General features: G+C 48.3%; 5 protein-coding genes across 7 annotated transcripts in view; 2 read left to right on the top strand and 3 right to left on the bottom strand.

Moving 5' to 3' along the window:
• The window catches only part of LOC119449386 (uncharacterized), a 104,808-nt gene extending 92,432 nt beyond the window's left edge, over positions 1–12,376 (top strand). Inside the window, exon 6 of the mRNA XM_037712556.2 lies at positions 8,272–12,376. The gene's annotated coding sequence lies outside the window, so the exon portion shown is untranslated. The remainder of the gene's footprint in view (positions 1–8,271) is intronic.
• Positions 12,377–41,852: 29,476 nt separating this feature from the next.
• LOC119449385 (major facilitator superfamily domain-containing protein 6) lies at positions 41,853–97,386 on the bottom strand. The gene is made up of 4 exons (XM_037712555.2): positions 97,069–97,386; positions 66,295–67,800; positions 44,213–44,392; positions 41,853–43,021 (listed from the first exon to the last, which is right to left on the bottom strand). The coding sequence occupies exons 1-4, from the start codon at positions 97,154–97,156 to the stop codon at positions 42,873–42,875; spliced, it is 1,923 nt and encodes a 640-aa protein (XP_037568483.1). The 5' UTR covers positions 97,157–97,386; the 3' UTR covers positions 41,853–42,872.
• Positions 97,387–117,921: 20,535 nt separating this feature from the next.
• Positions 117,922–124,601, bottom strand: LOC119448031 (uncharacterized). Its single transcript, XM_037711533.2, has 3 exons — positions 124,587–124,601; positions 123,229–123,419; positions 117,922–118,380 (listed from the first exon to the last, which is right to left on the bottom strand). The coding sequence occupies exons 1-3, from the start codon at positions 124,599–124,601 to the stop codon at positions 118,113–118,115; spliced, it is 474 nt and encodes a 157-aa protein (XP_037567461.1). The 3' UTR covers positions 117,922–118,112.
• Positions 124,602–136,279: 11,678 nt separating this feature from the next.
• Positions 136,280–139,423, top strand: LOC119449384 (RING-box protein 1A). 3 transcript variants are annotated; one of them, XM_049666755.1, is made up of 7 exons: positions 136,283–136,404; positions 136,467–136,581; positions 136,672–136,699; positions 136,773–136,823; positions 136,898–136,968; positions 137,065–137,150; positions 139,277–139,423. In XM_049666755.1, exons 2-7 carry the CDS (start codon positions 136,480–136,482, stop codon positions 139,287–139,289), a joined length of 351 nt encoding a protein of 116 aa, XP_049522712.1. In that variant the 5' UTR covers positions 136,283–136,404; positions 136,467–136,479; the 3' UTR covers positions 139,290–139,423. The 3 variants fall into 3 exon arrangements, with proteins under 3 accessions (XP_049522711.1, XP_049522712.1, XP_037568481.1); XM_049666754.1 differs by having other exon boundaries at positions 136,280–136,404; positions 136,467–136,699; XM_037712553.2 differs by having other exon boundaries at positions 136,320–136,699.
• Positions 139,424–139,543: 120 nt separating this feature from the next.
• LOC119448065 (ankyrin repeat domain-containing protein 50-like) overlaps positions 139,544–144,179 on the bottom strand; it is a 78,299-nt gene continuing 73,663 nt past the window's right edge. The window contains exon 9 of the mRNA XM_049665128.1: positions 139,544–143,391. Within this exon, the coding sequence (XP_049521085.1) occupies positions 142,575–143,391 (817 nt within the window). The 3' untranslated portion in view covers positions 139,544–142,574. The remainder of the gene's footprint in view (positions 143,392–144,179) is intronic.

Here is a 144,179-nt window from a genome sequence, read left to right as displayed (position 1 = left end):
TGCTCTAATTCAAGATAGACGCCTGCCTTCGTCCCGCCTAGTAAATTCCCATTTGAAAGAGTTTTTACATAGCTGATGTGCATTCTCATCTTAAGTTCTAGGCATGAACAGCCACTTTGCTCTAGTGCATTGCATATCGCAACCTTGCGCCGTTTCATTTCTTAATTTATATCGCGGCCACATTGAATTCGCGAAACGATGATTGAACGGTTTTCTGAGTGAACGGAAGCAGCGATAAGCATGAAATACATTTTCTGGTGCAGTCACTATTTTCTTCTGATCGAGGGGTAGCACGTGGGCTAACACTTTCGTTTTTTTTTTTTTTTACGCTTGGATGAACCGCTAGACCGGACGAAACAAATTGCGCGCGCGAGGGTAACTTCAGAGGGCTTTGAGTGCTGCCCGATTGATCCGTGTTGACGTCATCCACGCCCTGCACAAGGAACCTTCATGTTAGCGAAACCTGGTACACTTATCACTTTAATGTGAAATAACGATTTTTTTTCGCGCTTTGAGATTTACGCACACTACGAACGAAAATTTAGCGGAGGCAGAGGAATGCCAAGCCGCCGGCGCCGCTAAGCTGGGACCGCTGGCCGCGGCGCCCTTTAACTGCTCGCAGCAGAGCTACTCGGTGCGCCCGCGCGCGGCCGAACATAATCTGGACGCTCGCTCGCGCGCAGTGTCAACACCTAAATATTCTTCCACCGTGGTGCTGACGGACGCCGACGCTAACGACGCCGCGGGACAGGCCGCCGCTATAAGATGCTCCGCATCTAAAAAAGAGCAGAATTACGTGACCGTTGGTGGGATCGGCCCCCCAGCAGAGTAGCCTGATGCTTTAACCAGTAGGCCACAATCGCTCGTCTATACTTCTACCGTGCCAACGCCAACCAGCTACGAGTCTTTGAGATGATCGCTGCGTGTGTCACATTGCGTAGCTCGGGCGTGCGAGAGCACATGCACGCGGGCCTTTATACCAAAGACGCAAAAATGGAGTGGCGCAGCCAACACCGGGCACGTCCCCAGATCCCCTTTCCCCTGCCTTCCCTTCACCATCCCTGGTCAAGGTGCGTGCCAGCCCCCACCCGCGTTTTGTAATCTAGACTGTGCATATTGTCACGTAGTAGTGACGCTGAAGAAAACAGTCGTAAAACTGTGTACTACGAAACTGGTTGTTTATTGGGCGAACCTGTGCCCACAAAAGCAAGGTACACTCAAAGCACAACGATAGCGGCGAACACAGTCGGCGATCGTCGAAAATCTGATCAGCGGCAAAACGCGTCGGCTTTTATACCTGAGTCATCGAAGGTTCCAGAATAATCCCTGGTACGCGCGTGTCTTCCAGAAAGTTCTAGAGAATTCGCGTCGCTCATACATTCAGATAACACAAGCGTCGGTGAAAACAGGCAACGGAAAGAAGCATCGATAACGTTCTAGAAACTTCTGATACAGGCGCGTCCTGCGCCGAGCGATAACGTTTAACATTTGTTAGCCGGTGGAAAGCGGCCATCGGCGAAAGATAAACATGTATACGTGTCAATACCCTCCCCTTAAAAAGCATCGTCCCGATGCTACAAACAAACGCCAAAGCGAAAACAAAACGACGCGTAATAAAGAAAGAAAATAACAAAGTAACAAAGTACCTATAAGCTCGTCAGCGGGCGTAGAAAGGCTTAAGACGCACCACGTGGATGACTTCAGGTCGTGCCCGGCGCCGCTGTGATTGCGAAATGCCGTCTGGAACGACCTCATAGTCCAGTGCGCCAATACGTCGGATTATCTTATATGGTCCGAAATAGCGGCGCAACAGTTTCTCGCTAAGTCCTCGTCGGCGTATCGGAGTCCAGACCCAAACACGGTCGCCGGGCTGGTACTCGACGTAGCGTCGTCGTAGATTGTAGTGTCGGCTGTCGGTCCTCTGCTGGTTCTTGATGCGCAGGCGGGCGAGCTGTCGACCTTCTTCGGCACGCTGCAAATAGGTGGCAACGTCGAGATTTTCTTCGTCAGCGACGTCTGGTAGCATGGCGTCAAGCGTCGTTGCCGGGTTCCTTCCGTAGACCAGGTTGAACGGCGCCATGTGCGTCGTTTCTTGCACGGCCGTGTTGTATGCGAAGGTCACGTACGGAAGGATGGCATCCCACGTCTTGTGTTCGACGTCGACGTACATTGCCAGCATGTCGGCGATGGTCTTATTTAGGCGCTCGGTGAGGCCATTCGTCTGCGGGTGGTAGGCGGTGGTGCGGCGATGGCTTGTCTGGCTGTACCGCAGGATGGCTTGAGTTAGTTCTGCCGTAAAGGCCGTGCCTCTGTCGGTGATGAGGACTTCTGGGGCACCGTGACGCAGGAGGATGTTCTCAACGAAGAATCGGGCTACCTCGGCGGCACTGCCTTTGGGCAAGGCTTTTGTTTCGGCGTAGCGGGTGAGGTAGTCCGTAGCGACGACGATCCATTTATTCCCGGACGTCGACGTCGGAAAAGGCCCCAGTAAATCCATCCCGATCTGCTGGAATGGTCGGCGAGGTGGCTCGATTGGCTGTAGAAGTCCGGCTGGTCTTGTCGGCGGTGTTTTGCGTCGCTGGCAGTCTCGGCATGTCCTTACGTAATGGGCGACGTCGGCAGAGAGGCGAGGCCAGTAGTATTTTTCTTGTATCCTCGCGAGAGTGCGGGAAAAACCGAGATGTCCAGCCGTTGGGTCGTCATGGAGTGCTTGCAGAACCTCTGGACGCAATGCTGAGGGTACCACGAGGAGGTAGTTGGCTCGGAGAGGCGAGAAGTTCTTCTTTAGGAGAATGTCGTTTTGCAAGAAGAACGACGCCAATCCTCGCCTGAACACCTTCGGCACAATGACGGTCTTGCCTTCCAGGTAGTCTACAAGGCTCCTTAGTTCAGGGTCGGCTCGCTGTTGTTCGGCGAATTCGTCGGCACTGATGGGTCCCAAGAAAGTGTCGTCATCCTGGTCGTCTTGTGGCGGCGGTTCGACGGGGGCGCGAGACAAACAATCGGCGTCAGCGTGCGTTCGCCCGGATTTGTAAACGACGGTGATGTCGAATGCTTGAAGTCTCAGGCTCCATCGTGCGAGGCGACCTGAAGGATCCTTCAAGTTAGCTAGCCAACACAAGGCGTGGTGGTCGCTCACAACTTTAAAGGGCCTGCCATAGAGGTAGGGGCGAAACTTTGATGTAGCCCAGATGATGGCGAGACACTCCTTTTCTGTAGTGGAATAATTTGCTTCCGCCTTCGATAGCGACCGACTAGCGTAACTTACAACCCTTTCTAGTCCGTCAGTCCTCTGCACAAGCACGGCGCCGAGTCCTACGCTGCTTGCGTCGGTGTGGACTTCGGTATCGGCATTTTCGTCGAAATGCGCAAGTATTGGCGGCGATTGCAGGCGTCGTTTCAGTTCTTCAAATGCTTCGACTTGCGGCGTCTCCCACTTGAACTCGACGTCGGCCTTCGTGAGATACGTCAGTGGCTCAGCGATCCGTGAAAAATTCTTGACGAAGCGCCTGTAATAGGCGCACAGTCCAAGAAATCTACGCACTGCCTTCTTGTCAGCAGGCGGAGGAAAGTTGGAGATGGCCGCAGTTTTCAGAGGGTCGGGGCGCACTCCAGACTTGTTGATGACGTGGCCCAAAAACAAGAGCTCCTCATATGCGAAGCGGCACTTTTCTGGCTTCAACGTGAGTCCGGAGGTCTTGATTGCTTGAAGAACTGTTTCAAGGCGCCGCAGGTGTTCTTCGAAGCTTGAGGCAAACACGACGACGTCGTCCAAATAGACGAGGCAAGTCTGCCACTTCAAGCCTGCCAGTACTGTATCCATGACACGTTGGAAAGTGGCAGGCGCCGAGCAAAGACCAAACGGCATGACCTTGAACTCGAAGAGTCCGTCTGGTGTTATAAAGGCCGTCTTCTCCCGGTCCCTCTCGTCGACTTCGATTTGCCAGTAGCCGGTTTTGAGGTCCATCGATGAAAAATACTTTGCGTTGTAGAGTCGATCCAAGGCGTCGTCAATCCGTGGGAGGGGGTATACGTCCTTCTTCGTGATTTTGTTGAGGCGACGATAATCGACGCAGAAACGTAGGGTTCCATCCTTCTTCTTCACTAACACAACGGGGGACGCCCACGGACTCTTGGACGGCTGGATGATGTCGTCGCGTAGCATTTCGTCGACTTGTTGCCTTATGGCCTCGCGTTCGCGCGCCGAAACTCGGTACGGGCTCTGACGGAGTGGCCGGACATTTTCGTCGGTTATGATGCGGTGCTTGGCGACAGGGGTTTGTCGAACTTTTGATGACGACGAGAAGCAGTCCTCGTATTGCAGGAGCAGAGCCTTTAGTTGTTCTTTCTTATGCCTGGGAAGGTTCTGATTGACGTCGAAAGTTGGTTCAGGTACTATAGTCGGCGTTGTAGGTGCACTGGAATCCGTGAAGGCGAAAGCACTGCTGGCTTGTACTATTTCGTCGATGTAGGCGACCGTGGTGCCTTTGTTAATGTGCTTGTATTCGGGGCTGAAGTTCGTGAGCATCACCCTTGCTTTCCCTGCACGTAGCTCTGCTATGCCTCTAGCGACGCAAATTTCTCGGTCGAGCAGTAAATGATGATCGCCCTCAATGACGCCCTCCATGTCTGCAGGCACTTCGGTGCCGACGGAAATCATTACGCTGGAGCGAGGGGGAACGGTGACTTGTTCTTCAAGCACATTCAAGGCATGGTAACTTATGCTTGTATGCGGTGGTATCGCGTTGTGCGTTGAAAGCGTTATCGACTTGGACCTTAAGTCGATGACTGCACCGTGTTGATTTAGAAAGTCCATGCCTAGGATGACATCCCTGGAGCAGTGCTGCAGGATTACGAAGCTCGCCGGGTAAGTGCGGTTGTTTACCGTGACTCGCGCTGTGCAGATTCCAGTCGGCGTTATTAGGTGGCCTCCCGCTGTCCGGATATCGGGTCCTTGCCAGGCTGTTTTCACCTTCTTCAACTTGGCGGCGAACGCGCCACTGAAGACGGAATAGTCGGCGCCAGTGTCGACGAGAGCGGTGACGTTATGACCATCGATGAGCACGTCTAGATCGGTAGACCGGCGTCTGGCGTTGCGGTTAATTCGTGGCGTCGGATCACGGCTGCGTCGGCTTGCTCTGCTGCTGCTACGTTGCGTCGGAAGGTCTTCTTTCGGCGGCGAAGTGCTGTCACGGCTGTTGCTAGGCGGCGTGCTGATATCTCGTCGTGATGAATCGCGAATCGTCGTCGTCGGCGGCGTCGGAGGATCTTCGGCATTGCGTCGTACAGCAACCGCACCTCCATCGGTTGCTGCCTTTAGTTTCCCGGGTAAGGGCTGGGAGATCGGCCCCGGGTGGGACCGTTGTACTGACGGCGATGCGGCGAGATGTAGCGGCCTGGTGACGGCGAGCGTGAGGATGGTCGTGGTTGCCACTGGGCTCCGGCAAGGTAGTCGGCGATGTCACGTGGTCGCTCGCCAAGCTGTGGACGTGGCGCGTTGACGGCGAACCCTCGTAGGCCCATCTCGCGGTATGGGCATCGGCGGTAGACATGGCCAGCTTCCCCGCAGTGATAGCAGAGCGGGCGGTGGTCGGGGGCGCGCCAAATGTCCGTCTTCCGCTGGTAGCTGCGCTGGGCGACGGGCGGGCGTGCTGGCGGCGGCGGCGGTGGACGACGGAACTGCGGCGTTGCGGGGCCCTGGCGCGAGCGCGGAGGGGGGCCTTGACGGGCGACAGCGGCGTAGGTCATCGCTTGCGGCTGTGGTTGAGGCGATGCCGGAACTTCTGGCACTTCCAGTGATCGCTGAACCTCTTCTTTAACTATGTCAGCGATTGTAGCCACCTGAGGCTGCGATCTTGGGAATAATTTCTGTAGTTCTTCCCGTACAACCGCTCTGATCGCCTCGTGCAGGTCGTCGGCGCCTAGAGCTTGAACTTCGGCGTAGTTTGTCAGCGCACGGCGGTTGTATTGCCTGGCTCGCATTTCAAGCGTCTTCTCGATCGTTGTCGCCTCCGAAACAAATTCTGCCACAGTCTTGGGCGGGTTGCGCATCAATCCGGTGAATAGATGCTCCTTGACGCCCCGCATCAAGAACCTAACTTTCTTTTCTTCAGACATGTCGGGGTCGGCGTGGCGGAAGAGGCGAGTCATCTCCTCCGTGAAGATCGCGATGCTCTCGTTCGGCAATTGAACTCTGGTTTCCAGGAGAACTTCAGCCCTTTCTTTCCGTACGACACTCGTGAAGGTCCTCACGAAGTTCTCGCGAAATAGGTCCCAAGTCACCAGGGTGGTCTCTCTGTTCTCAAACCATGTCCGAGCAGCGTCATCCAACGAAAAATAGACATGGCGCAGCTTGTCATCGTCGCTCCATTTGTTGAATGTCGCGGTCCTCTCGTACGTCTCCAGCCATGTTTCAGGGTCTTCAGCTGATGATCCACGGAAGGTCGGTGGCTCCCGAGGTTGCTGCAGCAGGATGGGGGACGCTGGGGCTGCCATTGTGGTCGTTGACTTGGCCTTGATCGCTGTGGTCTTCTCGGGAAGAAGTCCGTATTCTGGCAAAAGTCCTTGCTGCCTGCGGCTAGCTCGCTGGTCCTTGGCGACGTTGGTCTCGTCCTCCGGTTTCGGGCTTGGGTCGCGGCTTTGCGGGGGCGTCCGCTGCATGGACACAAAAGCACCTCCACCAGATGTCACGTAGTAGTGACGCTGAAGAAAACAGTCGTAAAACTGTGTACTACGAAACTGGTTGTTTATTGGGCGAACCTGTGCCCACAAAAGCAAGGTACACTCAAAGCACAACGATAGCGGCGAACACAGTCGGCGATCGTCGAAAATCTGATCAGCGGCAAAACGCGTCGGCTTTTATACCTGAGTCATCGAAGGTTCCAGAATAATCCCTGGTACGCGCGTGTCTTCCAGAAAGTTCTAGAGAATTCGCGTCGCTCATACATTCAGATAACACAAGCGTCGGTGAAAACAGGCAACGGAAAGAAGCATCGATAACGTTCTAGAAACTTCTGATACAGGCGCGTCCTGCGCCGAGCGATAACGTTTAACATTTGTTAGCCGGTGGAAAGCGGCCATCGGCGAAAGATAAACATGTATACGTGTCAATATATCTCTGGCAGGGCGTGTGTCCACCTAAATGGAACACAGCGCATGATTCAACCACTGGCGCCGCCACAATGTACCGCGACAGCAGACGTCCGAGCTGGGAATTATAGCGTGCACAGCTGTAATTGCTGGCATCGGACATTCAGCGCAAATAATGATAGAAAAATAATGGGAAATGAAATGGAGCGTTGCAAAATACGGTCCACGTTGTTGGTAGGTTCCAAAAGAAGGTTTACCGGAATGTTGCGCTGACTTCGCAAGCAACATTGCTCGCGAGTGCCCGCAAATACAAGGGGCGACGTTGCTGACGTCGTCGCGTAGTGACGGGGCAACACAAAGGCGCATGTGCGCTAGGATGGTGAATTGGTGGAAGTAATTGGCTGGTGCATGTAATGCTTTCGAGGTGCGTTTGGCGCTGCGTCGTTCACCAGTCATCTGCGGGCAGCATGGCGGTGCTAGCATCACGTGGCCACGACGGATAGCGGGGATTGCCAATCTTATTGTCATCACTGGTGGTGCACTTGTCGGCGGCTGGGCTGTTCACTTTTGAGGCATATACTTCAATCTTTTGCGTGGCGTAGTGTCTAAACGCGACGCCGCTTTGAAGTGGTGGACGCTGGCTTTGAGCCCCTTATCCCACAGTGTTCGCGGAAAGTGATATCGCCGAGAGTCACTGATCCGGGTTGGGCGTGAAAGAGGCGATACTCCGCTGTGTGCACTGTGGGGAGATAGTGATACCTTCGCTAAAGGTGCCAAATAATTCCATGCAACCCACATGGAAGTACGTTTATTACATTTTTTGTTGTTGTTGTTTTATTGTATCACCTGACGTCGCATTGTGACTTTTACCTGAACAGTTTCATGCTTCGGTTTTCACGGGTGCTGCAGCGTCTCCTGGCAGCAGGAGCCATATTATGACCCATTTCTTTTTCTGTTCTTTCCGTCTCTTTGGCTCGGGTGTAGCCGCGCCGCCATCACCGCCGTCGGAATCAGCCATTTGACGCGACGGAATGATGCGGAAGATTAAAAAAAAAATGAAATGTATCGTGACTAAATAGGGCCCTGTGCATTGATACCTTCCTTACGCCGCTGGGAGTATGCCCACAGAGCTGACCAAATGGCGTCTGCTGACTTCTACCTCTGTTCTCGTTTTCCTTCCAGAGTTCCGGTTAGGCGAAGCCTCAAGAGTCCTATGGAAAAGATAGTCGATCGGCCCTCGAGAAGAGGGGCCACTTCACCGCGGGACATACCTGTTGTGGGGCCCCGTTGCAGAACTGTAGCGCATTTTTCCAGCGCTGTGAGAACAAATTCAGTTTTGGAGCTGCTCGAAAGGCGGCGATTCTGCGGCAGTCGTGATAGCTAGCGGCGCTGCAGTCTCTCGAGGAGCATTCAAGAAAACACAGTGGCCACCGACATTCTTGCTGGCTGCTGTGGTGGGCGAGTTGGTGCGAGTTGAACACGTTAGCTTCAGCACAACATAGACGAATGCACAGCGGACTGCGTTGTCATCGTCTTTGTATTCATCCGTGTTTCGTTGAAGCTAACGTGTACTAGCTAAAGGCGAGGAAGGCTATAATTGTTTGCAACGTTATGTGCGTTAGGATGTATGAACACGGAGGCGTATGTAGGTACCGTTGACCAGAGTGACGCCTTGACCGGACTGCAGCGCCGGCAGTTCTCAACACCGCTTCTGGACGATGGCTTAGACTGCTGTGGTAAGGACATGTGGTTATATGGTTGTGTGTTTCTTTGAACGAAGCGTAGTTTCTGAGCGCCCGAGTGCTTGTCTTACCGGAGTGTCTTGTGTCCTTTCCGTGCTCTGCTTGTACATAGATTCCCACTGAATGTGCAGCGACACGAATATTGCTCCATTTGTTTGATGTATTGTTTAAGTAGCGACTCACTACACAGGGACACAGGACGAGCGTTATCCTGAGCTTTGTGAAAGAAGTTTGTGAGCCGATTGCGCGGTGAGGAAGGGGAAAGTAACGGTGGTAGCAGCACGATATGAGTCACCATTACTGGGCTATGCGTGCTGCGTACGGAGTAACTTGGAAAATTTCACCCTGATAAACAAGTGCCTGTCGATGAACACTATGGTCCTTGCGCTGCCAGAACTTTGTCTGCTAGTTGCGTTTGGTTCCCGTCGGTGCAGCGACGTTGATCGAAGTGCAGAATACGACGTGTTCAAACCGGGTCCGGATAAGTGTCGCAACGTCAGCAATGCGGTCGAAGCATGTCCAAGTACGTGCGCACAAATCGTACTGGGCTGAGAGGCTTAAATGTTGTAGCAAGAACGTGTTCAACCCCCACCCGCCTTCCTTCCCCTGCCACCCTGTGGCATTTATTTCTAGGAAGCTGGATGCTTTGTGTTATTGAGGCTCAATGTCTCAAGTATTTTATGCGGCTTTTGTTAATAGCTAGCTTTTCGTCTGGCGCCCACGCAACTGTGTCAAATGTGACTGAAAAAGTTTACCTAATTACTCATGAATATGTGAATATGTGCTGCTGCTTCGTTCCAGTATCGAAGGAAGATTTCAGCCCAAAGCGCATAATTTCGCGCTGATCACCAGTAGATAAAAGAAAAGGGCTCTTCTTTTTTTGTTTTCGCGTCTGTTAAACACGGCAAATTGATGAGCAGGCGCATCACAAGCGATCAACTTAAGTTGCAAAGAGCCAGACTACTGTTGTGTGCCCTAAACGCTTGCGTAATATCAAATCACATCAGCCTGATTTGGCTTGTTTTCAATGAATGGTGCATTAGAGCACTTGAAAAGCAAATATCGTGTCTTGTGAGCTTTGCGTGCAGTATACAAGTCCTTCCTCGTGTTTTGTGTTAATGGCATTCTTTCGAACTCTACAAATGGTATAGCAAAGTGCCAGGAAAATATTACCGGTATGCGAATATAAATTCGGCACGCATACCGACAATAGCACTTGAGTTGAAGCATTTGACATTTGTCGTACTTGTTACAACGCTCTCCGACAGCTACAAAGCCAGAACTTCGAAGCCTGCTCTACAAACAACCATTCCTGCCTACTGAAGTAGTTTATTTTTCCTAGAGAGATAGAGTTTCAAACGAAACATATCACATTTAGACTAATATATGTACATTTTTTAATGTATTGTCTTACGCTGAGGTGTATATAGGTTTTTTTTTTTTTTGGTCCTTGTTCGTTTATTCTTTACTGTTATCTTCTCCCCATTCATCTTTCCATCTCAGAGAAGTCAGTAAAATGCACTCAACTGCGTTGAAATATCTTTGTATGCAGCTTCTGACCTGAGTGGGCACCGGCCTACTGAAACGTGCTAAGCACTCCTCACAACCCGCATGGACATGTACAGAGCTCGGCTGTACGCATGGGGCTGTGGGAAACGTTGATAAAGGCGCGCGTATGTTAGCGTTAGAGATTCTCGTGGCCTCCCTCTCAGATGGCGACAGAATATATTTTCGCTGCGCACTAGAAGTGACGTAGCACCTACTGACCAGCGCTGGTTCGGCCCGTAGAGGTCTTTTTCTTGCTATGCCCTAAGGCATAGTAAAAGCAGGAAAAGCAAACATAAAAATGAATGTAACCCCGCATCGTAGTAAGGCTCTGTATATATGACTGTCATCTTGAAGCCACGTGCAGAAGTGCCGCGGTCACGGCGAAAGCCAGACCTCCCGAGCCCCGGATATGTGCACAGCAGGCGTCAGCGTCTTGTGTCGTACAGTTGGGGCGGGTGGCGTCGTCGTTCTTGATGCAGTCGTCCCACTTGCAGGTAAAGCGACGCACATGCTCCCCTCACGGCCCCGCAACCTCACAAGGTTGGAACAAGTTTCCCCGAGAAGGATCCGGGCTGGGTACGTGGAGTTCCATGGTCTATGCAGTCGGCCTGTCCACGTTCAGTTTAACGTTCATCGTGTAGTGGTGGGAGTTGAAGCTCCTTGGTAGCCTACGCACTGATGGCGCCAAGTGGGGTCTTTCCGTGAGCAGCGCACAGGGGATCTCGGGCAACGGTGCCACTGATCTCAAGCCAGGATAGCATTCGCCAGGAAGCACTTTCAGAATTGTGGCTGAGTTATGCTGAAAGCACCTTCGCATTCGCACACTCCGCTACGTTCTTCGAGCATGGTACTGCAATCTCCCACGCCTTCCTAGATGAACCAACTTTGGCAGCCGCTCCTTATTGCGCGACATCCCGCACGCGTTTAGGGTGAATGAAACGTCACACGCGTGCATCTATGTGATGTTGCCGTGAGGTTCCGAAGCCCGCTGCACCACTGCCCTCCGTGATCGCTTTGCGGCCTACTGTGTTTGAAGCTCCACGTGCAAAATTTATCTTATACAAAGGCACACGAAGAAAAAACAAAACAAGAACAGGTTCATAAAAGTAATGACATGAACGCCCGCGCATTTTTTTCTGCTTGGGCTTTCTTTGCCTCAGTTAACGAGCTATTTCAGCTTTACACTATTCGAATCGGCGCAATCGCTGGCGAAAAGTCCACGCTTCTAATAAACAAACTTTAATCAGTTATAACGAACGCATAATCTGAAATTACAATCCGGCAGTCCCACTCTTTTATACTTAGTATCTATAAAGTTGAAAGCTTATTAAGTTTAATAAACAAGTGAGCCACACAAAATGCGTCTTCCAAAAATGTGTTACGCTCCTAGGTGAACATTTTTTACGCGGTAATAAAAAATTATACAAGTGCATAACCAACAAATATTTATATGCTGATTGCTGTAGAAGAATTGCACTAACTAAACTTGCCTTAGGATACGGCTGTCTCCGAATTTTCCACACAAATGTACACTCTAGCCAAAACAAGTTGACATAAAATTTTGTAATCTTTCCGACAGCAACTTACCGTGTACCGCGTGTCATCCTCAAAGGTGCATCTATGGAAGACGTTGCTAGCGCATTAAATAAAATTAGTTCAAGTATGAAGGTATGGTTATCACTCGCCCTTATGTATATATGCAAAAGGGGTCCATCACGATAAACCTTCACTGTAACGTCATCGCCTCAACCATCCATCACTGCGTATCCTGGCCCATCATATTGTTACGGGAACGAGGCTTGTGTACAAGTTACGGCTCATTCCGAACACTTTGCTGAACGACGTGTCGCAGCTGCGCTGCCGCACCATTCCCTGCACGCTGAGTGTTGTTAATCCTGAGTGTTCATCACGGTTCCAGTGTGCGCCCGATTATAGACTAGTGCGAACAAGCCGTGTTGTGAGTGGTGTTGTAAATAAAGTATACGTTCATCACTGAATGCTTCGACATCGTCATTATTGAGGTTTTTAGTGCTGGGAGGCTTTTTACTGCACTAAGCACATCTCTGCAACATCACGGCTCCTTGTAGCATCACTATCGAAGCCTAGGAAACAAAAATAAAGACAGTAATCAATATTCACGAATTTACGCGCGTTCGAACCGAAAACCCCACCACTACTCCACAGCCACGCTTTTTTTTTTTTTTTTTTTTATGGGGAAGCAGAGCAGAAGCCCTTACATGGGCTTAAAATACCGCATAAGTCATTGGTGGGGCAAATATAATCGCTAATCAAACCTATGATAAAATCCGGCAGATTCACGACGAATGTCGGCGTTAGTGCGATTGACACGCCGTTGCGGTGTGTGCGCAGCCTCTCGCGTTTAGGGTTCCTCGATGCGTGCGCCCCCCTCCGCCGCCGTGGAGGGTGGAGTCATTCTGTGAAGGGGTGAATGCCGCCTTTCGACCAGCGGCCGCCATTGCGCTCCCCACGCATCGTCGCGGCTGGTTGAGTGAGACACGTGTGCGGCGTCTTCTAGGGCAAAATGCCCAGGTGTTGCGTACCACAGTGCACAAACCATTCGCGAAATGGCTGGAAGATGTTCCGAAAGATCCGAAGAGGCGACTCCTGTGGCTGGTAAAGATCCGGCGCGACAAGTGGCAACCCACGGACCGTTCCTGTTTGTGCAGCGTATACGTTATTGCCTTTCTGTGTTTGGGGAGTTGAAGCTGTGTGACACTGGCACTTTTGATCGGGATCGAGCCTTATCCGGATCGAATTTCTCGATCGTCATCAGCTCCCTTGCCCAAGCTGCAGAAGGAACCCGATCATTGTTGAGAAATCAGATCCCGATCGGGCTTAATCGTAATCACCAGTGCACCGTGTGTAATAGTTCATTTGCACGCTATTTCCCGTAGCGTTTGTCCGTCTTGTAGTCTTGATATCTGGCATGTAAACGTGCCTGTTTAACTCGTTCGTTTCTGGATAGCACAAAATGCGCTGTTCTTAAACACTTGTTGTGCATGAGCTGCAAGTGCGTAAGGATCTGCGCCTACGTTGTGCGCTTTTAAATGCGAAGCATTTCTTAGCGCAATTCGGCGACATTGAGCATATCTATTTATCTATCTATCTATCTATCTATCTATCTATCTATCTATCTATCTATCTATCTATCTATCTATCTATCTATCTATCTATCTATCTATCTATCTATCTATCTATCTATCTATCTATCTATCTATCTATCTATCTATCTATCTATCTATCTATCTAGCCGCCTACGACTTTGGGCTCTCCTGGCCGTTTCGTTAACGGGATGTATACGAAAATTGGTATGCCACAACATGACTGCATGACGAACATAAATGACAGGTCATAACATGAAAATCAAAGCATGAATGTCATGAGCGGCATGATTTACGTGCGACGGTCTTGGTGCTCTCCTAGCCCTTTCGTTAATGGGATGTATGCTAAAACTGGTATGGCGCAACATGACTGCATGACGAACATAAATGACAGGTCATAGCATGAAAATCATGACATGCATGTCATGAGCGGCATGATTTACGTGTCACGGTCTTGGTGCTTCCCTGGCCGTTTCGTTAATGGGATGAATACGAAAATTGGTATGCCACAAGATGACTGCATGACGAACATAAATGACAGGTTATAACATGAAAATCAAAGCATGAATGTCATGAGCGGCATGATTTGCGTGCCACGGTCTTGGTACTCTTGCGGACGTTTCGTTAACTTGATATATACCAAAATTGGTATGACGAGACAACAATGTCTGACGACCATGGGTGACACGTTCTAATAACATGAAAATCGTGACATGCATGTCGCGCCAGCTCGAAGCCACGAGAATCAGTGGGAGTGGAAGCAAGACATGCGCTGCAGTTAATTTGCAGTGAGTTGTAGCGCTTGTTCTTGAAAAAATTCTCAACCAAATAAACAATCTACGACATGAGAAATTGCTATGTATTGAATGCATTTTGTTTCCTCTACGTTGAGAAGCCGTGTGGCCGCTTTATTTTAAAGATATCGATGACCGACTGCTTTATAACAGTTACCGGTTTAAGCTATATTGCTGCGGAAAACATGCTCAACAAGGTTTCATAGTCAATGCCTGCATGAGAGCCATGATTTAATGCCACAAAAGCCATATGTAGAGCACCAAATCATCTGACATGTATTCAACAATTTTTACCCATCTGCACATTTACAGGACGGTAAACGAAATAAAAAAATTCAGAATACCCTGCGTTGCAGCATGCAGTCCATAAATGGGGTAGCTAATGACTGATTTGAAAACACGAATGTTTTTTACAATTTTGTTGAAGGCACAAAACACACACAACGAAATGCGATGGGAATCGCGCGCGCGCGCGCGCGCGCGTGTGTGTGTGTGTGTGTGTGTGTGTGTGTGTGTGTGTGTGTGTGTGTGTGTGTGTGTGTGTGTGTGTGTGTGTGTGTGTGTGTGTGTGTGTTTTGCACGTTTAACCAATATATAGCCCAACAAGACGCTATCTTAAGGTGTTTACGCAGCTGGCGTGTATGGTAGCCTTCCGCTGCCAGCGAGACCGGCTGCAAATTCCGCTCTAAAAATAAAGATTACAGAACGTAAATAGGAGACCTTCACGCTGCCGATGCGAAAACTTTGTGTTCTCGTCATATCGTTAAAGTACCACACGTTTTACATAACGAAGTCTACGTGCAGCTGCGCAAAGTACCGCTTGCTGCCTATCCTGGCTATAGGCTGCCTGTGGAGAGGGCATCATAATGGCGGACGCCGTAGCAGACGACGCGGTTGTCTCCACCCTACACGGCGGCGGAGGGGGGCGCACGCATCGAGGAACCCTACTCGCGTTTGACATGCTGCACCATCTGGTGGCGCCGCGGGGAAGTATGTGAACTCAGAGAAGATTGTCTGAATACAGGGTGACAAACCTGGCCACATAAGTTATCTGCATAGGTGAACTTCACCTACCTCCCAGCGCCTAAATGTAAGAAAACCGTAAAACCTCATTTTTATCACCCTGTATTTAGACAATAGGCTTTAGGAGCACACAATACTTTTGACGAACTGAGGCAGGCCACTCTGATGCGACAGAGGGAGCGCCGCAGCTTCACAAAAACTGGTAGGGCAATATTGGCACGACTTAATATTCCAGCATACCCGATTTATCTCACCGAACAGGCCGTACCTCTCCATCCTTCGGCGAGATCCAAAATTACAGTAGCTCCAATTCCCCCGAACATGCATCCCGAGTACAACAAGGAAAGGCGCAAAGCACGCGCACAACTTATTCAATCGATGTACTCCAATAACGGTAGGTACAATACCTACTACACGGACGCAGCTGCGTATGCAGAGGCTACCGGGCAGCGCTACCAAAGGAGGTACACCCTGGCAGTCGTGAACGCGATCAGCCAGCAGCAAATTACCGCGTCGGCCATGGCGGGCTCCCCCACCTCGACCGAAATGTTAGCAGTGGCGATCGCACTCTCTCACGCGGAGCGTTCGGAAAGGGACTCGGTCGTGGTCACTTACTCCCGGGAAACATGTTGCATGTTTCTCAAGGGGCACGTGACTGCGGCTAGCCTCGCGATAATCCCCAAATCGTTCAACCACCGCCATCGCCTACACTGGTGCCTGGGGCACGCGGGGATACAGGGCAACGAACATTCTAACGCGTTAGCTCGAGCGTCTACTGACCGAGCGATGGCGTGCGTCCTCTTCGAACCACAACCCCGCACACTATCCCTCACACAATCCCATCAATTTAAATGTCAAAGACATCCTTGCTCATCAGCGAGGAGTCCGCAGTAAATACCCGCCGCATCACCCACAACTTAGCGGGGAAGAGGCCGCCGATTGGCGCAAAATACAGACCGGGGTATTCCCCCATCTAAAGCTGCTAAATGACATGTATCCCACCCGCTATAGGGCCACATGCCCTTGGTGCGGTGGCATACCTACGCTAATACATGTAACCTGGGGGTGTACTAAGCACCCTCATAGGCCAACTAATAATATCACAATGGAGCAGTGGGAGGCACAGCTCGCCCGTTCCGACTTGGCACGATAAAAGTCCTTAATTAGCCAGGTCAGGCAGTGTATATATATATATATATATATATATATATATATATATATATATATATATATATATGGGCCGGGGACACAAAGTGAGATGATAATTATCGCTGTCTGCCGGTCAATTAACTAAATTTCAATAATTAACTTTTGACTGGCCGCAGTAAGCGGGCAAGTTTGTATTGAAAAGTTAGAGGCAGTCGTGATCCTACACATTATCAGTTGGAAGAATTCTTCTAGCGTGTATGTGCTCCGAGATATCAGTCTCTAAGTTTTAATTGTCGTTCGCATCACTACGCATGCAAGAGAGTTAGGATCGGCTGGCGAAATCAAGATATGACAGCGCGAACGCCGTACGCAACAGCAGCGTCACAAAAGGGGGACCTTTCCGCCGGTCCTCACTGTCTTGCCTGCGTAATCTTGCGAACGGCAATTAAAACTTCGCAGTTCGATATCTCAAAGCACGGATACGCTAGAAGAATTCTGCCGAGTGGAACTCTGTAGAAACACGACCGCCTCTAACTTTTCATACAAACGTGCCTGCTCAAAACGTGCAGCCACTCAAAAGTTAATTATTCGATTTTTATTGCGATAGCAATTATATGGACACTTCAAACGGATTTCTGCCGTCGGCGTCGCCGTCTCCGTGAGGTTCCGTGTAGATTCCAAGGGCGATAAAGCCGTCGCCGTTTTCCGTATGCGCGAGTGAAAGCGCTCGGGGGACGCGCTCTATCACGGAGAGCGAACGCACGGCGGAAAGCAAACGCGACCGTCGCGCGAAAGGCCGTGGGGGTATGGGAGGGAGGGAGGCGGGGCGACGCTGTACTGCTTCACCAAATTCTTATCTTGCAACCGGGCGCAAGGGGAACTGGCCACTCAATCTCCCACGCGAAAGCAAGAAAGCGGGAAGGCAGCGCGGGAGGGAGGCGGGGGCAGCTTCTCTTCTGCCAACAACTCCTCTGCACTTTGCCCGGCGCTGGCGGTCGCCCGCACCGTCTCTTATCTCCACATGGCTCTGACCTTTGTATGCGCTGTGCATTCGCCGCTCAGTTTCCGTTGAATCGATTGACCGCGCGAACAATTCGCCCGCTGCGGCGGCTGCGCTTGCTGCCAGCGTTTTGACAGCCGTTGTCTGCGGTCATTTGGTGTGATCTATTCTTGTTCGCTTGTGCGCGCTGACACCACGCTTGTTAATTCAGTTAGTCCAAATGTGTCCAAGTTTATGCAGCCCATAAAACTACTATCCATACTCCGAATAGCTCTCTACTAATTTGATATCGCAATTTCGGGCGAAACTGCGACATTTTTTAATTGCACTGCTAACTGCGATGAGTATCATCTCACTTTGTGTCCCTCTCGCCACATAACCTTACTATAGATGTGGTCTTCACGTACCTCTCAGCGCCTAATTAAAGAAAGAATCACCGCCCAAGCACTCCGTACAGATGGTTAACCAGCGAAGCTGAAACGTGCGGCCACGGTGTTTAGCAGTGGGTTAATCCCGACGCTGTATTGAAGCGTTTCTCAATTATTATTGCGATAGCAGTTATATGGACACTCCAAAGCGGATTTCTGCTGTCGGCGTCGCCGTGAGGTTCCGTATGACGTCAAAGGCGATGAAATCGTCGCCGTGCTTCGGAGGCTGTATGTGCGAGTGAAAGGACGCGAGAGACGCGCGCTTTCACGGGGAGCGAACGCACGTCGGAGAGCAAACGCGCGTTCTGCGCCATGCTCCCTGAAGGGCTGCAGAATTAAGCGTCTCTTTCCTCCTTTAGAGAGCAAACGCGACTTCTTCTATCGCGCGAAACGCCGTGGGGGGACGGAAGGGAGGGAGGGGAGGTGACGTTTAGCTGCGGCACCAAATGCGTATCTATATAAAAAAATCACAGCATATCCACGGGGTGAATGATGATGAGTGGGCGAAGCTCCGGAGGGAATCATCGGATCTCCCGCTTAAGGGGACGCTAGCACAAACGCGTTAGAAACGTGCAGTACTCTCTAGTAAGGGGGAGCGGCCACAGCGTCTTACGCAGCCATTTACACATGCCGGAACGTGCACCGCCTTTGCCGACGCCATCACATGACTGCTGAGAGAGTATACCCCCTGTATTCATAAACGCTCCTCGACTTGAACTTGACCAATTGCCACCGCTTTGGGCAGCGCGTTCGAAACGCGTTGAAGGTAAGGCGGAGAGGCCACAGCGTCTTACACCAGCTTCTTACACGGGCCGTAACGCGCTAGCACAAACGCGTTAGAAACGCGCTAGAAACGCGGCCTTTCGTTAATGTTGGGTATTTATTGCCATCGTGGTGCGTGTGTCCATGTCCGCTTCGTGGCGTAGTGGGCTAACGCCGCGCGCTCGGAAGCGAGGGGTCCCTGGTTCGATTCCGCGCTACGGACACAACTTCGGAATTTTTGTAGCGTTAGCTACACTGTCCTACCCAAGCCCGTTTCGCGCGGCACATCAAGAGCCGTGCTGCGCATGCGCAAGGATCAGTGATGTCACACGGCTTGCGCACTCCGCCGCCGCCGCGCGCGACTCACCGCCGCCTGTCTGCGCATTCCAGAGGAGTGACGTCGTAGCCGTGGTAGACGCACTGGCGCCGGCGCGCGCTCGCTGCGCAGTCGTCGTCTGACACTGCGCTGGAGCCGCTGCGCTTCTGACTGGCGTTTGCCAGTGTGGTATAGCCATGGAGAAGGAGCGCGCAAATGCTGCTCAACAGCGCAGAAGAACGGAGAAGCTAGACCCATCGGATCCCGAAGTAGTTGCCTGGCAATTAGCGGTTGAGCGTAGGAGTAATGAATACATGTGCCACATAATACGTATACCGCGTGTGTGTCATTGGAGCAGCAGTAAGCATGACAATCAAGCTAATCCTTGACAATCTAGACAACCAGGAAAGCTAAGAATAATCAGCTGAACCTTTGCTAACGCTACGTATATCCTGGCATAGCCGAGCTAAGCCACTGCAACCTTTTTTCTCGTTTTTCTCAGACTGGTTGCACACTACTACTACGACGACGGGGACGAACGGGTGCCGCTATAAGGAGCTTCGCCCCTAAAACGTTGCGAGGCGAGAAGGTGGGTAAAATTTTCGGCGCTGCTCGACGAGCGTCTCATTCTGATCTCGTCGAAAACCTCCGAGCCGCCCCCAGAGGCACCGGCAACAGTCACCAACGCCGCGCGCGTTCGGTGCGAACGCGGGCAAAACACCGACGGCGTCGACAACAGTTCTGCGCGTTGCTGGTGCTGCTGCATGTAGTTTATACAGCTGATAAAGCCACTATCCTTACTCCGTATAGCTCTCTACTAATTTGCTATCGCAATTGATGCTTCGCCTTTCGGGTGAAACTGCGACATTTTTATTGGTTACCTATTTGTGTTTCTAGTGGAACGCAAGCGCCAATGGCGGGCGGATGCTGCTAACCACGACGCCGAGCTTACTCGAAATATCGAACGTATACGACAACGGCGAGCTGAGGAGGCGGCGTTGCGGGCAGAGCAGCATCAACGTGGCAATGGCGGGAACGCGTTCTCCGGGGCCAACGCCCGTTTTCGGCGGGAGTTTCTCGAGCGGCACTTTGGCTTTGGCTGCGACGAAACGTCCGCATTGAAATCGCGAAGATCGAGGAACGCAAGCGCCAATGGCGGGCGAATGCTGCTAACCACGACGCCGAGCTAACTCGAGATATTGAATGCATGGCACAACGCCGAGCCGAGGAGGCGGCGTTGCGGGCAGAGCAGCAACGGCGTCACTATAACGGCGCTGTCAATGGCGCGCGCGCTTGGGTGCGACGTAGAGAACGACGTAACTAATTGCGCAGCCAATGGGGACCTTTATCGAAACATTTGGCGAACGGTTTTATTGCGATAGCAATTATATACACACTTCAACCGGATTTCTGCCGTCGTCGTCGCCGTCGCCTTGAGGTTCCGTAAGATTCCAAGGGCGATAAAATCGTCGCCGCGCGCCGCGAGGGACGCGTGCTATCACGGAGAGCGAACGCACGGCGGAAAGCAAACGCGATCGTCGCACGAAAGGCCGTGGGGGTATGGGAGGGAGGGAGGCGGGGCGACGCTGTGCTCCTCCACCAAAGGAATATCTTGCAACCGGGCGTAAGGGGAACTGGCCACTCAATCTCCCACGCGAAAGCGGGAAGGCGGCGCGGCAGGGAGGGGGGGGGGGGAGGCGCAGCTTCTACTCTGCCAACAACTGCGTTCGTACTTTGCCCGGCTGTGGCCGTCGCCCGCACCGTCTCTTATCTCCACACGGCTCTGACTTTCGTATGCGCTGTGCATCCGCCGCTCAGTTTCCTTTCAAGCGATAGACCGCACGAACCTTGCCTTGCAAGAAAGAAATTGGGATAATAATGATTGCTCAAGGCAAAGTTCTTTAAAAATGATGAGCCATTCCACTCTGTGAAGGTGGATGAGCAGCGTAGCTGTTTAGCACCCGACACAGAGGTGACACAGAATTTTGAACAAAGGTACGAACAAATTTATTGTCATGATCGATCGTCGCCGGCGGGCGGCAAACGCCACTGAAGAAGATCGTGCACAAAACGCCAAGCGCTTGCGGGACGTCGCTCTTCGTAGGCGCGTTGCTCCTCGGGAGTCCGGACTATACGACGACAGAAGAGAGTAGTAGTAGTAGTAGTAGAGGTTGAGGAAAAGAGAAAAGATGCATGTTTCTGCAGCCCTTATAGGGAGCACGGCTCAGAGAAGTGAAATAAAAAATGGAGAACGGCAACTTGTCTTTCTGGTTTTTACAGCGAAGCTGTTAAGGGCTCACTCTTCGATGGTCGCGTCCAGATGTGGAAAAAAACTCTCATTGGCCGTATGCTGTATGTGCGAGTGAAAGTGCTCGAGCCGCGGTAGAAACACACGTTCTCTGCTTCTCGCTTTTTCCCGTCATTCAGAAGACACAGCTGTTGGCGACTGCTCCACCAAATCTAGAGAGCAAAGGGCTGAAACGGGAAGATGTTTGCTTTCCGCGTCCTTTAGCGCACTCGAAGTCTGCTAAACGACCTTTTCTTTTTTGCGTGTTACTAAACGTTGCGTCCACCGCTGCCACGGCCGTGCCTTAGCTTTCTGTCATAACTAAGGTGACCGATGTCTCGGGGCTAGTGTCCGTTACACAAATTTTAGGATAAAGACGCCGTATATCACTGCAATCACCCTATATCTACACCCATCTGCCATTGAACGTCTTTTTGTGAGATAAATTATAGCAGAGTCGACACGCAAGGCGTGTCGACTCTACTACCACGCCATCGTGCGTGGTAGTTTGTGGTACTACCACGCAATCGTGCGCACACTCATTGTAATCGCAAACTCTTATTTCTTTCTGCTGAAATATTATAGTGAGCGGGCTGACAGTGCATCGCTCTTTGTCCAAGAAACCTGAAAAAAAAAGAAGAAAGAGAAGTTAATGCAAGCGCGCCCTGCATACGTTATCACCCCTCCTTATGCCACGTCCGATGCAAACGTCATAGTCAGCACAGCTGAGCTTGAGTCCGAGTGACTGATTTCGCGAGTCTAAGGTAGAGCGACAAAATCTGCGTCCGCAAACCCCTGAGTTTGAGTGATCCATGATTAGTTCGATATTAGTATACGTCCGAGTGAGTCCAGCTGGATTAAATTCAATTAAATTTTGGCAATTTACGTTCCAAAACCGCCATTTGAGGCACGCCGCAGTTTATTCTGACCGCCTCGGGGTCGTCATTGGACACCAAAAATGCGGCACACAAGCGTTCTTGGGAATCCAACCCGCGACCTCCTTGCATCGACACAATGCAACCACGGCAAGCAACTTGGATCACTGGGCGTGTGCCGCTCTTCGGTGACAGAGGAAAATATAAAACGTTCGTGTATACATTGCTGGGCGGAACCGAACATAGGCTCCGCGCGCGGACTTCACGGCGCCGATACAAATAGGTCGCTAAGCTTCAGAACGAATTGTCACCGACGTCAGCAAGGGTGGTTTGGGGAGCAGCGATTGAACCGCGACTATGTTTAGAGGGAACAAACATTGGGAAAGAAAAAAAAGCGTTTTTTAATTAAAGCGAGACACAGATAGATTCATTGAATGAAAATAAAATTCCTAATCAATTGTATATACGCATGGCGAGAAAAGAAGAGAACTCTATTTTACTTGGTCATTATCAATAAATACTGTGGGGTCTCACACGTGCTCTTGTGACAAAGGAAGGACAACACAGTAGTGCAAACAATCAAAATGGCATTTATAGCACCTTTCATACACTAATACACGCTATCCGAATTACTACGCATAGAACATTCACGTGGGCCTACGACAAATCAAGGAAGTCCGACTCACCGCGACCGGATAGCGAGCGAATATGTTCGCCCGCATGCTAGACACCAATCGCCTAGTCGTTCACGTGTACGGTCAGGCGAACGGTGGCGGGTTCGAACGATCCGTGTTCGTCCATTCCGGAGTCATGCTCCTAGCCTCGCGTAACGGCCTCGCGTATCTCCCGTAATACACCGCAACCACACCGACCGCCGTAAAGCCACGCGGCGAAGCCGGATTACAGGAGACTGGAGCCATGCGGGGAAAACATCAGGGGACGCGTGACAGTCGCGCGTCCCCACAATACCTTTTTCAGCGGACACCGTTAACAGCGCCACCGATAGCGGCGGGCGTTGACGCCGCTATCACTTGCAATGCAATGCAGCTCTTGAAGTGTGCAGAAAGGCGTGCTCGTAAAGTTGACACGTTACAATACGCTCCCCTTACATGTCGCGTTGTTTTGCTTGTCGGCAGCATTACGGTGTGTCGCTACATTGCTTCAATGCTAATCGTATCAATTTCGGCATTCATCATCAGATAGGTTCTGCGGGAATATTTTATTATAAGATAGCATTAGAAATGAAGGTCAGTTTGCTACGTTCGTTTTTCTTAAATATATATCATGAATATGGCCCTTGGTATGTACGTGAGCTTTTCCCCCAATTATCCGAATTCGAAAAAAAGATTGTCGAAAATATGAATTTCAGCTAATTTAAATGTTTAACAAGTGATAAGTTAAAGATGGATGGGATGGGATGGGAAAGTTAGACAACTCAAAAGAAACCTCAATTGTGGGAAGCAAAAGCTTCGCAATGACAAATTAGGGAGGGAGGGATGGATGGAAAAGAAAACTTTATTCAGGTCCTGTACAGGGTGTTGCCACCTGCCTGGCTAGTCCCACGTTGCGACCGGGAGGTCAAGCCTCCTAGCGCCAGAACGGGCGTACTGGACAGCCAGGACTTGAGGGATCGTGGGATTTAATCATTCCTGAAAACCGATCCCGGGAAATGCCAGGGCCGAGCGAACCACACTCCCAGAGCATATGCTCAAGTGTGCATATTTCCTTTTTGCATGCTTTGCATATAATATTAATGTCTTCAATGTTATACCATGCCTTCATTTGTGCAGGTGAATAATATGACTGTGTTTATGCCTCAGTGTAACTGCTTGTGCTCTATTTAGTCTAATGTGAGGGGGTGCAAACTCCCTCCTTCCCATGTTGTAATGATTTGTAACTTCATTGTATGTCATGAGCGTATCTCTCTGTCGGTTCTCCATTCCAGCAGAATCAAAGTCATATGTATATAAGCGGCCCGGTCTGTAAGTTCGCGGGCGACGCTGTTGGCCGATTCATTTGGATTGAGGGGAAGGTCGTCAAGTGAACCAAGGTTCGCCGGGAACCAATAAATGTAATGTGTATCATTTGTTTGTCTTGTGTTAACTATCTTCGCAGCCTGTGGGGCAATATTGCCCCTGCTGAAAGCTCTGATTGCCGTTTTCGAGTCACTATATATTTCTGGGTATCTAATGGCGACAAACACAAAACTGAAGAGCGGTGGGACGCCGCTCTACGCAGTCTCACATTAGATGAACAGCTATGGGCAGTCCAACGGGCCCGCGAAGCGGCCGATAAGCTAGGCCTTTCGGTCCAAACGCAGGAGCGGCCCGCTTCGGGCTAGGAAACTATAGCGTGACCCAATGGACCATAATAAAGTTTTCCATCCATTCATCGTCTGTTAGTGCCAATGCAACGGCAACTTGTTCGGCGACTTCAGGTTTGGTAGTGTAAACCGCGGCGCAGTTGATGCATTTGCTTTGGGGATCTACTACCGCCGCCGCGGACTTAGTTCGATCCTTGTAGGCAGCCGAATCAACAAAGCAGGCTCCTCTGACCCATTTATCCATTTTCTTGACTAACGCCCTGGCTCGTGCAACCCTCCTGTTGATGTAATTTATTGGGTGCATATTCCTGGGTAGTGGTGCGACAATTATGTTGCCTGCGAAGTCTTGATGAATTTTAGTGTACTTCTCTTGATCCGTAGTGGGGTTGATCACGATCTTGTCTAGGATTGATCTTCCAGTGCTGGTTGTAGATAGGCTCACTATTTGTGACCTTCGCGATCTTCATGGTCGTGTTCTGTACTCCAAACTTGAGCAATTTTTCAGTGCTGGTTTGAATTAGGAGCCAAAATGCACGTTTAACGCGATAGCGTTAAGGGCCCCGTGTCGCAGAACAACCGGCGTCGGCGTGGATGTCGGCGTCCGTGGCCTAGAAAATAATCCCCAACCAATTAACCTGACCCCTGTTGTGTCTGGCGGTCCCTCGGGACAAAGGAGGCCGGCGCCGACTCAGACGCGCCAACCTGGCGCCCTTTCTCGCGGCCGAGAATTGTCACCTGCTACTGAGGGATTAGCAGTTGGTCCCCGGGCTACCTCATGCGTGGCTAAACGGCAGCGTCGCCCCTTGGTGCGGTCCCGTGAATTACCAGCGCCGCGCGAACCACGACGACGCTACGCCGACTGCTGCCTTTTGAGACAGCCACCGCCCTACCTGGTTCCGCGAACTGACCGCTATGGAGAGGCGAATCTTGAAAGGGGCCCGTGTCTGGCAATCCCGGGGGAACGACATCAACGTTCGGTTCCCAAGGTGTCAACCGCTGCCTGTGTTCGGGGGCGACCTAACAAGATTGGAGGCGGAGCCCGGCGGGAAACGACGACACATCACGTGCGGGATATGGCCACCTGATCCAAGATGCTGATTGGCTAAAAGAACTACAGTGTGTTCCCTCGTCGAGTGAAAGAGGGAAACGAAAGGGATAAAACAGGGGACTTGAGTGTGACGCTTGAGGCTTGACCATGTAGAGCACGCTTGACGATGTAGAGCACGCTCGACCATGGAGAACGCTCGGAGATGTAAACGCTACTACATGCAAAGATGTTAGAACGTAGACGGCTCCAATATCATGGAGCCCATCTTGTAATATACCATGTACAGTGTATATAAAACAGTTTTCTAATCTCCCTGGATAACTCCTCCTCTTGGCACCTGGCACGGCACCATACATGAAACCTTCGTGGCCGCTCGGACCGTCGACATTCACAACACCCCCGACCGCACAGGCCTTCCGCGTGGTGCAAGGTGTTAATGAAGGAGAAAATCATCCCTAACCACCCCGACCGCGCAGGCCCTCCGCGTGGCGCAAGGTGTTAGTGAACGAAAATTGAATTTCTCACAGTGAAATCCGTCAGAAAAATGGTAAAGTACAACTTAACCACAAGCTACAGACATGGTGGCGTCGGATTGTAATTTGAATGTACGAGAAAATATAATTCTGTTGCGAGGAAACTCAAACACAAACCCCTTTTCCAGCATTTCTAGCTTGCCAACAGCGGCGCGCTCGGATAGGTTGGTTGCGAAATTCATATCCAGATGGCGCTCGCATCCTCGGCAGGTCAAATTGGGACCTCGCTTGCCTAATGCGTTTTAGACACGCGCGCGCGTCGGGGAAATAGCAAACAATTAATAAAATAATAAAAAAGGTGAGAGCCTTCACATTTTAATATTAGACGACTTATATTGCCCTTAAAAAACGTCTTCCCAGCAATGCATTTTTGTTTAACAGTGAAGCCGACTTTAAGGGGATTGGTGTAAGCTTGGTCTTTGTGAGCTGGCTTTCCCACGTTCGGTGTTGCAGTGAAACCTACTCAAAGAAAAATGCGATGCGAACGGGGCCCGATAACGCTATCGCGTTCCCTTCTTAAACGCGAAGCTTAAGCGTCCTCTAAATTTTAACAACCTTCTTTATCGCCGCGTCAAGCTTCTTTAGTTGAACTTGCGTCCAGTTGTACATGGCAGCGGCGTATGAGATATGACAGAGTACGAAAGATATCATAAGAAGCCAACAAACATTGACACCAAGAACAACATAGGGGAAATTACTTGCACACACTAATTGAATTAAAGAAATGATAAATTAATGGAAATGAAAACGGATGAAAAAACAACTGTCCGCAGGTGGGGAACGAACCCACGTCTTCGCATTACGCGTGCGATGCTCTCACCATTGAGCTACCGCGGAACCGTTTTCCCATCCGCTTTCTGGGGTATTTATGTTTTTACAACTAGAACTAACTCTGGGAGTGTTAGCCAGCGCCACCACTCACAAGCCTAGGGGCGGATGTGGAACATCCGCCCCTAGGCTTGTGAGTGGTGGCGAAAGAGTTGATTAACTTGATGAGGTTATGTTCTTTCATGCAGCTGTGTCTTCCTGTCAGGCGTCTGATCACCCTGTAGGTGTTCTCCGTTTTAAGGGTGATTTTCTTGAGCTCCTTATGGTTTCCACCGTTTGCATCAACGAAAAAACCTAGTACCCTGATCACGCTGACTCTGGGTATATTGACACCATTTTCTGTAAATAGGTGTATATCGATTTCCGATAGAGGTTTCCAGCCCTTAGGCCTGCCCCCTTTTTCACGTCTATAAAGTAACAGTTCCGATTTATGTGGGGAGCACCTGAGTCCAGTGGGTCTCAGGTATTCTTCCACCGTCCGGATCGCTTCAGTGTGTCCATCTCTGCCACCAGCACACCATATAGTGAGGGCATCAGCATATATGGTATGGTCAATGTCCTTGATGTTGTCAAGCTTTCTGGACAGACCAATCATGCACAGGTTGAAGAGGGCGGGCGAGATCACCGATCCTTGGGGGTTCCTAGATCTCCGAGCTGAACCACTTCCGAGATTGTGTCTTCGACTTTTACCCTCGCTGTGCGTGCTTATAGAAAGGATTTGATGTAGTTATACATCCTCAACCATAGTCCAATGTCTTCTATCGTTTTGAGGATGTACTCATGCTTAATGTTGTCGAACGCCTTTTCCAAGTCTAATCTGAATACGGCCTTAGTATCTCTAGAATATCCGCCAAGTATGTCGTGTTTGATTTGTTTCATTGCATCCAACGTGGATAGTGCAGACCTAAAACCCAGCATGTGTGTATATGTGTATTGTGTATATGTTATTGTCCTCTAAGTGGTCCTTTAACTTATTAAGGATTGCGTGTTCAGCAACCTTTCCCACACGTGATATAAGTGACATTGACCCGTAAGGTCTCCAAGCTGGGGGATTTACCCGGTTTCGGTATCAGTATAACTTGTGAGGTTTTCCATTCTTCTGGGACTTTGCCTGAGCTGCATGCTTCATTGATGAAGTCTGTTAGTGATTCAATGGACGGCTCGTCGAGATTGCTGATTGATCTGTTCGTAACTCCATCCGGACCAGGAGCTGACTTTCGATTTAGTTCACTCAACACCCTTCGGATTTCAAATGAGGCAAAGGGTTTGTCGAGTTCAGGCTGAGGGGCTCCCCTGTATTCTGATGGAAGTCTTTGGCCTTGCTCATCTCTAACTGGTAGGCATTTGTCAATTAGTTGTTTGGTGACTTTTTCGGTGGTGTGATCCTTAAGGGCTATGTGTATGGCTCGGGCAAGGCTGTGTATCTGGCTGTCCTCAGTGCCTTCTTCATCCAGCACATGCTTGAGGAGTTTCCACGCCTTGCCGTTCCTTATTTGCCGATCGATTGACTCACAAAACTCATCCCACTGTTGCTTGCAGAGTGTTACAGTGTTGTCCGATTTTTTTGTTAGGTTCTGCGATTCTTTTTCTCAGCCTACAATTGAGCCTTTGGGCCCGCCACTTTTGGGTTATGGCTTCCTTTTCCTATATTAAGTGTGCTAGTTTAGAGTCAATTGCCTCCACATTAGTGTCTGTAGAAAACCTTTTGGACGCTGTTCTGATGTCCCTTCTGATGCCCTCACACCAGTCTCTGAGGTTGAGTTTGGTGGTTTATTTTCCGCTTTGGGGATCTTAACTTACGAAAAAGGTCCCAATCTACAACCTCAAATTCTCTAGTTCTGCCTCTCTCAACTTATAGTTTGACTTCTATTGCGTAATAATCGCTGCCGAAATTCATGTATGTGTTAGCCCATGAAACATTCTCTGTGTTCTTAATGAACATAAGGTCAGGTGTGGTGTCTCTGCAGACAAAATTGCCGACCCTTGTAGGATGTGTCTTGGTTATGGCATTGCCAGGGAACAGGAGAGGGGAAGTGCCTGGTCGCATTTACCTTCACTTACCCGCAAGGCTAAATTAGCTTAAGCGTTCTATGCTGTGAAGCTGAGAGATTTTAGAACACGAGGAATCACATGGCGGAAGGCAAACATGTCTAGTCGTTGGGCATGTCTTTTCAGAGAACATGGGCATTAAGGAAGGAAGGAAGGAAAGAGTGAAGAAGGAAAGCCAGGGAGGTGTTCAGCACAACCGGTTTGCTGCCCTACACATGGGAGCGGGATGAGGGGGAACGAAAGATGGGGACGAGAGAGAGAGAGAGAGCGCATAGCACAGCAGACACATCGTCAGTCACAGTCCGTCACTCTTGCGTAGTACATGACATCACTGTCACAGCCGCTTGTCCAAGCCCGTTTCTTTTAAAAATATAAGTAGTCCCTTCGTCGCCTTCAGATGCGATGTCTTCTGTCGACGACACGTGAGAATCGTTTCAATTGACATTGGTCTATTGTCAAGGTGCGCTATAACGGACGCCAGGGACTGTCTCGGAACATATATATTCAGGACAGTCGCATAAAATGTGTTCTAGCGTCTCCTCGCAAAGACAGGCATTACAAAAAGCGTTGTCGGCCATTCTAATGAGAAATGAATAAGATGGTATATAACAATAGTCGGCTGGTGACTGGCTCATGCAATGTCACAGGAAGCACAAACGTATCATTAGTGAGGAGTGAGCGCGCGATAACTGCCATGGGGAGCACCAGAAGCAGGCAGGAGCAAACGTCTCGCGCAATGGTTGGGAGGGAGAATGGGGCGGAATCTACCGCGTCAACCTTCGCGTGAGGGGAGTAGGAAGATTGTCGGACTGCTTAGATTTTTTTTTTATTGCACTCTCTTCGGAATCGACCCACTTCTTTAAATTGCACATACCCACTGGAACGACTTTATACTGCACTACCTTCTGGATCGGCCCAAATTTTAAGACTCCACGTACCCACGGGAACGGGTCATGAAAGAGGCTAGAAACACAAACACGCCCGATACAGGAAAGTGGGGGTAACTCGTTAATAAGCACATCATCTTTATAATTCCCGGCAGCACCAACCTTCGGTTGATATCTTTGTAAGCGATCGACAGCTTGATTTGTTGTACCGCTCGTGACCGCACATTTACCATATGTATATCATTTTATTTAGTAACGCACGCGCACGTCGATCGACAATGAGCGCAATTTGCTTCGTCTTGTTCTCGAGTGGCGGCATATCGAACGTCTCCGCACGGCGCCGTTGATGCTCCATTGGACGACCCACAGGAGAGGACAGAAAGAACTGCGACACGGCGCCCATCTTGTGCACCCTATAAGGCGCGTCTCATTGGTGGTATAATGTGAGCGAAGCGTTTCGCGTCGCGTCTTTGATGAGCCAGCAAGGCAACAATGGCGGATTACCACAAGGAACACGCTGCAGATTTCAGTCACGAACGCGTCCCTCAGCCTTGCGGAGAAAGCGGTAATTTTATTCAGCATTAAAACGTGTTGAATCACAATACATGATGGGCTTGACCTTGTAGTAAATGTAATAACGGGTCACTGTACTATGAGAAACGCGCAGCGGGTTTCGACGACGAACGCGTATTTAAGCTAGAAGATGCGCGCGCTCACTTCCGACATCATGTGTCGGAAGCTGGGTACTTAGTAGAGGCACATAAATTGTGGTAATACATGACAAAACTAGCTCAACAATTCGGAAGGAAAATTAATTGGGAAGAAATCATCGGCGATGATGATCAATGTAAGCGAATAGCCGAACGCTTCGAGAGAGCTATTCACTTTATTAAAGGAATGATTTACTGGAAGACTTGTTGCAGTGAGTACGTTTAAATAGCGTTTGTTGTTTTACTGCGTAATTCCGTAGCGAACAGAACCATTCAGCAATACATTAGTAGTGGGCCGGCCTCCACAGGGAAAGAAGGCGGCGGGAGAAGCGAAATCCTTCCCGAGCGCTACAACCACAGCACTCCTCAAAGCACAGCGCGTGCCGAGAGGTGGCTGTTTGCGTACATGTACAACGGTGCGAAGAAGGCACGTCTTCAATGGAGCCACGTTCTAGCTCCGCGTTGTCGCTCCATTTCCTGTCGTCGCAACCTTCGCTTATCCCTTCTCCCTTCACCTATACTCCATCCTCACAAGCTGGCTGTAGCACTGTGGAAGCTACACGATTTCTTAGCCAACAGGAAGGCCGAATGCCCGTGTGCTCATTCGCGCCGCGTCGTCTGCTCAGCGTCTGCTTGCCATCCTGTTGCATATGCTCCATGGTTGGTGGATTGACGCAAAAAATATTTTGATGCCGTAACCATCAGCTGCATTTACATGCATGTGGCAGCAGGGCTTCGCTTTAGCTGTACGCTTTCCCTGCAGTTACCTTGCAGCCTCCTTAGCAAGTAGTACGGGCGAATGCCTTTACAAATGTTCACCTGCGCCACAGCGTCTGCTCGGCGTCTACTTGGCGTTTGTTCGCTACCGTCATCGCGTACCATGTAGGGCGGGGTAGTAAATTAATGATGCAGTGACCGATTAGACTTTTATAGCGTTCCGCATCGTCAACGCATCACCAATGCTAATGCTACGGCGCCATCTGCTAACTAGAAATCAAACCAGTTTTACGCCTCGGTGCCGTGTCTGTAGTCCTAGCAGCGTGAAAACAAACAGCCGATCTCAATAATTCCATCCATAGATCCATCCTTTTACACCGACCCAGTGGCCCAAGTTGTCTACTGCTTGGGCCACTATATGTTTCAGGCCTAATGCCGTCGTGGGCGTTTCATTGTCGTCATTCCAGCTTCGTGATCTGACCATGTCTTCACGCCTTCTACTCCGACCTAGTGGTCCAGGTTATCGAATAGCTTGGGCCACTAAGTATGTGTACGGGACCCTGATACCATCGTGGTCGTAGCATCGTCGTTATTACAGCTTTGTCTTCCAACTCATATCATGCCGTCGTCCTCACACTGTCGTTTTATCGTTGTCATAACATCAGTAACGTCATCTCATTGTCGTCATACCGCCTTCGTCGATCCATCGACGTCATTCCTTGTTCGTCATTCTACCGTGATCATGCTGCCGTCATTCAATCGTGATTGTGCCACCCTTGTCACGCGTCGCAATGGCGTCGTAGTCGTGTCATCATCGTCACTCCGGCTTCGTCATCTTTCTCTCGTCATACCATCATCGTCACGCCATCGTTTCCACACAGGTTTCGTGATACAGTCATCGTCACGCCATTGTCATTCACTCGTCGTCATCCTGTTGTCCTAACACCTATTCACATTACCGTCGACAGTCATCATGAGATTATTTCCGCCGTATTTTTTTTTCTGTGTGAGTCATTCGCTAAAAATGTGATTGGTAAGTTTTTGCCTCTCTCAGGCATGCAATGCAACTTCAAGCAACGCAACTTAGTTGAGAAGACAGTTAAAACGACACAATCTGCTCGAACAACCAGCAAAACATCATGGTGATCAGCACGCCCAGCACGCAAAATGTGGACCGGGATGTTAGAATCAAGTCCATCCAAGTCAACGAGGTAACCCACGAGGTCAGCGCGTACGAAGCCGCCCCAGATAATACTACCAAAGGAGTCACCAGAGGCATCCCTCTCACCGATAATGCCAGACAAATCGATGCTAACATCGTAAATGATCATAATCTTCTAGCTCTGGCCGCCAAGCGAATTGGTTCGACCACGACCATCGTCATTACCTTCGACGGACCTGACGTACCATGCATGGTTCGGTATGGCGCAACAATAGTCCCATGCTCCTTGTACCGCAAGCAGATGGATATGTTACCACTGCAGCCGTCTCGGGCACCGCATGGACGTTTGCCCGTTCCCTAATAACAAGATCTGCCGGGGCTGCGAAGCTCGCAACACCGATCAAGATCATCAGTGTACCCCCAAGTGCATGCTGTGTGGTGTACCGCACCCCGCAGCGGACAAATCTTGTACTGCCAGATACAAAATGCCGTGCGCTATACGAAGACACCTCGGAGAACGCCGAGCAGCACAGCAATCAGCCCTTCAATCAGAAGATTTCCCGCCCATGGAGACCAAGCACCGGTCCCGGTCCCGCTCTCTCTCCAGACCGAGGACGGGCCGTTCAAGATCAAGATCCGCGTTGACTCCAAGAGCCAGACATACCTCAGAAAAGGTGAGCTTCGCAAAGGCCCTCACGGGCGTCTCGCGAGAGGGTCACGTAAAATCCCCCCCCCCCCCCTCTGTCTAAACCCAACACACACAACACAGACATCGAACACCTTAATAAAGAGAACACAATTATGCGGGATTTAATCTGAAAGCTTACCCAGGAGGTTCACAGCCTCAAACTACCCAAAACCCAACCCACACCCAAACCCACACCCAAAAGGCCAAAACCAGCAAGCAACAGCCAACCCGAAGAACTCTCAAGATCAGCGCCAAAAAAGTGCGCCCTCCAAGAAGGAGCTCCGGGGCAAGTACGCTCTGAAGTCAAGGACATGCTCGTAACACTCCGAAGCACGGTAGAAACTTTACACAATTATCTAATCGCCCTTATGCACAGAGTCACCGCCATGGAAGCTAAAATTCAAACCCTTTTCACACAAACCGCTTCCACCGCTTCCACCATTGATACCGCTTCCACCATGGACACCGCTGCCACCATGGACACCGCTGCCACCATGGACACCGCTTCCACCAAGGACACAACAGGAAACGTCGCCGCCACCCTTCCACCTGTGGCACCCCTATCCTTCATCATGGCCCACACTAACACTGACTTAATGTTTTGGCAGTGGAACTGCCGAGGCTACCTCCGCAAACAACCCGTTCTCCATTAACACCTCCGTACTACTTCATGTCAACCCGATGTAATCTTACTCCAGGAAACGCACGACACTCCGGTCACCCTTCTCGGATATCAACCTTTCACCGCGACCAACGCTCCACACGGAGTCTCCACACTCGTTCGAAAAAGAATTACCGCAATCGAACACGATCTCCACGATCGGCGAATCGAACACCTCTTTATTGAGCTCACCCCGCACAGAAAACGAAAGGAAGAAATCTTTATCCTCAACATCTACAATACCCCATCTTCAAGAAGGCCCTGAGCATCGCAGGCAGCAGACCCCTCATTATAGGAGGCGACTTTAATCTCCAACACACAGGATGGGGTTACAGACACAGCTCTGCTGCAGGTCGTAACTTATGGCAAGACTCCCATGATCTCGGGCTTACACTCATTACTGGCCCAGCTTTCCCCACTCGCCTTGGCACTTCCACTGAACGAGACACGACACCAGACCTCACTTTCACCAAAAACGCAGACAGCGCCCAATGGCGCAACACCCAACACGACCTCGGGAGTGATCACTCTATCATCGAAATTACTTTCCCACACCTAACAGCCGTTACGATAAGAACAAGGGACTTCACTTCGACGGACTGGGATGCCTTCCGTAAACGCCGTGTAACAGCAACAACGGACACTTACAACGGACATTTACAGAAGCAACGACGGACATTTACAGAAAGCAAGAAGCATGGCCAGGACCATGTTAAGAATACCTTGTGTCAAAAGTACATCCCATCTGGGCCCACTGAACCTCGCGGGCCATACGCGGGGATCTCCAACCCTACCCTTGATGAGGATTTTAGCGTGGCAGAGATTCATGCTGCGCTGCGCAAGCTGAACAGCCGTTTGGCCACAGGCTCAGATGGTGTTACGAATAAAACACTAAGTGGACGCCCCCCACGGGGCTCCACGAATAAACGCCATTACGAGGAGATCCAGCTGCACCTGAGGGATGGCAGACCCATACCCGTGGTCCCTAGCATACGCGTTCTTGGTATGACCATAGAAGCCAACGGCGCCAACTCTACGGCTATCTCCAAGATCCTTCGAGAGACGGCTAATACATCCAGACTGCTGAAACGAGTAACCAACCGACGAAGGGGTATGAAGGAAGAAAGCCTTATCCGCCTTGTCCAATCTTTTATCATTTGTCACATTCCTTACGTTACGCCCTCTCTCAACTGGTACAAATCTGAAAATACTAAACTGGACGTCATCATCAGAGGAGCCTATAAGCAAGTCTTAGGACTACCCAACCACACCAGCACGGAACTTCTACTACAATTAGGTATCCACAACGCTATAGACGAGTTAATTGAAGCGCCACGTCGATCGTAGCTGGAGCGGCTTACGCTCACGGAAACAGGCCGCAGCATTCTAACCAAGCTCAATTGATATCACCTACCATCGCCAACATGAAGACAAACACCCAATACCACGCGACATTCAGCAATGGATGCACGCAGACCCTATTCCCAAAAACATGCACCCAGACCACAACAAAGAACGCAGGAAGGCACGAGCTACCTCCCTCATCAAAGCTTATGCCAACACCGCGGGCGTCACCTTCGTTGACGCAGCTGAATACCAAGATGAACGTCGCTTTGTGGCGGTTACCACAGAAGGCGGCTTGCTCCAACATGCTGCCACCATCGTTACCCAAAATGCCGAGACGGCCGAGGAAGTGGCCATCGCCCTGGCCACTCTTGACCCAGCCTGTCACACCATAGTGAGCGATTCTCGCACGACAGTCAACATATACATCAAGGGTCGTAGTTCTCAACAATCACTCCGTATCTTACATCAAGCCCCGAATTCATCTGAAAATCAAATCACCCTCGTCTGGATCCCAGCACACACCGGCGATGTCCACCCGCACCTCACCAACCTCAACGAGGTTACATACTCCGTAGCACGAGAACTAGTCAACCGTGCCGGAGATGGTGCATGTGCACCCGCAGGACGCGACCGCCTTAAAAGATACAACGACCTTGTGAAGTCATTTTACCTCGCAAGAAGAATCTTTCCCACCCCTCACCGCAAGTTAAACAGAGAACAACAGAGTTAAACAGGCTGGTTCTCAATAAAGTTCACTCTATCTCTCTCTCTCTCTCTCTCTCTCTCAGGCATGGAACATAGCTTATGGCTTCGAAGCTCGGCAACGAAGGTCCAGCCAGCCGCTTAGGCAGCTGTCACAGCGGGTAGGTGCAGTCAAGATCCACCGAAGCAACGCGCAAAAGACGGGAGGCAGATAAGTAAAGAAGAGGTTTTACCATATACAGCTCCAGTGTACTTGTTGTGTCTAGAGGCTTTAATATGTACGGATCCAGTGTACTCGAGTTCTCTATTGCGTTTACTAAATATTTGCTCAGATCTGGAACATTTACTAAGTTCTTTTGATTGTGCTGATGGTGGTACAACAGACGGGGTTAACCTGGCATGTTTGGCCGGTGATTGTTCCATCTGAGCATCTCTTTCGCTCTTAGCTTGGGGACCTCACCAAACGTCCATAACTCAGTGCTTCGAGAAGAGGCAATCGCAAGCGTATAACTTTTTTCATTATTGCTGCGGGCCCTTCGGGGAATAGTACATCTTAATAGCCCCCGTGTAGAAGACCTTGCTTTTGTAGCCCGTGAAGTAACGCTTTTTACAGCGACGCTGTTAAGGGCTTAGTCTACGGTGGTCGTGTCCGCGTATAGAAAAAAACTCTCATTGGCCGTATGCTGTATGTGCGAGTGAAAGCGCGCGAGGGACGCGCGCTTTCACGGTGAGCGAACGCACGGCGGAGAGCAAACGCGACTTCTTCCGTCGCGCGAAAGGCCTTGGGGGAACGGGAGGGAAGGCAGGCGACGTTTAGCTGCGGCACCAAATGCGTATCTTAATTGCGACCGGGCGCAAGGGGAACTGGCGACTCAATCGCAGACTCAGTCTGAGAAGATTTAACATAAGAGGCACGCGCTGCCGCTATTTTGTTTCATGACATTTGTTTATGGGCTCTCATTCTCAAAATTGTGAGGAGCTGTATAAACTTGGACTTGTAGCAGCACCAGCAACGCGCAGAACAGTTATCGACGGCGGCAGCGTTTTGCCCGCGTTCGCACCGAACGCGCGCGGCGTTGGTGACGTGTTTACGAAGAACGTGCCAACCTTTGCCATACACCCTATGGCGGTATACCGTAGCGACCATAAGGCCATGGTCCCTGTGGTGACTACATAAATGAAAATCACCAGATCAGCTTCGTGCGTGGCTTCAGAAGACAGGCACTTTAACATCCTCGTACCTTCGGGAACAATGACTTCAATTATCATGTGAAACGTGTGCTGTGGTGGCAATTACCAGGAAATAAATATCCGTCGACAGACAGCTGAACTGATACAGCAAAAGTGAGATATTTGAGGTTGGTTATTGAGAGAACTCTCTCCTGGACCCCTCATGTGAATTACGTGAAAAAACGACTGACCGGAATTTGCCATATGTATAGGTTCCTAGCAGGAAAGATCTGGGGAGTGTCAATACACTCTATGCTGCAACTGCACAGGGTCTTGTTGGATTCTTGCGGTACAGCTTAACGCTCATCTCTAACACCTGCAGAACTAACCTGAACACAATCCAGGGTATCTAAGCCTAATGCCTCATGATATGCCTTGGTCTACCGCGGAGAGCGTCAACGACGTTATTAACAGCGAAGCTATTCTTAGTCGAGCGTGTGCCGTCGATGACGTCCGCCGTCACGCAGGAGCAGAGCCAGAGAGCTCACGTGACCAGGAGAGGATGAGAGCCGCGCCGGGGAAGGGCAGGTCCCCTGACCAGCAGAGGAGGAGAGGCGCGCAGGAGGCGTCCACCGTCGACGGCGTTCCTTGCGCGTTGATGGGGATGGGACGCGTCGGCTTCCATGGGCGACGGCGTTCCTAGCGCGTTGCGGGGGATGGGACGCGTTGGATCCTTACTGACCGTCTACGAAAGCGATCACAAGGGCGTGTTTGTAAAGGGCAAAAAAAAAAAACACCCGACGTGACACCTGCGACAACCCAAGCAATGGGAGGGATTAAAGAGTGAATAAAAGCGTCCTCCCCCCCCCCCCCCTACCGTTCCTTGATGTTCACGTCTCACTAATAAAATACAGCCAGTCCCACGAAGTGAAATCTGTCGAAACAACGGCGATGTGGTCGTTCCTTCGGTCTAAAACGAAGACTACCACAGCGAAAAAAAATTGGAGGACGCTTAAGCTTCGCCTTTAAGAGTAGAACGCGATAGTGTTATCGGCACCCGTTCGCATCGCATCGCTCGCATACAGCAAGTAGGCTTTATTCACTGCAATACTGAACGTGGGAAAGCCAGCTTACAAAGACCAAGTTTACACCGATCCCCTTAAAGTTGGCTTCACTTTTAAACATAAATGCATTGCTGAAAAGACGTTTTTCCAGGGGCAATATAAGTGGTCTTATATTAAAATGTGAAGGCCCTAGCACTTTTTTATTATTTTAATAATTATTTGCTATTGCCCCGACGAGCGTGCGTGTCCAAAACGAATTAGCAGGCGAAGTACCAATTTGGCCTGCCTAGGATGCAAGCGCCATCTGGATATCATTTTCGCAAGTACCCGAACGCGCGGCTGTAGTTTTGGTAGAAATGCTGGAAAATGGGTTTGTGCTTGAGTTTCCTCGTAGCAGAATTAGGTTTTCTCGTACATTCAAATTACAATCCGTCGCCGATTGGTAAACGATCCGACGCCAAATCCGACGCCGAATGGTAAAGTCGTACTTTACAATTTTTTCTGACGGATTTCACTGTGAGCAATTCAATTTTTGTTCACCAAAACCTTGCACCACGTGGAGGGCCTGCGCGGTCGAGGTGGTTGGGGTAGTTGGTGATGATTTTCTCCGCCACCGAGCCGACATCGCATGCCGACATCACATACGCGACAATCGCAGAAACAGAATTACCACACCTACACTGTTTCGACAGATTTCACTTCGTGGAACTGGCAGCATTTTTTTTACAATCGCTCAAGATTACACTATCAGAACGCATATTACAATTGAAACAATGCCTGGGCACATAAGACACTTCGCCCGGACCCCTACCACCATCTTGCAAGTCTCCCTGTGGAAAGGCCCTACACGACATTCAGTGCAACTGTCTTCGCGCACCGTGCCTCTTTTCCGTCAGGGAACGCACCTGCGGCAAGGCCTTCGATCCCTCCATGGTGTGTGAGCCGTACTCAAGTAATCCTCACAATCCGAGGACTTCAGAAAAAGTCGACTTACCGTCATCTGCACTCAAACAACTTAGTTTACTCATCTTGTACGAGAAATACCGCCGCGACTGCACACATGTCTATTACTTATGGCTAAACTACATCAAATAGTTCCGGTGGCGCTGTAGTTATACCCACAAGAGGAATAGCCCAACGGTTCAAGACTTTTCATATCGCTACGTCTACAGGCGCAGAGCTCGCAGCTCTCCGCGGTGCGCTTCATGTGATCAATACAGAGAGTCCTGGAAAATGGGCCGTCTTCTGCGATTCAAGGCCGGCCTTACAATGCATAGAGTCGTTTCTCCGACATGGAACTCACGATCAACTGACCTGCGAAATCGTGGTACTTATCCATCACTTGAGAGGAAAAGGCCATGATATCTCTTTTCAATGGATGCCAGGCCATTGCGGTATCGCTGGAAATGATGACACAGATAAGGCAACTCGGTTGTCAAACCAAGAAGACCGCCGCGTCCCCATTTTTCTCTCAAGGACAGACGCTGCGAGACAGCTTCGCATTCTTGCACACACACTCTCGTCAGCGCAGTGTAATACCGCCCATACAAGTTGCACCAGACTGCATAGAGTGAACCCTTCGCTGCAACTCGGACCTGCGGCCGGAATGCAACGACGCGAAGCGTCTCTTCTGTGTCGGTTGTGGCTGGGACTTGCCTTCACGAAAGCTTATTCAGCAGTAATTGGAATGGCTGACAGTCCCGCATGCGATTTCTGTGACTGCGAGGAGAACATTTACTCCTATTGTTCCCCTGTCCTCAGCTTGACGAACAACGACAATCTATGTAGAACACATTCAGGAAACTAGATCTCTGTGTTCTGAGTGAACGGACAGTACTAGAACACCGTCCCCCACCGATCATCGGCTCAGAAGGCAGGGAAGGCACTTTTGTGCTTTCTGAGAACATCTGGCTTGTGCGAGCGCCTTTGATTCTGTAGTGCTGTCTGTGCACGTGTATCTATCCCTGTCTCTCTTCTTTGTATTACCCTTCTCTCATCCCCCAGCGTTGGCTAGCCAACCGGACTCCGGACTGGTTAACATCCCTGCCTTCCTTTTATATCTCTATCTTGTATCCTTGCCTATATTGCCCACATGTGGACGCCCATAAAAGCGTCTGCGCGCTTGTATCTCGGTTTACTCTGACGGACACCTTGCCACGGCCGAAAAGCAAGCAAATAAACTTACCTTTTTCGTATGTGGGCTCCTTCTTTCTAAACTTGGTGCATACAGGACCTACAGAGCGTTCTGTTTGAAAGTGTATATTTATACTTAAATTAATAGTGCAACTGATGGTGGTCTGCTCCGTCAGTCGCACTTCGATCCTGAGGCAGGAAGTGTGTCGAGTGAGCTCCTGAACAACATTTTGCAATGTAGTAAACGCGCTTTAAATGTATGGATCCGGGACATCAAAGAGGTGCGACGTAAAGGTAAGGTATTTCTCTCGTATGTACTGCTAAATAACCACCGAGTTTCTTTTCCTCTTCAAACTGCGGGCACAACCAATTTCGCCCCATAAAGCAGAAAGCGGTGAAATGGGTTGTCCAGTCTTAAATAACCATATCTGAATATGTTGCTGGGCTCGTTGGTTCATTCTTGCGTGAAATAACAAGCGCAAAGTATAGATGGTACAGTGTCCCTTGTCTCTCTCACTGTCGTATCTAAAGTTTGCGCTTATTATAATAATCATGCATGGATGTGTGGGTGGAGTCGTTCTAACTCGTTACAGGATGATGATGATGATGATGATGATGATGATGATGATGATGATGATGATGATGATGATGATGATGAAAACAATGTGCCGCAACCGACACAACAGCCGTATTCCAGAGTAGCCTCTTGGTGAGTAAGTCCTTTGACTACACTGGTTAATGTGGACTTTTATGCAGCGTCCGCGATCAGCAATCATTTTCAGGTTCTCTTTAGTTAGCGTATGTAGTTATTTTGCGTTTAGCTTTTCTTTGTACTGTTCTATTTGCTAGTGTCGTAAGTTGGCTTATGCTTGCTCCTGTCATTTGCGCCTAGAGCGATAGATCGCTATATTGCTGAAGGAATAAACGCATTTTAGAGGGCAGAAGTAAGGTTTGAGAGATATTGCTAGAGCTCAGGGAAAGCCGCATGAATCTCGTGATGTACCTCAAACTTGGAGAATACTGATAGATTATATGCTTTCTTTTCTCTGTACCACAAGGCTACAGCGCTCTAGACAGCTGTGACGATTGTCACACTGAGCAACAACATGACCAGCACTGCCTGGAAACTATTGTCGGCGGCCTTTTTGCACAGCGGCAACATTGGTTAGGTTACATGTTCCCATCATGTACCGAATTTTTTTATACGTCAGCATTAGGACGCTAGCTCATGCGAACGAAAACCCGGCGACGCCCGTCTGTTACCTTCTGTTGTGGCAGAGGAGGAAAGAGTGTAAAGGATGACGGAAGTGTGTGACGTCTCCAGTGAAGAGGTGGAACAAAGGAGGGAGATGTCCGCGGGCAATGTTGCCCGACGTATTGTCTAATTTCATAGGGAGCTTAGTGGGATTAGTAAAGAGCAAGATCCAGCTGAATGTCTGCAAGGGGCCATAAAAATACTGAAACATCCAGAGATCTACGTCTTCGATCGCAGACCTAACGTTGTCTCAACTAACTGTTAGTGGACTCTGTTTTGTGTTTCCTATGTATAATTGATTGTGGCGGGAAATACATTTCGGGAAGAGGGGACAGAAAAGACAATGCAGTGAAGCGCGTTTGTGTGTGTCACATTTTGCCACTTCGTGAACGTTTTGAACGAGCGGTGTATGAATTGAAAGAAACATTTTTACGTGCGCATAGAAGTCACCATTTACTGGATATCCTGTGTGTCCTTACCTGAACGCAATCGAAATGCCATTATCACAAGCTACTCGCCGTGAGTGCTTTAACCCACAAATCGGCACATCCGTCTTTGGTCACATCTAGCTTCGTTAGTAGCACACACGGTCGCTGCAACGCCATGGTGGCAAGAGAGCTCGTCTTCAGAACAATGGTGCTCCCCATTCTCGTGCGCAGTGCATTCTCACAATCCTTAACGAAATACGAGTTGCTCGGGCACGATGGCGCGATCTTACACAGTTCAGTGCGCTTCATTCAATATCTCTCGAGAAACTCGGGAACTACCTGAAGATGCTGAATGCGAACAAGCAAAGCATGAACCTTTCTTGTCCTTTGTCTAAGACAACGCGATGTTCAGGCTCGGCGGCATCTTGGCTTCTGATTCTCATACCAAACGTCACGGATACTGCAAGTAGCATTCCTGCGTGCATATACGCACCTGAGCAATGAGTGTCTGTGAAAGCGCGCAATTTGCACGGCACGCACTTGGCTTAAGAGCACGTCCTCCTGAGAGGACAGGCATTTGGAATCGCGGAAGTCCACTTAGGCCGGTAACGCTGCTGGTTCACGAGGGAATTTGAGTGACAGTTTGCTTGCTATCATTGGACGATCACGAAACGGTGGACGTGGCCAATCGAAGCGTCGTGAGGAGCAGAAGCGAGTTAGTCTCTGCTCTCTCCGGAAACTGTCAGTTTAGTCTTGCTCTTGTCATACACGGCATTGGCCACTGCCGAGGGAATCCCATTAGACTCGTTTCTGCTTATGAGGAGCCAAAGATAGCGCCATTGGTGTTTGCCATCTTGAGGGCCTCAAATGCACTTGACGTCACGTGCCTTTTCAAATGTCCTAATTTGCACAACCGGGAAGGACGTGCGAACAGTTGCTTGCCCGGTCGGAGCCATCGTCCGCCGAATGATGCCTTGTCGGAGCGCTCCTCAAGAGCAGCGACAGACTCGTAAAACACAGTGACGTTCCTGGTTACGAGCCTTCGGGCTCCAACCGGCCCTCGCCCGGTGCCTTGGACTCGGCGGTTCCGTCGGCGTCCACGGCGACCTCGTTCCTCGCTGGGCCGTTGGTCGCCGAGGATGCGGGTGTGTTCTCAGTGACCGGCGCAGATATCTTGTCTCCTGTGCGAACGAAAAAGGAAAATTTCAACAAATTGACCAAAGTGAAAACAAGAGCACTTAAACATCGCTGGCGCGATATTGACCTCTGTCGCTGTTACTATTTCCGCTCGTGATTCCCGAGTGCTAACTTACAGCGACCATCTGTTGCTCCCCGTCGCGATGAGAATCTATTTTTGGTGCTTAGTACCGCGAGAATCATAGGAAAACGCTGCACGTTATTTGTGGTAGAGGGTAGAAACAACGCATAAAACCACGACGACAGAAGAAACGAGAACGCACACCACGAAGCGCTTATCCAACTAGCCCAGTGATGCACGCTTCCAGGTTATTCAATTGGCGGTGCTTTTGGATACGCAGCAATCGCAAGCCCTGTAGGTATTGATAGAAACCGCTGTTCGCACCGTCACATCAGCGGGAAATTTGAGAACGAAGATGGCATTTGTGTCCCACGGTCACAAATCAAGCGATTCTCAGTATGCAGAGCACGGCATGCAATTAGTGCGACCGTTGTCAGCAAGCAGCCACGTTCACTCCTCAATAGGCATCCTGAAGATACGCCCGTGTGTCAAGGGTTCTCGGCCGCAAGCACGCGCGGTGATGTTGAGCGCTCAAGGCTGTGCAACGGCGTCTCGCCCAGCCATCGATCGAAAGTTAGGCGAGAGATCACTGCAATACTAAACAGGGATGTGACCCATGAAAACTGCAGTAAATAGCGGGTGTCATGTATAAACTATTCCCTTTAAGGGCAGAAAGATTACAAATATTTTTAGGTACATTTCGTTGTGGGGCCCTGTTATCGATATATTTTGGTTTTACTTGGACTTGTCCGAATAATGTATCGATAAACGTTGTGGGGTGGGTTGCTCTCGCAAGGTGATTCCGATCGACAAATTACTCACCTGTAAAAGTTTCTCTCAAGAGCCTCATTCATGACAGCTCGCGCGCCCTCGCCGTTGTTGTAAACAAGAAAGCCACATGAACTTATGGGAACGGTACTGCGCATCCACTATATATATATATATATCATTTCACTCATGGCGTCCGGGTAGGTGTCATTTTTTGCCAGTTCTGATGATAAATAGGTGTGGGTGGCAAGACAATGTGTCAGGTAAATTTCATCACCGCCACTTGAAGCACGTGCGTCAAGCAAGGGGCAAGCGCTCGTCCTGCGAAAAGACAAGAGACTGGTACCGGCGTTTCCTCGCGTCTGCATCGCCGCCGCCGGTGCCCGGGTAGCGGATCGTTGCAAGCAGCAAAAGCAGCCGTACGAGGCCGAGGCCAGCGCGGCCACGCCACCCATGATGCGGAAGGCAGTCTCGGCACCCAGGAAGTACATGGCGGTGCCGCCCACCAGGCTGCCCGTGCTGCGACCTGAGGGCAAAAAATGTGCGGCACAGCAAGGAACAGCGTCAGCATTGCAGGGCAGCGCCTCCTAAAAAAAGAAAGCCGCGAAGATATGGCGCAGACTGTGCTACGGGGCCTTGGGCCCGCAAGAAGGTCTCGCGTATAGACAGCCTCTTTTATTTTATGTTTGTTAACGAACCAAAGCAAGCCATCAGATGCGCCGCCGTGCGAGGCTCTGGATAAATTACACTTCCTGGGGTCCTTTAACGGGCATCCACAGCACGGTACACGAGACTATTCGGTTCCCTTGAGAATGCGCCAGCCGAGGGTTGAACCCGCGACTTAGCTACTGAGCTAACGGGGCGGGTGGAACAGTGTTGCAAGCAGACTGCTTCGTTTCAATTGTGCCTATGTTGGAAGTTGGCTAGTTGAAGTCACGCTAAAGATGAAAATAAAGAAGGCAAGCTTGCCATGACAATCATTACTGAGGCGCGAAGGACATTAGTACGAATCGTTAAGCGATATCCAGCCTTCACACCAGTGGCACGAGCGCAAGGACACCAGGCATAATTCATTGCGGTATACTACCCTGTCGTTATCCAAGTAAACAGCATCGTGAACAAAGACGTGCGCACATGGCATCAATTTAACGTCAGCCTTAAATTATGCAATGAAAATTTCATTGCGTAACTTTCGATTTTCGTTTATTTTTTTTCTCCTTTTTTTGCATGAAGCAAATGCTTGCTGCTAAAGCGCTTCTTGTTTGTTGTTGTCGTTGTCGTTGTTGTTGTTCAGTAGGGTAGAAACTTGGACCGGTTGGCGTAGCACAGAGTCGAATTAGCGTTCAGACGAAGTACACAGAAAAGAGCGAGTATGTGTTGCAATGTGTTGTCATACGTCGTCGTCACTTCCGCCATCGTGGTTGAAAACCAATTCTTGTGGTTTAGAGGAAACTAGGAACACCGGGAGATGGAGTTGTGGCCTGTTCTACATATTGGCTGTTTTACTAAGCATCCACAAAAGAGCATGGATCCCTTGGCTTAGCGTCATCACAGCATGCTCTTCCGTGCGATAGATTTTGTCACCACACTGTTCTTACATCTTGCGCGTGCACAAACGCATCCAGGAGATCTTGTTAACAACTGCTAGCGTATAAGAAATGCATTAAACAAACTGTTATTTGCGCTTACAATGGCGGAATACCACCGACAAGCATTTCAGTATTAACGCCCCTAATTAGTACATCCGCAATCCAAGCTTTGCATAAAAACTATACAGAACTAATAATATTCGAGCTGAAATTAGGAGAAAGAGCGGGATCTGGGGATGCCATGTAATTCGTAGAACAGGTCACCGAGGACTCGTTACAATTACAATATGCATAAGCGAATTCGTGTACAGCGAAGCTGTTAATGCAAGTAGAAGCGTCAGTGGGCATGGAAACAGTGGTCCTTGTGCCGCTATAAGACACCACTTCTTCACCATGCAGGCCCTGCTTGCGATTGCCCTGCCGTGGTTATCGCCGTCCACAGCTGGCTTGGCGCATGTCAGTGCATCGCTGCCAACAACGAGCCTCGTCAGTGCACTCGATCAACACACGCCGAGAAATGACGCCCCCTGGGTACTCTTCGAAAATCGACCAGGCCCATCGTCACCAATAGCAACTTCCGCCAACAGTTTTAACCACGAACGCCTGGACATCGGATTCAGTGGGCATGGGAACAGTGGTCCTTGTACCGCTATAAGACACTACTTCTTCACCATGCAGGTGTGTATACAACCTTCACTATATGCTAAAAAATTTAACAACCACTGTCTACTGCTGTTCCCGTGCCCACGGGTGCTGTGCGATATTTTGAGCGAATGTTTTTCAATGGCATATCTATTGCTGTGTTCCGTTGACATTGAAACTAACCCTGGACCTACCACCCGTACCACAGTGCCACAAGCATTGAATGACTTACCCGAAAATCCCGCAGAACAAATGAACGTATTATTCAACATGTTGAAAGACGTACACTCTCGCTCCTTACAGATCTCTAAATGTCAGTCTGACCTTGCCGCTGATGTTAAATCAATTAAAACCGGGCAAGAAAGCATTCACACGGAAATTACTGGCATCCGGAAGCGGCTTGACGAATTAGAAGAAAAATCTAAAGAGCTAGATCACATGACAGAAGAACTAACAAATATTCAAAAATCCGTGGAAGAACTAACCGATGAGAATAATCAGGTGCAATCCAGATTAACTGATCTAGAGGACAGATCGCGACAGGACAACTTAATATTTCACGGAGTTCCAGATTCGAAAGAAACCTGGCAGGAAACTGAAGTAAAATTAACAAATTTCATTGCTACCGTTTTTGACAGATTTCCCAGTGAATCATTTCAAAGGGCGCACCGTTTAGGTAACTTTTCACCTTCTAAGTGTCGCCCCATTGTTGCTAAGCTTACTGATTTCAAAATAAAAGAGAAAGTACTGTCACTACGTAATCAACTCAAGGATACGAACATCACAGTGAGCGAAGACTTCAATCGCAACACGACAGGCTCGTAAAAAACTCATTGACTTTGGGAAAGCTCAGCCCGGTTCACCACAATTTAAGTTACGTTACACCAAATTGCTCACTAATAAAAAATGCTACATGTATTTTCCAGACTGTGATCAGGTTCTAGAGGTTAATAAACGCATCGATCATGCCAGTCATGTCCTTACTTATTCGGCTAGCACGTCTACAAAGGGACGCGTGAGGGGAGTTGGCCGCGAATCACGTCCTCAGGTATCAGTTCTTTTTTTTTCTAACGTTAGAAGTGTACTAAACAAGTATAATTCTTTAATAAATTGGTTAATGGACCTAAATATTAAAAAGTGCAAAGTCATGCGTGTATCTAGAACTTCCACTAGCTCACCTCTTTATTATCTTAATAACATTCCTTTGAATTCTGTTAACTATTACAAGTACCTAGGAGTTCACATCACGACTAATATAACTTGGTCGCTACATATTGAGTAAATTATTAACAATGCTAACCGCATGCTTGGCTATTTACGTCATAACTTTTCTACTGCTCCATGTGGTTTAAAGTTGCAGCTTTATAAGACACTAATACGCCCTAAACTGGAATATGCTACAGCCGTGTGGGACCGAAGCTATGACAATCTAGTAACTTCCATTGAACTTGTCCAGAATAACTCCGTTCGTTTTATATTATCTAATTATGACAGAACTGCGAGAATCTCCGCCATGAAAACTTCCCTAGCACTTCCTTCTTTAGCATCTCGCAGAAATGTTTCTCGTTTAACACCGTTTCACAAGTTGTATCACCATTCTTTCCTACATGACCAACTACTCCTTCGCCCACAGTACATATTCCGCCGCATCGACCATCATCTCAAAATAGGTATTCCATTATGCAACACAAAGACCTTCTTGAACTCATTTTTGCCTCGTACGTCAAAAGAGTGCAACAAACTTCCCGTTGACATTGTTAGTATTAACGATAATCACATGTTTCATTATGCATTAGCTAACATTGTATAACTGCGAGCTTTATTTGTACGAACTGTACTGATTGATTTTTTTTGTTCAATTATTTCTTTGTGCATCGTGTAATTACGAGCTTCATTTGTATGAATTAACTGTACTGACTGTTTTTTGTTCAACAATTTTTTTTTGTTTGTATAACAACCCACTCCCCTCTGTAATGCCAATTGGCCCTGATGGCAAAATAAATAAATAAAAATAAATAAAAAAACGTTATATGCCAGTTTTCACGTTTTCTTATTAAAACTAGATGACTCGTGAAGCTTATATTTTGAGGGTGAACGTGTCCTCGGTGAACCACGGTGAACTAAATGTGTCCTCGGTGAACTAAATAAGGCACCTTGTATATATTTGGTGAAAGTAAGGGGCACGTTAAGGGTAACGTGCAGGCAAATTTCAATATGTGCTGGCTTATTGTGGCCTTTGCAATAAATTACGTACGCAAATGCTCCGGAGCGTTAGGACTGTGTTTCACGTACGGCGCGTAATCTAAACTGCTGCCCCGCCATAACCATGCCAGCAGTATCAAACTTGACGAAAATGAAGGGGAGGGGACGCTATGCAAAATTTGTGTACGTAGTTAAATACAATATGTGGATCAAATACAACCTTTGCGAGAAATTCCTTCGGCAAGTGCATTAAAGTGTTATACGGCTATATTACGCCATGTTTCCCTGTGTGCCGACAGACCTTGATATTTAGTAGAAATCACAAGGAAAATGTGTTGCAAATGTTCAACGTTTCTGGCTTAATTAGGGGCATTAAAATAGTTATTTAATCCTCGCTTGTTCGGTATTTCTATGCTTTATACAAGGTTCTCCCGGTGTCCTTGGTGAAGTAAATGAGACACCTTCTTTATGTTTGATGAAAGGAATTAAGGGCCAGGTAGAAAGTGATGTGTAGGCAAAGTTTAAATTGTATTGGTAATTGTGGCTTTTGTATTAATTTGCGCATGCAAGTGCTTCGGAGCCTTTTGAGTGGGCTTTACTAGTGGCGCAGAATTTAATCTGTTGCCCCGGCACATTTACAAATGCCAGCGAGGTCAACTTTAGCGGAAATGGGGGGAACCCTGTGGCAAATCCGTATGCGAAGTTAAACACGTGTGGATGAAATAAAGCCTTTGCAACACATTTTTGACAAGTGTTCGCAAGTGTCATACCGCCGTTATCAGCGCTGCTTAACAATGTTCCCAGATAACTCTACGTTACAGCTAGCTTATTTAGTGGAAATGGAGGTCATGAGGTCATATTAAGCGCAATGCGTAGCGATACCTAGAATTGCCGCTAATAATTACTGAACCCTCGTTTTTCCTCTTCTTTCATGTGTCATACGAGGCTTGTAGGCGGTTTTCACACACGCACACACGCACGCACGCACGCACGCACGCACGCACGCACACGCACACACGCACACACACCCGTTCATTTGGTATATACATGGAGCGAATATGCTGCGAATGCAATTGACCAGGTAGCAGTTCCAAGTCTCAGGGGATGAACATTATTTTGCAGCGGTGGTTTCACCGCGATATTAGTATTACTGCGGCAAAGCCCATTGTCAGGCAGCTAAGCGAAAGGTGTGTCTTGGAACTGAGCAGGCTTTATGAGAAAAAAAAAATACACCAGCAGATGACAACGAAGGAAGCGGGATGGTTAAAGAACTAAAATACACAAATTGTTTGTGTGCTTGTAGCACAGGCAACACCAGAACAAGTTGATGAGAACACCAAAAGCCTGATTCATTGGCTGAATAGCCAATGAATCGAAGTTCTATTTAAAGAAGAAAGAAATAGAACGCAGTGAGCACGTCCTCCGATGTTACCGCAACGTCACGAAGACAAAGGTTAAATTATTACCGTGTATAGCTTCCCCACAGCTGTAATGCGGTCGATATAATTTTTATTATGCTGCGGCGGCGTTCACCGACATTTTCAAGCGTTTAATCAAACTCGTGCGTTCGCGCATAAACATTTGACCTTTAAAACAACGGTTTCACTTCAGTGCTCATATATATTAGCATTACACGCAGCGTGTAACAATAGTTAAAGTGCGTATTGTCGAGACGGTTTGATATCCGTCGGAAGCGCTTGCCTCCGTCTGCGCGATCACGTGCTAATGCGTGCTAAACACACATCAAGTTACAGGTCCTCATTTGATGTAACACACCTGAGTATCGAGACAGATGATTAACGGCAAACTTAAAGGTCTAGCTAAAGAGATGGGAAAGAAAAGTTGGGATATTTGTGCAAACCTTTACTAGTGCATGCACGCACTAAGAACCGCTGAGAGAAAACCCTCGCTGCTCTATACCTACGCTCAGTGAGACTTGGCTACTACGGGGTTAGAAAGGTCGTGCACGCACTATTTAAGCCCTATTTACAGGAAGTTCATTCGGCTTCTGCCAAGGTTCAACTCGGTCCATCCTCTCGCCTGGTGGAAGTGGCGCTGAAACCTCTGCCGCACTTTCGCAGTGGCAAACTTTACCACGAAGTCTATCTCGGGTGGTGCGATTGACATCTCGTGACCCGCCGCTGTATACCATATTAGCTTTGGCGTTGCCCTGCTAAGACCGAAGTTGCGGGACCCTGTGCATTGGGTGCACGAGAACCTCAGGTGATCGAAATTATTCCAGAGTACCCCACTACGGCGTGCCTCATAATCACACGGTGTTTTTGGCACGTAAAACCCCAGAATTTGTTTTAATTATTTACCTTTAGCACATGCAATGTAGCAGGTGCGACATATTATCCATGGATCCTTTCGCGCGTGATAATTTTTAATGTTGGGAGTTGGTGGACTTCTCTGCGTAATCACTTGTTGAACGTGAACCGATAAGGATGCCAAGGGTGTCGTGTATATGTCTCACTCCATTAATTGTTCAGACATGAAAATGTATCAGTTCCACGGCTGTTTTGTGGAACCATGCAGTTGGCGCGCAAATGTGAAAATCTCAGTCACCAGTGTTTTTGTATGTAATACGATGGCAAACTAGGAGAGTTGGTTATTCTGGTGGACAAAAGGGAAGGCGGAAGCATTTGTACCGTCTGTGTCACTTGTGGCATTGCTTTCCACCATGTTGTGCATTGTGAATGTGTGAATGCAGTAGTAATGATCGCAGCCCCGAAAAACTGGGCAGAGAAAAAAAAGTTGTCGCAGTTTCACCTGAAAGGTGAAGCATCAATTGCGATAGCAAATTTTTAGAGAGCTATACGGAGTAATGATAGTAGCTTTATCAGCTGTATAAACTTGGACATGCAGCAGCACCGGCAACACGCAGAACTGTTGTCGACGCCGTCGGCGTTTTGCCCGCGTTCGCTCAAAATGCGTGCGGCGTTGGTGACCGTTGCCGGAGCCTCTGATTTAAATAGGCACTTGGTGCCGCAGCTAAACGTCGCCTCACTTCCCTCCCCCTCCCCCACGGCCTCTCGCGCGTCGGAAGAAGGCGCGTTTGCTCTACATATATGGTGATTGTAAAGGAGGAAACAGACGCCTACTCCTGCAGGCCTTAAGCGAGCACGGCGCAGAACGCGCGTTTGTTCTCCGCCGTGCGTTCACTCCCCGTGAAACCGCGCGCCCCTCGCGCCCTTTCACTCGCACATACAGGGGCCGTATTCTGAAACGTTCGCCTAGGCGAAATTTCTTTTTTTCGCTTTCAGGCGTGCGCCGATTGGCTGTTTTAGCAAAATTGGATGAGCTGATTGGGTGGTTGAGCCCGACGTCATTCAATTTGTTCAACCAGCCAATCAGCGCGCATGCTGATTTCGCCTAGGCGAAATTTCGCCTAGGCGAACGTTTCAGAATACGGCCCCAGCGTTCGGCGCGCGGCGACGATTTCATCTCCATTGACGTCATACGGAACCTCACGGCGACGGCGACGCCGACGCCGACGGCAGAAATCTGCTTTTGAGTGTCCATATAATTGCTATCGCAATAATAATTCCAAGTGAAATGCTTACTCGACAGTTTCCTTGAAACAGACTTGTTACAGAAAAAGAGTAATTAATTACAATTACTTTTACTACCCTAAAAGACATATTGCTTATAGTAGTCGATAACACGGCCGAACAATTTAATTGAAGAATAATTAAAAGGAATAGATTACTTTTAGGTTACTCTCCTCCCAGCTTCTATCAGCGCAGCACAAATATAGTAAATATAATGATTTGGCCTGGTCGTTTCGCTGCGCCCTCTGCAGCCATTTACACGTTGTTTATCTCGATTGATAGTTCCTTTTCAAAATTTTAGTCGGTTATCTTCCCTAGTTTCTTTGTGAAGACATCAGCCGCGACAAGGAAAGCTCGCTCAATGTGCGCGCAAGAGGGGAGGGCAGTGTTGTGACGCACGAACACCTCGCGCTTTAAGATTGGGGTTACAATGCCGCGATGCTCGCATCTGGGTCCTCTATGAAACGTAGCGCTTTACTGTTGCTACGTCTCGGGGAAGACCCTCCCGGTATGGTCAATGAAGAGCTGAGGAAGTTGTGCGTAAGTGAGTTCCTAGCACCAACGTCTGAATGGCCCATGGCTGTCGAGTCGTATAGCAGTACCAGTTCATTTAGGAGGTCAACATCTGGTGGAGCGTTAACACCAGGAAACAAATTACACTGAGCACCCGGATTTGTCTGTCTGAACATCCGCGAGGCTTCTTCGAGGCACGACCCCAGGCGTTCTACTGCATCATCATCATCATCATCATCATCATCATCATCATCATCATCATCATCATCATCCCATTTTTATGTTCACTGCAGGACGAAGGCCTCTCCCTGCGATCTCCTGTTACCCCTGTCTTGCGCTAGCTGATTCCCAATTTCTACCTGCAAATTTCTTAATTTCATCATCCCATCAATTTTCTGCCGTCCTCGACTGCGCTTCCTTTCTCTTGGCACCTATTTTGTAACTCTAATGGTCCACCGGTTATCTACCCTACGTATTACATGGCCTGCCCAGCTCCATTTTTATCTCTTAATGTCAGTTAGAATGGCGGCTAGCTCTGTTTGCTCTCTGATCCACACCGCTCACTTCCTGTCTCTTAACGTTACGCCTAACATTTTTCGTTCCATCGCTCTTTGTGTGGTCCTTAACTTGCTCTTGAGCTTCTTTCTTAACTTCCAAGTTTCTTCCCCATACGTTAGCACATGTAGAATGCAGTGATTGTACACTTTTCTTTTCAACGACAGTGGTAATCACCCAGTCAGCATTTGGTAATGCCTGCCGTATGCACTCAAGCCCAATTTTATTCTTCTATAAAGTTCTTTCTCATGATCAGGGTCGCCTGTGAGTAATTGACCTAGATAAACGTACTGCTTTACAGACTCGAGAGACTGACTTGCTTCCTTGCCAAGCTATTGAACATTATCTTTGTCTTCTGCATATTAATCTTCAACCCCACTCTTACACTTTTTCGGTTAATGTCCTCAATAAACTGTACAGTTGCCACCAAACCCAAGCGCTTAAATCTGCGTTGTCTGTCAAAAGCTTCTCGTCAATGAACTAACTCGTTCCATGTGTGTTGATTACTGAAAAATGTAATTGAATTACAGTGAGCGTTACGGAGTAAAAGAAAAAAAGAAATCTATTAATTTTAATACTACCAAAAGTGTTTTTGAGTACAAGTTTTAATTGCATGTGATTCGTTAAGTAGAAGTCTGCCTAGAAGAACGTTCAGTTTGCAGAAACATCCCCTATATTAATCATCTCCGTGTGTATTAAAACGGAAACTCGTGCATACAACGTTATTCATGGAATGAAAGGCGAGTTACACGCAACCTATCGCCGTGTTTTAAGGGCGAAACTATCGGTAAAAAGAGCTCAAAAGCGTTGCAAAGCGCAGTTTGTTCTGGCATTCACTCTGGCTGCGTATGTAGTAGATTTCAGAATGCCCCGGAAAAGGTCGCACACGTGACCGCCAACGAGAGCGCGCGTACAACAGTCGCGTGCTCGAAGTTCCTGACCGCTGAGCACGCGGCAAACACTGTTGGGAAACACTGTACAAAGCTGGCGGTTTCCAAAACAAACAGATTACCGACGCTTAAGTATGCGGCGACATGAGGTGCTCGTGAAGCGTTGAAAAAAAAAATTAAAAATAAAGGAAAATAAAGGGACGCACATGGAAGCGGGTTCTTCTTCGGGCGCGCCACACTTATCGTCCCGAACAGTACAAGGCCGTTAACACCGGCCCGGCACGCCGCTCAAGTTTCGCAGCTATAGCGCATACCTGTCGGCGAAGGCGGGCCGATAGCGCAGCACCTCACCGCGACAGACAACGAGGCGCGTTCGTTCGCTCCTGCGTTGAAAACAGCCGGGTCGGAGTCCGCCGCGAGCCCAGTTATCGGTCACGTCCACCAAGACAAAAACGCGCGCCCGTGATGTTGGCCTGCCGAGTTGCGCGCCGTATCTGCCGCTCACGCGAGAGACTCGCGGCTGCGGACGCGCGGGTCGAACGCTTCGCTGCGAGCGACTCTCCTGTGGCGGTCTCCCGACTCGCCCCGCACGTCCGAAGCTTCAGTACTCCGCGTTGAAGTGCTAGAGCACGGAAATGCTAGAACACGGAAATGCTAGAACACGGAAATGCTAGAACACGGAAATGCATCCCGTGCATTTGCCATCTCGCTGCCTGCGCAATCTAGCGCTTTGATCGACACTGGATGCACGCGCAAAAAGCCACAGAGAAAGCGGTCGTTCTTTTTTAAAGGACCATCTCGCAAACTCTTCCGATGTCTTTCCAACTCTCGTGGAACAAAGCAGCGAAACAGCTGCATAATGAAAACAACGCAGATGATACGACATTTATCCGCGTCTTATGCGCTCTTTATCGCTGCGCAACCTACATATGACCAACCGGTCCAAATCGGCACCTCACTAACGCGGCCCAATAAAATGTCATTGTAGAAGAACACACACGGGGAAAATATCACCGATGGCTAGAAGATGACACGCGACAAAAAACACACATTTGTATACCGGACTTGCTCGACATGGCGACCAACTAACTTCCATGGCTTCATTTGCTCGCAGCTCGAGTGGGAGTCCGTATCGTCCAAAGCACCTTTAAATTTAAGGAGGCCTTCCTAAAGCCCATGAAATTTCGCAAAGTAGCCACACTCTCATTCTCCTCGTTTCACCTCTCTTTCGCGCTCCCTGCTCAACCGTGGCGCCGCCTACAACGCTTGAGCGTAGCAGACGACTTTTCGCAGAGCGCGCATAACAAGGCGGTGCGCTTTAAGCGTTCGCGTTGGGTTTCTAGCTCCGAGTAACTTCGTTTACAGCATAGAATTTCTATACAGCAGGTTATACAAATTCAGTGACGGCAGCACCTTCTTTCCCTTTTTTATAACTATTTTTAAAGGTATGTAAACGAGCGCTAACGCCATACCATGATGACTCCAAATGTACCGCGTGCGCTACAATTAGGTACGTGACATTTGTCCAGCGCGTGTCGCAAGATCTTGTTGCGAATGGTTGTAAATAACACGTTTACGATCGAATGCTGACATCCTGGCTTCCAGCAACCCTACATTCAGTAACCTAAATAATCCGCGCCGTCCTTACCATGTGACGAGGGTGGCGATGGGGGCTTGTTGGTCGGTCATCATGAAATGGTACTCGTTTGTTCTCGTGTCCGTGTGTGTGTGTGTGTGTTTTTTTTTTTTGCGCTTCCAAATATCATTCCGTGATTACCATGTGAATTCGTGGCGCGTATCAGATATGACGCACAAAGGCTGGCAGAGGGCACGAATGCACCAGCCTAAGTGCCCTAAAGCAAGTGCGTCTCAGAGACATAGTGGCCGTACGAAAAGTTGAACGAACAAGCACGCGAACGATTAAACGAGCGTGCGAACGACTAAACGAACGAGCAAACCACTAAACGAACGACGACTAAACCATCCAGTGAACGAGCGGGCAACCGCACGTTTTCTTTGCGAGTGCTCCACCGCCGCATCGTAACCTTCACACACGTTAAAGCTCACGCGAATTAGCACGTAGGTCTCAAAGACCTATGATGTTGTCGTTTGGCGACGAACTCACCCCGTAACTCGGTTTCGGGAGAGCACCCACGCTTTTCATCGGTGCCTTTGTATCGCAAATCCACCTGGCGACCGCCAATGACGAACACGAACAAAACAGGCAAACAAAGCTATTCGCTCTAAAGAAGGCAAGTAAGCAACCACAAAAGGCAGAGAGTTGCTTTCCTAAGATGAGTTTGCACGCTCGAGTCTCAAATTTTCTCACAAGGACTGTGCTGAATCATAAAAATTGCGTAATCACGTTCTCGCACGCAGCCTCGCGTGCCCGCGAATTCGTGCCTGTTGGCGTACAATGCGATTAGGCACGAAGTGCGAAACGAACGTCCATGTTCTGTGGTTCTTCAAAGTTGTGCGACTTCTGGATATCAGGAGCTTCCCCGAAGACGTAGTCCTCCTGAATGGGGGACGGAGGACCTCTGCGACAAGGCGAGTTCCGCGGCGGTAGCCCTGTCCGTGAGAAACCGCGACATCACCGACTATAGGCTTCCCGATTCATCTGACAGGTCAACAGCGGCAGAGATTGAATCGGACAGTGATTACACGCTAGTCCAATCGCGCCACTTGAAGCGCAAGCTTCGACGGACTGCAGCAGGCAGTGATTCTACTCATAAAAGCAGATGTGACGAACGGATCTTCTCCGTGGGCTACACCCCTACTACGGCAGGAGCGAATTTGAATTCGTTGAACAGACAATCGCTGACCAAATATTTCGATCGAATAGCCTCAGGACATGTGAGAGAGATCCGAATTAATGCTCGGAAGAACATTCTGACGGTGGACGTGAGTTCTCAGGCAGTATTGGAGGCTTTGAAAGCCATTCAAGTGGTTGGAAACATGCCAATTCGCACATTCCTAGCGTACGGCAACGACACCTGCACTGGTGTTGTATCAGATGTGGACATTGACATCAAGGATGAAGACCTGCGATCTCTTCTATCGTCGACAGTGCGAATCCTCGACATCCACCGATTCGGCCGCTCCCGGTGCATCAAGTTGCTCTTCGAGTCAGACTCTTTGCCACCATCGATCAAATTAGGTTATGTGATGCACTGAGTGCGTCCATATGTGCCACGACCGTTACAGTGTCACAACTGCTTCAAACTGGGCCACGTAAGTGCTGTGTGTAAGAACCTTACGTCGTGCCGAAGATGTGGTGGTGCTCATCCTGTGAGACTAACGCCATGAAATGTGCAAATTGCTCCGCAGCCCATGAACCGACATCCAAGGACTGCCCTAAAATGGCAGAGGAGAGCCAAATTCTGAGAAAAATGGTGAGAGAGAACTCCACGCACAAATAGGCTGCCGATTCCGTCCGCAAGAAAAGGTGCCGGTTGCGGCAACGGCGTCGCCGCTCCCAGAGCAAGTCCCGGGGGAAAGAGGCACATCCTTTGAGTACTTGGATGCAAAACGTGCCACAGAGAGACCAAGGCCGGCACACACAAGATGCGCCTCCCCCAGTACCTCCGCGCCCGTCAAGGAATGAAGCGTCATCCAACGTGCGTCCAACCTTTTCGGCTGTAGAGTGGCCTTCGCTACCACAAAGGGCTTCAGGTGGAGATACTCCTTCGGCGCTCCCCAAGAGCCGAGAGGGGAATGAAAGGCTTGGAAATGAAAAGGTAATAGACATGCTTAAACAGCTAGTGAACACTATGCGTATATTGCTCCCCGGATTGGCAACGCCAACTGCACTCCTGTGTCGTGAAGGCTAACGAGCCGCTATTAGCGGCTCTAAAATAGGGGTGGCAATCATGGCTCTCACGATAAAACACTGGACATTGGAACAGATGTTGCATCATTCTGTTATAATGGAATGGAATGTTCGAGGTCATGCAGCCACATGTCTGACTTTAGGCAACGGGTTTTCACATACCGCTTCCCAGTGATCGTGATAGGCGAGCCAAATCTCTCGTCGGAACTTCGCCTTTCCGGATACGTTAAGCTCTGGTCACGGGAAGATGGACACAAGAGCTTAATGTGTATACGCAATGACATGACGTTTGTTCGACACACGATCACTCCACATGACAGCAATGAATATGTGTGTGTGACACTAAAACATAAACTGCATGTGTTTTCGATCATCGGTGCCTACATACATACATACTCCTAGACAAAGACGTGACCTCTCCTACCTATCCACTGTGTTACAAGGTTCCCCAGGCCCTCATGTTGTATGGGAGACTTCAATGGTCATCATGCTTACTGGGAAAGTGACGCAATGAACTGTCGGGGTAGGAACTCGATGGTCTTCATAGACATTGAAGGTCTGACTGTCATCAACGATGGGTCTCCCACTTACATCCGCTGCACTACCCTGCGGAAGTTGCTTAGACCTCACTATTGTATCTCAAAGCCTCCTGCCCTCAATCAGCTGGTGCTTGGACGTAGAAACGCATGGGAGCGATCATATACCAACATATGTGCAGATGAAGTGGTTTGTGCAGTCAACTGCATCTGCTGTACGCTGCACTGATTGGTCTACATTCTCTACATGTGTCCAAGAGTATTGCGGAGACATCGCTTCACCATTTGATATAGAAGATATCATTGTATCGTCAGTGCAGAAGACACCAAAGTTTATCAGTGCACCTACATCCAGAACGGCGATTGATATTGAATATGAACGGCTCCACGCGATCCGTCGTAGAGCGGAAAGGAAGGTTAGGCGAACTCAATCGTTATTAGACCTTGTCTTATGTTGACGAGCTCAACGAAAATACGGCGTCACCTTCAAAAAATGGGAAAACAACGGTGGAGGAGCTTCTGTTCGTCTCTGGATCCTCGAAAGACACTTTCTAGGATCTGGCAGATAGTACGAAGCCTTCGTGCCCCTCCTCAGCAAAAACATCGTTTCCGGGCTCTAGCACTTCACCAATCTCTGACGGAAGTGCAGGTTGCCGAAGACTTATCTAAGAGAGTCACCCGTACCGATATTTCAGCATGTCCAACATTGGGTCGACCAGTGCCACCTCCTAAATATGCTCGTCTTGACCTTCGTTTCATGATGCCGGAATTGGAAGCTGCACTTGCTGCTTCGAGACGATCTTCTGCACCTGGACCTGACGGTATTTCATATACTGCTCTGTCCCACCTTGATGTGGAAGGTCGGAAAGTCATGATGTCGTACTATAACGCCACGTGGCCATCCAGTACAGTCCCGAAGCAGTTGAAAACCAGCCGTTTGGTGGCCCTCCTAAAGCCAGGAAAATCGCCTTACAAAATGTCATCTTACCGGCCAGTATATATAGCTTTAGCTAGATGTGTCGGTAAGGTGATGGAACGGATGGTGCTCACTAGATTAGAATGGCTGATGGAAAAGAATGAGCTTTATCCTGAAATGATGACCGGATTTAGACGTGGACGCTCTGCAATAGATGGGGTCATTGATCTCGTGTCCACGATGGAACACGAAAAAAGGCAAAACCGACTTGTAGGAGCAGTTTTCTTAGACATAAAAAGGAGCCTATGACAATGTACTGCACGAAGCCATTCTTGATGCCCTCAGTAATTTGGGCATCGGCGGCCGTCTCTACATGTGCATTGAAAATTACCTGGATGGTCGCACAGTCTTCGTGTCCACGAATGATGGCGAAACGAGAAGACACGTTGTGGTCCGTGGAGTGCCTCAAGGAGGAGTGCTCAGCCCGACTATTTTCAATGTTGCCCTTATTGGCCTTGCGGAAATAATTCCTAATACAGTACGCATCAGTACCTACGCCGACGACATATGCATATGGGCGTCCACAGTCACGGGACCACAAATTCGTGCAAGAATGCAGCGAGCTGCTTCTTTAACGTCTCAGTAACTGCAGTGTCAAGGAGTGCAAGTGGCCCCAGATAAGTGCGCTGTGATAGCGTTCACACGGAAGCTTATGTGTTGGTATCCAATTATGATCAATGGCAATGCCATCCCATATGTGACCCACCACAGATACCTCGGCGTTGTCATTGACCGCGGTGTTCCATGGTCGAAGCATGTGGCAATGTTAAAGAAAAAATTGACTGGGCTTGTTAAAGTTTTTCGCTTTCTGGCTGGTATGAAGTGGGGTTCATCTGAGCATTCGCTACTTCGGCTGTACCAGGCTCTCTACGTCGGCTACATTTGGTATAGCTTGCCAGTTTTATCAAGTATGAGCCGATCATGTTTGCTTACGCTGGAAAGTGCCCAGACACAGATGCTGAAAACATGTCTCGGTGTTCCACGTTGCACCTCAACCTACGGAACAATTGAGGAGGCTCGCGTCACCCCTTTACATGTCCATCTACGATGCGAACCTCTTCGAGAATTCCTGCGACTGCTGTGCCGTCATGGACGCCACCCCTCATCGACACATCCCGACATACGGCCGGACTACACTTTTTCAGGAGCCATTAAACGCCAAGAATCTGCCATACCATCATACTTTGCCCCTGCTGACCTTCCATGTATGCCCCCATTGGTAATGTTCAAAATACGGGTACGTCTATCTATTCCCGGAATTTCTAAAAAATCGCGAATACCTACCGTCGGCCTCGGAGATTTAACATTTGAATATATGTCGAAAGAATACGGCTCCTCAGTGAATGTGTATACAGACGGATCGGTCTGGTCGTATGCGTCTGGTGCGGCTTTCGTCGTGCCTGCGCATGAAGTCATTCGACAGTTTCGTCCTAGTAAAAAGACGACCACAACATCTACGGAACTAGTGGCAATCAGAGAGGCCGTTCAATATATTTCGCGACAGCCTCCTCAAGTATGGACAGTCTTCAGTGACACAAAATCGGCTCTGCAACTACTTATAGTGGTGTTGAAAGAAAGCGCTTACAGAGTGTTGGCTCTTCAAACTGCCTATATCTACCCTTTAGCGCAAGAAAAGACCACCACATCACATTTCAGTGAGTTCCCAGTCACTGTGGTATACACGGCAACGAACTGGCCGATGCCGAAGCGAAGAAAGCACTCGAAGAACCAGAGTCACTGCTTGCAATTCCTTTTCCAAGAGCGGACGCCAACTGCCTCCTCTCCTATGTCATCCGAAGATCGACAGAAGAAAAGCACTGGGACAGTCCGGATAATCGACACTGACGACTGCAGAGATTGGACCCTACCATGAAATTTAGGCTACCACCGAAAATTCAACGCAGCTGTGCCAGTCTTCTGCACAACGTTTACGCGCGGATACGTGCACCTCATGCGACGCACCGAGTCTTCAGACTGTGAGTTGTGCAATGTGAATGAGACTGTAGGCCATGTGCTTTGTGACTGGTAGGAGCGCCAACATGCGCTCCTACCAGTCGGCAGACGCTTCTCAAGTGAAAATGGTGATGTAGCGCAACTGTAAACAAACGAAGCCGGCGCGAGGGCCCACGTTAGCCCCGGACAGGGCGCGCGAGGAGGAGGCGGCATTCTTCAAAGCGTGTCGCTACATTAAGAAGTTTGACGGGCTTACCTAGTTGTGGGCTCGATGTGCGGCTACGGCGGCCGTTCTGCATGCACTTAAACGCTGTTGAAAAAAGAAATGCTCGTATAGCGAGGTATTGGTGCACATTAAAAACCCCACGTGATCAAACCTAATGCGGAGCCATTTACTACGGCGTCTCTCCCTCTGTTGCATTGGGACTCCATCGCGATCAGTCAACGCCCGTGGGTTGCGACAAAATTGTAACTTAAGGCTGGGCCATTGATTGATTAACCTATACATTAAATTAGTAATTCTTTAATAGCGGTTAACATCTCAGAGCGAGGCTTTTAGGCACCCGTTCCTGGGTTGAGAGTCGGCGACGGCGTAACCGCACGAACGCGCGCGTGCCACTGCTGGCGCTTTTGTCGTCGTCTTCTTCCACAGCTGGCTCTGGTACCGCTTATTATGCCAGCGTTCGCATATTGCCCCTCCCTCTGCGAAGCCGCTAACGGCACTGGCCCACTGCTGGTCGGTGCGGTGATATCGCTCTAAAATGTTTGTGCCTCATTACTCGCGCGTCCATAGGCGCTGACTACGGGGGGGGGGGGGGGGGGGGGGGGCAGAGCCCCCCCCCCCCCCCCCCCCGCTTTTAAAATGTCAGTACCAGAGTCCTGTTACCCAAACCGTTTAAGGTTTCTTTTGAGTTGCCTCTACATTTTCCCTTACAATGTTATTGTGGCTAAAAGCTCACTGCATCATTGTTGACGCGGACGTGCACGGCTTTTATTCATAATTTCGCTTTATTTCTGAAAATCCTGGCAAAAGGAAAACAAGCGCATTAGAAGCTCCAACGGCGGTTCCCTCATCCGTATTTTTTTAACTCCAACATGTTATTTAAATTTCCAGTGTGAAGACCATTCACAGACACATTATATTTCAATGTGTATACATGACAAAGTTTATTATATTTTTAAAGAGAGAGAGCTAGCCAACTAATAATTATTTCTAATGATATGGATAGTCCATGTCTAGAGAATCAATATGTTACTGTATGTTCAACTCGCTACAAAATGCTTTGCACACTTTTTTGACACTGAAAAAGACCTGCAGATTTCAGTGACCCCTTCGGCAGAGTCTTTTATCAACGGTGTGTGGAATACACGTGAATGATATGTGTCTCAGCATTGCTTCTTTTTTTCTGTAGGAAATGCTAGCGACTCATGAAAACAAAACTCATAATAATTTACAACATTTATTGGGGAAGGAAACATCGCAACGTGCATGCAGAGGTCATATATATATATATATATATATATATATATATGTAATTGGATTTTTCAATGGGCCAAGCGTATTCAGGAAAATCAGAAGCACAACTTCGCGGTTATCTTAGGTTTATTATTTTCCCAACAGTTTCGGTCGGTGGACCGACCTTTTTCAAGGGTCGGTCCCTTGAAAAAGGTCGGTCCACCGACTGAAACTGTTGGGAAAATAATAAACCTAAGATAACCGCGAAGTTGTGCTTCTGATTTTCCTATATATATATATATATATATATATATATATATATATATAACTTAGTAAGCGAAGTGAGGCCTAGCCCGATTCACTCGAAATCAGTATCAATAGCAGTCATGCGCATCAGAGCTTCTACTAGGACTCAGAAAAAAAAGATCATTGCACCCCCCAATGATTACCAACAATTGAATACGGCACGCGGGCCGCGTAAGCGTCAACCGCACACAGTAATTTGCAGCTGCGGCAGGGCTAGATGAGAAGACGCGTGCTCTCCTCCCTATGCGCGCATTTGATCACGTGACCTCCAACTAACCCGAATATTGACGGCGTGGGAAGATAATGTCGATCAAGCCGCCATCCTTTTCGGCTCAGTGTTACGCGCTTTTTCTCCCATCCACAGCGTATAGGTTGCTCACTCTTAAGACTTTTGGACTTTATACGGAACATCACAGCGACGACGACAGCGAAAACTTGCATGGGGTGTCGATACATGCAATTGCAGTCGCAATAAAAGGAGAAATATAAAACAGGCGTCGAGCTCGCTTCTACCGCGGCTGCGGATGTTGCAATGTGCACCGGCTACAAGCACAGCATGAGCACCAACGACAAAACCAATAGTGAGCACCTCGCTTATCGGTACTTCGCCAGAACCCGTCTGACGCTGAAAAGGAAGCGTATTTTCCACCGTATAAGCACCAGCGGAAACATAACTCTAGGCGCGCGGGGAGACAGCGCACGCGAAGGGACCCCAGCCATCTCGGATGGCCCAAGCTTGAACTCGGCGGAGATTAACTTCAAAATGAAGCGCGTGACCCACATATGTATGGCAGAGGCAGGAAAAGTAGAAGTTGAGGACCCGTGTGTTCTAGCCGCTAGGCGAAAGAAGACTCCACGCCGCTATCAAGAAGGTTCCTCAGCTCACGTGTTTCCATCAGCGAGTGACATGTACCGCCAGAGGTTCTGTGAAGTACTTGACACAGTGCTGTCTTCGTTAAACAACAGGTATCCACCTGATATGTGGTAGCATAAATCCCACATTAAGAAGCTTGCCATAGGGAAGGAAGACGAAGCATATATAACATAGTTCTACGGTGATGACCTTGAACCAGGACGCCTGATTTTTGACAGAGATATGCTGATTGAAATTTTAAGCCAGCAAAGGTCGGCATCATTGCACACATTTGGGGACGTCGTGCACATGTTTACGGGGGGCAAGGGCGAACACCTGCGAAACCTTTTGCCGGAAATGGCCAAGCTAAAGAAATTGCGTTGTCCATACCGGTCTCGTCGACCACATCTGAGAGGTCCTTTTGCCACGGCGGCCGCATTTTGATGGGGGTGAAATGCGAAAACACCCGTGTACTTAGATTTAGGTGCACGTTAAAGAACCCCCGGTGGTCCAAATTTCCGGAGTTCCCCACTAAGGCGTGCCTCATAATCAGATCGTGGTTTTGGCACGTAAAACCACATAATTCAATTTTTTTAGAGGTCCTTTTCTTGCCTTCAGTGACTGAAAATGTACTTGCGGTCGACGACTGGACACGCCCGTTTGAACCATCTGGTAATTTTTTCACGCAGATAAAGAACTGTCCCGCCAAATTAAATTTAATTAAGATTTCCGACGACTTCATTTTCAGATCAAATGCCCTTTTTTCAATGATGTTGAAATCATCGCATCAGACAACGAACTGATGTATTTAATAGGAGAGAGAAAGGCACCAACTTACAAGTCAAAGCTAACCACCTGGCTTAGAAAACAACGCAAAAAGTTATACAACGGAACGAAAATGGGGTCCAGAACAGCGCAAGCAGAGTGAGGGCATTTGGGTAAGAAAAGACGCGTGGTTGCGCTATTTGTAAAACTCCCTAGTCTATCTGTGCATATTCCTTATTAATTTTTATTTGTCGTATGCTGCATTTGCCTCTCAATAACACAGTCCACGTTGTTCCTATATTTGCTATCGAGTCCTTTCGCGCTTTCGAGATACCGCTGTCTTATTTATTTATTTGTTATTATGTTTATTTATTTGGGAACCTGATAATTTTTACTCTATAATCCTTTGTTCTGCCTCCGGAAAATAAACGAAACCAGTGGCATAAGGCATGCTTTGACATGTAATGAAACTATGGTGTTATGGAATCACATTATACTTACGCTAATAATTCTAGCCATAAGTTGTGGTCAGAAATTGTTATATATCGTTTAATGTTTATGTATGTTAAGTCTTCTCAATAACTGACCTTTCGTCAGGAAAAGATTTCTTGATTGTATCTTTTCTATTAAATCTTTTACAAGGCGTTACATTGCTTTTTCATAGATGTGTACTTGTGCGACTTAATACCCACAAAACACATGTATCTCCCTAACGTGTTTAACTGAAACCGCTTGTCGCATGGCTCAACCAAGAGAAGCCAGTCTCTTGGCGGTGCGAGGGGACTCAGGCTATAAAACTGAGTTGTCTCCTACTCTGAGGTCTTGCAAACACTCATATAAGCTCGTCACTTCAGTGAACAATCTTTCGAGGTCACAGGTAGTTTCCAGTGTAACTGTTAGTAAAGTTATAAGTATAGTATATAAGTAGGCGTATATAAGGTGTAAGTATATATATATATATATATATATATATATATATATATATATATAAGTAGGTGTTAGTAAAGGTAAAGTATATATATATATATATATATATATATATATATATATATATATATATATATATACATGGGTGGGGCTCGGAAACCTGGTCAGGCCTCAGCCCCCCCCCCCCCCCCCCGGAAAAATGAAAACTTTCCGCCTATGCGCGCGTCTGTCGTCTTCTTCCGCAACTAGCTCTGATGCCGCTCATAATGCCAGCTTTCCCATGCGCGCTGCACTTCAGTCCATGGAACGGAACCACTGGTCAAATGAACACACTCACTGCAACTGCAGTTACGACTGCGCCTGTGTGAGTTTGATACGCTTGGTATATATGTCCTGTCAATCAAGTTGTCGCTGACGTAACATTCACTGTTCCAATAACACAGGTTTGCTCTTTATTTGATGGTTATGGCACAAAGCTAGTCAGCTGATATTTTAGCTCGCGTATGTAAGCCTGCAAATCTGATTAATCAACTCATTATTCAATGAAAAGGTTCCGGATATTCGTGGTTTTAGACAGAATAATGGGAACCTATTGATTAACGGCAACAGGGCGGTTCCCTGGTGCAACTACGCAGACGTCACCGTTTGCATAAGATTCCTGCTTATATAAGTAGTAATCCGCGTTTTGCACAAACAAGTGAGATAGTTGAACACCGCTTATAAATTATGACATCCTCCGTTACATAGACCGTAGAGGTTACGCACAAGACTCGGGTGCACTTGAAAACGCCGGATTGACGGGACATCAAGCTCTGTGTAAAGCTCCGGATGTTCGGCGGCTTCGTAATCGCCAGCGCCTAAACGTAAGGAGTCGCTTACCAAGGCCGAAGTAGATGCTGCCGACGCAGCTCTGCACTGTTGGCTTGAGTCCTCTGGGCGCTATCTGTGTGCCGTAGGTGCCAATGGCGACCCACAGAAGGTGAAACGTCATGGCTTCGAGTCCTTCCAGGAGGATGCACCACAACGGATGCTGGCCGATGTACGAGTAGCCCACTAGCCTGGCGCAGTAAACTAGCCCGGAGAGGGCGATGATATTCACGACGCCCAATTTGTCCATGAGCCACTTGGTTTCGTAGAGAAACAAGAAGCCGGCGAACCCGCCAATAGATATCGTCAGACCGAGAAGGTAGTTGGCAGCGCCTAGGTCGAGCAGATACCAAAACAAGAAGTACTCGAGGAAACCGTAGACACTTCCGAGGCACAGCACAAACAAAAAGAGGCTAAGGAATTGCGGCTGCTTCATGAGTCGTCGGGCCTTGTAGAAGACGTTCTTGCCGGGAGTGGCCACTTGGATTTCCAGCACATACGTGAAGATCGCCGTGAGCACCGTGAAGACGTTGAACATATAGAAAGCGGGCGAGTAGTCGAAGCCCGTGATGACATGCTCGCTGCTGAGGTCGATGAAGAATCCCGACAGCGGCGCGCAGAACACGGAGCCCACGATGGCCCAGAAGCGCTGCCACGCGAAGCGTCCTTCGTGCGCGTGCACCATGGACACAGTGGTGGCGTCCAGTAGAGTGAAGCAGATGGAGACAAGCACCTGAAATATGATGCGCAGCACGAAGTACACCGAAATGGTGATGCGCCGGTCACTGCCCTCGGGTGGCGTGCACTCGGCGTGCCAAAAGTCGGCGGCCGACACAGCGTCCACCTCCTCCGTGTCCTCGACAGTGCACTTGAGCGAGCAGTTGGTGTGGTCCTGGTCCGGAAGGTGCTTGAGGCAGGACACGTTGTGAAAGACCCTGCTCTCCCACGTGATGGCCGTCACCGGGTGCAGGCACAGGAGGTCGGGGTCCCTGGCAGGCTGCAGGTACAGGCCGAGAGACGTGCTGCGTGCCAGCGTGTCGTTCTCGCTCACCACGTGGCACTCCTTGTTGCCGTAGTCATCCGTGAAGCAGATGCCCGTCTCGTCGATAGCGTGCAGCCATTCTGTGTCCGGGCACTCCGGTCTGCAGTCCGAGAGCAGAACGGGCAGCGCCAGTCCCGGCGAGGGCTCGGGACACGCACCGTGCTCGTCGCCGCAGTGGTCCACCACCACCTCGAGCTGCAGCGACGGGCCGCAGTGCAAGTGGATCGCCGGCGGTGGTACGGGGGGTCCCAGGGCCTGTGGCACCAGCAGCAGGCTGGTTCCGGACAGCGCCGTCAGCATCAGGCTCCCCAGCAGCGCGCACTTGTAACTTCCGTACTTGTCGCCCAGGAAGGTGGCCGCGTACGGCCCCAGAAGCTGGGCGAACGGCACGATGCTGTAGATGATGGCCGTCTCCTCCACGCTGAGCCCCAGCTGGCGCATGTGCACCGTCAAGAAGGGCAGTAAGCAGGCCGTACCTGCGAAACTCCATGTCAGTGGAGCGGCACCTTTGGCTACCGCGCATTTCACGGGCGCTGCCACGGAAAAGTGATTGCTCACAGTTTGTCTAATGATGCTACTAGGCGCACATACACCCGCTGACCTCTGGTATAATATCAACGGCACTTTTGCTGTTCTGCCCTTCCGCCCTGGGAAGAGGGAAGTCCAGCGAAGCTGGCGCTCTGGTGAGATTTGCTATGTTCAATTTGGGTACAAAATGGTAAACCGATCCCTTCGCTACGTGCTCGGGAAAGAGGCTTCGGTGCCAGCTCCGAGTAGTAGAATGGGGTATTTTTTAACATTTAGATGATGGCTATACCACGGCAGCTGGATAAATTTTTTTTTTATCCAGTGGCCGTGGCTATACAATGTCCGGCTCTGAAAGACCTGGCTCGGCGTCCACGGGTGACAGCGTTCTTAGTGCGTTACTCACGCCTTTGTACGACGTTCCGAGACAAGAGTTCTTGACTAACAGGGTTATTCTGTAAGAGTCCACCTAGTGGACGGTCCACTTCGGCTGCCGCGATTGGCTCCAGCAGCACGACCGAGAAGGAGCCAGCCAGTCTCCTTCTCGCTCGTGCAGCTGGAGCCAATCGGACAGCCGAAATGGACGGTCCACTAGGCGGACTCTTACAGACCCCTTCTCGCTCATGCTGCTGGAGCCAATCGCGACAGCTGAAGTGGACAGTCCACTTGGTCGACTCTTACCTCCGTATTCAGAAATGCATCTTAAATTGAAGCCCACGCCAACTGACTTGATTTAAGTGACGCCTGTCGTGAATGCACCAAAAGAAACGCAATGAGCGTCTTGGGCACGTTCTCGGCAGGCGTCATTTATATAAAGTCAAGCATGGGCTTCAAGTTAAGATGCATTTCTGAATAGGAGGGTTACAGAATACCCCAAAGCTCTGTATATACAACCAACGCTAACGCGAACTCCTCTCACACCCCACTCCTCCGTTGACCTACATTTTCCGTAGACAGTCGGGAGCCTGGAGAGAGCCCGCGGCACAGGCGGCCAAGGCGGCAGGATCTGCGCGCATGCGATGCAGTCGGACAGCGGGCATACACGCGCAGTCATGCGTGGCAGCCGCCTATCTCTCTAAGCGTGGGCAGCTGGGCTAGTTGGTTGTCATTGGCATTATGAAACATCGTTCCAACGCACAATTAAACACGGACGAGAAGAGAAATACAACACGAACGCCCGACTTCAACGTTGAAGTCCGGCGTTGTGTTGTCTTCTCGTCCGTGTTTAATTGTGCGCTGGAACTCAGTTGAAGTCCGGCGTTCGTGTTGTCTTTCTCTTCTCGTCCGTCTTTAATTGTGCGCTGGAACGACGTTTCATAATGCCTATCTCTCCCCCGCTGTCGAACCGCCGCGCCGCGCCCTCCTCGCCTTCCTTCTATTTATCAGCGGCCCTGTCAATAGACGCACGCCGAGCAGCCGGAGGGGCGAGGGAAAGAGCGCCTGTCAGCAGCCGAGGCGAAGGGACGCAAACAAGGAGCGCCGCCGGCTTAGCCTCCCAGCAGGGCTCAACTCTAGTCGGGTGCAGATTCAAACAGGCTTGCCGCGCTAGTCTCGCAGCCAGGCCAAACTCTACTCAGGGGGAACGCGGCATAAAGGAAGGTCAACTGGCGCAAGAGAGCTAGCGGGGGCTCAGCCGGTCGGGAGGGAGGAGGGGCCGCGCGCTCAAAAAAACAACGACGCTCGAGACAATGCTGATGATGATAGTTTTTTTTCTACACGCGAACACGATCCTCGGGGACCTAGCCTTAACAGCTTCGCTGTAAAATCACCGCCCCTTCTACTCCTGAAGATGGTCGAACAGAGAAGCTGTGTTAGTTACACCGAGTGTTACGACTGTTACATGTGCATGCGTTGCACGTGACGCAATTGCGTAAACACAAGTAAACATATAACTACAGCAGAAAGTTATACTATATTGAAACGTTGCGAGTCGAGAAGAGGCAGCGACTTCCGACACTACTCGACCAGTGTCCAATTCTCTGGTCGAAACCTGCCGAGCAGCCGCCAGAGGCATCGGCTGTAATCACGGACACCGCGCGCGTTTGGTGCGAACGCGGGGAAACGCGGACGGCGTCGGCAGCAGCTCTGCGCGTTATCCGAAAGGGCGCGCCGCACAGAAACAGCTCTCTTCGCCTCTCCTCCTCGCGCCCAACGCGGCCCCTTATTGGTCGCCTCTTCTTTCCAGCGTGTGCCCTCCCATTGGTCGCCTCCTCCCCACACACGCCTCTCCTCCTCTGCTGGTCACATGACCTGCCCTTCCCCCGGCACGGCTCTTATCCTCTCCTGATCACGTGACCTGCGTGACGCTGGACAGACGGCGAAGGGTCGACTAAGAGCACCTCCGCTGTTAATACACAGGTAATGAACTCATAGATTCAGGCTGAACTGATATCGCACTACGAGTTTATGTGTGAACACAGCCTCCTGCTTGAAGCCCCCATATAACAGAAGAAGACGTCACCACGTTTATACTTTGCTGTTGTAGAGCAAAGTGGTAAGTTACACGGAACTTTTTTTTGAAATTGTAAGGAACGCTGACGGGCCGGACGTCCCTTATATAACAGTGTCAAAACAGTGTGCCACTTTGACGCCAATGTAAAAGATGCGATTTTTTTAATATTTATTGCGTGTTGTGTACTGACGCAGCAGCCCCACATTTACACGATTACACGTAATTTTCAGCGAAGCACGTAGACACGTGGTCAATCTTTATTTTCGCTCCAAAGCAAAACTCGGCCAAAGACATGACTACTGGGACACTGTCCAAAGTTGCTTTGCGTATGATCGGTTTTCGGCAAATTTTAGTGTACGCGTGCATAGCCGACTGCTCAATACTATATATGACCGCATTGTCGTGCTCACCGAGGCTTACACCCATAATTTCCCGTGCTTCTTTGCTTGGTGTTGCAGTTTCGCCCGGCTACAGATAACTATTTCATTCAGAGTGCACAGAGCCACAGACATTGACAGCACAGCTAGAGTTACGAAGGCGAAGCGACAGTAGCAGTACTTCGTTAAAGAGCGCAGAGCGGGCACACCTTGTCGTTTACTGCGATTCAGTTGCATGCTTATGCGAAGGTAACTTGTGGTGACTGAAATTGAAGTACGCCATCACGTCAGCAGTTGTACTGTTTCAACGCCTTAACGAGAAATTTCTCTAGATTTTAACAAATTTCTCAATTTCCTTAAACAAGGCATAGCATCCCAATATCCCGGAAAATTTACCTATAGTTGTGATGAATTGTGTTGTATAACCATGCATAAAATGATGCTTTTTGTGTTCTGTTAACTGCTTGAACTGAATCTTGCGTTTATTTTATATTTTTAAACAGCAGCAGCTATTCTGGTTATCGGGCATGCTGTGCAAGCGTATTAACGGCGTGAACATTCGTCCAAAAAAGGTAACTGATAAAGTGATAAACATGAGCAATGTTACGTTTCCGCATTATCTTGCATATCAGAAAGCCGTACGTAGAATGACAGAATGCAGAGAAACGAGTTCATGTCCACAATCATGTGTTTCTCGTTGTCGCTGATAAGGCACCCGCCGTGGTGGTTCAGTGGCCTTTTTGCTGCTGATCACGAGGTCTCAAATTCGATTCCCCGTGGTGACGGCCCATTAAACGCGATGGAAAATTGCTTGTTTACCGAAATTTAGGTGGACGCAAAAGATATTCACGTGGTCAAACTCAATCCAGCGCCCTCAGAGTCTCTCAGAGCCCCACTGTTGCTCTGAAATGCTGCGAGAAAGACATGACGCTTGTGAGCAGCTATAAATGAAATTAGACATGCTCCCCATTAATTTCGAGAACGGCCATCACATTATACTTCACTGGCTGCCGAGCCACTGTGGAATTAGTAGCACCGACAGGGCAGATGAAGAGACGCTCTCGATTTACCAACGTGATCAGTGCGGGCAAATACCGCTGCCGAGAACCGATGCTGCGCGGCAACTTTACCGACTTCCTGGTTGCCATCACACTTGATAATTCTCTGGGTTCGCGATTGTCCTCGCTGGCGACTTCACCTGCATGCCACCCGCACTATCCTGTCGAGAAACAATTTTAGTGATTGGCCAGTGGCTGACGCACGCATATTCATTCATAATTGGGATGGCCAACAGCGCCGCATGCTACTCTCGCGGATGTGATAAACCTGTTGGCCTCGAGTGAAACCGATGGCGGCGCTGCGAACGGTGTTCTGGTTCCGCTAGACTGACGACAACTTTATTTCTTTGTTCGCTCTCTGACTGCGTACACGCGTAGCTCTTCAATTACTACCTGTATCCTTTTCTAATGTTAGTTTTATGAATGCCAGAATAGCGAGGACAACAAACGTTATATATAAATACACAACGTGTGTTGTCCTCTGAATGCTGGCATTTATAAAACTAACATTATATATATATATATATATATTATCATCATCAGCCTATATGTATGTCCACTGCAGGACGAAGGCCACAGGCCTGCGATTTCCAATTACCCCTGTCTTGCGCTAGCTGATTCCAACTTGCGCCTGCGAGTTTCCTAACTTCATCACTCCCCCTAGTTTTCTGCCGTCCTCGACTGCGCTTCCCTTCTCTTGGTATCCATTCTGTAACTCTAATGGTCCACCGGTTATCCATCCTACGCATTACATGGCCTGCCCAGCTCCATTTCTTCCGCTTAATGTCAACTAGAATATCGTCTACCCCCGTTTGTTCTCTGATCCACACCGTTCTCTTCCTATCTCTTAACGTTAGGCCTAACATTTTTCGTTACATCGCTCTTTGTGCGGTCCTTAACTTGTTCTCGAGCTTCTTTGTTATCCTCCAAGTTTCTGTCCAATATGTTAGCACCGGTAGAATGCAATGATTGTACACTTTTCTTTTCGACGACAGTGGTAATCTCCCAGTCAGGATTTGGTAATGCCTGCCGTATGCACTCCAGCCCAATTTTATTCTTTTAAAAATTTATTTCTCATGATCAGGATCCCCTGTGAGTAATTGACCTAGATAAACGTACTCCTGTACAGACTCTAGAGGCTGACTGGCGATCCTGAATTCTTGTTGCCTTGCCAGGCTATTGCACAATTAATATTCAACCCCACTCTTACACTTTCTTGGTTAAGGTCCTCAATCATTTGCTGTAATTTGTCCCCATTGTTGCTGAATAGGACAATGTCATCTGTAAACCAAGGTTGCTGAGATATTCGCCGTTGATTCTCACTCCTAAGCCTACCCAGTCTAAGAGCTTGAATACTTCTTCTAAGCATGCAGTGAATAGCACTGGAAAGATTGTGTCTCCTTGCCTGACCCCTTTCTTGATAGGTAACTTTCTACTTTTCTTGTGAAGAACCAAGGTAGCTGTGGAATCTTTGTAGATATTTGAGAAGATATTCACGTATGCCTACTGTACTCCTTGATTACGCAATGCCTATATGACTGCCGGTATCTCTACTGGATCAAATTCTTTTTCATAATCTATGAAAGCCATATAGAGAGGTTGATTATACTCCGCAGATTTCTCTATTACCTGGTTGATGACATGGGTATGATCCATTGTAGAATATCCCTTCCTGAAGCCAGCCTGTTCTCTTGGTTGGCTGAAGTCAAGTGTTGCCCTGATTCTATTTGAAATTACCTTGGTGAATATTGAATATAATACTGAAAGCAAGCTAATCGGTCTATATTTCTTCAATTCTTTAACGTCTCCCTTCTTATGTATGAGTATAATTTTGGCGTTCTTTCAGCTTTCTGGTACACTTGAAGTCGGGAGGCATTGTCTATAAAGGGCCGCAAGCTTTTCAAGTATGATATCTCCTCCATCCTTGATTAAATCGACTGCTATTCCATCTTCTCCAGCAGCTTTTCTCCTGGTCATGTCTTTCAAGACCCTTCTAACCTCATCGCTAGTTATAGAGGGGGCCTCTGTATCTCGTTCATCACTACTTCGAATGAAAGTAGCTTGGCTGCTCTGGGAACTGTACAGGTCAGTATGAAATTCTTCCGCTGCTTTTACTATGTCATCGAAATTGCTGATGATATTACCCTGCTTATCTTTCAGTGCATACATTTTGCCTTGTACTATGCCAAGTTTTTGTCTGACTAATTTCATACTGCGTCCATATTTAACTGCTTCCTCAATCTTTTCCACGTTATAATTTCTGATATCCCTTACTTTCTTCTTGTTGATCAGTTTCGACAGTTCAGCGAATTCTATCTGATCTCTCGAGTTTGACACTTTCACGTTTGGCCGATTCTTTATTGGGTCCTTTGTTACTTGGGAGAGCTTACCTACTGGATGCCTTAGTGCCTTACCTCCCACTTCAATTGCTGCTTCTGAGATCAACCTAGTTATGGTTTCATTCATTACCCCTATGTTTTATTTATCTTCCTGTTCTAAAGCTGCATATTTGTTTGCGAGCACCAGCCTGTATTGGTCTGCTTTTACTCTTACTGCGTCTAGGTTGGCCTGTTTCTTCATGACTAACATTATTCTTTCTCTCTTCAAATTGATAGAAATCCTAGACCTCACTAACCTATGGTCACTGCACTTTATTCTACCTAACACTTCTACATCCTGCACTATGCTGGGATCGGCAGAGAGTATGGAATCTATTTCATTGCTTGTTTTTCCATTAGTACTTTTCCAGACCCACTTCCTGTTGCTGAGCTTCCTGAAGAAGGTATTCATTATTCGGAGCCTATTCCTTTCCGCGAATTCTACTAACATCTCTCCTCTAGCGTTCCTAGAATCGATGCTGTAGTTGCCAATTGCTTGCTCGCCAGCCTGCTCTTTCCCCACTTTTGCATTTAAGTCGCCCATGACTACAGTATAGTGAGTTTGTACCTTTCTCATTGCTAATTCAACATCTTCATAAAACTGTTCTATTTCTTCATCATCGTGACTGGACGTTGGGGCGTAGGCTTGTACTGCCTTCATTCTATACCTCCTAGTGAGCTTTATTATGATGACCGCTACCCTCTCATCAATGCTGCCCGCTATGTCCTTATGGATTAGAATTCCTACCCCGAATTCTCTCTTATCTGGAAGACTTCTGTAGCAGAGGACGTGGCCGTTAGTCAGCACTGTATAAGCCTCATCAGTTCTTCTCACCTCACTAAGGCCAATAATATCCCAGGCAATACCTGATAATTCTTCAAATAGCCCTGCTAAACTAGCCTCACTCGATAGGGTGCGCGTGTTCAACGTTGCCAGGTTCGGTTTCGATTGGCGGCCTGTCCGGTCCCAGAGATTCTTAGCACCCTCTGCCGCGTAGCAGGTCTGACCGCCGCCTTGGTCAGGTGCTCCTCAGCCACTGGGGACTGAGGGCCATAGGTTGATGGTTGGAGTTAAAAACTGGAGCAAATATATGGAGGTTCGATTCCGGCCACGGCTGCCGCATTTCGATGGGGGCGAAATGCAAACACGCTCGCGGCATGTGATTTAGGTGCAGGTTAAAAAAAAGAAAAAAACAGGTGGTCGAAATTGCCCCACTACGGCATGACTCACAATCATATCGCGATTTTGGCACATGAAATCGTAGAGTTGAAATTTCTTGTTTCATATAGCCGCAGCCGTCGCGCGTTCAGGGGCCACGACCTCGAAACTAAGGCATGAAGTATCACACCGAGCCATCCAAGGATAGCCTACGCGGCTTTGGAAACGAAGTACGACCGCAGGACTTATGCAAAACTGATACACCAGTCACACGGGCAATTTCAAACTCCTTTGAACCAAAGATCCTTTACTTCAAGGGAAGACGCGCGCTCTCACATGGGCGCATAAAATGAGGCCTAGTTGAAGGGATCTTTAATTCAAGGGAGTCCGCGTCTGTCCTTTAAAATCTCCGGGAAATACTCTTGAGCGTGAGGGCGTCCGACAAAAACGAATTCTCCGTATAAATACGGAGGTTCAATTTTTACCTGTTAGAAACAAGTTTCACTGTCACTATAGAAGTTTCTACGCACTTTCGTGCCGCCCGAAATCTGATGGATGAATGAGCCGGTACAGCAGCGCTGGCAGAGCCTGTCGCCATCAGCAACATGTACGATTTCGTTATCGGCTGCTACGCATCCAAGTGTGCGCGTGTTTTTGCCTGCGCGTCGTCAGCTTTTTTTCGTTGCTCATCACTTTTGCGTATTAGGAGACGTTGCGGTTTCTGTGAAAAGCGTCAGCGGAGAATATATCTGGAGACCGTGTAGCACTGTGGCACACATCCCTTGAACTAATAAATGTTCCCTAGAAAGCTCTATGCTCCTGAAATTCAAAGGATTTTTGATATGCCCGTGTGACTGGGGTATTTGTCGCGTCGACTAAGCCGCATCACAGTTGAGCGGCAATTTTACACTTTTGATCATAATTCTAGTCATTTGGTGTTGCAGACTCCAAAACTTTTGCTGACAAGAAAAATCTAATTATCTTACTAATAACGGTTTATCTTAAACACTAGTTGCACCAAGCTCTCACATGCTTAACACCTAACATGTTTAACACGCTTTAACACCAAACATGCCTTACACTATTTTTGCAAATGTCATAAACACATTGCAATGCGATCTTTAAAATTTACTTCGGTTAACTTGATACTATTTATGTTCAACGCGCTTTCAGACTACCGGAAACAACTCGGAACACATCTCTTTATCAGAGCCAGGATAACTTATGATATAAAAAAAAACGCAGGAACACCTGTTAACTGTTCATCGTGCCTGTGTGTAGGTCCCTCCCTCCCTCTTTTTTTTTTTTTTTTTTCTTGGATGTTTAGCGCTCCACGCGCTCGTTCGGTCAAGTATCCGCAAGCCGAAACTTCTCAATTTTCTTGTCTTAGTTTTAAATACGTATGACGCACTTAGAGGACAAAATATATTGAAAACTCTGGTCTAAGCAAAGGTTGTCGCCTGTTTTTGTTACGCGATAGCACTAATTCTTATCGCTTGATGAACCTCGGCCGTGAAATATGCCCGATACCTCTGCAGGAGCAAAGTAAAAATATGCGGTTAAGGCTGAGAAGGGGACTGAGATACAGGGGCGAGCTGTGTTACGGTTGATGCAATCAAGATTGATTATCTTGCGAGGGTCAGCACTGCAGCGCAAGACTACGTAAGATTGTCTGCTCTGCCCAATTATTTTGTCTCCGCCCTTGTACCAGACGTTCCAGCCATTTCATCCTGTGGATGTGAGGCAAGCCTGTGGATGGGAGGTCGGGGATCCAAATTCGATGCGACTTTGGTTAATTCTGTAGTATTTAAAAGCCAAACCTTTAAATTCAATCAATTGATATAGCATACTCTCTTCGTAAATCACTTTTTTTTATGTAATACACAGAGCTTCCTGTTGAAAGTGCAAGATGCACGAAATGCCAGGCAAACCTGGAATCTAACCATCAGCCGCACTATTTATGTTTTCACAGCCTAATTCCGCAATGTAGCAAAATACCGCATTTTTCTGCAATGTCGCTAATGAAGTGCGTGCATTAACGCATTGCAGCGACCATCCAATTTTTTCATGATGACATCAAACTCCTTCGTGATATGATTAAAGCGCTGAGCAGCAACAAAATAGATATATCTGTGACCATCAGATCGGGCGACGGACCATGCAGCGCGTGCTGAACGCAGACATATTGCAGCGCAGACACGGTAGCCGAAGCTGCAGTTCATCGTGAAAAATTAAAGTTAACAATGCGTGCATTCATTCAATAGTCGCAATCCAAGATTGGACTCTCATAAGGCTGCCGTCAAAATGTCCCTATTACAAACCAAAATTCAATACAGTACTGATCCCTTCCTTATAAAAAAAGAGAGCAGCCCATTGTAGAAAAGTCAGGCACTGTTTTAGTGTCGCGCCTGGGGGGATGGCGCCGTGGGCGCGCTGATTAAAGACATCCCTTTTGATAATATTATGTGACATTCCAGTGCGGCTCTATGACACTTCGTGCAATAAAAAAATTAAGTTGTATATGAGCAACCGCTGGTTGCTACCGGCAACCTTACAAGCTCTTCAAAACTCGCAAGTGTCCAGTACCCAACATTCGGCGGTTTACACTTTCCATTCCGTAAAGTCTGTGCACTGCTTCCAACATGGTCTAAGCCGCCATAAGCTTTACACACTGTCTTACCGTATGACTACTTTAGAACTATTGAAATGGTCTTAGACCAGTGCTTATGTAGCACAGCGATACCTCCCCCGTATCTTGTATATAACCGTGGGTCCGATGAGGTGCTATTTTCGCTGTGTCACACCCGTTTAGTGCATTGACTACACACCTTCCGAGGCGGCCAACGAAATGTGAGAACGCGCTGGACGCCGCGGAGCATCAGCGCCGCAACAAACCTCGCCCTCGGTTGCCCCGTTCTCAGCTCGGGCTGTCACTGAGCATATATGCATTGCAGTTCAGAGGTGTTTTTTCCCACTCTTTCTAGCCTGCCTATCCGACCGCTGTCCCACACATTCAATACCCGAGTCAGCCACGGCTGCTCAAAACATATTTATTTATCCCTCTTACTGTAATCGAACACCTGCCCTAAATGCAGACGTGTAGAAGCCCACCGAACTCAATGGCACTCGACGACTCCGCCGCCAAATCGTCTCCCGCGTCATGGAACATCAAGAAGCTCGCTGTTGCCTCCCATCGGCTTGTCATCTGTTATTGGTGATGAAGGTCGGCCGAATGCGTTGAACCTTTCCGTAGGCCCCGACCACTTCCTCATTGGCGATCGTGTGCTCCGAACGCGCCGCGTCCGAACAATCGGCGTTGCATAGTAACACTGGGAATCGAGCGCCCCCGCCAGAAGAGAGAATGTCGAAAATACCGGCACTTTTGCGGCGCCATCGGCGGGCAGCGGAAAGCGAAGTCCCCCCTTGCCCATGGATTGCATCTGACTGCCAGCTGCGTCTGATATTCGCTGGGAGTGACTTGACGGAGTGCCATCGTTATAAGGCCGGTGCGGAACTAGCGACAGATGTAGGTCGAATTCGCGCTCCGCGTGCAGATTACAAAAGCACCATTGGAGCTGAGACATTCTGAGCAAAACAACGCGGTACTTTGCAACTGGAAAAAGTCGACAAGAAGATACGACACTTCCTCTCCTTCGCAAGAGTCACGCGTGCACGTCTGGCAATTAAGCACGGCGTCGCACCCCGATGTCCAGGAGGGCATTTCTCGAAGGAAGCTAGCTATAGTAGCGACATAGCTGTAGGCATTGGTTAAATGTATATAGGGTCCTTCGTTTTTGGGTAAAACCCGATAATGCCCGATTTTGCACCCCGAGAATTTTTTTTTTAATCGGGTTAAGCTCGATTGTTAGCAAGTGGTTAATATATATCATACTGACAATGATATACAAATCTGACAAATGCCTCGTTTTCAAGCAATAACCGGTATATATAAAGCTGTAATGTATTCAGCTACTATACCGCCGTTGTGTGAACGCAACCTTGTTGTTCTTTAGTGGCCGCATTTAATTGAATATGACAATGACACATCGCATTGCACTTCCCGCATGTCGCATATAAGATGTACATGCAAACTGCGGTAATGCGCTAAGAAGCGAAATGACGCAGCGCTGACGTTGCTCTGCATTCCGAACGGTAGCTGTGACATTAAGATGATGTCTATCTACATTGTGTTCAAAGAAGAGCAATTCCATTAATTTTGTTGCGAGAGCGTATATTTGGAACGAGTAAAAAGGACGACTACAGGCAAGGACGAAAAGCCCTTGGTTGGTTGTTCTAAATGGGACATTTATGTGGACACTGAAATGCTCCCGATGCACTTGATGTTATGCCAACAAGAGCTTGCAAGGTATGAGGGAAAACATCGCACTACCTGCGTAGCATGGCTGTGTGCACAGCGTTCTGTACTTGCTGTGTTAATTAAAAAAAGTGCAGATAACAATACAAAGAGGGATCACCAAACCCGTTTCTATTTGTTGTTCTTGTTAATATGGTTTCTTTAAAATGTATTATTATTGCCCGACTATGAGGGTTTGTAGAGGTGGGTTGGTCACATGATTTGCGAGCAGCTCTAATTGCCATTACATGTTCCTGTGCGTGATTTTGCACGTTTAAATAGAACGTTTGTGTTTAAAAGGAGACCATTGCTTGTGTTAATCGTTTATAAAAGTTGAGTGACAACCCCGAAGAACTCTGGGCTGCCATATAACAACCCCCGATTTGTCCCCAATTTTCCTGTCAGACAACATGAATCACGATTTCTCCCCGGTTTTCCTGTTTAAAATTAACACCCGATCTTTACCCCCGAATTTCAAAAAGAAAAAAGAAAAATATAGAACCCGAAAACGAAGTGCCCTAATTAAATACCGGCGATCACCGTGCCCGCGATATATTGCCACCAGTGATAAGGTGATCCGTACTTTGCCCGTACGTGATGGCACAACGAGGTGCAGTGCGGGACTAAAAACACCATGCCATGCATGATTGTCATTGATGTAAGCGAATAGCCGAACGTTTCTAGAAAGCTTAACGGAATGACGCGCTTGAACGCACATGTTTGCTCCAGTGAACATATTTACGTAGAGTTGGTTGTTCTATGACGCAATTCCGTAGAAGATAGAGCTGTTAAAAAGCTCATCTGTAGCGCTAGTATAGGCAGCTATGCATATACGCAGATTCGTCATATGTGCCTTGGTCTCCAGCGACTTCCATCGTCCTCTCCCGCAGCAACCACAATGGAAGAGGAGGAAGGTTGCCCTTCCCGAGCGCTCCCCCGATCATCCCAAAGCTCTCGGGCGAGAGCAGCACTTGCGTCTCAACTTGGAGCTGTAACAGTCCCGCAACTACTGCAGGCGCGCTTGAGCGAGAGCAGGCGCCCTTTGCATCGGCGCCTTCGTGTAGCGGCGATAAGATTCCGACCTCCAGGACGAAATAGTCGGAGAAAGACGACGAGGCGGAATCGACTCGTAAAGGTCACGTGTCTTTTGTGCAAAAGCACACTCCGTGACCATTTTGGCAAATGCTGAAGAAACGGGACAGTGTTTCGTGAAATTATTGGAAGGTTTTCCTACCATGGTGGGAGGTTAGCTTCCAATAAACTACACCGCGCCGAAAAAAAAAAGAAGAAAGAAAGAAAAGGAAAACCACCTGCCATCTACTTGTCAGGGGGCAATAAGTGGATATAGAAGCATGCGGAATATCACGGATATGTCACGTTCTACGCCCAAATTGTCGGTGCAGATGCTGAAACATGGTTGCCGAAACACGGAGCGCTAGCGAAACCATTCCACGCGGTGAAAAACCCTTCCCGTGAGTACCGTTGAAATGTTGCGCTTGGCCGCCTGTAACTGTGTGCACGGCGCTTGCAGGACTGCCCCTGTGGTCAGCATGTGTACCCGCCGGTGCTTGGACTCAACCACGCTATCTATACGGACTTTCCCCGATAGAGAAACGGCAACCGCTTTAGCGGCGAATGCCGCCCGATAAAAAGGCGGCCAGACAATTTCCCAAGAACAGGGGAACGGGGCGCTGCGATAAGAGCGCCGCCATCGCGTGCCGTATCCTCGGCTGCGGGTGGTGCAGATAGGCTCCCTTCTGTGGCGCTGGACCCGTTTGGCGAACGGGCTTAGAAATACTGGCGACACAGTCAAACGCGCAGGATCGGAACCGATTTATCCCAAACTCACCTGCCGGGTGGGGAGCTATTCAGGTACACCATTTTCCAACTGCCAGCGACAGGAGTGTAATGCACATTGTTTCGTGTGGTCAAAAGATGAAAGTGCATTCTTCGCAGTACACAAAAAATATGTAGAAAAAAATCACCGCATATCCACGAAGTGAATGATGATGAGTGGGCGAAGCACCGGTGGATCATTCGGTTAACCGTGAATCCCCTGACGCCGGCAAGCGGACCCAGAGGCGGCGAGAGCGCGGGAAGCGGCGGCAAAACGCCGGAAGCGTTCTCTACCTGAGGTTGGTGGCGCCGATGCTCGGTTCAAGCGCGAGCTTCGCGAGCCCTCAGCCACAGCCGCTGGATAAAAAAAAAAACACCTTTTTTTTATCCAGCTGCCGTGCCTCAGCTCCGGGTCCGCATGCCGGCGTCGCCGTGCTGCAGCATCTTTGCGAGCCCTCGACTCCGCTTGCAGTTGAGCCGCCACTCTCGCATTTTCATCCATACCGGGCGCGCCGTTATCCGAAGCGACCGTTATCATCCGTGGCTGAAGAGAGAAAGAGAGCGCGCGTCGGGAACGAACGCCCTTGTGCACCGCAACGCCCCTAGCGGACTCCATGCAAACCATAGCTACGGACGACGGACGACGACGAGGTACAAGGCTCAGCCCTAAGGTACTTCGCCCCTAATATGCGTACAGTGTTTTTCTCTTTTTTTTCTTTTGTGGCTCTAAGCAGGACGTGTGAACAGATAAGCGGCGCTGAAAAGTAAACGTAACCGGTGAGCTGCAAAAAGTGTCTTGCCGAAGTGCGAGGCAGGATTCAAGCGGCTTTGAAGAGACGACGCATATTAGTGGCTTAGACCTTCTGCGGCTTAAACCAAAATCAGGGGCCTTTAGGATGCGGCCCACATCGCAGCATGCCAATAATCGAAGCCACGACCACGTACTGGGCTTAGAATAATCGAAGCGACGGGCCAGGTGGTAAAGAAGTTCTCAGGGTTGATGGGGTACAATGTTACTAGAGAACACTTTGATAGGCATACGTTCTGCGTTGTCTTTCAGCCATGATGATGATGGCGACCGAATCTACGCTTAGCATGACTAGCACAGCTCCAGGATTCTACAGTGGTTTCCCACACAGTGGCAAAGCTGCCACGGCGGGCTAGGTATCACGCGGCGGGCTAGGTATCACACGGCGGGCTAGTTATCACGGCGAGCTAGGCATCACACGGCGGGCTAGGTATCACACGGCGGGCTAGGTATCACACGGCGAGCTAGGCATCACACGGCGGGCTAGGTATCACACGGCGGGCTAGGTATCACACGGCGGGCTAAATCGGCTATTCATGGCGCCGTTGCTCAGCGGCAGACCGAATCTAGCCGTTCGGAGTTCTGCGAAGTCCTCACCAATAGAGTGCCTTGGTGCCATCGAGCTACTTTTCACTCGGTCTGTGGTCTGAGCCGAGTGTTGGCACTCGTTGTCAACCTACTGGTAAGAACATGCAACTCCCACTCTCTACGCCGACGACATTATGCTCTAGAAGACCACGGGATCCGACGGACAAGTCGAAGAGACCCTGCAGAAGGCAGCCAACACGGTCGTACAGCACGGGACTGACGCGGGTTTAGAGTGCTCGCAGAGCAAATCAGAGATACTAATACTGCGACCTCCAGACGGCGCAGAATAGAGACCCCACATCACATCAGGGTGCTGGGCCTTGTTATACAAAAGAATCACAACAGCATCACCATTGATCGTCTCACCATAGCGGTGAATCAGACGGTCCATCTAATCACCCGAGTGAGGGCACGCAAGCAAGGTATGAAGGAGGAGGAGTTACTACAAATCATCCACGCCTTTATCATCTCAATGCTCACCTACGCCCTTCCCTAACTACATCTTCTGCAAACCGAAAGAGCACAACTGGACCGCCTCATTCGCAAGGGAGAGAGAGAGGCATATAAGGAAGGCATGGATGTCAACCAGTCAAGAGCCCGGTTGGATACCCTACGCTGGGGGAAGGGAGAAGGAGAAGAGAAAGAGTGGGGAGAGAGAGAGTGGGCGGGGTATGGAGACGTGCACGAGCCGTACTACAGAGTCAAAAGCACTCATACAAACCAGACACTCTCAGAAAGCACAAAAGTGCCTTCACTGCCTTCTGAGCCGATGATCGGTGGGGACGGTGTTCCCTCATTCGCAAATTGTACAAGTTGCAATGTGTACAAGGCGGCGATGGGGCTAATCCGTACCACCCCTGCCGAGCACCTCCTAAGTCTGGGGTTACACAATGCCGTGGAAGAGCTTCTATAAGCACACCGCATGGGGCACATTCACCGACTATGGGGAAGCAAGACAGGCCGTTGGATTCTGGACCGCATCGGGCACAGAGTACCCCAACGCACAACGATCCGGCCACCATTCCCCCCGACATCAGAAAGAGATTAATCATCAAGCCGCTGCCAAAGAACTAGCTGGCAGGTCATCACGACGGCAGACTAAAACCAAGAGCTCAAGCCACCCACGGGTTCAACTCCGAAGCAGCATACGCCGATGCTGCTCAATATTCCTTGCCAAATAACACGTACGCAATCAGCGTAATTACACTTCCCAAGATCAACTACAAGAACAACAACAACCAATCTGCGCCCCGAGCAACACCAATAAGGACGGCCGGTTCTGTTCGCGCCCTCAACTCTGCGGAGGCAGAAGAGGCGGCTATTGCCCTCGCTGCAACGGCCGGATTTACCACCATGATCAGCGACTCAAAGACCGCCATATCCAACTTTGCACGTAGAATCGTGGCCCCAGCCACGCTGCGAATATTACACCCCCTACTCTCCCCCAAGCAACAAGATAGTGAAATAGAACCCACCCCAATTGAATTGATATGGATCCCGGCTCACGCAGGGAACTTGGAGAACGAGGCCACCAATGTGCTCGAGGATTCGTCAGCCGAGCAGTGGGTCCCGTCTCTGACCCGGGGGACTGGTCGGTGAGCCACTGAGCATATACCACGATATTGCACAACACTACCGCCTCGCAAGACGGACAAAACCCCCACCTCATCCCAAGCTTACCAAGGGACAAGAAGTCGCCTGGCACCGACTTCAAACGCACTCCTTTCCCAACCCATAAACGTACACACACTTTTACCCTGACTTGACAAACCCACGCTGCTCATTATGTGGGTCCATAGCCTCTTAAATCATATTCTCTGGAACTGCAGGGAAGATCCCACGCTTCAGTGAAACTTCGGGACCCGAGCCTGGAGGTTCAACTTTGGGCCATCAAAAGAGCCAAGGATGGCTGCAAGGCATCGCCTGGTAGCCACCCCTCACTAAGCCAAATTAACAAAATAAAGTTGTTTCCTCCTCCTCCCGCTGAAACTGCAGAGCGATGACAGATGGTCACGTGGTGTGCTTGTGAGTTCACGCCACTTTGTCAAGACAAACGCTTATGTTCCTGGTATGTGGACAATAACCACAACCAAATAGCATTATCAGCTTAAAGGAATGCATTTAATAATTAATATGGCGGAAAGCGCAAGAATAACCTGTCAGAATACTGTAAAAGCAAAGCAACAATTGACACGGTGCACGTTCTGCAAACTGCAGTATATATAAGTGTCCTCCACGATACCGAAAAGTTCATACGTTCTCGTGGCCTCGTTTCTATCAGATCATCGTGCGTGATTCCCACTTGGGAAACCCTTCATTTACACGAGTTTGCGATTTCCTTTTGCTGCACACTGGTCGCTCCTTCACTTTCACAACTTACAGTTCTCTCGCGTGATAACCAATCGCAGTAAACTTTGTTCGAATCAATTTTAATGAATATCCGCTTGCCATGCTATTTGAAAACACACGAAGTAAATCGACTGAGGTTTTTTACAAACTCCATATTTTTTATAGAGCACAGCTCTTAGGCGCTTATTCCTCCACCTAGTGGACTCTTACGGAATACCCCCCCAGGTTTGCTATACTTGTTTTTATCTAGCATTTTTGTATACTTCTCCTTAAGCTTTTTTTTCCCTTCAAAACTTACCTTGTAATGACTGTAACATGTCCGGTCGTATTAATCTATTCCCTGCTTTTTTTTTTCAACAATGCTCTAACCGTCTTATCTCGACTGCTGGCCGGTTTATGCTTCCATACACTTTAAGTCTAAGCGCTTCTGGGAGGTGTACGTTACCTACGGGCCTCACTGGGTGAATCCCTCCGCATTCCATTAGGATGTGCTGAGTGGTCTCCGGATCTTTGCTGCAGCGTACACATGCCTCATCTAGTTCCGAATATTTGCTCCGGTATCTTTTGGTCTTTAGGCAATAGGCTAGAGCCTCAAATAGCAAGGCACGGCCCTTTGCGTTATCGTACAGATTTTCGCTTCTAATTTCTTTCTTCTCATTCTTGTAAATCTCAATGGTCCTTTTTGTTTCCATTCTTTGCATCCAATTCACTGTCTCTATGTCTCTCACTTTCTTTCTTATGACTCATGGTTGTCTATTTACAGTTTCAATGATCTTGTACTTGGTTGCCAACTTTCTTGACCTCTTCCTCCATTCTGTGTCCAAGCTATTCAGGTACAGATACTTGTGCATTTTACCCGCCCATTTATTTTCATCTGTGTTCCCGCTTCCCCTTTATTTTGATATATATCTTGGTGGGTGCTTGAATAAGTCATACCTTCGTTTATGTATACGCCGAGGTATTTATATTGCTTGACTATGGGTGTGACCTGCTGTTGAACTGCCACCACGTAATTACTCGTTTCTTCATTAAAGATCATAATTCCTGATTTCGCTGTGATAAACTTCAGGCCTAGAGTTGTCGCTGCGTTGCCACAGATACTCACAAGTGTCTGTAAATCTCTTGTATTGTCCGCTAGTAGCACGATGTCGTCCGCATACATCAGTTTAGGGACCTTCTGTTGCAACATTTGTCTATTACGCATGTAGGATAAATGAAACAGTAATCCGCTGCTTCCCGGTCGTCTTTCTATGCCCTTAACATAAAGCGTGCTCAATATAAAATTTATGCCCGCTGCTTGCGCCAGCTATCCACGCGTACATAAATCAACTCCGATTTCCTTTCCTTTCAGTGCGAACAAGGATCCCGTAAGGGAGCCGCAACGTCTCGTTTTATATTCATTTAAGTTTGCGGTCTGCTTGTGCTTTTTCTTTTCACATGCGACGACTTCAGCGCAACGGTTCTCGTGTGGCAGCGCTGCGTCAGAGCCCTGAATTTGTATTGGAAAAATGTAATTATGAGTGATTATAAAACAAAAGTCGGTTTATTCTATTCAGTAATCCGTAATTTTTTGCTCACGTCGTGTTTTACCGGCTCTACGTGGAAGTCAGCTTTGAGTTTGTACGGCTACGGCGGGGAATTAGCTGATGGCGTTGTCAATCAAAGAGCTAAGAAAATATAATTTGTGATAATAAATTCCGCGGTTTTACGTGCCACAACCACGATATGATTATGAGGCACGCCGGCATATTCACGCCGATATGATTATGAGGCACCCAGGATTAATTTTGAATACCTATGATTCTTGAACGTGCATCCGATGCACGAGAATATTTGGCGTATCACCCCTATCGAAATGCCGCTGTGCCGTAGCCGGGATTTGAACCCGCGCCCCGTCGGGCTTAGCAGTGCAACGCCAAAGCCACTAAACGAGTTACGAATCCCAGAAAACTTCCCCTCGAGCAACCAGCAGCAGCGCGTGAAAGCGGCGACACGAACGGGGCAACGCCGGTGAGATCGCGTGGCCGGCGTCGGTGACGGAACAACCAGCAACGCGTGCCCTACGAGGCCGTTGGAACGCACAGCTCGATGAACGCATCGGTGCCGCCGGAGCACGAATACAGGAACCCTTTTCGCGGAGTCGGAGGAACGAGATGGCGCTTTCGGCGGCGCGCCATACGTTTCCTCAGCGAATGCGTACGAATACGAAACAATGACTGCTTCTGTCGCCCTGCTGCTGCGCGATCGGCTGTCGGAAATGCAACTGGGTGTTCGCTAATGGACTCTGCCCAATTCATGCTGCAAAATCTGCAACGATAAAGGGAAGACGTGGGAAGAAGTTAGCTGCAAAAATAGTAATTCGCATATTAAGGAATGAAATCAACCTGTGTCGCCGCTGCTACATAAGGACCTGCCTGTGTTGTCGGCCCTTCGCGATGCACGGCTTTCCTCGAGGTTAAAAAAGAAGATAATTCATCCGCCAGCGCTGTATAGCTAACCTCCAAAGAAAGGACTTCAACTCCGGAACGTCGGTACTTAAGAGTGAGTACCGCTCGTTACAAAAGGAAGTAGCGTCACTTGCTCGAATAGTAAGTTACTCGCACGTTATCTACACACATCCACCCCTACTCGCATGCAAACTTACGCCCACCCTATCGCCAACGTATCAATAATAAGTGAATGAGCACACTTGAATGAATGTGCCGAAGCATGAGTGAAGGCGACTACACCGAAAAGACACGAATGTCGGAAGCTGAACGTTTCGTTACGGTCCACAGAGTAAGCGAGGACCTCCTTGCTACAAGCTACTAAAAAGTACAGAACATTTACATTCCAAGCTTTTTGCGCAGCAAGAACAAATCTATCGCAGCAGAGCACACCCGCGAGCGCTTAGGCTGAAAATAAACAAACAGTGGCCGCACCGAGGAACCGAGGAACTTTACTGAGTCAGAAACATGACACGCCGCTGCTTCAAAATCTTTGCCAAATGAAGAACGAAGAGCACACTGATCCTGATTTAATTCATAAGCGGAAAGTTTGGACAGCATGGAATAAATTTCTAGCCCCGCTTTTAGTACAAGCACCGTATACGCTGCTCGCGCCGTTTGGACAAGGCGTAATGAGCTGTGAAAGCATTTACATGCCTTTTAAAGCTGTCGCCAGAGCTTCGTGTCGTCCCCACAATCACCGTCTACGATATGCGTCGAAACGGAGGTTTGTTGCGCCGCACCTGCGTCACGCGCTTGCATTGTAAACACGGGGCCAATGTAGGCAAGTAATGGACGCGTCACCAGGTGACCACACATGGCAGCGCCCACGGGAGCGCCGGGAAAAGGGCCAGTATGCCGCAGGCTATACAAGTATGCTCGGTTACAGTGAAGTACCTGAAAAGACTCCGGTTTGGTATAGCGCAGGTCACCGGGTATAGTGACACGTTTCCAAAGTCTTGGGTAGATGTGAGGTGTCAGCGTGGTGGCAAAACCCGTATTTCTCGGGAAGGGAACTCGCTCGTAGAGCTTTCTCAGTCTTTGATGCAGACGGTGGCGAGCCTTTCCTCCTCTCTGCCTTGTGCGAGACGGTGCGGTAATGGTTGAATGTGTTAACAACGTGGTGCTGAGGAAACAGTTTGGAGACGTTTAGCTCGCTCTGCGAAAACTTTACTTGTCAGTTCATACAAAATCGTCGGGGAACCACTGTGTAGCCTTGGAGTGCAGCAGTGACTACAGTTTAATACGCGGGAATATTTCATGGCTGATCAAACCTGCGACGAGCATCAGCAGCCGCAGTGTGCGAACGTGTAGTGAATTATTTTGGCTGTATCAGTTTACACTCAACGGAAAGCAGCAGAGTCTGTGGATCGTCCGGGCAAATTTTAAAATCTTCCCAGTATCTGATCGCTTGGCGTGGGAAATGAAACACGAGAGTGTTCGTTTACGGTCAACCCAATGCAACCTCGAAACATCTAAGCGCCAGTCGTTAAAGAATATTTGCTTCAGCCACCGGCATCGTTCTTTCGTATTTCATGTCTATACTATGCTATGTCTACTTTAGCCTCCTGCATGAGACAACATGATCATTGCGGTTGGCAAACCAACATGATACTTAAGGTTACTTTGTGCTTCGGCATTGCTTCTTTGCCCTATAATGCAGTATGATCTAAAAGTTATCGCATAAGAAGAATGCGGCGGATATTTGTGAGGACACAATTTCCGTAAAACGGGTGAGTGCGTCGTAAACGACGGGCCGAACAAGACCGAAAAAAAAAAGAATTGATTTTCATCCCCTTGCGTTTAGTACAGTTTGAATCACGCTTGTCTAGAGTGGTCAATCTGCCAACTTGATCGCCATCTTTCGCAAAAAAAAAAGAAAAAAAAAGTTGCAGTGGCTTAGCTCGGCTATGCCAGGATACACGTAGCGTTAGCAAAGGTTCAGCTGATTATTCTTAGCTTTCTTGGTTGTCTCCTACGCTCAACTGCTAATTGTCAGGCAACTACTTCGGGATCCGATGAGTCAAGCTTCTCCGTTCTTCTGCGCTGTTGAGCAGCATTTGCGCTCTCCTTCTCCATGGCTATACCACACTGGCAAACGCCAGTCAGAAGCGCAGCGGCTCCAGCGCAGTGTCAGACGGCGACTGCACAGCGAGCGCGCGCCGGCGCCAGTGCGTCTACCACGGCTACGACGTCACTCCTCTGGAATGCGCAGACCGGCGGCGGTGAGTCGCGCGCGGCGGCGGCGGAGTGCGCGAGAGGTGCCGGCTCCGGTGGCTCCGGTGCGCAAGCCGTGTGACATCACTGATCCTTGCGCATGCGCAGCACGGCTCTTGATGTGCCGCGCGAAACGGGCTTGGCTAGGCCAGTGTAGCTAACGCTACAAAAACAACTAGTACTAACGCTGTAATAAAAGGGCCCACATGGTAGTGCCGCATGTCCATGCGTTGTAGAACATCTATAACTCAGCAGCTACCATTGCTCCATACGCTCGCGTAGTCCATAGCCGGCCACTAGACAAGTGTGGTTCACTCTTTAGGTTATCCTGTTGTCACTAACGAAACTATTTCATTCGTGGGAAAAAGCCGCGGCCAGCAAACGAGGTAGTCATGCATTGTATCTACAAATAAGAATTTGAACGCTTGTCAAGGTAAGCAGCAGAACTTATTACGTAGCGGAATACGGCACCCACGCTGGTATGACTGCCGCGTATGTTTCTTAGCTACTCATTGATGCTAAACCACAGCTTAGAACTGCAGGGAGAACGTTAGATTGAGGGCACATTCATGAAACGAATATTTAGGAAAACACGACTCATCTCCGAGGCTGATTGTAGGCTCAAACACACGCGCACACACCGCGCTGGGTGCTCTGTCCGCCTCCCCGGCAGCAGAAACTATGGTCTTGCCAAGTTAAATCAGTTCAGTACGTCTCACAGAACCGTTGGAAGACCTGGCATACAACACGGAGCGTTCGCCCAAGCTAGCATGGCGGCGAAAGCGGACAGTTCATACATGGCGCCACTGCCTACGCAATATGGAAAGCATGTTGGAATGAGAAGCCTGTATGGCATACCTGAGTAACTCAAGCAGGCTAGGTGACTATTTGGCACCGCCCCGTTTTTAAGGGGATACCAATAAATCATCATCATCGTGGCGGCGCTCAGGTAAAAAAAAATTGACCAGTTGCTCAGATTCTGCGAAGGTTTTCAACAGCGAAGCTGTTTAAGGCCGAGGTTGAACCCTGCCGAGCGTTGATCAGTTTTGCGAAACGCGTGCCAGCCACAGGTGGTCGGAGAGTGGCGAGGATGAGAGGGACAGCCGCGCCGAGCAACAGGTGGGCGGAGCCAAGGGGAGAGAGGCGGCGGCGTAGGCGGTGTAGCGCCGGCGCGACGATTTCCGGGGAGAGATATGGGCGGGTGTACCAAGCACTAAAAAAGCCTGCACTGTCGGCGCAGAGCGTTCCGACGTTCGGCGACGAGTATGGCGAGGACGAAGAAGCAACTGTCTCCAGAAGAAGAAGCGGCGCGGCAGGAAAGACGACGGGAAGCTGCTCGAGCATGGGCACAACGACGACGTGCCGACCCAGAGTTCCGAGCAAGGGAAGCCGAGGCTAAGCGACGGCGAAGATCCGAAGACCCCGAGTTTCGACTGAGGGAGGCGGTGTCGCGGCAACGATACGAAGAGACTCATCGGAAAGTAAAGTTGAAGCCACCAGCTCCGCTGTTTCATCAGTCTTCGCTACGTTAAGTCAGTGAAGCTGCGCTGATTTTTTCATTTATTATTATTGTTATCTCAGAGTGACCCTATGTTAATTTTCCTCGCAGAGATTAGAGTCCAGCGTTGGACGAAGGCACTCCATCTACCGACGCCGCCAGTAAATTCCACCTACGCCTCATGAACAGAGGGGGACGCGCCGTAAGCTTAAAAAAAGATCCAGTTGTGATATCCATGAAGTCTCCTTAGTAAGAAATCCGATATGAAATCTTGAGACTTCCGATATTTTTTTTTTTTTTTCTGTGGGACTCGGAGCCGTCCAGCGGGCAGCTCAAGGGCTCGTGGCCGCCGCCTAGGCGGGGACATTAGCCCAAATCCCCGAATAATAACCTTTCCAGACCTTTCAATAAGGTTGTTGGTGTTAGTCTTCTTCGGTGGGACACCCATATTGGGAAAGAATATCGTACCCAAAAAGCGTTTTCACAGATAAATGACGAAGTATCAAATACATCGCGCCAAACGGTAAGAAAAATCACGCAGTACAGAGCGTTCAAGGTGCGCACCTTGCGTAGGTGGTACTACAGTGCCTAGAATATATTTAAGTATATTCTAGGCACTGTAGTGGTGCCAAGGTAAGGACGGGACCATTTTCCAAGTGTAGCCGCCGATGAAAACTCAATGGCACGTGAAAGAATGGGACATGCACCATTGGAGAGGTTGCGCGCGCGCGCGCGCGCGCGTGCATGGATAGCGCCTGACCAAGGTCATCCTTCGGGCGACCACGCCTCCGAGCATTCACGGCGCGCCTCGTTTCTGCGTTGCTGTGAGTTCTTGGTGCTCGAGGCACGAAGTCAGCGGCGGCGGGTGGCAGTCTCTTTCGGCTCGCGCTTGTGTGTCAGGACATGTGCTCCTTGGACGGATGACACTTGAACAATGTTTGCCACCTCTGTGTTTTCGTGGCTCTTGCATTCTTGAAGGAAAGCGGATGACTGTTTGCAAGCGGGGTAACAAATGCGTGGAACTGTACGATGGAAGCCACGCGCCTCAGCAGCGCATTATTGCTCTCATCTTTTTCGAATTTTCGTATAGATAGTTTTGACAGAGGTCATCGCGGACGCCATATTAGGGTACGTATCAGCGCGGTGAGAGATGCCTCCGTGACGTCACATGAAAGCCATCTATAATGCGTTCGTTACGATGGGTAACTGGCGTCTGCTTTCCAATTATACCAATTCATGACGTAGAGGTCGAAACTGGCAGAATATACTTTTTGGTCCTTTAAAGTTCTCATCGAGGCCAAATCCTACATTGAGATCCACTCCACGGTCACTAGATTATCGACGCAGATGAATTGCTGCACTCTCACCAAATGACTGAGCAAGATATTTTTATTGGACCGAATATGGTGGGGGGATAATCTTGGGAAGAGGCGCCCACATTCCTTTATCTCTATTTTTAGACGTTTTTTAAAACTGCGAGAAAAAAACGAGGACACACAAAGAACCACACACGACACCGTGCACGAGCGCAGCGAGCACAACTAGCCCGCCAGAACGTCCTACTTTATCTCTAATAAATGCGCTAATTACGACAGAGCAAAAAAGCAGAAAAACGACAAAGCAACTCCTGGCGTGCTCATCACACGACGTCGTCGGGAAGGGACGAACAACAGGGCCCTCAGTCGCATTGGCAGTTCTTAAGCGGGAGCAGAGTCACGAAAAGCGGTCCGTTTTGACCTATTCGCCGCTTCACTGGTAAGTCATTTTACCTGCCTGATTATTTCTCGTAGGCCGCGTATATGAACCAGGTAGCCTGGCAATTTTCTTTGCAAGCATGGGCATCAAGCGGACTGGTTTGTGAAAAGGGCGCGCAGGTCTCACACAAAGGTAAACACGGACATTGCCTCCCGACGCTGCTACTGAGTTCGCTGTCACGCGTGCGTCTATACGCAGGCTCACGAATACAATTTTTAAAGCTTCGGGAACAGACTCTTTGAAAGTTCTTTTAATTATTATTTTAAGCATAAACTATGCTCCCAGATGGTGTTAAGCGTGATGTATGTCGTTAATGTAGCACACATATAGCGACCCTTCATATTGAAAACAATCGTGTCACAGATCACCCGCTGCTCTTTCTTGCGAAAGTCGCAAGCAACATTTGCAATAAAATCTGAGCTCGCAATCTTGCATGCGAATCCAGCATAACTGGCACATTTCAGTTCTGCACAGAACTTATTCAGCTGCGACGTCTGACATAGTCACCTTTAGTAAAGAGTAACTTTACGCGTTATATGCTCTAGCGTTACGCAATGCCGTCTGCAAGAAAATAGAATAAAGCTTGAGGATAGCACAGTAAGAATAAAGACGTTCTGTAACAAATTATTCACAGCTGCTGATGCCAGTGTCTTGTTCATTAATAATTTCATGCTGCCCATCACACGAAACTCTGTGCTGCGCACAGGACATCACCGCCGTTCTTTTTCTGCCTCCTCTGTCAACCGTGGCGCAGAAGCATCGATTATCCCCGAATAAGTGATCACAAACTACTTCTATCCTTCGCACTCCTCGAAAGGATGCGTGCGTGGATGCTTCCAGATTACAAATTCCTTTACATTTCGATTGCTGGAAGTGTTATCGTGTACTTCACTTCCCTGTTTTTGTATGTGCATGTTTTCAAGTACTGACTCATCGCCCATCCATAAGCCAAGGCTTCCATGCTTTTCTTTTTTTTTCAATACCGATACAACCATTTCTTTCACCTTGTAACTAAAGCACAGAGCGCCCGCTCTGGTTTCAGTGTTTGAGCTCAAGTCGGCAAAGGCGTGGGATGTCGGTTTTCTCCCTCTGCTGTTTAACTTTATAGGAACACAGCCCTCGTCGGAAGCATTTACGATAAGGATGGAAGAGAGGAAAAAAAAAAAAAAAAAAAAAAAAAAAAAAAAAAAAAACGTGATACAGCTCAGACCTATCCGTCAAGGTCAAACCAGCAGTGCACTGCTCGATAAAAAAATACAGAAGACACTGTCGAGTGTTTTCGCAGACAGACAGGTCTTTCAAGATGAGGGAAAGACCATTTTGATTTTTTTTTTCGCGAGGCGTTGGTTACATAGATATTTGCAAACTTGCAGGACTTGAAATTGCTGCTAAGCCCTAGGGCGCGGGTTCAAATCCGGGTTGCGGCGGCCGCATTTCGATGGCGGTGAAATGCGCACTGGGTTAAAGAATCCCAGGTAGTGAAAATTAATCCGAAGTCCCCCACTACAGCGTGCCTCGTAACTATATCGTGGTTTTGGCACGTAATACGCCAAAATGTAATTTTTTATTTCAAGTTATTCAGAGAAAATAAACTCGAAACGTATGAATAAAAACCAGCAATTAAATTATTTACTTTATTTATTTTATTATCTGCACATACTCCAGCCCGATTTGGGCTATAGCAGGAGTGGGTTACAAATAATCAACGGCTGCTAGAAAATCATTTACAGGCAATTCACGAACATTTCGAGCCAATTAATTGCTTTCCAGCACTGAATTGTATGGGGAAAATAACTATATATAAGCATGTTTGCACGAGAAGTATATGGCATAATATTGAGATCATGGTGCTGCCTAGTTTTTGAAGGTGCCGAAAGAATAATATAATCAAATGAAGTGCATCGTGATGAATTTACAAAGTTTTGCAAAAATTTCAAGCATTCGATGTCGCGACGTTCCTAGAATGTGGTTGGATACAAGTCTGGAAGACTTGAAGGAGATGAGAAATTTCGATCATTAACGTCGGCAGAAAAATCCAACTGCTTTTTTTTTTTTTTGTACTGATTCTAACGTCCCTATCACATTCTTTAATATGAGGATTCCAGATGACTGAGGCAACCCTAAAATCGCACGGATAAGAGTAGGTTAAGAGTTTGGTGCGTTTTGGGGCAGAACGTAGCGTCCAATGCCCAAGCAGTCGAAGCGCTTTATTGCATATTAGGTTGATATGGGAAAACCAAGTAATACCCTTCGAAATGACAACTCCCAAATATTTATACTGATAAACTATGTCTAAGGAGTGGCTGCTTAAAGTGCACGTGAAATTGGAAATGCATTGACGTCTTGAGAATGACAACAGAACAGATTTACCTAAGTTGATGGTCATCTGCCACTGTAGGCACCGATTACAAAGGTTTCAAAACAAGTGTTAAGAGCGATATGATCAGCGCGAGATTTAATGACGTGATATAGGACGCAATCATCGGCATATAAGCGGATATTTGAAGATATGTTAGTAGGTTAATCATTTATGAAGAGCAGAAAAAGGAGTGGGCCGAGCATGGAGCCCCTGTGGTACGCCAGATGACACATTTACAACCGGACATTTGCTAGATTTCAGGAGCACATACTGGGAACATTGGGAGAGAAAACGAAATGACCAGCTTACAATCTGTTCTTTTTTTTTTCTTTTTTTAAGATCCTGTTAAGTTTATCCAAGAGTTTAGTGTGAACTACTATGTCGAAAGCTTTTGAAAAATCGATAAATAATGCATCAATTTGGATACCAATGTCAAGGGACTGAGTTATATCGTGGGTAAACTTAACGATTTGGGAAACCGTGCTTAGGCCTTTTCTAAAACCATGTTCGGACATAGATAGGGTACTGTTAGATTTAAAAAAAAAAACAAAAAAAAAAACTCTGCTATGTGTTTATATAGACAATATGTTCTAGCAACTTGATACACTGAGAAGTTCCTAGAATCACCACGTAGAAGTTAATGAATTTTGTCTGTAATTTATTAAAGTATGCTTATCACCAGATTGTACAATGGCCGGGAGAACCTTAGCGACCTTCCATGAATTTGGGACAACACATGTGGACAGAGATTCTTTAAAGATTGTCGTAAAGCATTTGCACGTCCATAATGAATAACGTAAAAGAAATGAATTTGGAATGTCATCTGGGCCTGGGTTCTTTTTTACGTCTAGGTTTAGAATTAAGTTAAGCCCACCTTCCTCGTTTACTAAAATATTATCTATTGAAAAGTTTGATTCAATATCAAGAAGCCGAATCTCGAGGTTATCTGTAGCGAAAACCGATATATGCACCCAGTAAATACTTTTGAAATTTCTTGAAAATCGCTAATGGTTGAATCAAGAAATGTAAATGAATTGTACAAAGCACCAAGGGGCAAAATGCAGCGCCAAAACATTTTAGGATTAGTTTTAAGTAAATTTGGCAAAGTACATCTGTAGTAGTCCCGAGCTGCATTGGTTTTAACTCGATGTTCCTCCTTTGGAAATTGAAATTGTCCGGTTTAATTTGGCTCACGTCTTCTCTTTGCACGGCGTAGTTTGGCAACGCTACGAGCCAGCTTGATAAGCAAATTATAAGCCAGCTCATGCAAGCGAACACAAAACAGCAATTACTATTGCGGTGGGTGGTAACTTATGTACGCAACTGATGGAAACGCGACTTGAAATAATTCAGGGAAAATAAACGAAGACCGTACGAATAACACCCCCAAAATAACTGATAAGCCATCTCAAGCAACTGAACAAACAGCGGCAATTACTATTGCAGCGGGCGGTAACTAGTACAACCGATGCGTACAAGACAACTGTAGAAGATAGCAGACGTCATGTGTGCGCAGGCCGCGGGCAACATCGCTCTGCCACTCACCTCCGTACCACAGGAAGAGCACGATCTTGAGTGGCACCAACTCGGTGTTGGCCTTGCACGTCCTCGCTTCATCGTCGTCTCCAGCCATTTCTGAGGCGAGCGAGCCGGTGCAGGTGAACGCGCGCGCGCGAGCTCAGCTGTCCGCGGCGGTCCTCATCTCGGCGCCGTTGATTTCCTTGGGTAGCGTCGGTCCACGGGACTGCGAGCGTGCCGGGCCACCTAGTCGGCCGATGTGTTGATACACGGAGCTCCAGCGTTGCGGCACCGACGGACTGAGCGCGGCGAGTGTGGGGGCAGGCCACGGAGTCCCACTGGACTCCACGTGACCGGCCCGTGCCGCTTTTTATCTTTGCCCTGTGCCGGGCCGACGCCGCGCGTATTGTCTTCAAGTGGTCTCCCTCGCCGTCGTCGTCGCCGACGAGCTCCTGGCGACGCTCGCGCGGTCGGCGCCGCCGAGTTTCATCGCGTCCACCGCAATCCCCCTCGTGCTGTATGTAAGAGTCCGGCAGTTCGCCCAAGGCTCGGACACTGCGGGGACCCATCTTGCTGGGAAGCAAGCGCTGCTCGTTGGCCCAGGCGCTCAGGGGCGTCCACAAGACGGGGAAGGCAGTGGAACAGTTCCCTTGCGCTAGTTAAGGTATGTGCGGTATACATACGCAAATTCGGGAGCGTCCGAAGTTGGGAACTCCATCGCTGTCTCCCCTCACCTACAGTGCCTACACAGAGGTCGCTAGTATAGCAGCTGCTGAATGGCCTACCGACCTCGAATCGCGTAATATGACTATATTTTGTGCAGACCATTACTCGGATTGCGAATAACAGTAGCAATGGCTGCAGTTTCCGTGGCAGTCGAGGAGACCGGGCGGCCCAGACGGCCAGATCATACCGAACCGAAAGACGCAATCAAATATGCACCCGCAAAGTTATCAGGTTCCACGTCAACCGATATTCGTAGTCTGAATAGGCGTGTAGGGGGTTCGGCTAGCTGGCATGGCAGCAATGACAACCCATGTTCACATCGTCTGAGATATTTTCTAATTTCGCTGTAGCAAATCACTTCTACGCAGCCTGCGCGGTGCCCCGATGCTGGCTAGCTGGACACCGTGGGATACAAGGGGGCGTGCACGTCAGTGGCGTCTGCAGCGGTGTTCCACTATAAAAGCATCGCTTCAACCCACAGTCTTCACTTGGCCGCAGGTGACGCCCATTACATTTGTTACATTTCGCTGCAAATTGATGCTGGCATTTTTTGTTCCGATTCTCAGCTACCACGATCTCCACTGCTTATGACAAGGTATGTGCATGCTTGCCTCAATAGCAAAAGGAAGACGACGACACAAGAAAAAAAAAAACGACAGGCGAAGCTGTGGCGTCGTCTTCCTTGCGCTATTAAGGCAATCACGCATACGTACAAACTTGCCCCAATTTTCAGTTATTGCTAGCTCTGTGTTTGTTCCTTAATGCGAATAACATTCATGACATTATCAGGCCACTTTTCTTTCCGGCTATCTAGCTATCCTACCAAAGATGTGGGTTGATCCCGAATGTAGTGCAGTCTAAAAATGTGGGTCGTTCACACGCGTATGTGCCACTGGGTGTGTGCTACTCTTCAATGCACATGAGTTCTCAGCTGGGCTAGCGTGTTTACGCTCATTCATTATTCATTATTTCACTCCTGGTCTTCGGGTGCCTCGCTGTGGAGGGCGGCTTGCCATCTCTCTGTGAGGCGCCCGCCTTCAGAGGGTCCTGATGTTGTCTTCTGCCTTCCTCTTGGTGCGTCTTGCTCATGGCGTTGACATTCCCAAAGCATATGGGCCATATCAGCCCGTTCGTGCTCGCACCAGGGGCAGCCGGGCGATGGGTGCCGCGCGGGCCACAGGCGGTGCAGATGGTAGGGGTTGGTGAAAGTGCCTGTCTGCAACCGCCTCAGGTCGACTGCCTGGGACCTGTCCAGCCGCCCGTGGGGTTGTGGATAGTTCTTACGTTCTTTCTTGTAGTGACCAAGAACCTCTCGGTATGAGGCCGGAAACTCCTTGATGTCACGGTTGGCGTCCCCGTGGCCCCCAGCTTTGTCCGCCGCGATTTGGGTTGTGTTGGTAACTCCTCCGTTGGGGCCCCGCACAACAACGGCGGCGGCTGCCCTCTGGGGGATCGCGTCGCGGCGGGTAAGCTGCCTCGCGACGAGATGGGCGCGCTCGTTGTGATTTATTTGTAAAAATTAGTGATCTTATGTGTAAAAGTTATATTTTGCCCCTTGTGGTTAGCTGTCTTTCTTGCAATAGTCCTACAGGCGTGGTACCCAATTATACCGAAGCAAATATATTCCTGCTGTAAATATATGCGCCTGCGTTTTACTATACGATTCCAAAGCTACTGTTCGTATTCGATTCGTATTCGAAAAAGTTGATATTCTACCACCTCTAGACGTACCCTCGCGGGTCCATAGCATTGAATACGTATTACAGCCCTTTCTGCTCGCAGCAATCGTCCCGGAAGAATGCTGATCCGTGTGATCAAAGCGTCTCATCAAAAAGCCGAAGTAATGAAAAAAAAAAAAAAAAGACGCGGGCGGGGGTATAATGAGAGTGGCTTGTTGGGCTAGTTGGTACATGGTTATACTTGGAATGCCAGCAAACTTGGAAGTAGAAAAAATCGAGAAGAAGACATAGACAAAGTGACAGGAAGCTGGGGTATAATATAGGGGCTAAGGCGTAGGTCCAGGAGCACTACGCGTTTTCTTACGTTTGTTTTTTGCAAAATGCTCCGAGCGATATGCGCTCGTGTCATTGACGCCTTGCTCCGAACGAATCGCCGTGGACCAACCCGTGCAGAGGATGGCAAGCGCATTCGCAAGGTAGACATGTGCACTCATATGGTTGACTCTCTGAAGGGTTCCAGCTCTCACTTTATTTGTCCAGGCTCATCAGAGCAGCTTGAGACAAATATGCTATAAAGTAATTTCCAGCAAGAACGGGTCCTTCATATGGACCAGCGCAAGTTCATAAGGAAATTGCAGTGATGTGCTAAAATTATTGATCATGACCATGTGTTGCACATCAAACTCCTTCATTTAGATTGCCCCCAAGCTGATTTGTAGATTTAATAATACGGAGGAGTTGTTGTCTTCCGTGAATTTGGACAGACCCGTATTTATTTATCTTCGGCGCGCAGCCTCTTTACCAAATCGCATTGTTCGGTGCAACCGCATACGATTCCTGAGCTGCTGCCGAGGTTGTGAAGTTGTGGAGCTTCATCGCTGAAAACTACGAGTTCATGGAGCTTCGGGACAATTTCGAGGGGCATATCTTTGGCACACAGAGCGTTTTGAAAGCATGAAGCGAGGGCGCAGTTGAACTTGTTGAGCCTTCGATGCGAACACATTGTTGCAGCGGTTCCTGCAGCCAGAACGAAGCAAAAAGAACGCACGCATAAAGCCTTCGCAGGTGCCCAGTTTGATCACAGTTATGCAGATAGTTCACTCGATGGGATGACGCCGTTTTTTTTTTTTTTTGCGCGTTACGAGTTATGAATTTATTTATTTATTTATTTATTTATTTATTTATTTATTTATTTATTTATTTATTTATTTATTTATTTATTTATTTATTTATTTATTTATTTATTTATTTATTTATTTATTTATTGAAGCCAGTTACGTTATGTTCCGCACTATAAGGTCAATTTCCTGGTACGTTTCAACGCTTGTCGGTTAAAAATGCTAGACAGTCACTTATTGCAGCAGAACTGATAGTTGGCCGAGTTGGTACGAATTCATAGTGAAATATTTAGCGCGCACAATCGACAAGGACACAGTGAAGAGGGACACACGAGCGCTTACTCACAATTGTTTAGTTTCGGAAAGGTACAGAACGTAAATACCCCAGCTATCTGCACTGAGCATGCGCAACAAGAGTCGTCAGTATAAACAGAATAACAGATTAAAAACAGATTAAAAAGGTTCAACCAGTATTCAAAAATGTAAATTCTTTGTCAGTAATTGCAACCGATGGTTAACTTATGCATTTTTCAGCACACTTTTTGATATGGAACGCTTCTGTTATTTTACGTGTTAGTTTATTTTATCTGAAAAAAAAATGTCAGTGTCAAAAAATACCGGATCACAATGACATAGATTACAAGGATTAAAGAATGTTGCCAGCCGGTATGGCTTTCAGCGCACCTAATAAGGTGCAAGAACTGTGCCAAGTAATTTCAAAAAAGTTTGACAATATGGTAAAAAGATGCAGCTGCGGTCTTAAAGAAGATCAAAATTCACAAAATGCAGAATAGGTGTTGTATACCGGCTTCCGTTAGCCTGTGGCAACGTGTACATAGGACAAGCCGGTCGGTGCATAAACACCCGTCTAAAAGAACGTACGTCCTCTCGGTAAAGAAAATCATTCACACTTGTCGAACTACTGTAATCTATGTCGTTGTGATCCGGTATTTTTTGACACTGACATTTTGTTTTCAGATAAAAACAAACTAACAAGTGAAATAACAGAAGCGTTCCATATCAAAAAGTGTGCTGAAAAATGAATAAGTCAACCATCGGTTGAAATTACTGACAAAGAATTTGCATTTTTGAATACTGGTTGAACTTTTTAATCTGTTCTTCTGTTTATACTGACGACTCTTGTTGCACATGCTCAGTGCAGATAGCTGGAATATTTATGTTCTGTATCTTTCTGAAAATAAACAGTTGTGAGTAAGCGCTCGTGTGTCCCTCTTCACTGTGTCCTTGTCGATTGTGCGCGCTAAATATTTCACTATGAGTCAATTATTCTTATAAATAAGAATGGCTTGGGTCTTATATAATATATTCTTATATAACACCGAAGCAAGTGAGACAGTGAATTGGCATGGAAGAACAGTAGTAATGCAGACCCCTGAGATCCTTTTCGCTTCTTGGTACAGGTGGTTTCAGCTAATAACTATTTTGTAAAAAAAAAAAAAAAAAAAAAAAAAAAAAAAAAAAAAAAAAACTAATAATGCTTTTCTCTTGTCCCTTTCTTGCCCACAGGTGTTGTTCTGCCTTGCTTGCGAATACATTCACGTATCGAAAATGTTAATTACTGCTATCTAGGAATGTGGAGTTGACTTCCGGCCCTGGAAACGCCGTCTGAAAACGACGTTGGGTAACAATATAACAAGTCAGGGATGCCCAGAATGAGCTTGAGCAACAAATCGTGGAAATTAACAGTAGGCTTTCGCAGTTGAAAACACTACTCAGTCGCCTGAAGGCAAAATGTACGAAAGCCTCGTCTCTGACGTAACTAATCTGAACCACTGTCTCGACGACATTGAAGATCGAACACGCAGAGAAAATCTAATCGTTCATGATATCGCTGACAGCGCTTCAGAAACGTTGAAGCAATCTGACCAGAAAATTTGCGCAGCCCTTTACATCGAATTAAACTTAAATCTAAGAAGTAGCGACGACCACGTATCTCGTGCACATATATCGGAAAATTTGTTCCTGGAAAATGTCAACCACCTGTTGTAAAATTTTCATGTTGCAAGCTAGGACATGGTATACTCTCATCACGAGGAAAGCTGAAAGCTTCTAGAACATTCATCAATGAAGATTTTTGCCGGACAACAACAAACTTGCGCAAGAAGATTTTTTATTACGTTGAAGCCAGTGGCCCGCAGTTTTCAGTACGATATAATAAACTGTACATAAGTAAGAAATGCTACGCTTACTTCCCTTCTACTAACAGTGTCTTGAACTTCGCCAGAGCAAATTACGAGTACAGACGAGGACGCGTCAATTTACTACGCGCTCCGGATCTGTTTTTCGGACAACGGTCCGTCTTTCACTCTACTCAGCGTTAAGCTATTCACTTGCCGGTAGCGACACATTGGTATCCTAACTAGCGATGCGCAGCACAAAACAACTTGCACACGTTTATCTTTTTTATTCACTAACATTAGGAGTATGCTAAGCAAACGTGACCTTTTCACACAGTCTGTACAGTGCTCTGAAATTTAAGGCAATTGGAAAGTGGGGAAGGCGGTTCCTGTTTTTAAGTTCGGTAACCCCCAGTCACCTCTCAATTAAAGACATATTTCCTTTAACGAGCATCCCCTATAAACTTCTGGAACTTGTAATCTCTTCTACTCGGGTGTCATTTTTGGAACGCAACTTTTTTTCAGCGAATTTCAGCACGGTTCGTAAGTACGGTTACTGTTATACGCAGCTTTTATCCTTTACTAATTACGTAGCATAAGTTTTGGACAAAGGCTCAGTTATTGACTGCGTATTTCTAGACTTTATCCAAAGCGCTTGATAAAGTAACCCATCAATTATTTTTTACAAAATGAGCATTCTAAATATTGACCCAAACATTTTAAAATGAATTGAGGTTTTTCTGACTAATCGCACACAATACGTAACCACCAATGACTCTGACTAGAATGTTTGCAAAGTAAAATCTAGCGTTCTACAAGGATCGGTTTGGGGCCTCTGATTTTCCTAATTTATATTAATGGCCTTACTGACACAGTAACTTCTAATTTAATGTTATTCGCTGACGTTTACCGGGGTGTAACTAACGAATCTGACCACTCAGTATTCCACTCTCTCCTCCCCTCTGACTTGGAAAATATTTCTAACTGGTGTAGCAAATGGTTGATGACTCTGAATCGTAATAAAAGTTAGAGCATGGTATTCTCTCGCCGTTCTAATCCCACTGAATTTCTTGCTTATTAAATTGTTGGCACATTAATAGAGCGCGTAACTTTCTGTAGCTATCTTATTGTGCACATAACGGATGGCCTTTCAAGGCATGAACTTGACGTGTGCGAGTTGGTGTAACATACTTGAAGAAAAAACTGCGCCAAAAGAGACGAGGCCGAAAAGAAGACAGGTACAACGGATGGGTGCTAACTTGTAACAAAATTTTATTTGAAAAAACAAGGTTTATACACATGACAAACAAATTACACCAACGTGACGTCATGAACTCACGGGACGTCATGAACTCGACAAAGAGATTGCCTCATGAAAGGCAATCTCTTTGTCGGCAAATGCCACTGACGGGCAGCTAATGCACATGCCCTCGCAATGTAGAAAGCTTCTAGTATCTCCCTTTCTAGTGTATCTCCGGAACGTGCCAGAAACTTGGTGTCATAAAGGTTCGGACGCATTTGCGACGTTTACAATGTTCAGCCAGATGACCTCCGGCATTGTTATTTATGGCCCAGTTGTGCTCTCATTATGGCATACTCAAATTACTTATACAATTAACGTTGCTAATCATGCACTAGGGTACCTACAGCGCAATTTTGCTGACGCACCAAACAATTTACAATTATTACTATATCCAACGCTAATTAAATATAAACTCGATTATGCGTCTAGTATTTGGGATCCGGGCTTACGTAACCTTTCGGATGCAATACTGTGTGTCCAGAATCATTCAGCTCACTTTATTTTATGAAATTACTTCCGTACTGCCGGTGGTTCACTAGTGAAATCTAATCTTGGCCTTCTGAACTTGCTCTTAAGAAGAAAAATTTCACGTCTGCCTTTTTCATTAAATTTTTTTCTTGAACCATTCACTGAAACGTGAACTTTTATCACAACCATCGCATTTGTCATCCCGCACTGATCACCAGTATAAAGTCGTCATTCCGGTTTGCAATACTAACCTGTTTCATTATTCCTTTATACCCGAGATTAGCTCACGATGGAACCACCTTCCCAGAGCCGTTGCCAGAATTGCAAATGCACAGTGATTCAACGCTGACGTTATTGACCACTACTCAGAATAGCCTGCACTGCACTATTCATTAACTATTCTTGTATTTTGCATGTATAATATTGTTACTTAAGGTATTGTCAATCAAAGCCTCCGTTATGACTATCTAATCTACACTGTTAATTATTAATCTTTCTATTTTATTTTCGCATAGAATAATGTTGTTAACGTTGTTGCAATTGTATGAACACGACGTACCCACCTCTTCTGTAATGCCCTTCGGGCCCTGAGGGTACTGCAATGAATGAATGAATGAATGAATGAATGAATGAATGAATGAATGAATGAATGAATGAATGAATGAATGAATAAATAAATAAATAAATAAATAAATAAATAAATAAATAAATAAATAATAAATAAATAAAATGTGACAAGAGTATTCTGCAGGTAGATTTGACGAAGCTGGACGGTTAAAACAAGCTGGCTCGTTGAAAACCGACCTAGCGCGAACCACAAGATCGTCAACGTCTTGTTCCACACTGGCTGGCACAGAACTGGTGCCGATGTGCTCCGCTACAATCACTCCCCACGCAGAAAGGAGCCAACCTGGCGACTTAGGGGAATGACAGCACAGGAGGGTCGTAGCATGGTTTCAGCCGTGCGACGTGAACTGTTTCACGCCATCGGCAGCGGTGGTCCGAAGATGGCTCGAGCGGCTCGATGATGTAGTTCACGGGAGACGTTTGCTCTACTACTCGGTAGGGACCATGGTAATTCGAGAGAGGCTTGGTCGAAAGGCCGGGAGTAGTTGATGGGAGTCAGAGCCAAACTAGCATTCCCGTGGAATAGTGAACACTAGATGCGGATTCGTCATGGCGAGATTTTTGGCGACATTGGTCTTGCGCGGTAAACGAGCGAGCCAGTTGACGACACTCTTCAGCATGAGCAGCCGCTTCGGAAACAGGCGTGGCTTCAGAAACATCGGGTCGGTAGGGCAGAATGGTGTCCATGGAACATGATGGTTCACGTCCATATAGGAGAAAGAAAGGAGAGAAGCCGGTGGTAGTTTGCGGCGCAGAGTTATAGGCGTACGTGACGAAGGGGAGAACCTGGTCCCAATTGGAGTGATCATGGGACACGTACATCGCAAGCATATCTCCAAGGGTACGGTTGAAACGCTCCGTCATGCCATTGGTTTGAGGATGGTATGCAGAGGTGGTCCGGTGAACAATGCGGCATTCTTGGAGCAGTGCCTCGATAGCGCTTGAGAGAAAGACGCGGCCATGATCGCTTAATAATTCAGGGGGCGCACCGTGTCGCAAAATGAGGTGGCGAAGAAGGAAGCGAGCGACGTCTATCGCGGTGGCAGCTGGCAGCGCGACGGCGACAATGATCCACCGGTTGCCTGCAGGAGTGTTCGGGAGGGGACCGTAAAGATCAATGCCAGCACGGTCAAATGGTCGTACAGGGCACGGTAAAGGTTGAAGAGGTCCCGCGGTGCTATGAGGGGGAGTCTTGCGGCGTTGGCACGAAAGGCATGACCGCGCGTACTGGCGAATGTATCGATACATGCCGCGCCAGTAATACCTCAGGCGTAGGCGGGAGTACGTCTTGAATACGCCAGCGTGGCCGCATTGAGGATCGTCGTAGAAGGCGGTGCATATGTCCGAGCGCAGATGACGGGGGATGACAAGCAGCCATTTGCGGCCATCGCTTTGGTAATTGCGGCGATACAACAAGCCTTCACGAACGACAAAGTGTTGTGCTTGGCGACGAATGGTGCGTGAAACAGATTCAAGCGAACGGTGAGAGAGAACGTCAAGCAGAGAAGGGATCCAGGGATCCTTGCGTTGCTCGGCCGGCATGTCGGTGATGCTGAGGGACGACGAATCGCAGGTGGATGTTTGTAAGCAAAGTAGGTGATCAGGAGGCAGCGGGGCATCGGCGTCTAAATGTTTGCGTCCCAAGTGAGAAATGACGGGTATGTCGCATACTCTTGAAGGCGTATAGCCCAACGAGCGAGGCGGCCAGTGGGGTCTTTCATAGATGACAACCAGTACAAGGCATGGTATGGTGGTCAGTCACAACGTCAAACTGACGTCCGTAAAGGTAAGTACGGAATTTGCCGATCGCCTAAATAATTGCCAAACATTCTTTTTCCGTTACAGAATAGTTTGACTCTGCCTTTGTTAGGGTACGGCTGGCATACGCAACGACATACTCGTCATAGCCGTATTTGCGTTGGGCGAGAATGGCACCAAGACCGACACCGCTAGCGTCCGTGTGAATTTCAGTAGGCGCATTGGGATCGAAGTGGCGCAGTACTGGAGGGGACGTAAGGAGCCGGCGGAGCGTCGTAAAGGACTCGTCACAATCGGGAGTCCACGCCGAGGGGTCAGCACTGCTGGCAAGTAGCTGAGTCAAGGGGGCGATAATAGAGGCGAAAGTATACGGATGAAACGCCGAAAATAGGAGCACAAGCCGATGAAGCTACGGAGCTCTTTAAGAGTGGTTGGCTTGGGAAACTCGGCAACGGCACGCAGTTTGGCAGGGTCTGGCAGGATTCCCTCGTCTGGAACGACGCGGCCTAGAATCGTAAGCTGTCTGGCACCAAAATGACGTTTTTTTTGTTTTTTTTTTAAAGTTTAATTGCAAACCGTCGGCCGTGAGACACTCAAGAAATTGCTCGAGGCGATCAAGATGAGTTTCAAAATTGGTAGAAAAGACAACTATGTCGTCTAAGTAGCACAGACAGGTACGCCACTTAAGTCCCCGGAGGATAGTGTCTATCATCCGCTCAAAAGTGGCAGGCGCGTTGCACAGGCCGAAGGACATCACATTAAATTCGTATAACCCGTCAGGGGTCACAAAAGCCGTTTTCGGACGGTCCGCTTCAGCCATCGGCACCTGCCAGTATCCAGAGCGAAGATCCAGGGAAGAGAAAAATTCAGCACCTTGTAGACAATCGAGGGCACCGTCTGTTCGTGGTAGAGGATAAACATCCTTACGTGTGATCTTGTTTAGTCGGCGGTAATCCACGCAAATTCTGATTGAACCGTCCTTTTAAAGACGATAGTCTTTCTTGGGGAACTTAAACGCTGAAAATTTGGTCTGTCTGTATGTCTGTCTGTTTGTCTGTCTGTCACCCGATTCAGCCACCCGGCCAAAGTTGGACCACTTGCTTACCGCCCACACTACTTAAACTGGTACGGCTGTTCATACTTGTGAACGTTATCAATCACAAAGTAAATATTACGCATATCTGAGGCGCAACATCACTAGGTAAGTATTAGGAGGTGTGTTCCTTTAATAGAAAATACATAGATACGTAACTCTAAAGACCCTAGTTTCTTAAGCTGCGCTGGAAATGCCATGCTATGCGCGCCGACGAACGACGTCCATGTCTCACGCAGCGCCTCCTCAATTTTATCAATGCCAGCCAGATGCGGCCGATTCAACGTAAAGGAAGCGCTGTCTGAGGCAGGGCAAAACATAAATGGCCGCTTGATGAAATAATGCGGTAAAATGAAATCTGTTCAAACAAACCTCCATTGCATTTATCATGCCAGGACGGAAATGGTACGAGAACAGCATCACGTGTGGCCGCGGATCAGACCAGCACTCATGTAGTACGGCCGGCAGAAGACTATCGTCTTTCGACGACATTTGCAGCGAAGCAGGCAGATACGCGGCAATTTTTTCCGCACCAGTACGACTGGAGAAGCCCAAGGACTGTGTGATTGCTGGATCACGCCACGTTGCAGCATGTCATCGACTTGTTCACTAATGACGCGGCATTCGGCTTGGGACACTAGGTAGGGACGCTGACGCATTGGAGCATGGCGACTGGTGTCAATACGGTGAACAACCGCTGACGTGCGCCCCAAATAAGGTTGGCCGAGGTCGCAAGAGGCCGGGAAATGGTCAAGCAGTTGAACGAGCTGATTGCGCCGAGTTTGCGGGAGCGCGTTGTCCACACTGCGCAACAAGACGCCGTGGTCGGGTGAGGCGGGAGCTGCGGCAGAAGTGACGGCATCGATAGGCAGTGGGGTCGTATCGCAAGGCGCATCAAACGGAAAGATGGCATCAAAAGTGTCGAGACACCCAACAGATTCGCCATGTAATAGAGTTGAAGGGCAGGGAAACGGATTGCACGCGTAAACGGCACCGGAATCATTATCGAGTGTGACGACTGCAAACGGCAGGACAAGGTTCCGGCGACGCGGACTTTCCTCAGACGGTGCAAAAATGGCAGTGGAATTGTGGACAGCGTCACAGGTGACGGACACTAAGGCGGCAGAGAAATCAGGGATGACGACGTCAGCAGCGACAAGCCACTTTAGCAGACGGGCGAGGGTCATCGACGGTTGTGGTACAAAACGGAAACATGCAAGGCGAGTTGTGCACGAGCGCAGTCGCCAACTGCATGATGCGCGGAAAGGAAGTCCCAGCCCAGGATAACGTCATGCGATGCATGAGAAAGCACGACAAATTCGACAACGTAGAGCGCATCTTGAATTAAAACACGAGCGGTGCAGGTGGCCGAAGGCTTGACGTGCTGCGAGCTCGCTGTGCGTAGCGAAATATCAAAAAGCGGAGTCCTCACTTTGTTCAGTTTGCGGCATAGAAACTCACTAATCACACAAACAGCGGCTCCTGTGTCGACAAGATGATTCGTCGCGACACCGTCAAGAAACACTACAATCTCGTTAGGTGGCAAAAGAAGAGGCCTTGCAAATTTCGACGACGGCGCAGTTCTTGCCTCAGGAACTGCGGCGGTTAGTTTTCCTCCTGGGCATGGTTCGAGCGGCGAATCATTGGGGAAAGGGAGCGGCGGCGGGGAGAAGATCGGCGTGAATTGAAGGCGGGGCAACGGGAATAAGAGTCCGTTGCGTCAGATGTAAGACGCTGTGTAGCTTGATGAGGGACATGGCCAAGGCTGGGAGCGCCATCGCGAAAATGAGTCCGCGGCGGCGACAGAGGCGCGCAACATGTCCCGGAATACCGCAAGAGTAGCACTTTGGCCGGTCGGTTGTTCGGAGTGCGCCAGGGGTTTATAGGTGGTCGCGGATGCGAGAACGGTACGTAAACCGGCCGTACAGGACTTGGCGGCGTGTAGAAGTTGGTGGCTGGGCTGGATGGGACTGGCGTCGGTTGGGCATGAGATCGTGTAAGGGCCTCAGCTTAAGTGAGCGGCGCCGTAACTTGTAGCGGCGCCGTAGGCGTAACTTGTAGCGGTGCCGTAACTTGCGGCGGCGAAGCAGGGGACGGCAGGGCCTCAGCAACTTGCGTCTGGATAACCCGACGAAGCGACTGGTCCAGTGTGGGGGGAGGCTCGGTGACCGATGTCACAAGAGAGAGCTGACGTGCAACTTCCTCGCGTATGTATTGCTGAATGTGAGGCAGCAAGGAGGTGTATTCAATACAAGCGCTACTGGGAGCCAAAGCTGAAAGGTCAGCCGGTTGCATTCCAGGGTGACGTGTGGTGATGCGCTGTTTGGCAAACTTTGGCAAAGTTCAATAACCTGAGTGACGCTCTGTGGGTTTTTGGCCACGAGCATATGAAAGGCGTCATCGTCTATGCCTTTCATGATGTGTTTCATTCTGTCAGGTTCCGACATGGACGCATTCACCCGCCTACAGAGGCCGATGATATCCTCAATATAACTTGTGAAGGTCTCACCAATTTGTTGAGATCGGCCGCGGAGGCTGTGTTCAGCGCGAAGCTTGCGCACCACTGGCCGCCCGAAAAACGAAACGAGGGTCTCTTTGAACGCTGACCAGGTGGTAAAATCAGCTTTGTGGTTCTTGAACCACAGGTTAGCCACGTCGGCAAGGTAAGAGATGGCGTAAGTCAGCTTGTCGAGGTCATCCCACTTGTTGTGTGCGCTAACACGTTCATACTCGGCCAGCCAGTCTTCCACGTCGTGACCGTCAGTGCCACTGACGACTGGAGGATCACGCTGACGAAGCACCCCAGAGCACACGACAGGTGTGGGAGCAGGGGCAGCTCGCGAGGGGCCGGCGTCCTCGGTCATAGCGAATGCAGATGGTAGCGTATACGGCTGCGGAGTTCCAGGACGCTGAAAGGGACAACCAGCACCTCCACCAAATGTGACAAGAGTATTCGGCAGGTAGATTTGACGAAGCTTGACGGTCAAAACAAGCTGGCTCGTTGAAAACCGACCTAGCGCGAACTACAAGATCGTCAACGTCTTCTTCCACACTGGCTGGCACAGAGCTGGTGCCGATGTGCACCGGTACAAAATAAATAAATAAATAAATAAATAAATAAATAATAAATAAATAAATAAATAAATAAATAAATAAATAAATAAATAAATAAATAAATAAATAAATAAATAAATAAATAAATAAAAGCGTGAGCATTGCACAGACGTAGTGTTTTATGAGCTCTTCCTACGGCACTTTTGCCGTGGTGCTTTCGTGATCCACAATGACTTTTTTCTTTCCCTTTTTTTCATAGTCAGCGTGCACGCATGTGACCAATACAAGGGCTGAAGCTTTCCACTTAAGGATGCCCCTAGAAGTTAATTTACAAAACAGGGAAGCCGCCGTGAAGCTGCATTTTCTATACGTCTTTGTCAACGGCACGAAATGAAGACCTTACGCAAAAGGGTCATAAGCAAGCAAATCGCTGACGACGACGCTGTCTTTTCATCATCTTCGATGCCATGGTACGTTTAGTCGTATTTGCAGGTGTGTCTCCATCTCTCTTTCCTCCTCAGCTAAGAGTTCAAAACAAGCTACCTTTGCAGAATCGACACGGCTCAATGTTTCACTGACACAGGCGCGTCTCGTCCTTTTTGATAGTTACAGGCTAAATCGGTACGACGAAATTAATATTTATAAATACCACGGGAAGTAATCGCGCCCGAAAAGATAGCGGATAGAGCACAGAAAAGGCTGCATAACTTCAAATGTACTGCGTTCACAGTAAGAGCACCATTGTTATGTAAACGGCTCCCACAATGATATGAAACTCTCCGATCACTTCGCGCGGCGTTAGGTACCAGCTTATCCCTGATATGTTAGCGTGAGGACAGGGCTCGCTTAAGCAGCGCGCCGCAAGTTGCCTACCACCCAATTATAATTGTTTAATGTTTCCTCAGACAATTGCCTACACACGAGCCTATTTGGTCGTATAGACTGTTCTGGTAGACTTATCGTATAGGCTTGCCTTATCTGACATTCTCGAATCGTAATGCCACGGTATGATCGTGCCACGTTCTTGGGATTTGAAAAGGCAAATAGGACACTATCTGTTGGCCACCTTCTTGAAGCTGCGCAATTTGCCACTTCAGCCTTCGTGTGCATGTCTTCGTTCGTTCATGTATACGTAGGCAGGCTTGTTTTCTTGGCTGATTTTTACCATCTGGCGAACCGTTTCGAAGCGAGTGCATTCGATGTCGACTGAAAGAATCCAGCTTTTAAACTTGGTTATAAGAAAAACCAGCCAGCATGATAAAACTACATGACAGTCACGAAACTGACTTCAAGCGAAGTGAGGTAACTCATCGCTTCACAACCTATACGGATGCACTGATTCCTGCGGGTAAAGTCACTTTGTCATCAAAGATTCTGACTACATTTTTTTACAGCGCAGCTCTTAGGCGCCCGTTCCTGGGCCGAGCGTCCTCGACGTAAACGAGCACAGCGAAGGATGAAAGAGCGAACGCAGTGGGGGATGAAAGACGGCGACAGCGAAGAGAAGGAAAGCGGAGGAGGTGGCGAAAGCATGAGAGCGTAGTGTCGCGCAAGACGGGCTCTGCGGTGACGATGGCTACGAGATGGCGCCAGTGCAGCGCGCGTCGTCTGTTCACCGATGACGCCACCGATACCATATATGGAAACAAAGCACTGCATGAGCGGAGCTCTATCTGCGGCGGCTGCTGTGAATCGTGCCGACGCGTCACCCACGCGCTGCCTCTAGCGATCTCCCGATTAGCGAGGCAGTCGCGCCACACTTCGCTCCGTTTGCAACGCGCCGCACGAGACGGATTGTCCGCGCCAGCCAATATATCGCGAAATAAAACACGTATCGATCTGCGCTTAACGTAATCGTTGGTGAATTTTCTTTTGCTTTGCCGAACTCCCTAGGACGGCCTTGAAATTCGTACTGATCACATAAATAATTATATAATTATATACTTATTGATTCATTCATTTACGCTCACTATTAGGGCCCATTCACATTTGCGACTAGGCGAGGCCGCGCGACAAAGTTGGTCGCAAAGCGACCAGTCGCAAGTAGTCGCAAATGGTCGCTTTTCTCGAAATGCGACCGTTTCGGGCCAGTCGCTCACTGTTCGATTTTTCAGTCGCGCGACCGCAGTCGCAGAACAGCTGAACCAATCAGATGCGAAGGAACAGGACGTCCGTATACGCTGACGCTTATTTTACGCGGCGATGACATTTCAAGCAGACGTGAACGTCATATCGTGATACATTTCGGTTTAGCGACTCGTCGGTCGCATTTGTAAGTGTGAGCATCGTTCGTCTTGAGTAGTTTTGTGGTCGCCAGTCGGAATTGGTCGCGCGACCTCGCCTAGTCGCAAGTGTGAATGGGCCCTTAGCATTGTACATAAATTTACAGGAGTAAATAACAGGTTATAAATGCGAGAAGGAGGGGCTTGAGAACAAGCTTTCCGGAATCATTTGCAAAGTATAAAACGAACACTATAAGAGCACCATGAATAATCACATCGACTGTATGTCTCATCTGTTTGTTGAAAACAAGTCCGCCACAAATACTTTATGAGTGTATCGACTTGTGGGGATGACACAACAACATCGCACGGGGAATTTCACTCATTGGTTGCTGCGGGTAAAAGGTAAACTTAAATTGAGTGCGGCCAGCAACATCAGGGACGGACATTGAATGGCGATGCCTAGAGGCTTCCTTAGGATTGCGAATAATGAAGTAAATGTATTGAAGTTTTTATTGTTTGGTTGTTTGGTTTGATGCACTCAGATATTGAGAGTAAAATACTAACCTAACAAATTATTTTTAAAATAAGGCGAATCATTGGCCGTATTATTTACCGCAAGAGAGAGAGAAATAACTGTTATTGAAAGCGGCAAGTGCCAGAGGAGTTTATCTCCCCTCCCTTAGATGGCGGCCAGGAACCCTTGGGTCCTAGCGGAATCGTCGGCTTGCCTCTTGACTTGTAGTTGGTCTGAGCTGAACAGCGCGGTCTTTCACCGCTCCGCGTTCGTATGGGTTGTTTGGCCCCTCCACTATGTTGGGCCAAGCCGAATATGTGTCTGAGGGCCGCCCGCTGATTACAGTCTTTACATCTGAGTAGAGTTCTGGGCAACAAAGATTATAAGCGATCGGGTTTATGAAGTTGTTTGTTTGTAGTAGGCGCCATGCTGTCGCCTGCTGTTTATTTAATAATGAGTGTGGTGGGGGGTAGTGCTGCCTCCCTAATCTGTGGTGTTTGGTGATTTCATTATTTTTGGCCATGTGGTCTCTCCGCACTCGGGCCCCACGTTGTTCCTGCCCTGCTCGGCTCGCAAGAACTTAAAAAAGAATATATGATTAACAAATTGGGCAGGGATGACTGTCACTGACATAACCAAAGTCTTCAAATTTCTTGAGGTGTGGTGAGGATTTTTCTGTGTAAATAAATGAATAGAGTATGCTAGCTCCTTCTGCTGGGAATGCAGAGCACCTGTTTGTCAGGTACCACGCCCTAAACAGCTCATGGCAGTAAACGTGCGGCGATTAACAGGGTTAAGTAGACTGTAAATAGGGCTGAGATAAGCGTCGTCAATTTTAAGATTCATTGGATATTTATTTACTCAAGAGTACTTTTTCTCGAACGCAATTTACCCACAAAAACGGGCATTTGGAAACATCGATGCTCAACCCCGTGTTTTGTGCGACATGCAAAATAAAATGTAATGATGATATACTGCATTGAAGTACAGTTCGACATAAACCTCATTTTCTGATATCCTATGTTTAACGACAACTATTATTCGCGTTAGAACAAATTCGTATCTTTCTCAAAAGTTTAACGCACTACATTTGCGCAGTTCCGTGGGGATCAGTTTCTTCCGAATCTTCGCTCTCCCAACGCCATTCGCGCTCGAGTCCCATGTAGCGAGTCTTTTGAATCGGCCCACTCATACATCCTAGTGCACGAGCCTGTTTGTAACTATACTTAGCGATTACCTTGCGCATGCATAGTGAACCACGTGCATTCATTATGACGTACAAAACCAGCATAAAATTGTAACCGTACACGTTAGCAACTCCTAAGTGATTCGCTGTTGCGTAAGACGCACGCAAAGGTACACAGCAATGTTTCTCCGCTGAATATGCACCTGCTCAAAGTGCTATTCCTGAAAGAAGAACCCACAGCATTTGTCGCTGTATACAAACGTCTTTCTCAAGTGCAACCTGGCACCGGCGGCTCAAGGGCGTGAACCTCACCAGGTCCCGGCTAGGGCTTGCGAACAGGTCCATGGTGACGGCGTCCCTGGACCGTGCGCGCTGCAGCTGCGAGCTCCAGGCCATCACGTCAACCTGCGCGTGCTCCGAGACGGTGGAAGGGCCCCTGGAGGCGGGCAGGCGGCGCCACAGCGACCCCAGGGAGCCGAGCAGGGCGCGCAGCAGGCGGCGGATCTTGGACAGCCAGCGGCCGCCGTGCTGCTGTCGCGGCGGCAGGCTGCACTCCTCGCGCGGTGTCTGCAGCTCGATTTCTACGAACGGGTCCAGGTCCGCGGCGTCCTCCAGGATCATGGCTACAGCCGCCGCCCTTCAGCCCCCTCACGGCATGCCAATGTCCATGGCCATCTGAATTATGACGAGGACCTTAAAGTCTTTGGCACATACCCACTCACGGGGATTGGCCAAGAGTCGGGCACATTTTACGTATATGTTGTGAATCCATATGAATCCATTTTACGTATGTGTTGTGAATCCATATGAGTTGTGAATGCTTTTGTGAATGCTTTCGCATTCACAACTCATAAAAAGAGCTTAGGTGTCCTCAGATTTTTTTAACCTAAATTGTTGCTTTGCGGCGCGACGCACGTGTCAAGCATCCCAAAGCGCTGGCTTGCACGACTAATTAGCTGGTAAGGTTGTTTTTATGCTGAGTCTCTGCCCAATTAGTATACACGCTTTTCGCCGAGTAGTTTGCTCTAGAGAAACGAGATGGTGCTTTCGGCGGCGCGCCACCTGGTGCCTCAGGTGAAAGTTCACGAATGCGAAACGATTACTGCTTCTGCCCTGCTACGGTGCGATCAGCTGTCGGAAATCCAACTGGGTGATCGCTAACGCACGGTGCTCCATTCATACTGCAAGATGTAGAATGAGAGAGGGAAAACGTGGCAGCATAGCTGGCTATAAAAAAAATTGGAGGACGCTTAAGCTTCGCCTTTAAGAGTGGAACGCGATAGCGTTATCGGGCCCCGTACGCATTGCATTCTTCTTTATGAGTAGGCTTCACTGCAACACAGAACATGGGAAAGCCAGCTTACAAAGACCGAGCTTAAACCGATCCCCTAAAGTTGGCTTCACTTTTAAACAGAAATACATTGCTAGGAAGACGTTGTCCCAGAGGCAATATAAGGCGTCTTATATTAAAATGTGAAGGCCCTAAGACCTTTTTTAATTATTCTATTAATTGTTTGCTATTGCCCCGACGCGCGCGCGTGTCCAAAACGCATTAGGCAGGCAAGTCCCAATTTGACCTGCCGATGATGCGAGCGCCATCTGGGTAGGATTTTCGCGAGTAAACTACCCGAGCGCATTGCTGTTGGTATGGTCGAAATGCTGGAAAAGGGGTTTGTATTTGAGTTTCCTCATAACAGAATTATGTTTTCTCGTACATTCAAATTACAATCCGACGCCACCATGTCTATAGGTTGTGGTTAAGTCGTACTTTTCCATTTTAACGCGAAAGCGTTAAGGACCCCGTGTCGCAGAAAATCTGGCGTCGGTGTGCGGCGTCGGCGTGCGATGTCGGCGTCCGTGGATGAGAAAATCATTCCCTACACCCCGACCGCGCAGGCCCTCCACGTGGTGCAAGGTTTTTGTGAACAAAAATTGAATTTCTCACGGTGAAATTTGTCAGAAAAATGGTAAAGTACGACTTTACCATTCGGCATCCTCTATGTAGGATAGCAAACCGGAAGTGCGTCTGGTTGACCTCCCTGCCTTTCCTTCCTTCTTTTCCTCCTCCTCCCTTGAATAACCGAAAGCAAGCCTTCGAAACTTCAGATTGGTTCAATGAGCGTTGTCGTCTTTAACTCTGCTGCCAAAGTCGCTTGATATCAAGGAGATGGAGCCTGTTATTCCAGTAATCACCTGCAACATATGTTGCAGGTGATTTGCATGTTTTACAGATTTATGGATCATATATATGATCCATAAATCTGCAAAATACCAGACAAATCAGCTCTACACAAGGAGCAGGGTAAACCAGTAGAATCTAGAGGCAGCATTGGACTATTACACTAAAGATATGTTTAAATCTAGTAAACAAATCCTAAACAAGGATGTGTTTTGGGGTTATACTGTGTGGAAAGAAAGAGCACGCTGCGCGTTGAAATTTCTACAGCAAGAAATTATTCACAAAAATATTAGGTAAATAAAAAAATAATGAAAGTCATGTATCTCCACCACCGAGCGACGCCACCTCCACAATCGAGGACAACTCGTCGTCACTAAATAAATTTTTCTTCTTCAACTGCGAATGTTTACTCCCTGAGCCGACATGCTACACATCACCGTGTACGTCCCATATTGTGAGCGATATTGCGACTCTTTTTTTTTTTTTGCTTGCTTTCTCAAGTCTTTCCTGATTCCTTCTATTTAGCTGTTTTATTTACTGTCCTTGTCGGACACCACGATCCGTTAGACATTCACCCATAATGGGCACAACTCACCACGCATCAAGTCACCCTCGTCATGCGCAAGACGGCAGCCAGGCTGGGCCTGGCGAAGTCAACGTTTTTTTCTTGTTGCTATTCATCACCGCATGCTTAGCCAGATAACGATTTTTTTTCAGCGGTAGATAGCGCCTTAATGTTCACGCACACCTGAGAAGGAAACAGAAGAGAGTCACCATGCTTTATTGCAACTAACTTATATCGATCGGTTGTCGTCTGGCTAAATACATCGCCCGGCTAACAGGGGTGCCGGACTAAGGACTCCTCCCACGGAAGACTTCAAGACGACCTCATTTCAATAAAACTTGTCTCTCTCTCTCTCTCTCTCTGTCACATGACGCCATAGCCGGTTGCCACAGCTGCTGTATCCCGGCCGTGAAGACATAGGACAGCCGTCGCCCCCAATCACGTCGCCATGGTCCTCAGCTGCTTGATAAGTTTCAGTGCCTCGATCATTCGGTCTTCGGGGGACGCGGCGGTGTCCTTGGAGCTCTCCGCTTTTCCGGCGAAGCGGCTCTCGAGCGGGACATGGTCATAGCCGTCACTCTGCCACCGGCGTGAGCCGACGGGAGGCAGCCGGGCGGCTCCGGGCATGTGGGCCACCGGTCTCCTCGAGTAGAAGTAGCCGGCGTCGCCCAGGTGCGCCGCTGGCTCCATCACCACGCTAGGCATTCTGCACAGTGAAAACGCAGTATGCGTCTGCAGCAAGGTTTAACGCAAAACGCACACATAAAACACAAGCACTTGTAGCTTCCACACGGTGAGTACAGAGTCCCGAAGAAAATTCCAAGGTGCCGGCGTTGCAGTCTGTTCATACTGGCTGATTGACACGTCAATTTTGTATTATAATTTATGAAATACTGCGCACGCCAAGTTCAAACAGGGAGGTCACTGCAAAATACTGATTAATAACAGAAGTTCATAGCAAGGTAGACTTCACGGGAATATGGACGATCCAACATTTCGACAAGGGTCTTCGTCAGAGCCTGGCGAAGACTCCTTTAGAAGCGTTGACTCCGCGGATACATCCTTTTTTCTTCAACCCTTGTTGGTCACAGCAGATTAATAACAACAATTAAAGGATACACTTTGTCACAGGTCACGGGGCAATTCATCAGTCAGTCAATTCTAATCCATTAGTGTCTGTTGGAAAAGTAAAAAAGTCCAGTGGTGATTTAACGTGATGCGAGAAATGCGTCAGCATTACGTCGCATCACGACGTGATAGGTGATAGGTGATGCGAAATGGTGATAGGTGATGCGAGAAATGCGTCAGCATTACGTCGCACATCTTTGATGTCCCGGATCCATGATTTAACACACACACGCACGCACACGCACACGCACACGCACGCACACACACACACTGTGGGGAGCACACGCCGCCACCTTCTCCCGCGGGCGCTCGCCGTCGCTTGCGCACGTAGCGCACTCGGGCGGGAGCCGGGCGGACATCTCGTGCGCGCGCAGCGCGCCCAGCGGGATGATGATAAGTGGTTCTTGAGGGAAAGGGAAAGGTTGGCGCTATCTTCTGCAGCCCTTGAGGGAGCACGGCTCAGCGCCAATAGCGGGAGCCGGGCGGACACGGGAGAGATGCACTTTGCCCTCTCCCGGTTCTCGCTCGCCTCTCGCGAGAAGACGGAAAACACCGTGGACGGAAAGTATCCGGCGGGCGAGGAGGACGTTAGGTAAAAAAATGTCACAGTTTCGCCCTAAGGACGAAGCAATGAATGCGATAGCAACACAGCAATGTCATACGAAGTAAGGTGAGCGGCTTTGGTAGCAATATGAATTGTAGTAAACATGAGCTGATTAAGTAAGCAGGTGTGCTGCGGCGTAAGTAGACCGACATGAAGAGAGACTCGATGACGACGAGAAGGCGCGTGTGAAACGGTGGTGTTGATGAGAAGCGCTTCCCGTGGGCAGCGCGTGCGAAGGGACACACCTCTAGCGCTGCACTGCCGATCCGGGCAGCATTGCATGTGTAGCGTGCGTTGGAAAATGTGGCCCGACTATTACTAACTTAATGAACAAGCGTGGTGTGAGCGCGCACAAACAGGAATAGATCACACTGAATGACTGCAGACAACGACCGTCAAAACTCTGGCAGCAAGCGGATACGCCGCAGCGGCGAAGGTACGTGCGGTCTATCGCTTCAACGGAAACTGAGCGGCGAATGCACGCGGCGCATAAAGGTCAGAGCCGTGCGGAGATAAGAGACGGTGCGAGCGAGCGACGAGCGTGGTTGTTGGCAGAGTGGAAGTGCGCACCCCCCCCCCCCCCCCCCCGCTCCCTCCGGCGCTGGCTTCCCGCTTCCTTGCTTGCGCGTGGGAGATTGAGTGCGTTCGTTCGCTCTCCGTGATAGCGCGCGTCCCCGCACACTTCCGCTCGGGCATACGGCACGCGGCGAAGATTTTATCTATAGGGAACCTCACGGTGACGGCGACGACGACGGCGACGACGACGCCGACTACGACGCCAACGCCGACGGCAGAAATCCGGTTTAAGTGTCCATATAATTGCTATCGCAATAAAAGGTATAAAAGAGCGCGACCGAGAGACCCCCGAGCCTCTCTGACCTCGCTACACCTACCTGCCTATACGGATACCCGCTGCAACCCGTGAGTGACCTCATTTGCGTGACTATCCATAGCCTCCTCGATAACTATGGTGGATAACTATGGATAACTATCGAGGAGGCTATGGTTGTGGATAACGTGTGGACATTTCCTCGGCGCGGCCACTGTCGCATGTACTAACTTTTGTTCGCGACGCGCGCATTGATAGACCGTGTGACTTGTTTCGCCGGAGTATGTGCAGTGATTTAAGGTTGGGGGGATGTGGGGATGCGCGACTCTCGCGCGTCCCCTGATGTTTTCTCCGCATAGCTCGCGTCTCCTGTAGCCCGGCTTCTCCACGTGGCTAAGCGCCGGAGGCGGTCGTAGTGGTTGCTGCGCGTTGCGAGAGATGGCGCGAGTGTCGCGATGCTAACGCTACCGAACGGCGGGGTGACTTGGGAGAAAAAGGTCGAAGGCGCTTCCTCTTTGGCTAGGGATCGGCGACCAACACGCCGGCCCGCTTCGCGGGACCGTCTCGCGAGGCTAAGAGCAGGGCACCGGTATGGACAAATACGGATCGTTCGAACGCGCCACCGCTCGCGTGACCGTACACGTGAACGACTAAGCGTTGGTGTCATAGCATGGGGCTTCTCTGCGTAGCCATTAAAACCCGTCTGTAAAACCAGTACGTTTCTTCCTTCCCGTAACAATATTAATTCGCTCGCTATCCGGTCGCGGTGAGTCGGACTTCCTTGACTTGTCGCGCGCCCATGTGAAAGCTTTATGCAAAGTAATTCGGCTATAGCGTGTATTAGTGTATGAAAGGTGCAATAAATGCCCTTTTGATTGTTCGCACTACTGTGTTGTCATTCCTTTGTCCCAAGAGTACATGTGAGACCCCGCAACACACACACACACACACACAATGAAGAAATGAAAGCGAAAGTTGACTTTAAAAATATGCGGACCCCACGCACTGTGGAAATCGATGTAAGCGAAGCTTTGTATGCTGCTTGCTTTGATTGACGATAATTAGCGGTGAGGTTCGTGACGAATGTGTAATTTCCTCAGCGTTTAGTCCAACACGAGAATGGTGAGCTGATGTCAAGCGTTACCTTGCGTGCGAAACTGCCGTTTGCCTGCGTTGTCCACAAAACACACAGGGAGGCGAGTTTGCTTGAGGCGTTGTTGTGCATCATTGTTCATAATTTCTGAGAGGGTTGAGCATTATCATTGCCTTCTTTATGTTACCTAAACTTTGTCTTTGTCCCGAAGGTGGAGCTCAGGTTGTCATCTCGAAACCTATTTTGCAGTTTTTTTTTTTTTTTTTTTTTGACATCGGCCATACTAGAGAAGATTATTTCAGTCTCCCGGGCCGCCAAGCTCGGCTTGGCGGTCTCTAGACGTGGGACTAGCCGGGTGGCGCGGGGTCTCCCCTGCGTCTTCCCGGGACCGAAATAAAGTTATTTCACTCACGGAATCATTTCAGTGTCTGCGTTAGGGTGTGGTAAAGACAAAAAATGACAGTTTTGCCCGAAAGGCGAAACAGCAATTGCGATAGCAAATTAGTAGGTAGCTATACGGAGTAAGGATAGTAGTTTTATCAGTCGTATTAACACGGAAACATTGGTTTACTAAATGAATTAACAAGCATGGTGCCAGAGCGCACAAGAAAATATGAGCACATCACACTCGATGACCACGGGCACTCAGCTGTCAAAACGTTGGCGTGAGCAAGCACGGCAGCAGCAGCGAGCGAAGTGTCCTTCGCGCGGTCTATCGCTTCAACGGAAACTGAGCGGCGCAAGCACAGCGCGCACAAATTCATGAGCCATCTGCAGGTCGCCCAACGCTGACGTAACAGGCAAATGCTCAAAATTTTATACGGGTGTCATACGCAGGGCAGTTTCAATCATGATCGAGTTCGATTGGTATGAGATTTCATGATTGCGATTGCCTCTTTTGCGCAAGTTAAGAATGATATTTTTTTTCCTCAAGCCCAAAACGAACGTTTCCCGCCAAGTGATTCTAGCGGCACTGTGCTGCGCGCAGTTAGGCGCCTATCGTGCGGTTACTCGCTCTTCCCAATTCTTGACACGCGTACGCACTCGCAAACGCGTACGCTCACGCATACGCTAAGCGAGACGCGTATCCCGTGCTCCCTGTGGTGGGGCTTTAATAACTGCCCTCTAAAGTTATATTCTGGAGTTTAACTTACCAAAATCACGATCTGTCAGCTTGCACAGCCTGTGTATAGGGTTTCGAACGTAGACCTTGTGTTGCTAGTTTATGCATGTCTACTCATCGCTTTTTCCGGAACTAAAGAATGCTTATTCATTAGCAGACAAGCCTCAGAATTTCCGTAGCATTTTTTGTTGCTTATCATGTCTATCCTGCTTAGACCATATCATAACGTTCGAAGCACAATTCCATTTCATACATTTACGGGGATTATAATCTTTTGCTGCGTTCTGTACAATGTTTTATTCTGAATCCTACAACCTGCATTTTTTCTCTGGAGGCTGGGAACCTGCTTCATTTTATAATAATTTTGTAACATTTTATAACTTATCTAATGACTATGTCGAGGTGACGGCGACGCCACCAGTTTTTTGTTTCTATTTTATTTTATTTTATTTTATCATCGAGCGTTGCCCTCTAACGTCGTTTCCGATCGTCTTCTGAACACCTCCTTTTCCTCTTCTTGCCGTTGACGATCCCCTAGTTCCTGTCGCTGTTCTCGTTGTTCCTTCTGCCGACTATCATTTTTGCGAGTATCATTTCAGACTTTATGATTGCGTCAAATGACTATGTCGAGGTGACGGCGACGTAACCAGATCTTCTTTATCGATTATCTGCAGTTATAAGGATTAAATGTATTAACTTACTTCCCAGTTACAAGGCCTTTCGGGACAGACAAGGGTGCTCGCGAAAGAATGCATTCAAGTCGCATAAACGTGTCACCTTCGATAGACGACTGCTGGTGCGTGGTTGGGGATCATGTCCGGCAGCGGATCGTCGTGCAGCTCCGTTCGCCCGCCGTCGCTGTCGGGGTCGCCTCCGCGTCGGCCGAACAGCTTCCACAGCGGGTTGCGCAGCCCGTCGAGCAGTTGGCCGCTTGTTGGCATCAGCAGCAGGAGAAAGAACACCGCAGCCTGCGAACGGTTGGACGCCAGCTTCACGGAAATTCATTTTATAGTCAATTCATCATCATCAGCCTATATTTGTGTCCAGGACGAAGGCCTCTCCCTGCGATCTCCAATTGCCCCTTACAGTAAATTACGCCCGAAAAGGTTAGTCAAAGCGTGACCTGCAACAAGGTGAGACGCAGAAAGGAAATATTGGTGGCGACCTTCCAGTCCCCACGCTAGCTGCCCGTGACGTCATGGATTTTGACGCCGTCTGCACGGAACTAGCTTATTGATTTTTGATCAAGAAGCCCCAAAGACGTAAGAAATACTTTCAAATATGTGACATAGACGTTTATCTGCGTTGATTCAGGTCCGTTATATTATAAAATTGGAATGCTTGAGCCACAGCTTTCTCCACTAATATTCAACCTATCCCCGCTCAATAAATGAAAATATTCTAGATATTTATTTCCTGATCATTTTCACCTATGTTAATTGAAGAGCAAGCGATCATTGCCAGAACTCATCCTGACGCAGCCGCTGTGCCACACTGGGCCTCTTCGATTATCTGTCTCTGACAGTCCGAGAAGCTGCACACGCAACGCTCATTGGCTGAAAGCACTGCTTCGGGCAGTGCGGGACGGATAATTGAAGAGGCCCAGTGTCTGTGATCTTCATACTACCTATCGTTTTGATAACTTGTGCTTCGACCCCTTCTGGACTTTTTTAATGAAATCACCTAACTGCGGCTGGTCTTGGATTACAGTCAACGAGCTGTGGTTCCCTGACATTCTGACGTTCGCGAGACGTTGGAGTGAAGGTAACCAAAAGGTTCTACAGTCATGCGTGCGGGCAGGAGTATGCGCGTCAGCCAAATTACAGTAACAAAATTTGATGCCGATGTTTATACCTGAAACACCACGAAAAATTAACTTAAATAATTAGAAGAGGCAGTGCTCTCTCTGTCATCTCCTAATTTTTTCGGAAATTTTTCGCCCTATTTGAAGCATAGAAAGATATTCAAGTTACAGGCGCCGACATCAGGGCAGCCACCTCTGCTTGAGTGAAAGCAACACTGGCGAAGCTGTCTGCACCCCGCTAATTCCTTGCCCTTGAACATACTTCATGCATAAAGAAATGCAAAAACACTTTGTCAAAAAGCCAACGGCAAGCTCCTGAGCGTATACGCACCGAAAGCACGTGCATTGTATGGATTCCTGGGGCAGTGTATACAGTGGCGCCTCTTCAGTGCGGCTTTTATAGCGAAATAAGGATGTTGTCGGTCTTTGGGAGACAAAGTCTACAAGCCGAGCTGAGATCAAGATACTTGTTCACACTGCCCGTGACCCCGCAAGTGCGATTTTGCTGTAGATGATGGCAGCGAATGCAGCCTTGAAATCCCTCGACGGGCTGTTTAAAGAAAAAAAAAATACTGCATTTGCTTTTCATCAAAAGAAGGGCTACTTTCAAAAGTGTTGTGTACACTACATCAACGACGAAAGAAACGTTGAACGCAAACTTGGGGCCGATTCAGCTGATAAAGTTGATGTCGATGCTAGCGAAAATCGATAGACATCGGTGATACGTCAGCTCGTATGCGACGCTTGCAAGGAGTGATATGGCAGCTGTGTTTACTGGTGTCACTGTCAGTCTCGAAGGCCCATCTCAGCAGGAAACTGCGATGCAGGCTTGCTGATATGCTATCTTCCAGTACTGGTTGTTTGCCTCAAAATGTGGCTCGTATATACCCACACTATGGGGATTGAGCAGGAATCGGATGGGATAAGAAAGAATGTTAGTCAGAAAAGAACAGGAATGACAAATTTGGCGATAAAATTAAAAATTAAAATAATGTTCTTAGAATGTAGTAAATAATCAGCTGTAAATATTTCTCTATGGCTGTGAAGACATCCTAATGACAATTTCTCTTAGAGGAGGCTCCAAAAAGGCAAGACATTAAGCCATGGAAAGATTCATTGTAATACGCTGAAACGGCGCTCCTAAAATAATTTTCCGTAACGACGAGAAACGGTGGTGTAAAAAGAAATGATTTGTCGTCTCTACATCACCACATATAATGGGCACAGGGTGGAGGGTGCCAGACCAGCTTATGTACATAAACCTTTTAAGGCGCCAATTTAGTGAAAATGACTTCCATTCTTCAAGTATGGTAGCAGCCTCCTGAATAGCGATGCAAAACTGTCGGTAAACTGACCATCGACAGTATCAGAAACCACCAATACTAGTTTAGTACCTTCTTCTTTTTATTTATAATATCACGCAGCTTTTGGTATCAGCACTCTTCTTTACTACTAGACACAGTCGCAGCAAGTTAACCGGCAATGGCGGAACCAGCGCAAGGCTTCTGCTGCTGTAACCACGTGTTCTTTCTGCGTGGGCAGCGCACTCGTCTTCTACGAATAGTATCGGTGTTCTTCACTACAATTTATTTATTGATTGATTGATGTGAAAGCGACAAATGGCCCATTGAGCGAAAAAGCCAGCGTCTGTCGTCTGTCGAAGCGAAACGGCGCCTCAAGTTCCATCGGCTGCGACGCCACGTCATGAGCGTGACTCGATCCCATTGGCTGAATTGAGTTGCCATTGGTTCTATTGTATATTAATGCTTTCGCATTCACAACTCGTAAGTTCTTAGGTGTCCTCGGATTTATTTATTTATTTATTTATTTATTTATTTATTTATTTATTTATTTATTTATTTATTTATTTATTTATTTATTTATTTATTTATTTATTTATTTATTTTTGTTATCAATCGTCCTACCTGTAGTCGATGGCTAGCGATGTAACAAAGGTTTTGCGATAGCTGAAAATCAGTAACACTCAGTGCATGCATTTTGAAATATTTTTTTTGAAAAATCAAGTAAAATGTTTGTCTTCGCTGCATAATTAAAATTACGGCTGTCCTTATTCATACTCAAAACTATAGCCATGGTTACACCAGTCGAACAAAATATGTTTTGTCTATATCGAAATTCCAAAAATGCAAATAAAGCTTGTTGCAAAAATTACACATATTTATAACGGGGTTTCTTTTTCATTATAAAATCTGTTTAGTTAGGCGTGCAACTTCCCGGGAAAACATCTTGTCCGTGGGACATCTAAATTAGGCTAGCGTATGCACTGAAACGCGGTGCTGCAATGCCTTGGCGCCGGTCGTTCCACAGCAAACGAAAATGCGTTCTGCCTGGTCTTGCACGGAGTGAGATAAACAGCAGCGCCGACTCCGCCGCCGCGCAACGCATTCGCTCGAGAGAAACCGTGGAACGCGGGCGCCGGGGGTCTAACTCATTCCTTTGCTCTCTCCCTCCGCTACCTTTCACGCTTTTACACATGCTTTCTCTTTCCTTTCCGCTCCCAGCCGACTGACGATGATGATTTATTAACACGATAGCGTTAAGGGCCCCGCGTCGCAGAGAATCTGGTGTCGGCGTAGCGTCGGCTTCCATGGCGGCGAAAATCATACCAAACCGCACCGACCACACAGACCCTCCGCGTGGCGCAGAGGCGTTAGTGAACAAAATTGAATTTCTCAAAGTAATATTCGTCAGAAATATTGTAAAGTACGAGTTTACTACAACCTACAGACATGATAGCGTCGGATTGTAATTTGAGTGTACGAGAAAGCATAATTCTGTTACGAGGAAACTCAAACACAAACCCCTTTTCCATCATTTCTACCGTAACAACAGCGGCGCACCTGGGTAGGTTACTTGCGAAAACCCCATCCAGATGGCGCTCGCCTCCTCGGCAGCGTAGGGTGTCTCGACCCTACGGCATCGTAAAACGGTAGTGGCGCGCTGAGGTGAAGGCGGAGAAAAAGAAAGCTGCAGATGCCGGGAAGTCTGACAAGCATTTAGGGATCTTTGAACATAGGTGGGCAGTGTGGGAGAATACTCACTCACACTCACTCACCGTAATTTCTTCCAGGCCCCGCACTCACTCACGTTCACACTCACCTCCACTCACACTCACAGCACTCACTCGCACTCACACTCACTTCCACTCACACTCACTGGCGCTCACTCTCACTCACCTCCACTCACACTCACTGGCACTCACTCGCACTCGCACTCACCTGCACTCACACTCACTGGCGCTCACTCGCACTCGCACTCACCTCCACTCACACTCACCTCCACTCACCTGCACTCGCACTCACCTCCACTCACACTCACAAACACTCACTCGCACTCGCACTCATCTCCACTCACACTCACAGGCAATCACCTGCACTCGCACTCACTGGCACTCACTCGCACTCGCACTCACCTCCACTCACCTCCACTCACACTCACTGGCACTCACCTGCACTCGCACTCACAATCACTGACACTCACTGACACTCGCACTCACCTGCACTCACACTCACTGGCACTCACTCGCACTCACCTGCACTCACAATCACTGACACTCACTCACACTCGCACTCGCACTCACCTGCACTCACACTCACTGGCACTCACTCGCTCTCGCACTCATTTCCACTCACATTCACTGGCACTCACTCGCACTCACCTGCACTCACACTCACTGGCACTCACTCACACTCGCACTCGCACTCACCTGCACTCACAATCACTGACACTCACTCACACTCTCACTCGCACTCACCTGCACTCACACTCACTGGCACTCACTCGCACTCACCTGCACTCACAATCACTGACACTCACTCACACTCGCACTCGCACTCACCTGCACTCACAATCACTGACACTCACTCACACTCGCACTCGCACTCACCTGCACTCACACTCACTGGCACTCACTCGCACTCACCTGCACTCACAATCACTGACACTCACTCACACTCGCACTCACCTGCACTCACAATCACTGACACTCACTCACACTCGCACATCATTCCACTCACATTCACTGGCACTCACTCGCACTCACCTGCACTCACACTCACTGGCACTCACCTCGCTCTCGCACTCATTCCACTCACATTCACTGGCACTCACTCGCACTCACCTGCACTCACACTCACTGGCACTCACCTGCACTCACAATCACTGACACTCACTCACACTCGCACTCGCACTCACCTGCACTCACAATCACTGACACTCACTCACACTCGCACTCGCACTCACCTGCACTCACAATCACTCACACTCACTCACACTCGCACTCGCACTCACCTGCACTCACACTCACTGGCACTCACTCGCACTCACCTGCACTCACAATCACTGACACTCACTCACACTCGCACTCGCACTCACCTGCACTCACAATCACTGACACTCACTCACACTCGCACTCGCACTCACCTGCGCTCACACTCACTGGCACTCACTCGCACTCACCTGCACTCACAATCACTGACACTCACTCACACTCGCACTCGCACTCACCTGCACTCACAATCACTGACACTCACTCACACTCGCACCTCATTTCCAACTCACATTCACTGGCACTCACTCGCACTCACCTGCACTCACACTCACTGGCACTCACTCGCTCTCGCACTCATTTCCACTCACATTCACTGGCACTCACTCGCACTCACCTGCACTCACACTCACTGGCACTCACTCGCACTCACCTGCACTCACAATCACTGACACTCACTCACACTCGCACTCGCACTCACCTGCACTCACACTCACTGGCACTCACTCGCTCTCGCACTCATTTCCACTCACATTCACTGGCACTCACTCGCACTCACCTGCACTCACACTCACTGGCACTCACTCGCACTCACCTGCACTCACAATCACTGACACTCACTCACACTCGCACTCGCACTCACCTCCACTCACACTCACTGGCACTCACCTGCACTCGCACTCACAATCACTGACACTCACTCACACTCGCACTCACCTGCACTCACACTCACTGGCACTCACTCGCACTCACCTGCACTCACAATCACTGACACTCACTCACACTCGCACTCGCACTCACCTGCACTCACACTCACTGGCACTCACTCGCTCTCGCACTCATTTCCACTCACATTCACTGGCACTCACTCGCACTCACCTGCACTCACACTCACTGGCACTCACTCACACTCGCACTCGCACTCACCTGCACTCACAATCACTGACACTCACTCACACTCGCACTCATTTCCACTCACATTCACTGGCACTCACTCGCACTCACCTGCACTCACACTCACTGGCACTCACTCGCTCTCGCACTCATTTCCACTCACATTCACTGGCACTCACTCGCACTCACCTGCACTCACACTCACTGGCACTCACTCGCACTCACCTGCACTCACAATCACTGACACTCACTCGCACTCGCACTCACCTGCACTCACAATCACTGACACTCACTCACACTCTCACTCGCACTCACCTGCACTCACACTCACTGGCACTCACTCGCACTCACCTGCACTCACAATCACTGACACTCACTCACACTCGCACTCGCACTCACCTGCACTCACAATCACTGACACTCACTCACACTCGCACTCGCACTCACCTGCACTCACACTCACTGGCACTCACTCGCACTCACCTGCACTCACAATCACTGACACTCACTCACACTCGCACTCACCTGCACTCACAATCACTGACACTCACTCACACTCGCACTCATTTCCACTCACATTCACTGGCACTCACTCGCACTCACCTGCACTCACACTCACTGGCACTCACTCGCTCTCGCACTCATTTCCACTCACATTCACTGGCACTCACTCGCACTCACCTGCACTCACACTCACTGGCACTCACTCGCACTCACCTGCACTCACAATCACTGACACTCACTCACACTCGCACTCGCACTCACCTGCACTCACAATCACTGACACTCACTCACACTCGCACTCGCACTCACCTGCACTCACAATCACTGACACTCACTCACACTCGCACTCGCACTCACCTGCACTCACACTCACTGGCACTCACTCGCACTCACCTGCACTCACAATCACTGACACTCACTCACACTCGCACTCGCACTCACCTGCACTCACAATCACTGACACTCACTCACACTCGCACTCGCACTCACCTGCGCTCACACTCACTGGCACTCACTCGCACTCACCTGCACTCACAATCACTGACACTCACTCACACTCGCACTCGCACTCACCTGCACTCACAATCACTGACACTCACTCACACTCGCACTCATTTCCACTCACATTCACTGGCACTCACTCGCACTCACCTGCACTCACACTCACTGGCACTCACTCGCTCTCGCACTCATTTCCACTCACATTCACTGGCACTCACTCGCACTCACCTGCACTCACACTCACTGGCACTCACTCACACTCGCACTCGCACTCACCTGCACTCACACTCACTGGCACTCACTCGCTCTCGCACTCATTTCCACTCACACTCACTGGCACTCACTCGCACTCACCTGCACTCACAATCACTGACACTCACTCACACTCGCACTCGCACTCACCTGCACTCACAATCACTGACACTCACTCACACTCGCACTCATTTCCACTCACATTCACTGGCACTCACTCGCACTCACCTGCACTCACACTCACTGGCACTCACTCGCTCTCGCACTCATTTCCACTCACATTCACTGGCACTCACTCGCACTCACCTGCACTCACACTCACTGGCACTCACTCGCACTCACCTGCACTCACAATCACTGACACTCACTCACACTCGCACTCGCACTCACCTGCACTCACACTCACTGGCACTCACTCGCTCTCGCACTCATTTCCACTCACATTCACTGGCACTCACTCGCACTCACCTCCACTCACACTCACTCGCACTCACCAATTTGAAATGAGTGCGAGTGTGAGTGAGTGCACTCATGAGTCACTGTGCTGATCTATACGGCTCACAATTCTTGTATATTCATAACGAAGCTTCCAATCTAGCACCTGTTGCATCGGGAGTGTGCCAAGCCAGTGTTTTGGACCCAGCTTAATTTTTAATATACATAAAAGATTTGCCTTCCTGATTACATGGTAACATCCGTCTATTCGCTGACTATTGTATTTCGTACCACGAAATTAATCACAGTGATAATCACCATATACAAAATTCTGCCTTTTCTTGGTGTCAGGAGTGGCAGATGACTCTAAATGCTCAAAAATCTGTAACGCTAACAGTAAAAAGAAACAGATATTTAAGTTTACATTATTAATGACACACGTCTCACTTGTACATTTCAGCGTAAATATTTAGGTGTCATTTTAACATACGCTCTCCGATGGGAAAGCCATGTTAACAAAATAACCTCAAGTGGAAATGAATGTACATGCTGAGCACTAAAGTGACTCTTCTTTCTGAGAAGTCACTTTCGTCTTGCGCCCCCAGATAAAATTTGCTGGCCTACAAAATGCTTGTTCGAACAGTGTTGGAGCACGCCAATAATGTTTGGTTTCCGTACACAAAAGAACTCATTACAAGAATGGAAGGGGTGCAGGAGAAGGCAATAAGGTTCTGTTTTAATAAATACAAGTTAACGGATTCATTGACTGAATTATTAGAGAGAGCTGGTTTATTAACACTGCAAAGTAGAGCAAAACTAGCACGACTAAAGTTTTCGTTTCAATTTATTCATGGTGACATAAACATTAACACCAGCCCCAACCTCTCTCTGTCCATCTCTCTGTCATTGACATTAGACGTGTGCATGCTTGCCGCCCATGTTCGCTAAGCTCCCTTTCGGTCGGATTGAGCCAAGAGAGCGGGATATAGAGGGAGAGATTGACTGTCCGTATACTTAGTCAACCACTTAAGGCTGAAACAAACACAAAAGGGAGAACAAAGCGGTATCTATCATTGCATCTTCGCTTTTTCTCCATGTATGCGAGCGTTCGTGTCTGTTACTCTGTGCTAACTTGGCTAGTCCCTCTTCCGCTCTGCCTGTTTATATAAGGAGACTGTACATGTACCTTTAAGAGGGAAGCAGGAAGAAAATGAGGAGCCATTCCACCCTCTGAAGGCGGATGACCAGCGAAGGTGTAGCAAATCACACGGTATTAAACGTCTTTACTCAGTGGAAGTCATGGCATAATTTGCCGGTCATGTTTTGGATATGTCTGCCATCAGCGCTCCAGCCCATACATATTCCCTGGCGTATTAAAGAAAATGTCGTAGTTTCACCCGAAAGGCGAAGCTTCGATTGCAATAGCAAATTAGTAGAGAGCTATACGAAGCAAGGATAGTAGTTTAATGGGCCGTATAAACTTGTAAGCATCCACTAAATAAACTAAATAGACAAGCACGGTGTCACGCGCGCACAGGTAAACATGAACGCATCTCGCTCGATGACCGCGGAAACTCGCTGTCAGAACGCTGGAGTAAGGAGGCGCAGCTATAGCCGCGAGCGAATTGACCTTCGTGCCACCTCTCGCTTCAAAGCGAACTAAACGTCGAAAACACCGCGCATACAAAGTTACCGGCTCTAGTTGAACATTGTTCACGGCGCAAATCGCTTTGAAGAGGAGGCCCGCGCGGGCGCGCACTTTTTCCACGTCGCAGATCGCTTTCGAGATACGACACCCACGCGGCCGCCGCCGTAGCAAGACGACCCTTCTGCCCCTCACAGGCACTCACCTCCACTCACTCACACTCACACTCACTGGCACTCACTCACACTCACCTGCATTCACACTCACTGGCACTCACTCGCACTCACCTTCACTCACACTCACTGGCACTCACTCGCACTCGCACTCACCTGCACTCACACTCACTGGCACTCACTCGCACTCGCACTCACCTGCACTCACACTCACTGGCACTCACTCGCACTCACTCTCACTGGCACTCACTCGCACTCGCACTCCCCTGCACTCACACTCACAGCACTCACTCGCACTCGCACTCACCTGCACTCACACTCACTGGCACTCACTCGCACTCGCACTCACGCCTTTGAAATGAGTGCGAGTGATTGTGAGTGAGTGCACTCATGAGTGAGTGCGCCGACCTATGTCTTTGAATGATATCGCGTTCACTCTTAAAGGCGAAGCTTAAGCGTCCTCCAAATTTTTTGGCATCCCCTTTGAAAAGGTGTGGTGACAAGCAGTCACCTAGCCTGCCTTATTTATTCAAGTATACTGTACAGATGTCTTTCATTCTAGCATTTTTGTCTACATCTCCATAATCTTCTTTCTTTTCCTCAAAACTTATCTACCTTGTATGGCCACCTATGCCTCTAACGAATCCGGTCGTATCAATTTCTTACCAGCTTTTTTTTTTCTTGCTAATCTCGACTGCTGACCGGTTGATGCTTCCATCCACTTGAAATCCAAGCGCTTCTGGAAGGTGTACGTTGCCTCCGGGTCTCGCTGGGTGAATCCCTTCACATGCCATTAGTATTTGCTGAGTGGTCTCCGGATTTCTTTCTGCAGCTTACACATATGCGGTATTTTTTGTCCTTAGGCAACCAGCTCAAGCCTCAAATAGCGAGGCACTGCCCTTTGTGTTACCGTACAGATTTTCACTTATCATTTCTTTCTTCTCATTCTTGTAAATATCCATTGTCCCTTTTGTTTCCATTCTCCGCATCCAGTTCGCTGTCTTTATTTCTCACACTTTCTTTCTGATGACTCCTGGTTTTATATTTACAGTTTGAATTATCCTGTGCTTGGTTGCCAACTTTCTTAACCTCTTCCTCCATTCTGTGTCCACGCTTTTCATGTAGAGATACTTGTGCACTTTAACCGTCCATTTATTTTCGTCCATGTTCCTGAGCCTTTCTTCAAAACTAATACCCCTGTCAGACGGGCATCCGCAAACTCCTTTCAACTCCGTCGTCTTTATGTTGAGGGAGATGCATGCGATGTCACACGGTCGCCCTTCCACTAAGGGAGTTTAACGGAGCTTTTGGTCAAGGGAGATCAGCGATCTCCCTCAGCGGCGGAAGGGAGTACTCTCGTACCCAGGCTTGTTGTTGTAAAGCTGAGAATTTAATTATGGTTTGCATTAAAAATAATGTCGAGTGTTTTTCAAAACAGTTCTATTGAAATAAATAAACGTTCAAGTGCAAATCAGCATACTCGCTCCGCCGCAAAGGAACACAGAGAAGCACATGGTGGCTAGCGTCGCTGTCAGCACTGCTATGTTTAGCAAGTGCACTTTGATTTTTAGCGAGGTGTATGTTTTTCGCACCAAATATAATAAATAGTGTTTTTTATGGAAGGAGCGTTAATTATAATAGATACGAGCGTAATTAGAAGTTACATTTTTGTAATTCTACAAACATCAAACGCCGCTGATAGCGCCTCTGGCGGCTTCTTATGAAAACTTGTTATTGGCCGTGTGGAACGGCCACAACTTCCTTGAGGTCGAACTCCCTTAGGAAGTTTCGCGCTCCCTTATCCTAAAGGAGTTTGTGGGTGCCCGTGTGACACGGGTATTATTTGTGCTTCTTTGTATGGATGGATGGATGGATGGATGAGGCTGAACCCTTTAAATCGGGCGGTGGCATACGCCACCTAGCCATGACCAATGTGGACAATGTTTGCAGCGCCACCTCACGGAAATCAACAAAACTATTCCAACCAAAGCATGGCCTCCGAGAACTGCACGCATACAAAACCCCGCCGACGCCTGCTTGACAGGCTCCGCTGTTAGGGTGCCGCTGTGCGCTCAAGGCTCATTCACACTAGGCCGACGCGGCACCGATTTTGGTCAGCCGACTGTTGGCGACAGCAGTCTACATGACGGAAAACGCTGTATTTTTTACCTCCATGTCTTTATAGGAGGCGTTGGTACGGTGTCTAGCGACCGTAGCGTTGGTTTGGACGGTCGTGGTTTGGACCGTGGTTTGGACCACGACCTACTGAACTCCAGACCTGCACAGATCTCCCTGCTCCAGTACGCCTGGTCTAGTTCACCCCTTGTGCCGCTAGGGACAGAACGTACGAGCAGCGTGGCGCTAGTTATAACCTGGTTGCTGTCGTCTGCTTCTGCGATCTGTCGCAATGTTCGTGCCGATATTTATGCAGCCACAAAGCGTTTACATTGTTTGTAAATGTATGAATTCACAAAAATAAAAAAGAAAACAAAATTTGCGAATGATTGCTTCTCATTTCGATCACGAGATAGTGTAGGAAGATCGGTGCAAGAAAGAAAAACAAGTACAGCCGACCGAAGATAACTTTTCCTTCAGTTGCCTTCGTAGTAGGGAAAAAAATCTGATTACAAGAAGATTCATACAGTGCAATGGAGTAATAATGAAATGCAAAAATAAATAACTTGCTATAGTTATATGAACGAGAAAATTTAAAAGAATCACGCAGACGATATGTACACGCGGGCCACACATAGGCTGCGATAACCTGCAGACGCTGCCGAAGGCATGTAACTACAGCCTTGGCTACATGCAGCTTTCTTGAGTTAATTGCAGATGGGATAACGTAAACGATCACTTTATGGTATACTGTTGTGTGCCATTATGTAAGTCAGAACAAAGCAAGGGATCTAGCATCAGTTTTCAGTTTCATAAAAGCTCCGCGATGCATATTTGGCGGGCCGAACAAACACGTAAGCGATCACTCGATCGGTTTTTATTTATTTTTTCTTGTGTGGAGCGGCGCGAAATTTCCGCATAATGGCAAACCTAGAAAGAATTCGTGAACTATTTTACGCGTTATTACATAACACTACAATGAGTACACTTAAACAATTTTGACATACTAGCTGTTGTCTTCGCAAGAAATTGTCATATATGCTAGCAGCCCGCTACAGAAGAGCAGGCGCACACATTCGAACGCCGTCCAGCCGCTCGCCGAGTAGCAGACAAACAGGTTATAAAAGCGCCACCTATGGCCACCGGTTGAACGAAAGTGGGCGCAAGCTGCTCCCATAGAAGCCGGACATCATCTGTGCAGGTCTGTAGTTCCAGTAGGTCGTGGTTTGGACAATTGTTTGGCTTTTGGGACTGGCTTGGCTTCTGGCTTCGTGTGCAGCTTGGCCGCTGCTGCCGTTGTGCTCGTGCTGTGCCCGATACCTCTGGCCCAATTCGTGCAGCTGTACATTCATTGCCAGTCAATTCATCCTACATTCGAACTTATCGACTTGCCTTTGTTTGTAGGAGTCTTTGAAAGATGGCCATGGAAGTGGACGACGATTTGGACGTGGACCAGTCTGAGCAGCCAAGTTCCACTAGCTCTGCCAGGGGAGACAAAAAACGCTTTGAAGTCAAGAAAGTGAGTCACATTTCCTCGCTTGGCTTGCTGTGTTCCTTTTGGTTTGACTGTAGGGTGTTTTCTAAATATCTATTCCTTATTCTTTTTCAGTGGAATGCAGTTGCGCTATGGGCATGGGGTAAGGTTTCGACCGCGCTGATGACAGATTGGTGTTTTGAGGCATAAGCGCTGTAAAGAGTCTCTTGTTGCAGATATTGTAGTGGACAACTGCGCAATCTGCAGAAATCACATTATGGATCTCTGTAAGTTCAAAATACGCCCGCCTGTTTACTTTAGGCTTCCATTCGTGCAACTGCTGATTCATACACCTTTACAGGTATCGAATGCCAGGCTAATCAGGCTTCGGCAACCAGTGAGGAATGCACCGTAGCTTGGGGAGTATGCAATGTAAGCGGTGCTTGGCCACTCCGGGGTATAATTGTTTAAGTAACCGAAAACAGCACATCGTATTGTCTTCAACCGTCACGTTTGTCACCATTGCAGCACGCCTTCCACTTTCACTGCATCTCCCGGTGGCTGAAGACGCGCCAAGTTTGTCCACTTGACAACAGGGAATGGGAATTCCAAAAGTAAGGCACCTGTATTACGGTCAAAGCTTCTTGCAACTGACCTTTAAAATGCAGCTAACAAAAAAAAAAAAAAAAAAAAAACGCTTTAATGCGCACAGAAATTGGGACCAAAGGTTGCGAACCGAAGTTTTAGCGATACTTACATCTTCTATTGGACAAATACTGCATTTAGTTAAGCATCTTGTGTGTGTGGGTGTGTGTGCGCGCGTGCGTGCGTGGGGGGAGGTAACAATTATCACGATGTTGCCGAGCAAGCTTAGGCTACAATTCAACTGCAACTTCATTTCAGTCCAATACTACTAATCCTTTAAGTATGATACGTAGAAATATGCAAAACACATTCAGAATAAGCATAATCAATGAAAAGAAAATATTTTGCGAAGTGGGGCTTCATTCCAAGCCAATATGGCTTCATTTGGAACTTGTACAGACAGCTCTCATCAAACGTAAACCATACGTGTACATTTCATTTGATTTGCGCCATGTGCGATACTACTGCAGCCATAGATGTTGTGTCAGTCTATCTCTTCTGACCATGCTTTAAAAAAAAAAAATTTAGTCGTGTGCCAAACTTCTTCCTTGTACTGTCTTCCTGCTGTAAAAAATCGTATGACGCTTGCTGCTTGTCATTCAGTGTTGGCCAAAGAAACTTTGCCAGAAACCTCCTACTTAATACCAAAACTCTGCAAGGAAAAAAACCTCTTTTGCTGGTATGTTGCCTGCAGGCAACACTTGTCCATAAAGGGTCAACAGTGACCAAACCTATGCACACTGTGGCTCGCCTTTTAACAGAGGCAGTCACCAAGGGCTGCAAGAAATTTCCTCACACCACATCAATGGAATAGTTAGTAGCTAAATTAATGAAACATATGAATTTAGTGTGCTTCCAGCTGTTCTTGGTGTAAAAATTGTGAGCATAGTGTTATGCACTGCTTCTTGCGCTGTCTCCTGCAACACTTCAGTAATAAAAGTTGCACAACTCGTTTGGATGCGCATGCAAGTTAGCCTCTCCCGGCCGATGGCCAAGTGCTCTCTAAATGATGCTCCACCAGGCAGTGGCTTATTTTGGCCGCACAGCAATCTTTCCCGGGAAAAGGACTCAAATTTCATTATTCCCCTAGAGTGCTTTCATGGAAAACAATGTTATGTTTTCCAATGTACTATCAGCGTCAAATGAAAGCCGAACAACGGAGCGCGTGCCACAAGCATTAGAAACAGGATAGTGCGTGCCGTCCAGTCATCAGCGCAGACAGGCCCACACATCCGGTTTGGTAGCAAAGCGCCACCCCACTGAAGTGCGATTTTTTTTTTTTTTTTTTGCCTGTGTTCCCACTCGGATTTTTGAAAGGAAGAAAAAAAAAGAAAACAGAAGCGAAAATTCTGCAACATAAAAAAAAGAAAACAAGCGAAACCTGCGCTTCTGAATGTTGCAGAATTTTCGCTTCTGTTTTCTTTTTTTTTTCTTCCTTTCAAAAATCCGAGTGGGAACACAGGTAAAAAAGAAAAATCGCACTTCAGTGGGGTGGCGCTGTGCTATCAAACCGGATGTGTGGGCCTGTCTGCGCTGATGACTGGACGGCGCGCACTATCCTGTTTCTAATGCTTGTGGCATGCGCTCCGCTGTTCGGCTTTCATTTGACGCTGATAGTACTGAAAGTAGGGCTTTGATGTCAGCAGCAGCGGCAACAACAAGTTCGATAACCCCAATTGACTGCGGAAATCAATAGGTTTTGCTGGTGCATACCACTCTTGCTGGGTAATTTCCAAGAGGCCATTTTGTGTGTGTTAACGAATATTTTCACCAAATGAATTTTAATGAAAACTATTAGTAGCACAATTGCTAATATTGCCAGTAAATAAATCCTGGTTTTCATAACGCTTCATGCCCACCTTTCCATTTGCAGTTAGTTATATATATATATATACAGTTCTGCATGTCCACTAAAGTTTAGTAAATGGAAGTTGATTTCTGCAAGACACTTCCTGCCTATTGGTGAGAAGGCAGCAGCCATAATTTGCTGCACAACTTAGAGTTTCTGTAGCACACTGGGCAGTTCTCGCGAGACATTACAGCAATACACCCGAGCATTTGTAGAAATTGCATTCATGACTGTTTTTCTGTGCAGGTATGGGCACTGAATGACTGGGCTTCAAGGCTTCTAAATTCAAGCAGTGGATGTTTTGCTGCACTTAATAAAACATTCGATTTTTCGACTATCTTAAGAGTGCTATTTATTTCGGTGCTTCTGCAGGAATAAAAATGTCAAAATGTGTATGGTAATGCTGTGCTCATTCTTGGTATTCCATTGTGCAGAAGAGGATGCAAGATGTTGGCTGTTGTGAAACTTGTTATTTTATATGGGTGCACACATTTCACAAGGGATTCACAAAAATAACTTTCTTACAAGCATTTTTATTTGTCAAAACTAAATCCGCTGCACAAGCAACCTTCAGTTTAGGCTACACGATCGCACACAGGCTCCCCATTCAACAATGAAAGCACAAAGCTTTAGGAGCAAGCATGGCAGCACTTTTTTGCTCATAACCATATCTCTGTGACGCATCGACAGTGCATTTGCAGTCGGTGCTTTGTTTTCAAGATGTTTAGACTATGAATATCACGTTTGTATCATGATGTGCAAGGGCCGCCATCCAGCAACGACTTCCTGCTGAAGCAGCGTGCACAGATTTCACAGAGCTGTCTACACAAAGCTGTTCATATGTTACGCCTCTTTAGTTACCAGAAGTAGTAGTATAAACCTAGGTTTACTCCTATTAGACTATTTGGACATTTCCTTGGGATGCCTAAACTTTTCCTACATATTTGGAAATTACTGCTACCACAAGGTTGTAAAGCCAGTTGGAACTATGAATGTTGCGTGAAATTCCAGCACAATTTGAAATTGGCAGAGTTCTAACATAATCTCATTTCACTGATGGTGTCGCAAGAGCACAAAGATTGTCACACTAACCATGGGGAAACGGGCAACGTGGGTTGACTGCAAAAATAAAACGAGCCAGTGCAGCTAAACTGGTCTCTTGCAAGACCTCTGGCAACAAAAAAACTTGTATTGCCCAATCTGTATTTGGTCCGAACGATCAACTTCTATTGCTTTGTTCTGTACAACTGTCTTGAGATACGAAGATATTTCCATTGTTGGCTCAATCAGCACGAGGCCACGTAGGAAAGTCAAGCGACAAGCGGAGACTGACTAGACATGTCAAACAGTACTTGCAATGCAATGATTCCAACAAATTCTGCTCTTTGGACACCAAAGCATTACACTGAATGTGTGCCTTATAAAAAATGAAAAGCAGAACTACTTCCATGTACTGAGTACACAGTTCCTTTAAGAAACGAATGCCCAATGGACACTTGCACAGAACAGATTGGGATCCCAAAATGTGCAATAATGCAGAAGCGAGTTTAAATTGTCGGTGATCAATGCCATACCAACAAACACCCCTCTTAAAATGTTTCATATGGTCATGACTGCAGATTCAACACAGAAAGCAAAATAAGTTGTGTACAAGCTGCCCTGCTGGGCTTGTTCACTTCCTTGTGTGCATAGCATATGGGTGATAAATTTGAGGTTTCCTAGCTTTGACCCATTTATTTTTAGTCTCATTTAGAAAACGTGCCTTGCCACATGTGCCTCCACATAGTTGCAACATCAGAAAACTGTTCAGGGAAGTGTGCTTGCTGAGGAGCCATTGCAGCAAGTTAACTCCATTGTTCCTTTAGATGTTGCAACAAGGGTTAGAGACACCTTTACACGAAAGCACCGTTCACCCTTACTGCTAGATTTCAGTGCTCTATGGCCTCTTGAATGTGACTAGGTTTTGCATTGTTCGGTCAGCAGCAGCAGCTGCTTCCAAATCACTCGTCCAGTGTAATAAAGGGTAACCAATGGCAACAAAGAAATGAACAGGACAGGGTAAGTTAATACAGATCAAACAAAATGTGGTTCATATGAGAGTTTATCATATAAGCTTTAAATCTACATCATCCCTGCTAGCATATTTTAAAGTAATCAGAGCTTGCAAATTGATTCAATGAAAATATTTGCAAAATGATTTTCATATTGAGCCTGTTTTTCATAAAGGTAAAAGCTTGCATGAAAAACTTGCCATGGTAATTCATTTGCAATTGCTATAACTTTGCTCCCTTTATAAAGCCCAGTTAAAGTACATGACATCCCCACAGCCCTCATAGGAGCAAACCATCTACATTTACTGTCCAGACTGAATCCGCATGCACTGTAATAAATTTTTGTAATGCACTGCTTTGACTCGGTTGCTGTTATGGACAAGTGCCAAAAGTCCGCCTTTGTTATGCCAGCATGAAAATGGCTTTGGCAGCCACAAACACCCTTAGAAAGAACATTATTGAGACAACATTTCACAAAAATAATAATGGTGCGATAAGTAAAATGCCTTTTATGTAAAATCTATACAGTAACAAAATAATTTACAACCCTGCTTAAGAGATAGTTGCACGCAAATGAAAGCATGCCTTTTTCGACATCACCCATGCACAGACCTTTATATTCCACTGTCTATGCATTCCATTGTGGATGAGAAGAGCAACCAGCATCTGAATGCTACTTCTCATAATATTTGTGAAAGTGCCATCCGTAATGGTTTTTCATTGTACCTCTTTTATCCTGCACTGCATAACCTTTCGAGCATCAATGTGTGGTCATTAATTACACTGTTCTTTCGTTTTTATAGAAATATGTGCTCCTTCACAATTGAGATGCAGCAGGTGTGAGTGATGGAATCGTGCTTTTCTGACAAGATGTTCAACAATCCACCAGGCCTGCTTGTACAGAGAAACATCATCAAAGTCTGCAGCTGAACAACCTTTACCTATATTTAATTTATTAAAATGATACTATCTGTTCAAAGGAAAAGGTAATTAGCACAAGGAGTGATGTTCATGCTGTTCAGCAAACAAAGTATGCAGTCCTTTGCAAAGCAACGAAGTGCTACATTTTTCATCAACAGGCGTGTAAAGACTGACCACAAAACAAGAGCATTCTGGGTGTTCCAGAAACCTGCCCACAAAGAAGCACCTATGCAAACAAACTCTTCAAATAAAGGCACAGTGCGCGCATTCCCACGGGAATGGTGGGCTACCCACAGAGCTGTCATGACGGCAGCTGCTCTCTTGGCGCCACCGAGCCCTGCACTGATGCACGCTCCTTTGCATGTAGCAGGTGCCACTGCTTGCAGATAAGGACCACATGCAGGTTGTGTTGTTGATGTGCATCCCTTAACCCTGGCAAAACAGTGACTGCAGTGTGGCTTTGCAACTCTCATACAGCACACCACCACAGTACTACAGCTACTGCATTGCACCTGCGCGCAAGCATGCAAGGCAGCACAGAAGAATAATGCAACCGTTGCGCAAGTCAACTGTTACAAGGGTGTCTCTTTCTTCACGGGAAGCACTGGCCCCTTCACTCCCTCCCTGTAGTTGGCCACTTTGCTGTGCAACTGATCGGACGTGGAGCGCTTGTTCCCTTTACAGTTGGGATTGGTAACAATGCCATTACGCCTTGGCCGTGCATCCACGGCCATGACGGGAAGATCTGGCAGCGGGCCCCGGCGCGGTGGCACAACAGCTGCCGGCGGCCAGTTGCAGCTTGTAGGACTGGACGGCGAACGACCCTCACTATTGAGGGGTGAAAGAACCCGGCTTGCACGGTGCCGCGAACGTGTGCACTGCTGTATTTGCTGGGTGAAGCTGAGGCTGGTTGCACCAGGCTCTGCCAAGGTGGTAACACCAGCATTGTGTTGGGAGCGAGCTGTTGAGTCGGTCCGATTGCTCGATGATTTAGAGTCGGAGTGGGTGGATGCAAGTGAACGACGTTTGTCACTCGTTGATTCTGGAGACTCTGGGCAGAAGAGAGGGGCAGCACATGGTGCAGTAGAAGCTGCAGAAGCGAGCGATGACGTACTAACAGAGCCTAAGGCCTGGGTTGAGCGGCCCAGTGCCAGGCTTTCTTCGAGGAGTCGGACAACGTTGAGGTGCCCCGCCTTGGTCGCAACGCGCAGCGGAGATCGGCCACACTGGTCGGCATGGGAAGGGTCAGCCCCATGCTCAAGCAAAGCACGCACGACTGCTTCGTGGCCTTCCTGAGAGGCAATGCCCAGGGCTGTGGCGCCTTCCACACAGATGTGGTCAACCTGCATAAAACAATGACAGCATGCTGATTTATGACAACCTAAGTTAGGTTGTCATAAAACAATGACAACCTAACTTCAATAGTAAGGCCATTTTACGATTAGTTAGAAAACTGTCTCAGGGCCCCTTTAAGGCAGGACCACTTCACGAGCTTGATATTCTGGACATTCTCATTTAATTTCAAGAATCATAATCACCAATACGAGCACGTAATGTTCTTTATTCTGCCAGTGATATGTGCTCCCAGGACAAGACCTAAGAGGAAGCTTTAGCTTGGGGCCAACTCCCGTGCTGCCTATTCAATTATGTACATGTAAGATGCAGAAATGCTTTTATGAGGCAGCCTCAGGACCTATTTGAATAAAATTTGTTGTATTCAAGGGAAGAAGTTAAATTCTAGTGAGTGTAGGAAGCATAATTTTGATTTAGGTCCTGGATTTTTTTTATGAAAATTTACAAGAACTGGTAAGTTTAAAGAAAAATAGAAGCAGGAACTTTACAAACCTGTAACTCTGCTCTAAATATAGACATCACAGTTCTGTAAACTGCATTTGTTAGAGCAACTAAAGTTGACAAATTTGATATATTAATTTATATCTTACCTGGACACAATTGGTGATTTTGTTACAATGTTAATGATGGTTTTGCAAACGTTCTACTAACATATCAGTGATGTACTTGAGAGCGATCTATAGTAAATCAATTTTGTGTGCTATTAGATTCAGCTTATAGAATTGTGATGTCATTTTTCATCGCTGAGTTACAGAGTTGTAAGCTTGATAGTTATGTTTTCTGATATTTTGCAATTTTCAACAATATTTATTATAAAATGAACG

Source organism: Dermacentor silvarum, chromosome 4, assembly GCF_013339745.2.
Source record: "Dermacentor silvarum isolate Dsil-2018 chromosome 4, BIME_Dsil_1.4, whole genome shotgun sequence".
Lineage (NCBI taxonomy): Eukaryota > Metazoa > Arthropoda > Arachnida > Ixodida > Ixodidae > Dermacentor > Dermacentor silvarum.
The sequence above is the reverse complement of the archived record's forward strand: the minus strand, read 5'-3'. Positions and strand labels throughout refer to the sequence as shown.

Bases quoted from the DNA above. Each gene is read 5' to 3' on its own strand.
- LOC119449384 (XM_049666754.1), top strand. From the start codon at position 136,480: ATGGCCATGGAAGTGGACGACGATTTGGACGTGGACCAGTCTGAGCAG. The intron at 136,824-136,897 runs GTAAGTTCAAAA...ACACCTTTACAG, and splicing joins AAATCACATTATGGATCTCT to GTATCGAATGCCAGGCTAAT. The intron at 136,969-137,064 runs GTAAGCGGTGCT...TCACCATTGCAG, and splicing joins TAGCTTGGGGAGTATGCAAT to CACGCCTTCCACTTTCACTG.
- LOC119449385 (XM_037712555.2), bottom strand. From the start codon at position 97,156: ATGGCTGGAGACGACGATGAAGCGAGGACGTGCAAGGCCAACACCGAG. The intron at 67,801-97,068 runs GTGAGTGGCAGA...GGAGTTTCGCAG, and splicing joins GCTCTTCCTGTGGTACGGAG to GTACGGCCTGCTTACTGCCC. The intron at 44,393-66,294 runs GTAAGCGACTCC...TTTTGCCCTCAG, and splicing joins CAGCATCTACTTCGGCCTTG to GTCGCAGCACGGGCAGCCTG.
- LOC119448031 (XM_037711533.2), bottom strand. The intron at 118,381-123,228 runs GTGACACGTTTA...TTCACTGTGCAG, and splicing joins CCAGCAGTCGTCTATCGAAG to AATGCCTAGCGTGGTGATGG.